The sequence below is a fragment of the Chionomys nivalis genome, chromosome 3, assembly GCF_950005125.1.
Source record: "Chionomys nivalis chromosome 3, mChiNiv1.1, whole genome shotgun sequence".
NCBI classification, from domain to species: Eukaryota; Metazoa; Chordata; class Mammalia; order Rodentia; family Cricetidae; genus Chionomys; species Chionomys nivalis.
The window spans coordinates 66,963,418-67,107,596 of record NC_080088.1 but is presented as its reverse complement, the minus strand read 5'-3'; the positions used below and the strand labels follow the sequence as shown (position 1 = coordinate 67,107,596).

At 37.5% G+C, this 144,179-nt stretch overlaps 2 protein-coding genes across 2 annotated transcripts; one reads left to right on the top strand and one right to left on the bottom strand.

The window, feature by feature from the left end:
• Positions 1–59,660: 59,660 nt before the first annotated feature.
• Positions 59,661–102,995, top strand: Ostn (osteocrin). Its single transcript, XM_057766185.1, has 5 exons — positions 59,661–59,739; positions 69,812–69,910; positions 73,499–73,713; positions 99,173–99,272; positions 102,874–102,995. Exons 2-4 carry the CDS (start codon positions 69,812–69,814, stop codon positions 99,258–99,260), a joined length of 402 nt encoding a protein of 133 aa, XP_057622168.1. The 5' UTR covers positions 59,661–59,739; the 3' UTR covers positions 99,261–99,272; positions 102,874–102,995.
• Positions 102,778–120,109, bottom strand: Uts2b (urotensin 2B). Its single transcript, XM_057764654.1, has 5 exons — positions 120,010–120,109; positions 116,419–116,517; positions 115,712–115,749; positions 114,166–114,265; positions 102,778–102,824 (listed from the first exon to the last, which is right to left on the bottom strand). Exons 1-5 carry the CDS (start codon positions 120,107–120,109, stop codon positions 102,778–102,780), a joined length of 384 nt encoding a protein of 127 aa, XP_057620637.1.
• Between the last annotated feature and the right edge of the window lie 24,070 nt (positions 120,110–144,179).

Here is a 144,179-nt window from a genome sequence, read left to right as displayed (position 1 = left end):
CAATTTCTTCTCACTTATATTTTGGTCTGTTGGGCCTTTTAAAGGATAAAACCTGCAAAGATTTGATAGACATATAAAATGTGTTTTCTGTAGTTTATAAATCTTATAAAATTCTTAAAATAGACAAAGCTCTTGAATTATTTGAAAAAGATACTTGCAAATATGATAGGATAAAAAAATTCAAGGTCCAAGTATAGTTGTCTTGTTTTCTTCATGTGGCAGGCCATGGAACTTAACATGATGGCCCTCTTACCTCACTTCATTTTATTATGTTATAAATCAATTTATGAAAGGAAAATGGGCTTTTAAGTATAAGAAATTAAAATTAAGTTGTATTAATCTCTGTTTTTCAGCTATGAATGTCTCTTCATTACAAAATTCTGTGAGGACCAAACATCACCACGTAGGTTCTTGTCTGCATGAATGTTGCTAAAGGAATGGCTGTACTCTTCAGCGCTTCAGTTTTTCTTTAAAGTGGAATTTATTACAGCACACACTTGATACTATAGCTCTTAAAGAAAAATCAGATAAAAGAGGAAACACTTTGGAAAATTTATACCTCTAAGACATGATAAATAAATATTTGACTAAATAATTATGTTTTTAAACTCTCATGGGTATATATATGAAATCATAAAAAGTAAAGGTTTCACTATGATTTTCCAAGCATCTTCAGTGTTATTTATCCTCTCTATCTGGAAACCATAGACTATCAAACAAGATACCCAGCACCAGGTTTGGAATACTTCCATTTGAATCTTTGGTCAGATAGTCCAAAAAACTCTCAAAACAATGCAAGCTATTACTCTTGGTTGCTTGTAGGGATAAGCCCCACCCATTAGGGGGCGTGTTTGCCTCGGGCTAATGTTTACTGATAAATCTGCAGGGCGTGATCCCAGCATCCCCTTTTTCTGCTTTCCTGTTGTCCCTGGGAACCTGTGGTTCTGTAAGTCTATTTCCTCATTAAAGCTGTATATTTTTATAATCTGTCTGCATTCATTTATGCCTTTACATTTTGGCATCCAACGTTGGGCTATTTTGCCCCCACCCCGACACAGGGGGCACAAACTCGATCTTTCCCAGCCTTCGTGAGCAAGTTAGCTACCGGAGCTCAGGAAGCTCAATTAGGCTCCAGCGAGCGTAGCCCACTAGCTTTCACAGCACGCTCCCAGCTTGCTTTCCCTTCCCCCACTCCAGGCCACGATACAGTCTCAGAGCAGCAACCCCCACTAGGCCCCATACGCCTGCAGGCCCCTCCCTGTCTTTTAGACTTACTTGGGCCAGAGCACGTTAACTGCTCCCTGCCTGCCTTGGCTAAGTTTGCAGCGGAACCACGCTGCCTGAATTAATGGAAGCACCTGCGGTTTCGAAGCAAAAGCCGCCACAGCAGCAGACAAAGTGACCCCTTCCGCGACCAAACTAACTTCTCAGGCAGTACAATAATTTCCGTTTTGAGTTAATTGTTTCAGAATGGCTCTGGCTTAGACCACATGGAATCAGGTGCATTTCTTTCTCCACCACTGGCAGGAAAACGTCATTACAGGTAAATAATTTTCTTTTATAAATAAGAAAAATGTCTGAAAACATTACCATTCAAGACTTTAACAGCCTTTTCAGTTGTACCATGTGGGAGATTTTACAAGAAGTGTCTGTCACCCCACAGATATGGATCTTTCTGGGATTCGTAGTTTTCCTTGGTACTGTATGGTTTGATAACAGAAATATGATAAAGTCTTTACAAGATGAGGTTGAACGCTTAAAAACAATTGAGAATGACAACAATCTTCTCAAGAATCAGTTTGAAGTTCTCCAGGCAGAGAACAGATCTTTGCTTAACACAACTCGACAAACTGAGCAAAATTTAGAAGAGGTACAGGCTGATGGTAAGGAGAAATTCATTACTATGGAAGAGGGAACAGCCGACTTGGATCATAAGCTTCAGTCCCTTTCTGTAAGAACTGAAACATTAACGGCTGATATTAAGGAGATATTCATTACTATGGATGAGGGAACAGCTGATTTGATCATAAGCTTCAGTCCCTTTCTGTAGGAACTGAAACATTAACTGAGAGAATCAAAACTGCTGAATGTGACAATTGGATTTTGTCTAAAGCTTATGACAGATTGGCGGAAAGATTGTCAATACAAGAAGGCACGGTTTATGCTATAAAAATTATGTCCAAAAAGCCGGGCGATGGTGGCGCACACCTTTAATCCCAGCACTCGGGAGGCAGAGGCAGGCGGATTTCTGTGAGTTCGAGACCAGCCTGGTCTACAGAGCTAGTTCCAGGACAGGCTCCAAAGCCACAGAGAAATCCTGTCTCGAAAAACCAAAAAAAAAAAAAATTATGTCCAAAGATAAGAAGTTATCTCTAATGGACAAACTTCATACTTTAGAGTCCTCAATGAATGCTTTGGAACATAATTCTGGACAAGAGAGTCAGACATTGCAGAGGGCAATGGTGAATAGAATTGAAAAGATTGAGGAATTTCTATTTTCTGATGAAGAAGAGCAAGGGGTAGAAAGGCAAATTTTAACTACATCTGTGGGTAAATCTCTCTGGGACAATTCCCACAAAGCTCTACCTACAGTTCTACCTACCTTTCCAGTAGTAACAACAGAGAAAGTGGTTGGTTCCAGAAACCCTAGGGTCATCAAGGAAGATACATGGGAGCCTGTCCATATGAATGATCTCAAAGAAATTAAACAGGCTGTAATCACTTTTGGGATGCATGTCTCTTTTGTTAAAGAGATGCAAAAATCTTGGGCCACGACAAGCAAAGCAACACCCTCTGACTGGCTGCAGTTGAGATCTGCGGTACTTGAGAGTGGACCGCAGTTGAAATGGAAATGCTTATTCAGGCAAGAGGTTAGACTTTTAGAACAGCAGGAAAGAGTGAAGGGAATTGAGGTTTCCCTAGATCAAATTCTAGGAGAGGGGCTCTTTCTGACCCTCAGGAACAAGCTAATCTGGATGAAAACACACTCTCCATGTGTACTACAGCAGCCTTAACGGCTTGGGACAGGGTGCAAGACCCAGGACAGAGAATGGAATCATTTGTCAGAGTTAAACAGGGTCAGAGAGAACCCTTTAGTGACTATTTACAAAGACTAACTAAAGCTGTACAAATAGGGATATCTGACCCAGAAGCAAGACATAATGATTGAGACTTTGGCTTATGAAAATGCAAATGTGGAATGCAAAAGGATCTTGGGGCCTTTAAAGCTCAGAACAGAGCACTTGGAAGAATGGGTCTTGCATACACTGAATGTTGATACATTTGACTATGGCACTGAAGCATGGGTAGAAGAAGCGATTTCCAATGGTAAAAGGAGACATCAGAATACTAAATGTTTTAATTGTGGCAAAATGGGTCATATGAAAAGGAATTGTAGACAACGGATTTTCAGAAATAATAATAATGCATCTTCTAGAAATAACAGAAATAGGAGGACTCAGCCTTCAGGTTTATGTAGAAGATGTGGAAAAGGCAGACATTGGACGAATGAGTGCAGGTTTACAAGCGATAGACAAGGCAACCTGATACAGATGGGAGACGTGAGATGGGGGGCCTCACAGGCCCCCATGGCAAACATGGTTCAGTCATTTCCAGTTACTGCAGAGAACGTGCCTCATCAGGACAATTAGGAAGCCCCATGCCTACTGTTACAAGCAATAATGATCAGAAAGATGAATTCCGTGTATTTTGGCAAACTTCTATAAATGATCAAAGACCAAAGCTAAGAGTGTGTGTAAATGGCATTTTTATTACTGGTCTGCTGGACACAGGTGCGGATGTAAGTATCATTACCCCAGAATCTTGGCATCCGTATTGGCCTCTTCAGAATGTAAATGTTCAGCTCCTGGGAATTGGAACCCTATCTCGAGTAAGGCAGAGCACGAGATGGGTTGAATGTATAGAACCAGAGGGACAAATAGGAAAATTAAGGCCATATGTAGCCAATATTGCAATGAATTTATGGGGTCGTGACCTATTACAACAATGGAATACCCAAATTAACATTCCTGCTACTTCTGGACCCTATATTTCTGAGAATAATATTAAAGGATATTACAAACGGAGAAAAACGGCCATTCAGGCTGTACAAGAACAAGCAATTGATGTCCCTTCAGAGATACCAACAGCCTTGCCTCTAAAATAGTTGACTGAGAAACCAATATGGACAAAGCAATGGCCTTTAGCTGAGGAAAAGTTACAGGCTTTAGAACAGCTGGTACAAGAGCAATTAGATGCTGGACATATAGAAGAATCTACCAGCCCTTGGAATTCTCCTGTATTTGTGGTTAAGAAAAAATCAGGTAAATGGAGAATGGTGACAGATCTCAGGGCTATCAACAGGGTTATTCAACCTATGGGCCCTCTGCAATCTGGAATTCCTTTGCCCTCTTTATTGCCAAAAGGATGGCCTCTCATAGTTATTGATTTAAAGGATTGTTTTTTCACTATACCTTTACAAAAAGAAGATAGAGAAAAATTTGCCTTCACAGTGCCTACTTATAATAATTCTCAACCTTCGAGGAGGTACCACTGGGCAGTCCTCCCCCAGAGTATGTTAAATAGCCCCTCTCTGTGCCAATATTTTGTGAATCAACCATTGCAAATAATACACAAGAAATTTCCCAAATTGATATTATATCATTACATGGACGACATTTTGCTATCTGATTCAAACATGGATACCTTGAACAGACTGTTTGAAGATATAGAGATACTTTTACCTAAATGGGGATTGCAAATTGCTCCTGAAAAGAATCAGAAGGGAGATTCTGTTAATTATTTAGGTTATAAAATAGGTTTGCAAAAAATTAAGACACAAAAGGCACAAATTAGGAGAGATCGTCTACAAACTCTTAATGAATTTCAAACACTGTTAGGAGACATTTCCAGTCTACTTCCAGCTATTGGGATAACACCTGATCTAATAATTCATTTGAACAAAACTTTGGTTGGTGACAAAGATTTAAGCAGTCACAGAGAATTAACAGCTGAAGCAGAAAAGGAACTGACAATGATTGAGGAAAAATTACAACAGGCACATGTGAACAGGGTAAATCCAGTGCTTGATGGTATTCTCATCATTCTACCTTCAAAAATTTCTCCTACAGGAATTTTAATGCAGAGAAATGATATTATCTTGGAATGGATCTTTTTACCACATAAACCAAGTAAGAAACTGAAAACTTATGTGGAAAAAGTCTCTGAGTTAATTATAAAAGGCAAGTTGAGACTTCGTCAACTAGCAGGCATAGACCCAGCAGAAATTATAGTGCCTTTCACTGCTGATGAACTATAGAAATTATGGGAAGATAATGAACAATGGCAAAGAGTTTGTGCTAATTTTTTGGGAGACATTAATAACAACTATCCAAAAGCAAGAGGCTTAACTTCATAAAGAGAACTTCTTGAATCATTCCTCGAATCGTTCATGATGCTTCACTAACTGGAGCCCATACATTCTATACTGATGCCAATAAATCAGGGAAGGCAGGTTACAAATCAGAAGACTTGGGTAAGGTGGAACAAAGTCCTTATGATTCTGTCCAGAAGGCAGAATTATATGCCATTCTTATGGTGCTAAGGGATTTTAAAGAACCTATTAATATAGTTACTGATTCACAATATGCAGAAAGAGTTATTTTACATATTGAAACTGCTGAATTTATACCTGATGATACAGAACTAACCTCATTGTTTATCCAGGTACAAGATTTGATAAGGAACAGGCTTTGCCCTATGTATATAACGCACATCCGATCCCATACGGGTCTGCCAGGTCCTCTAACACAAGGTAATGCAGAAATTGATCAATTATTGATTGGTAGTGTGCTACAAGCCTCTGAATTTCATAAAAAACATCATGTTAATAGCAAAGGCTTGAAGAAAGAGTTTTCTATTACATGGCAACAAGCTAAGAAGATTGTAAAGAAATGCCCTACTTGCTCTTTCTATAACCAAACGCCACTGCCTGCAGGGGCTAATCCAAAGGGCCCTCAAAGGAATGAAATCTGGCAGATGGATGTGTTCCACTTTGCAGAATTTGGTAAATTAAAAAATGTTCATCACACCATTGACACTTATTCAGGCTTTCAGTGGGCAGCTGCTTTAAGTTCAGAAAAAGCTAATTCAGTAATCACTCATTTATTAGAAGTCATGGCTATCATGGGTATACCTACACAAATAAATACAGATAATGGTCCTGCTTATGTCTCTAGGAAAATGAAACGGTTTTTTGATTATTACAATATTAAGCATGTTACAGGTATACCATACAATCCTACAGGTCAAGCAGGCATAGAAAGATCGAATCGAACTATAAAGGATATGTTGAACAAACAGAAAGGGGTGGAAAACACCCCCAGAAATAGGTTACATAATGCTTTGCTAACCTTGAATTTTCTCATCGCTAATGAGAAGGGAACAACGGCTGCAGAAAGACATTGGATAGTGGAAAAATCTACTGAACTAAATCAACCAGTTTATTTCAAGGATGTGCTGACCTCACAATGGAAGCCAGGAGATGTGCTGTGTTGGGGAAGGGGTTTTGCTCTTGTCTCAACAAGTGAGGAAAAATTGTGGATACCGTCAAAATTAATAAAGGTTCAGTTTGAAGAAGAGAAGCCTGATAACAATACATTCACAAGGATGGCGATCATACTGATGGTAAGAAATACAGATAGGTTGGGGGCAGGGTTCTTTTCTTATCTCCACAGGAAAATACTCATCTTCAAAGAATTTAAGGGACCCTGAATATTTAATTACTGATGGATGGAAACTAGTTATGACCCACTAGGGATCAACAATAAAACTAAAAGTGTGTTGTAAGTATTAATTTTTTTATATATGTCTTATCAAACATTTCTTTATAAATGTGTAGAGCTGGTTTGGGAGTTGGACTATGGCTCAGTCCCTTTTCAATACCAAGCCTGTTGATAAGAGATATCTCAGAGTTTCTGTCTCAGGTCAGGAGCCATGAAATGGGACAGAATAAGAATGATTATGTACTTGATAAACTTTCTTTGCCTTTCCTCATATCTGTGTCTTTCTTTATATGTCAGTATATGTCCTTGTTGTTAATGTTTAAATTTCCCATAACAAGCAACAAATTTTCCTACAGTAATCTTTGAAGTTTCCAGGATGAAGATGGGGCCCCACGACATCAACTCAATCTGGTTATTATGACGTCATGAATATTTTTTTAAGCACTAAAATTAGACCTTTTTTTGGTACCAACTGCACGAGACAATTTCGAATGGTGCACATTTTTGCCAACACTCTGACTGGACCTTCTCAAAACACTCAGAGACTAGTTACAATTTTATTAGGTCAAAGGTTAATTTGGGAATTTTCCATCATTTGCTTTCATAGGAGCCCCTAAGGGTAACGTCGCCCCCATGTCAGCTAGAAGCAATCTTAGAGGACGATGTCCCCTTTCCCAACAGAGTTTGCCCTCAGGGTTAGGGACATCTTTTAGTGGTTGGTTTAGGGTTGAGGGATGGGGAGATATTTTATGGAATTAGGGGTATTTTCAAAAAAAGGGGGAGGAGGATTAACTGGTTTGATGGGATGATTGGTATTTGTGAATTACTGTTTTTAGAAAATTGTATTGGTACTGTTTCTTGTATATTGATATATTGAATATTGAATGTGAGTGTTCCTACCTCTATTTTTGTATAAGAATATGCTAATAACTTTGTCTATATTGTATTGATATATCTACCATATTACAATGTACATTTCTACCTCTGATACTATTTATATAATAACATTGTTTACATTTGATATGTAATGACATTGTTTACGGTTGAAGATCATTGTCTTCATATATTGCACAGTTGTTTATTCTCTTAGTCTTCAAGTTAGATAGGTATTGAGAATTATATGTTTGTAATATTTATTTTTAGGTTAATCAGGTTTTTTTCAATACATAGAGATTATATTTAGTATAGATATTATGATCTTCAGCCTCTTCGAAGAACTGTAGAAAATGGCCTTTAATCTAACCTAGAATTCTGTGCTGACGAGACACAATTACTCCTGGCAATACCACTCTACTCCCGAGAGAACGTTGAGCACCAGAGACACTCCACTGGGAGCTTGTCTTCTTGGCAGAACTGGCCTTTGGGTTAAGAAAAGCCCATACCTCAACCACTGACAAAGATACAGAATATCCAGAAGTGGATGAAACAGGATTGTCTTATCTTGCCAAGACAGGGTAGGATAGTTCTATGAAAGTTCCTTGCCTTTAATAATGGTATGTCAGTTATGTTAGGCCTTAGCCAAAGTTGGTTGACTCAACATTACAAACGAGACTTTGGGTGATTGCCCAGGTAGTCAGTTGTCTCTGTCAGTTTTTGCACATTTTGGATATCTCTCGTTTGCTAGGTAATATTAATTTCCTTCTCAGATCTTTGATGGAGTTGAAGATTAGATAATTGTAGTTACTCTCTACATTATTTAGATTCTTTGAAATAGAACGTTTAGTATTTGTTTCTATTATATATAGTTGTATTTGGTTTGGCTCTATCTTATTTAGACAAAAAGGGGAGATGTAGGGGAGACCCAGCCAATCACCTTGCTAGCAGGGGCCGGGGTCCCGAGGATATTTTTTACTTATAAAGATTGTGGGCATGTTCCCAGCCGCCCCTTTTGTTTTCCTGTTCTCCTCTGGAACTTCGGTTCTGTGAGTCTTTCCCTAATTAAAGCTGAATATTTTACTATAATTTCCGTCTGCTGTTCATTTGCGCCGCGACAATGTCTCCTCCTATAAGTAACAAGCCTAAACTAAAGGCTAAGCTTTCACAACTAATAGGAACTCTCTGTGTCATCAGATCCTTCTTCAGTACCATGTCTGCCTGCATGCTGCCATGTTCCACCATGATGATAATGGACTACACCTCTGAAACTGTAGGCCAGCTCCAATTAAATGTTTTCTTTTTTAGGAGTTGCCATGATCCTAGTGTCTCTTCACAGCAATAGAAACCCTCATGAAGGCAAAGTTGGTAACAGGGACTCTGGTATTGCCTGACCATGCTTTTGTTTGGAGGAATGTGGACATTGGGAGTTTGACTTACAAAAGCAATTGAATGCTTTAAGTGCTGCTTAATGGGCCCTTTAGTAGGAACATGGAAGGTAGTGGTGATGAGGGTAATTTGAACTGTGGGGGGCTGACTCAGGGGGTTACAGAGAAGATTTTTAGTATGTGGCCTAGAGACTGTTCTTGTGATAGTTTGACTAAAAATGTGGCTGCTTTTTGCCCTTGTTTGAAAAGTCTGCCTGAGACTAAAATGAAGGGTTTTGGATTAATTGCATTGACAAAGGAAATCTCAAAACAGCCTGGTATAGACTCACTCATGTGATTACTAATATTCACTCTTATGAAAATTTAAAATAAATAGGAGCAAGCTGAACAAGTAATAAATACAAAATGTAAAGACTGAGGAGGAAAATGTGACAGGAAGTGGAATGGAGCTAAGTCCTACATTAGAGGAGATAAACAGATTAAAGAAAAGCCTGATATTAAATGGAATAAAAGGAGTGGTGGCCTCAGAGCAGATCTGCTCCCAGCTAAGCTTCCAACTTGTGAAAGGGATTAAGAATTAAAAAAGAATTGAAGAGAAGTTTGGGACTGCATGTGGTGCACACTTTTCATCTGAGCACTCAGAAGGCAGAGAGCCTGGTTGATAGCTAAACTCAAAGCCAGTCTCGTCTACAGATAGAGGTTCAGGACAGGCAAGCTTAGGCAGTGAAGGAGACTATCAAGAACAGAAAGCTGGTGAAGATGTAGTTGAATGAGGGAGCCATGTTCTAGCCCAAAAAGCAACAGAACTTGGCAGTTTCAGCCATGTGGTTCTGGGTTTAAGATCAAGGATAGAAGAAAGGGGTTATTGAATTTCCCTTCTAGACTAAGGAAAGCTGCTGAGATCAGCATGTATTGGAGTGTTCCTCATGGGGTCCTAGAGAGGCAATTGCATGAAGCCATGAAAATGAAGCCTAGATTGCCTTGGAGAACCCAAGATGTTAGAGAGCCAGAGTCATGGGATGCCTGCCAAGGAAAGCTGCTAACAGGGAGTGGAACCAGCCCAAGAGAAAGAAATTGTTGCAGTCAACAAAGCTAAAAGGAGTTGGAGATGTGAAGAGTGCTTTGACATCTAACATGAAGGTGCAGGATTTGGAGTTTGCCCAGCTGCTTTTTGGTCTTGCTTTGGTCCAGTACAAAGTCCCTATGTTCCCTTTCCTCACTTTTGAATGGTAATGGGTACCCTATGTCATTTTATGATGGAAGTATGCAACCTGCTTTTTAATTTTGATTTTGCAGGGGATTGCAGTTAAGAGATTGCATGAGTCCCTATAGAGACTTTGAACTTTGGATTTTAAACAAGGTTTGTTTTTTTTTTTTTTTGGTTTTTCGAGACAGGGTTTCTCTGTGGTTTTGGAGCCTGTCCTGGAACTAGCTCTGTAGACCAGGCTGGTCTCGAACTCACAGAGATCCGCCTGCCTCTGCCTCCCAAGTGCTGGGATTAAAGGCGTGCACCACCACCACCCGGCTTTAAACAAGTTTTGAGATTTTTATATATTATGGGGACTCTTGAAGTTGTACTGCATGTGTTTCTGCATTATGTTATGGCTGCAAGCTTATGGAGGCCTGAGAGGGCAACTAAAACAGGAGTTTCAACAGCACAAACAAGATTTGTAGAACTCAAGCCATCTGTTGTCCTAGAATGGAGAGGAGAGGTGGGGTCATAGAGTCTTCTCTTCAACACTCCTTCTTTCAGTGAAGGTTTGTACAATGTTTGGGGGAGGATTAAGTTAGAAGAGGGTTAAGATGTGGGTTTTAGAACTGGGGAGATGGATCAGTGTTTAAGAGGGCTTGCTGTTCTTAAAAAGTATGGAAATTTAGTTGCTAGCACCGATGAAGCAACACACAGCCACCTGTAACTACAGTTTCCTAGAATCCAATGACCTTGTCTAGCTTGCACAGGCTCTCTCTGTCTCTGTCTCTCTGTCTCTGTTTCTCTCTATGTGTGTGTGTATCTATCTGTCTGTCTGTCTCTGTACTTCTGTCTCTGTCTGTCCATCTGTCTGTCTCTCTCTCTCTCTCACACACACACACACATACACACACACACACACACACACACATGTTTTAAACCATATGATATCTCTGTGGAATTAGTATTCAGAAGAAAAGGTTCTGTCCCTAGTCTTTTGAGAGTCCTCTACTGTTGTCAGAGGAAAAATGCACACATCAGAAGTCAGCTCTTGCTGGTCCTCTCCAGTGTGTATTCTAGTATGGCTTTCCACATCTGGTTGCCAAACCTACTGTAAGTTCTGGCCCACTGGTTGGGACCTGGAGATCTCAGAAAGTACAGTGTGTAGTCAAGTAGCCTATTACATGAGAAGGACCAGGTACTATTTCCCGACACCAGGAAGCCAGATGCTTGACAATCTTGGAAAATGGGTTTATGGGATGGAGGAAAGAGTACCTGGCAATATGGGGAAAGATTGTCTGCAGAAGCTGGATGGGCCTCCAGTGTGGGAAAGAGCAGGACTTACTTCTATATTATTATCTTATGGAGAACCACTTAAATAAATATGTTCTTGTGATTTCTCTTATTTGGAAGAATACCTAAGAAATAAAATAATCAATTATGTTTCTACACTACATGCAGATATATTTATATTTAATAGTATTAGAAAATTACTCTTGCTATAAGATACATACTACAAAAATGAATTATCATCAAATGTTGGGATAATTGAACTAAATATCATAAAAGAATGCCAGAAAAAAATGTCAGTTTCTCATATTAAGCAATTTACTGATTCAGTTAAGTCTGTGAGTCTTCCTTCACATAAATAAAAGTTATTTCAACTGGGATTATTCTTAATCACAAACATCAATGGCATATAAAGGATCAGAAATTCTCCCTGAGTTCCTATTTTTTCTCAGTAGCAATTATGACAGAATAGACTTGTCAATTTCTGCTTGAATCATATTTACCCTTTGGAACTAAGTGACTTGGGAGATTAAATCAACCATTAAGTAAACAAATCAGAACACTATGATATATGTCTAATAAATTGTGTTAGGACAGCTTTGAGAAAGATATCATTAGCTTCCACAACTTATTTTTCCTACCCTATTTCCTTTGCCAAACCACTGAGCAATAATGATTTTGGAAGTAACTGTTAGCACAAAGAAATCTAATTAGGCAAGAAGTATATGCCATGAGTTTCACAATTACATTCTAAGTTCACAATAAGATCAGCATTAAAGCCTGTCCACTGAAAAAGACATTCACACCAAATAAAGCAGTAAAACCAGAAACCAGCTTAAAATTTCTTACAAAATGAAATCCCCAAGCATAAATTATTTAACTCATTATAGTGAATGAGAATGCAAATCATTCCCAAAGAAATTTCAAAGAATAAATGTAATAGATGAACAAAGTTGATTGAACAGTGGATTAGGAAAGGTAGACCAGTAAAGATCAAAAGAAACACTGGTAATAACAAAAGCAAAACCTTTCAGTGAAACCTAAACTACATAGAGGTTTGCAACAAATAAAATGGACAACTTTAAGAAGAAAGAAAAATAAGAAAAAGGAGAGAGTAGTTAATGTGTAAAACCAAGAATATTAATATGTTGGAAAAAAGTAAAGAAAACAAACTAAAGGGAACTCATTTATATATGCTTGATATCCTTATTTATAAATGATATCAATATCAAGTGGAGGGCATCATGACATGATAAGCAATCCTGGCTTTCTCCATCACATTAAAACTGAAGGGACATGAAAAAGCTAAAAGTTTACAAATCAGCATGTGTACAATAGAGAAATAAATAAATAAAACAAAGAGTAAAGACATTATAGGCTTAATAAATATGATGAATAATTTAATAAAATCTAGACAGTAATTTAAACATTGATTGTTTGATATTGATAAAAATAAATATTTTTGCAGTTATGTGACTTGGTATAATAAAAAGGACATGACTAATATAATGAGTTCTTCATTAAAATCTTAAAAATTTGAAACCTACATAGACAAGATAGAAACACAGAAAATGGAAATACAGACACATAAAAGCATGAAATTAAACATCAGTAATGATGGTTTACAGCTGAAATGAGAATCTACAAAGACTGTCTCTTCTTTCCCAGAGAAAACAAAATAATTCTTCACTCTATCATCCTTATATTTGACATAAGTACATTGCCACCAAGAAAGAAAATGGCAGAAGGAATGGTACATAATTCATCTAATAAGGCTATAGGAACTTAACCCCAAATAAACACAGAGTTCATATGTCTATTTTATATGTGAGCATAGTCACAGAAGACTAAACAAAATTCCTGAGTCAAACAAAGTGTGGGTTTGTTTGTTTTTTTGATTACTTTTGTTTGGTTTATTTTTATTTCTTAAACAGGGTTTCTCTGTGTTCACCTGGCTCTTAGGAAACTCACTCTGTAGATGAGGTTGGCCTTGAACTCAGACAACTGCCTACTTCTGCCTCCAGAGTGCTGGGATTAAAGGTGTGAGCCACCACCACCAAACTCAAAGAGTGTTTTAAACAATGAGTTATTTTTCAATTAGATTAAACTCAGAAGATCAAATGTTTTCTCCAAAGTAATAAAATAAATGATCAAGTTTGATATGTACAGAAAAACTAAGCAGTAAGTACTAACTACTATTGGGAGCACTCAGTCCTAAGTGGTATGTCTTTATCAAACCCTTCTTTTTAAGGTTCGGGGATATATACATATCTTTCCAAACACAGTAGATCTCACCCACACATGAAATTCCAGAGACTAACATACATAAGACTTTCACAGGTTCAAATCATGTCAGTTTTGGGATTTCTAACACTGAGAGGACAAGTGAACACAAACTCACACCCCTAACCAAGTTGTTTGTAACTGGTGTCTGTTAGGAGAAGAAAAATCAATTTCCTTCAATGGACTATCACTGGATATATCAACTAACTGCCATGGCAGGTCCAGGAGTAGTTTGTCAATACAATAGATTCTATAGTGTGTGTGTGTGTGTGTGTGTGTGTGTGTGTGTGTGGTGTGGTGTGATTTTTGTTTAGTTTGGTAGTTTTTTTTCTGAGACAGGGTGTCTTTAAACTCATTCTGTAGAACAGGCTGGTCTCAAACTCGGAGACCCCCTGCCTCTGCTTCCTAAGTGCTATGATCAAAGGTGTGAGCCATCACAACTCTGCTGGTTTTCTTTCTCAATGTTTTTCTCTATACCATGTGCCACTTTATTTTGAGGGAAAGAGTCTCTCACTGAAAAAGTAACTCATCTAATCAGTTTTTTTTTTTAAAAAAGTCCAGCTATCTTGGTCTCCAGTGCCCTGTCTTGAGGTTACAGAAGCATATCCCTATGAAGACCTGGAGAATGGACATTTGAACCCAGGTCTCATGCTTGAGCAGTAAGCATTTTACCAGCTGAGCCATTTTCACAACCCTAGGATATTCTTACAGGTCTTCTCTAGTCTAATTTCAGTCTGGTTACTGAGTGCCTCGCACTTGTTTTTCCATTAGGTAGGGCCAATTAGTTATGGATTTAAAAAATCCCCAAACTGTGAAACAAATAATATTTTCTCTTTTTGAGTTGATGATCTTGAGTATTGTTGTTGGTTGTTTGTTGTTTGTTTTACAGGACTTGGAAATCAAATCCTGAACTGTGTGGCTTTAGGGAGTCATGATGTAATCAAAGAGGGGCTTTTCTTCCTACTGTCTTCGTTCAAGCTATTTTTTGATTTGTTTTCATTCCAATACAGTTCTTATAATCCCTTCTGGGGTGATGAACTCCTACAAAGATACCCTAATCCATGTGTGATCACCCCGGACCAGTGCCACCTATGGGAAGACATACTATGAACAACTCCACTGGTTAAACTACTTTAACAGTCCCCAGGCATGCAGCCAGCCTGTGCATAGCATCAACACTTATGTTACTCCACTGCCATCCATACCTCCTGGGCACCTCAGTGTACATATGGCACTCCATCTGATTACCCAATCTATGGGCAATCAGCCAGTAGTCATTGTATCTGCATAGAATGGTAACGTGCCTGAAGATACTAGTCAACCTCTACTGAGCACAGGGATTACAACCAGTCCAGCAGTCATCCAAAAACCATCTTATGTAGTTAATCACAGTCCTCCATCCTATTTTCAGCTCTCAATAATCACATCTCAGAATGAATACTGCAGCCAGACTCCAAGTCAATATAGCCAATGGAGCAATAGCTGTAGGTTGTAGAATTCATTCCAAGAAAACCATCACAGAAGCAGGGAAGCTTATGAACAGGAGTATGGAGGATTTTCCAGATGGAAAACTCGGAGCATGAGCGTCATTAACAACTGGTTGAGCGGGAGAGAGGGGTTTTATCATGGAGCCATGGGCAGAGGTGGTCTGGAAGGTGAGTGTAGTCCCATAACAGTAAAATTTTTAAAAGATGGAGAGGTCATTTGGCATACAATCTTCACTCAAGGGCTTTCCATAGAAAGTAATGAGGAAGATAAAGTTTTCCCTCCCATTCTTCAGACGCTCCCTAGGATTGTCAGGAAATAGTCATAAAGAGCCAGATGCTAGGAACCAAATGCAGTAGATGCACCTTCAAGATCTTGCTCTCTGAGTGATGTGTGTGAAGAGAAAAGTGGAAGGAGGCTCTGGACTGAGAAACAAAGAATGCCCAACAGAAAGGCTCACTTACCAACTGTGAAAATACAGCCTGTGCAACTGTTCCTCCATTGTAGTTAGATAGGCAATTATTTATCATGCTCTAATGTCAAGTTTCTATTTGACCCATATTTATAATAGCTACTCCTTGTATACCTAATATCATTTGAAATATAAAGAAAAATGCTATTTCATACTGCCAGACAGAGAGCTCTTGGCCACTGGTTATGTTATATTTTTCTCTGGATTAGGTAGGAGCATGGGGTCTATGATTCAGCTATGCCAATAAAGCATAAGTGATAGGTGACTGAGATGGTGTTCAGCAATTTTCTGACCAGGAAATCTTTAGTGCACCAAATAAAGATTTATTCCTTGTAGATGCCCAAAAATATGAGCCTGTTTCCCTGTTGACCAAAAGTCAGAGAGTAGGAACTACTCTCTAGTTCCTTCAAGGTTATTGTGTTTCTACTTCAAACAAAGGCCCCACCTAGGCATGCTCAGAGAACTCTGCTTTCTCAAGGTTATTGTCAACAGGTGTGGCAAATGGCCAGACCTTGTACTCCAGGAATAGGGAAGAAGATTGTTCCTACCTCAAACAAAAGTCTAAGTATCCAACTAAGTACCAGTTCCCTTTATGGCGATAACTTGGGATTCCACCCAGGGAGCAGTTTGCCTAGAGAATGTTTTGGTCTAGGGTGTAAGCTTGACTTGTTTTGTTCTAGCAACAGAATGTTTAACTATGAATGTAGTCCATGACTTTCAATTAGTATGTTCATTTCCTTGTATCATGTTAGTGCAGTCTTTTGTCTTACTCCTATCTTGGGGTTAGGGTATTTTAAGCTGTTATAAATTAAACGCTAGTAAATCGGAACTCCCTCTTGATACTATCTTATGATTCTCCATTTTATTTTCATTCACATCTTCATATTTTTTCCTATATTTCTAATCCCATGCTTTTACCCTGGAGAGAGGTATTTTTGTTGTCGCTGGTCCCCAACAATTCCTCCACAAAGTCAACCTGAGTCACACTATAGAGTGTCTTTTGTGTTGTTGTATAGAGTAATCAACCGTTTGGTTGCTAGCTGCTACATTATCCTTTTTTATCGTGTCATTAAGTGCTCATGTTTCAAATAGAAGATCATGCAAAAACCAAAATACGCCCTTGAATATAAAAGGAGGAATCAAACTCTGCTCTGTAGAAATGCTTTCTCATCCTAAGCCATTTATTTTGAGATACATTCTTTTGTTATGTTCCTGTCAGATGGCTTGAAATGCTTCCTGGGTTCCACTTAGCTGATTAAATTTGAACTCTACAACATTTTTTTTCCAGACCTAAAGACAAGAAGAGACAATATGGTGAGTGGGGTGGGGGGAGTTAATAACTCATTTTCCAACACAGGATAGTATATTCTCACTTGAGAATTGAACTTTGACTCTCAAGTTAGAAAGAGATAATCTTTGATGACATCTTTTCATGACTTCTTGTAACCGCCCAGCGGGTCAGTTATTCTAGGGTTGTAACCCACCTGTCAGGTCAGTTATTCCAGGGTCCTGAAGAGGTGCTATCTGAAAAGACATGGGCGGGAAAGAGGAAGGAGACCAAGCAGAGTTCTTGTCAAGGTCTCCGTTTATTAGCATAATGGTTGTGGCTTATATAGCCCTAGAATGAGGAATTTGGCTTGGGATTGGGGCAGGGGCATGGCGAGGGCAGGAAGGGATCTTGCAGCAATGGTTACGAGTCGACACTTGGTCCACAAGTTGGTCACAAAGTCATGAGGTCACGAGTCAACACACCTAGTGTTCTCTATGCAAGCAGAATCGTTCCTTTTATGATTCCAACCACAAACAGTTCTCTAGATAGTTGGAATGTGGGACAGGTTCTGCTAACAGATAGCTCTCAAGATAGTTGAGTGTGGGGTCGGCTCTGCCAACAAACAGTTCTCAATACATTTGGGGTGTGGGGCTCTCTGCAAACATCCCCAGGACAATGGTTCCTGCTATAATCTTTGGGAAAATGGCTCCTGACAACTTCTCATTTTTAGGAGAATTCATTTAAAGTCAAATATGGTTCCTCACAGTAACTTCACAAGTGTCTCATAAATGTTATCTTATATCTATTATAGTGCTGCTCTTCCAGTTTACCTCCTATGAAGCTGTATAATCACTATAATTTGCCTCCTGCTCTAGCACTTTCTTCTGGTTAAAAACTGTCACTAGATCCTATTTCCTTTACAGTAACATGTCAGTTCCTTGTCATCAATAAAGCTATAATGGTCTATCTACATAACTGTTAATTTTAAAGATTTGTTCATTTTATTCTTATGAGTATGAACACATGTCTGTGCACCATGTGCAATGCGTGACCTCATCAAAGCTCTCAGATGTAAAATGCTTGACTTCTTAAAGGCTCTTAAATGTAAAATATTTGACATCATTAAAGCTCTCAAATACACCATGCTTTCATCTTTGAATCTTTGTACATTTCTTCTTCTACTGGCTGTATTTATCACATATTTCTATCTTTATGACTATTTTTGATGACTCATTTCCTAATGTGATATCTTTGGACTTCTGTCCCTTATTGTCCTTTGTTTCCTATATCTTAACTCATCTATCATAAAAATATTTCATAATTGCTTACCATTATTGTATTAATTTGTGCTTATTTTCTGGTAAATATTCTCATTGAGACAGTTTTGTTTAATCTAATAATGCCATGTTAACTGTGAGATCGAAGTGGGATCATTGCTTTGAGTTCAAGGACAGTCTAAGCTAAATAGTGAGTTCTAGGCCAGTCTGTATACAATGGAAGACTTTTTCTCAAAAGAATTTTTAAAGGAATCAAACAAGCAAATGACGCATGTCTCTCTATCAGGCACAGTATGTAGAAATATTGTTAATTTTTGATTGGATGTGAAAGACCTGGATAAATTCAGGTATCCTCAAAGAAAGCCCTGGATAAATCCAGCCCCCCCTCCCACCCAGCAGGAAGAAAATAGCCAAAAATCTAAGTAGGAAGAGAAGAATCAGAAATCTAGGATTAGCCAGTTCAGTGACTGTGTTTCATGAACTAGTTGAAGATAAAGTTAGATTGTAATCTTGAGAAATGGGGAGTTTCCCCCTTATGATTATCATTGGTATTTTTTGGAATACTTTGTTTCAGGAACTAGCTGATTATGACCTTGAGTGATCCTGAGAGGCAGGGAGTTGCCTGCTTGTGATTTTCTGTGATACCCTTCCTGCCCCTTTCGGATTACTGGGCTATGGTTTCTTTCTATAAAAACCCCTTCTGCAGGTCTCTCAGAGTCAAACTCTTCCCCTGCTTGGGTTATGAGTCTCAGTCCCAGTGCGCTGGTTCCCGTCTCATCTATTAAATCCTCGTGTGATTGCAGCAAGGATGGTCTCTTGTGAGTTACTGGCGGGGGGCGGGGGTCGTGTTATCCCGAGACTTGAGTGAGAGTCTTTCCACACTGGGCGTCTTTCAAATGGATGTAGAATGGTCACCTGAAGCAAATGCATAGATTGATCTGGAAAATAACATTTCTGAAAATCTGAAAAGTACAATTTAAATAACAAGTCCACCTCAATTTGCCAGAATAATTTGAATTTTTTCTTATTCCAGCCTTTTGTTTTCTTTTTCTCTTTATACATCATGAAAATTACATCAATTTATAGTATTGATTTATAATAAAAAGTGTCCTCAGATAGTCTTAGTCTGTTTGCATAGAAATATAAACCACCTTTAAGGTTTGGAAAAGATTAGATTAACATGGCAGGAATGTATGGATCAATTGTACGCATGGTCAATAAACACTCAATAATTGTTAAACATTATTTTGTGTTTAATAGTAGGTTTAACTCTTCTACCTGGCAACATGTTATATTGAGCTGCCTTGTCTATCCCCTGAATTTCACAAACAATGACTATAACAGTAATCACACTACCTTTATAGTGTATCAAGAACTTTCATATACATCTTCATTTAACTTTAATAACTGTCCTGTAAAGCAAAGAGCATAGATTTTTAACCTGGCTATGATTCACTTCATTCAAGTAAGAGAAAATGTTTTGCTCATTTCATGCAGATAGTAGCTTAGATAATGCTAGTTATACCCATAAAGTCTCACCAACCTGACCAGCTAAACATGGAGGTGAAGTAAACAGGGAAAAACCCACAAGGCCTCAACTCTACCAAAGAACTACAGGCAACTGTGGAATGCTGAGAGCAAAAGAAATAGTCTTCCCCATGGAAAAGCCTCCTAATTGGCTTACCTCCAATGCCAAAGGTAAGCCATCAAAACATATATACAAGTAATGTTATACAGATAGAGCACATTATATTTGGGAATACATACGTGTATGTATATATGTATATAGCAACAATTAATGCAAAAGGGGCATAAATTTGAAAGAGAACATGAAGGAATACATGGGAAGACCTTGAAAGGAAAAAAGGGAGGCTATAAATAATGGAATTATGGTATCAAAAAGAAAAGTAAAAAATATTTAAAGAACAGTTAGGTAATTTAAGTTAGAGTTATGGGTCAATGTATATATGACATAAATCTGCATAAGTCTATGCATTTTGTACAGGATAGAACTATATGAATACATTTCTGTGTATAGATTATATAAACTTGTTTAATTATTCAATCTTATCCTTACTAAATCTCACATGCACTATTCTGGGTCCTTAATCAAAGTTTTAATAGGCTCATTGTAGGTTATCTATGGGTTATTTAATAAGATCACTGTAGATTATCTGTGGGTTATTTAATAGGATCGCTGTATATTATCTTTGGATTATTTAATAAGATCATTGTCGATTATTCTGTGTCTTTCTTTCCATATACCACAAACTGATTAATACAGGCTTTGAAATTTCTGGTTTATTCTGAACTCTGAATTATTTTTCCAAAAAGCAGTCACATTTCTTTATACCATGCACACGCGCTATAAAATCACGGGCACATGAAAGTGATATGGCACTGCTTACATAGAATGCACTTGGAGATTTACTCTCAAGTACCTGCCCTTCCTCAGCTGCTAGACACACTCCCTTCATAGGCTGGAGGTTTGCTTGTTTGCTTTTCCAGTTAAATATTAGCAACTACAAAGCAACTCTGATGGAGTCCTTGTGGGATCCTGACATTTCCCAGCACCTCTCTAAAGTCCAGCGTCAAATGTCGCAACAGAAAAGGCAGACGAGCAACGTGGAATCAAATTGAAATCATATACACATAAACATGCACAATTCTCGACGTCTTCTTTTTTTTTTTTAGGTATAATATTTGTACATTTTTATGGGGCATATTATAGCAACTCAGTATATGTGTTCAAAACATAAGTCAGAAAATAGCATTGGCATGTTCTGGAACTTATTAGTGATATATGCTGCTTGACCTTCTGCTGTCCTACTGCCCTGGTCCTCACTGGCTGGTTCAGGCCGCTGCACTCCTTCCCACTACCCCTTTCCTATCTAGTGACCACTGTCGTCTTTCCATTTTTAATCCTGTGTTTGTGTGTGGGTATATGCAGGTGTCTGGGGAAAGCAGAGGCATCAGACTGCTTATCTAAGTAGTTTTGTTGTATATTTGTGGTGGATGGAAAGACTGAAACCACACATAACAACCTTAAGAGATTCCTCTTCATAGGGTCTACCAAATGCTATTAATCTCCCTGCCATGTGTGTGTCCCTCCTCTCTCTCTTCCTGTCTCTGTCTCTATGTCTGTCTCTCTTTTCTTCCCCTTTCTCTCTTTCTTTTTTTCTTGCTCATTTTGTCATTCTTTCATACAGGTTGACTGCTTCCTCACATTGGCTAATTTGTCTGCATTTATCAGTTTTTTTTAGTATTAAAATCTGCTGACCTCCAAGCTCACCATATGAAATGGACACAGTAGAATTCCAAATGCTGTAGACATATTCATGATGTTGTATAACATTTATTATAATTATGTACATCATTAAAGAATTCAAAAACTCTATGTGAAGTTCCTATACTTGCCAAAGTCTCATTTAGGTGAGCATTGAAGCAAGCAGGAGCTATGTAATTTCAAATTCCGTGGAGATTTTTTAACTATGAAAAATAAAATATACTGAAAATTAAGTGCAAAATATTATGATATAGAAGCTTTCAAGTCATAAAATAAAGTTGCCCAGTGAAACAAACAGTAGCTATTAGATTTGTGGATTTGAAAAGTCTTCTTAAGAACAATGCATTTGAACCTCAAAGTTACAGAATAAGAAAGGATTTGGGGTGCACAAAGATCTGAAGAAGAAGCATACCAACTGTCTTGGAATAGAGAATTTAGGAGACCCAATGATACAGTTATAAACCATGGCCTAGTTTCATTTTCATGCAGAACAAAGAAAAAGTATTAATATAAATAAAAATAAATATTGCCAATAAAAATATCTCACCAAGAATGTATGTGTATAGGTATAGGTACACCAACTTGCAACTTTCATAAATCATATATATATATTTACTTATTTACTTTTTGTATGTTTATCTATACATTTGTAAACAGAGGGGATTATGTGACACTAGTAAATGAAAATTTGGCAATGAAAAGGAGCTCCACACTAAATCCCCTGGATTTTTAAGGTTAAGTTACATATCAATAAAGACAGAAGGGGTATAAATAAAAAACATGATCATTTTAAATACAAATAATTACAGCTGAATTAAATGTTCTAAAGAAAACACGCCTTGAAAATAGTGTGCTATTTATATAAATATCTATTTATAAAAGCACATCAAGTTAGGAGCTAAAGTTGAAAGAACACAAGACTAAAGTGAAGCTTTTAAGTTCTGAGTATGAGAAAAATCTTAATAGAAAGAAAGACTACTTGAAAAAAGTTAGATATATCAAAGGGTAAAATATTATTCCACAAAACCATATAAAATAAATATGCAAAATGCATATTTGTATATGCTTAATTATCATGGTCTCAAAAATGTATAAAAATATGGTAGAATCATGAAAATGTACATATACATATCGATACATACAAACTGCACTCTTAAGTTGGAGTTTGATGAAGCGCAATTTTCTCTAACAAAATAAAATGTTAGAAGGCTGTTAGAAGGCACTTGACCTTGACAAATGAAGTGACTGTCTCTTTCTTTTAAAATAGCTCAGTTTAGGCTGTTAGACTGGATATAGAACCAGCTGTCTGCTCAGATTCTTTCCCCAAATCAGTGTCCAGTGCCTCTACTGAATTAATGTTGAACAAATATTTAATATGATAGTGAACCAACTAATGCATTGACCTTATGATGTACCTTCCAGTCCACTTGTTCCTGTGTAGCCGCTATCTGTGTTCTGTTCTCTTTCCTCACATCTTTTATATGTTAACAACGGTGGCTTTTAATCTAACTCTCCATTTTGTTCCTGCTATCTAAAGTAATTTAGATAGTCATTTGTTCTGAGATAAAGTATAAATATTTCCTGCTTATATTATAAAATTAAATATGAAGAATAAAATTAAGCTACCCAGGGTAGCACAGGTAGGAGGTGATAGAGCAACACATAACACAAAAGCTAAAGGTTTGTGTAGAAGGCTCAAAGTCAAGCTATCAAGAAAAATGGCAAAAGTTTGAAAATAGTCAGATTAAGCTGGAGTGGGAGTTAGCAATCTACAGTCTAAAAAACATATCTAATACATTTTTGTAATTAAGTTTTAATGGACATTGTCACTCCTTTTTGTATTATCTGCTGCTGGTTTAGCAATACAGATATTGTATGACCTACCAACCCAGACATATTTGCCCTCTGGATCTTCATAGAAAAGGTTTTCCAAACCTAGTATAAGAATTTTATTATTTTTCGTCAGTACATATTGCATACCCTAAGCATCCCACAAACAGCAAATTTAAATTAAAATGAAATGAATTTTTACTATACATAACAAGGAAGAAATAATTTATTTTTATTTGTGATGCCAAATTTATTATTTGGATATGCATCTTTTACTTGGAAGAATAACACAAGAGAAAATAGATAAGTTTATTAGAGTACAATCAGAAGATTCAGGGCCATGCCCCTCACTAACACAGAGAAAACTTAATATGAAGAATTATTTTCACTAAAAGAAGTGAAAGATAACTTGGACAAATTCCAGAGATAACAAGTAAAAGAATGAGCTATTACTCACTCTTGCCTAAGATACTGTGTACACTGTGCTGGAAGACAGGTTAGCAGAAAAGCCTTAATCGACCCCAGTCTGAAACTCAGACCTCATTGCCATGAGATGCAAGGCAATGACCAGAAGTCAAGTATAGCCACGGCCAAGAAATCTTAGAGTTCAGTCTAGTTTTCTCTGAGGGAATGTTCTGGACCTTGGAGTATGGGGAAGTCAGAGGTATTCTTTTTAGGTGTAAGCTCCTAGAACATGGTTTCTTCTGGAAAACAAAAACAACAAAATAAAACAAAACAAAATGACCTGACAATGAAACTGAACTTTCTTTGCTTAATAAAGATCAAACAGAAGTAAAGAGCCTGCTTAACCCCTCCCCACACTCTGCAGGTCCATTCTGTGGCCTCTATAAATGCAGGCTTAAACCCCACCAACTAGCACAACCATCATGTTCCAACCCTAGTTTATAAAGCTAGTAAAGGGTGAATATAGAAATTCAAGATTCAGCAAGTTGGTATTGTAAGCATTTGTAGAGAATAAATTTACAGAAATACATAAAACATGACTTGTGAATTTCTTAGTGGTTTCCATTGGAATGTAGTTCATTTTCTTCTAAGAAATAGATAATTTTTGAGACATGCACATTCTGCTTCTTACAAATCTAAGTTGGTTATAGGAGATTGCTTTTAAAATATTAAAGATGAGTTGTAAACATGGCTTCTATCTTCTATATTCTAGAAAGAAATCACTTGAAAGAATTTTTAAATTTTTTATTATTACTTTTATTGAGCTATATATTCTTATCCGTTTTATCTGAAAGGTTGTTGTATTTTGTCAAAGTCTTTTTTATCATCTAATGAGATGATCATGTGGGTTTTCTTTCAGTTTGTTTATATAATGGATTACATTGACAGATTTTTTGTATGCTGAAGCATCCCTGCAACTCTTGATGAAACCTACTTGGTTATGATGTGCTGTGGAACAATGATCTTCTTGTACTCTGTAAAGATTTGTTTCTTGTATGTTTTTAATAAAACACTGATTGGCCAGTACTCAAGCAGGAAGTATAGGCGGGGCAAGAGAACAGGAGAATGCTGGGAAGGGAAAAGGTGCAGTCTTCAGTCTTCATCCAGATGCAGAAAAAGCCAGACATAGAACAGTAAGATGAGAATGCTTCGCCGATAAAAGGAACAAAGCCACGTGGCTAACACAGATAAGAAAAAATAATGGGTTAATGTAAGTTATAAAAGTTAAAAAGAAGCCAAAGTTATTAGGCCAACCAGTTTATGGTAAATGTAGATCTCTGTGTGTTTCTTTGGGACTGAAAGACTACAGGGTCAGGTGAGACAGAAACCTCTGTCAACAATGGTGAATGATTTTTCTGATTTGTTCTTGGATTCTGTTTGCCAGTATTTTATTGAGTTTGTTTATATCATTGTAAATGAGTGAGATTGGTCTGTAATTATCTTTCTTGGCAAGGTCTTTGTGTGTTTTGTTTATCAGGATAATTGTAGCCTCATAAAAAAATGTTTGGCAATGTTCCTTCCATTTTTATTGTGTGGAACAATTTGACAAGTATTGGTATTAGTTCTTTTTTAAAAATCTTATAATTCTGCATTGAAACCATCTGGTAATAGGTATTTTCTTTTTGGTTGGCAGACTTTTAATGACTATTTCTATTTCTTTAACAGGTATATTTCTATTTAATTTGCTTATCTGGTCTTGATTTAATTTTGGTAAGTGATATTTATCCAGAAAATTATCCATTTTCTTTAAGTTTTTCAATTTTGTGAAGTACAGGTTTTCAAAGAATGACCTAATGATTCTCTGGATTTCTTCCATGTCTATTGTTATGTCTCTCTTTTTGTTTCTGATTTTGTTAATTTGGATATTCTTTCTCTGTCTTTTGGTTAGTTTGGATAAAGATTTATCTATTTGGTTTATTTTCTCAAAGAACCAATTCTTGGTCTCATTGATTCTTTGTATTGTTTTCTTTTATTCTATTTTGTTGATTTGCGTCCCATGAATTTGGGTATGTTGTGTGGTCATTTTCACTTAATTCTAGGAAGTCTTTAATTTCTTCCTTTATTTCCTCCTTGACCCTTTGACAATTCAAGTGAACGTTGTTTAATTTCCATGTGTTTGTAGGCTTTCTGAAATTAGTGCTGCTGTTGAATTCTAAATTCAAGCCATGGAGATCCAATAAGATTCAAGGGGTTATTCTAACTATTTGTATCTGTTGAAGTTTGCTTTATTACCTAGTATGTGGTCAATTTTTGAGATAGTTCAGTGAGGTGCTGAGAAGAAGGTATATTCTTTTTTATGTTTGGGTGAAATGTTCTATAGGTGTCTGGTAAGTCCATTTGAGTCATAATATCTATTAGTTCCCTTATTTCTCTTTTAAGTTTCTAACTGGCAGACCTGTCTAGTGGTGAAAGTGGGATGTTGAAATCTCCCACTACTACTGTGTGGGATTTAATGTATAATTTAAGCTTCAGTAGTTTCTTTTACATATGAGGATACCCTTTTATTTGGGGGCATAGATGTTTACTATTGAGATTTCCTCATGATAGATATTTCCTGTGAAAAATATGAAATTTCCTTTGTCTCTTTTGATTGATTGTAGTTTGAAATCTTTTTTGTTAGATATCAGAATATCTACACCAGTTTGTTTCTTAGATCCATTTGACTGAAAATGTTTTTCCAACCCTTTACTCTGAGGTGATGTCTGTCTTTGAGGTTGAGGTATATTTCTTGAACGCAGTAGAATGATGGATTGTTTTCATATCCAATCTGTTAGCCTGTGTCTTTTTTATAGGTGAGTTGAGATCATTCATTTTAAGAGATATTAATGACCAGTGATTGTTAATAACTGTTATTTTAATTTTTGTTGTTGCTGGTGTTTTGTGTACATTTTTTCCTTCTTTGGGATTTGCTGCTGTGAGATCATCTATTATCTGTGTTTTTGTGGATATAGCTAACTTCCTTAGGTTGGAGATTTCCTTCTAGTACTTTGTTTAGGGCTGAGTTTGTGAATAGGTATTGGTTAACTCTTGTTATGTCATGAAATATCTTGTGTTGTCCATCTATGATGATTGAAAGTTTTGCTGGGTATAGTAGTCTAGGCTACTATTCATGGTCTCTTAATGTCTGCATAATGCTTGACCAGGACCATCTGGTTCTCATTGTTTTCACTGAGAAGTCAAATGTAATTCTGATAGGTCTGCATTTATATATTACTTGGCCTATTTCCGTTGCAGCTATTAATATTCTTTTTTATTCTGTATGTTTAGTATTTTGATTATTACGTGGTAAGGGGACATTTTTGGGGTCTGGTCTATTTGGTGTTCTGTAAGCTTTGTGTATCTTCATATTTATCTTTCTTTAGGTTGGGAAAGTTTTCTTCTATGATTATGTTGAATATATTTTCTGTCCTTTTAAGTTAGACTTCTCCTTCTTCTATCCCTATTATTTTTAGGTTTCATCTTTTTAAGGTTTCCATATTTCCTGGATATTTTTTATTAAGCTTCTGTTGGATTTAATGTATTCTTTGACTGATGAGTCTAATTCCTCTATTGTATCTTCAATACTTGAGATTCTCTCTTCTACCTCTTGTATTCTGCTGTTTATTCTTGCACTTGTGATTTCTGATCAGTTTTCCATATTTTCCATTTCCAGAATGCCCTTAATTTGTGTTTTCCTTATTGTCTCCATTCTAGTTTTCAAGTCATTGTTTCTTTCACCTGTTTGAATGCTTTTTCTTGGTTTTCTTTAAAGAATTTTTTGATTTCTTCCAATTTTTTGTTTGACTTTTCTTCTATTTCTTTGAGAGAATTTTTTATTTCCTCTTTAAGGGCTTCAAGCATTCTCCTAAAGTTATTTTTTAGGTAATTTTCTTCTGCTTCATCTGTATTAGGATGTATGTTGAAATCTTGCTGTTTTAGACCCACTAGTTTCTATTGGTGTTGTGTTGCTATTTGTGGTGTTGAGTGTGTTCATACCTTGTCTACCTATCTTTTTCTCTGGTTGGTGTAGTTGGTATTATGTCTCTGGTGATCACTTTTCCAGGTGCCAGTGGACCTAAGGCTCAGATGGTTGTTCCTCATGGAGTAAGGGCCTCAGTTCCTGTCATGTTGGAGGTCACTCAATGTTCCTGAAGGTCACCAGCAATCCCAGAGTTCACTCTGTAATCCCAGAGGTCAGTTGTGCCTGTTCTCATATAGGTCACTTGCTTGGGCCTGCTCCCACAGAGGTTGCTGGAGGTCACTGGCTCAGGCCTGCTCCCACAGAGGTTGCAGGCTCCAGTCTGCTCCCTTATAGGTCATTCCTTTATCATACCTGCTCCTGTGGAGGTCTCTGGCTCAGTTGAAAGAAATTTTAAGAGGGGCAAGATATTGCTATATCACAAGGATCATTATTGCACTCTGTTTTATTTTCATCTAGTCTTCAAATATTTCTGTCTACCTTAAAATCTGCCAACCTAGTTCTTATGTTCACAGAGAATGTAATAAATATAATCATGAATAGCATAATTCCTCAGAGTGACCATTAATTATCTGGCTTCTACCCAAGTAAAAGATTGCTTCTAAGACTGCAATGGCCAAAATTCCTAGTACTCATGCCCCACTTGCTGGTTGTAGGACCATATTTCTGTATGGTGTAACAGCCAGGCATAAAATCCATAGGCCCATTCTAAGCTGATCAAGTAGCTCTGCAGACAAGCTGTCTCTGCATAAAAATAGCAAGGATGTACAGTTCTTTTCTTCTTTTGTTAGAAATGTAGATCTCCTGAGGAGAGGAGTTGGCTGAAACTGGTCAGGATGTTTGGTGCTTATTTCTTGGTAATTTGGAGGAAGTCTTATAGATATGCTAATTCGTGGCCCATGTGGCAGCTAGCATACAGGTAGATGCGGACGTGACAAAAAGCCCATCCACCTGGTTACCTAGGAGATGAATCTAATGTGTTTTTCTGCTAAATTTATGTGATGATATATAAGGTGTTTGGATAATAAACATGAGGAGATCTTCAGGAGAGATCTGGCCCTCGAAGGATGACCGTGTAAGCTGCGTCTGATTATTCCTCAAGACTCCGTTCCAGTCCAGTTAGGGAATCTGTGTTGGATCCACATGGCCTCCAACAGCTGGTGCTGAAGCAAAAGATGACTCAGTACCAGTGCTGTCATATGATTGGTCTATAAATGGTAAGGTATTACATCCTTCACTGATTTTTTTCTGACCGTTTTTCTGGAAAGTATTGATCTCTGGATACTAGACTTACCTCTCTCATGAATTATCATTATGTTCAGCAGCATACAGAGAGATATCTAATAGAGATGTTACAACCCAGATCTTACATTTTACATTTTTCCTCTTTGGAAGAAATGAGTAAACTCTGAAAAAAAGAGGGATGATTGACAAAGTAAGGGTGCTTGTAACTTCAGGAAGTTCTGGAATGACATCATCTCCATGGTAGTTCTAGACCACTCAGTGATGCACTAACCAGAAAGACACTGTCCCAACCCCCACCCCCAACAATAGATACGGATAACTATTTCACGTCCTTTGATTCATCCATCCTTCTTGTCACTTAGAATTCTTGCTCCTTACGCTTTTTATATTTCATGTAAAGAAATGTCAAGTCCTGTATAGATATGCCCTGACTTAAAATATTTAATAACTGATAATAGTAAGAATGGTGAATCCCTAAAACATAAAAATTATGTTTTCTTCCCACCTCAGTGGAAGGGAGATTTAGCAATGCATCTTGTGATTCATTCTAATACCTATGTCTTTTTTTTTAAAAGCATCTTTTTTCTATAATGGGGTTTTATTCTAATTTTATAATCATCTCTAATCACTTAACATGATTACTAGTATAAACAAACCCTTAATTAATTTTAATTTTTAAGATTACATAGAAATGAAGTAAATGATTAATTCAAAGGCATGAAATAGAGTGTGATGGGTTGGCAGGTAAAAGTGTTTTTTGAGAACCCCTGAGGGCCTAAATTTGATCCCTGGAACCCATGTGAAAAAAAAGAGAACAATTTCTGAAACAATCCTCTAACCTGCTTATTTGCACAATGGCATAATTACAGATACACACACTCATGCACACACACTCACTCACACACACATGCACTCAGGCACACAAGTACATCACCACCACCATCACCACCAGTCACATTACCACCACCATCATCATGAATTAAACAAAACCGAGAGAACTGATAAGTCAAATATTGCCATACTATCAAATGTTATTAATTTTGACTCACTTTATCAAAATCATAATTGGTTTTCTTTATTCTCACTTATAATTTTTAATTATTACAGTGATGAAGAAACACTTAGCGATGACTGCAACAGTTATGTATGGAACACTCCCCTAAACTCTCACATTCGCAAATTTTTCCAGCTCCTTACCAAGAGTTGGTGGCTAATAGAGTGGTAAGGGCCAGAGCTGCAGCTGCCAATAGTAACATTTCCTGAGGACAAATGAAGGAGGGGGAATATGGGAAGCAGCATGGAGAAAATTGTACAGTTATAGGAAGGATAGCAAAGTAAAAATAGGATAATTCAGAAATCACCATCTTTATTTGAATGGATATCCTGGCAGTCAAAGTGCCCGAGCAGAAAGCACTTTAGCCAAGATTTCCTTTGAAACCACTTATAGTTCATGGAAACTGAATTCTAAGATACTCAGTGGTTGAGGACATGAAGAGTCAGTTTACAAACCATTATCCTCTTTGTGAAAAGAAAAAAAATGAAGAAAATCATCAAGAACTCAAATCTTAAAACCATACAACATAGGTAACCATTAGGTCATGTGACAAATGAGAGGGCCATCCAGTGATTTCAACATGGTCAAATCGCCTGCTCCATCCTCAGTGATTATACTCTCAACTTACATACATTCCCGCGTTACTGTGGTGCCTTAAAATATCTGTGAAAAATCCTGACATGTCAGCAATATGAGAGTTCATCCTCAGTGTTTTTTCATCAGTGAGCAAATGCCTTTTCTGATTGCTGAAGTTTTTAGTTTTCAGTGTGTAGCTCATAATTCTCTATTTTCTGTATTTCAGAATGGGGCTTGGTGGATATCTCAAAAAAATAAAATAAAATAAAAACATGCCAGTTGTGTCTAACCTTCATTGTTCATCTGTCAGTTTAAAAGCCCCAGTTTACAACACAATGCTCTAATATTAAACTTGAGTGGAGAAGTTTAATTTAGGGATGATAAGAGACATACAATAATGTTATCTTAAAAATATGGCATTTTTAATCTTCTACTTGTTAATAAAGTATAATTTCTGTTTTTCCTTTTCCAAGATTATATCCTCAATTACTTTATTTCCTGGCCCTAATATGTGTCTTACTTTACCTAACAAACAGCCTTTTCTGGGAACACCTTACCTTGTGCTTGCACACATTATTTCATATCCTACAAGTCTGAACCTAGGCTTCTCTTTATTGTAGAACCTTGTTTGAATCCCCTGAGCTAAGACACCTATGACTTCCTTCTATCCTGTGAACTGAGAGCATTTATTATGCTTGCCATCATGATTTACTTATTTTCTTCCTTCTCTCTGAGAATGCATATGGCCAAATGGCGAGTCATATTCTCTGTCCACTTCCATTGTTGGGTCCAGTTATGAAACTAACATGGTCAGATAAAGGCGATTCATCACGTATGTAGCAGTGCCTCCTAGATCTCACCTCATCTGCCTTCTCTCCAAAGCCATTGATGAACATGAGGTAGGCAGAACTTTTGGTCATTGTAAAGTCATTCACATTTTCATTGCAATGGTTTGTTCAAAGAGTTGGGTCTGTCTATATATCTCATCTCCTGGCTGAGACAGAAGATATTTATAGATATACAATGCTGAAGTTGTTGTCTGTGATATTTTTAAGGAGCTCCTGAGACCTGTCTTTTCAACAAAACCTCTACCAACTGAATGCTTTTGCTCACATTACAGCCTTTCAGGATGACCAAACACACACTTTCTCTCTGTGTAAGAGAGTGGTATTCTACATTGTTAAAGCTGTTTAAGAAGGAGAGAGCCATTTTCTTCTCAGTAGTCAAAATTATATGATGCTAGATTAGGTGCTTGAATTGGAAGGGAACATTTAGATGTATTTCACAATCAATTTTAATTGAAAGATTGATAAGGAATATAAGCATGTCACAACGGAACAATTTTATAAAGTATTATTTCAGATGAAATTATAATTTCATTGTTTATTGAATAATGTAAAGTCATTATTTATTGAGTATGCTATGCATGTGTATTCATTTACTCAAATTATTAGACTTAATTATCCTTATAATAATGAAAAATAAATATGGATGACAATTTTGTATGGGTAATTTATACAAAGTCATTGTTGTTTTTTGATGGTGTGTTTTTGGTGTGTGTGTGTGTGTGTCTGTGTGTGTGTGTGTGTGTGCACACACTGGAATAGGGTATTTTTGGGAAACTCACTAGTATAGTAATCTCGCCAAAAAGAACTAAAGTATGACAGGTGAGAAACGTGTTTATAAAAGAGAGATTGTATCACTTGCTTCCCTAAGTATTTTCATCATATGTTATATTAAGATTGCTGTGACAATTAACCAGTGATCTATTTTCAAACAGAAGCTACTATATTTAACATGGTAATTATGAAGCTAAGAATAGTTCAGCAAATATGAACAAGAGCTTTAAGCCAAAACCTCAAGAATAGTCCATATAGTACTGGGTTGGAAATGGTAAAACACATTCTCAGTTCAAATAAAATATGTCATTGGTTTACTGCAAATCAGGTACAAGGTAATGTTGTGGGAGGCTGCTCATTTGTTCCTGGCTGCTTAGACCCAAAATAATTTTTCAGAAACTATATTATTTGCAATACTGTTGGGCCAATAATTTAATTGTATTTGTAGCTAGCTCTTACATTTAGAATTAACCCATTTTCATTATTTTATATTTTACCAAGAAGCTCAGGACCTACAGGCAAAGTTCTACTTGGCAGCTCACATCTATCCCCTCTCGTGGCTACATAGCATCTCACTGACTCCACCTACCTCTCTCTTCTATATATCTCTTTCAGCCTGACTTTACTCTGTTAAGCCATTGGCCAAAAGCAGCTTCTTTATTGACCAATAAAAGCAGCACATGAATGGAAAGACTTCCCACACCATTTCCCCTTTTCTGTTTAACTAAAAAGGAATGTTTTAACTTTAACATAATAAAATTGCATATAACAAAACAGGTATCAAGCAAGAAATACAGTTATAATATTTATACCTATGTTATCTTTTATCATAACTAAGGAAAACTATAACTATAGCTCTCTATTCTTCAAATCCATCAAAGACTCTAGAATGATATAATATTACCTAAGTAAATAGGAAATGCAATAAAATTGACAAGACATTTCACTGTCTGAATAGTTACCCAAAGTTCTTCTGTAACATGGGCCATCTAATTTTCAGCCTACTGGACCATAGTATCCAGAAGACTTTTCCATGAAACAGGGAATTTCAAAGATTATTCCACCAATATTGGCAGTTTGTCAGTCACTTTCTTCTGTGTCCTGCAGAATTTCTGCCATGAAACAGAAACCCCAAAGGTCTGTCTCACCTTTAGTCAAGTTCAGCAGTCAAATCTCCATGGGTCCTGCATATCCAGCTCACAAAACATAACATCAAGCAGTCCAGGCAAGAAGAGTCTCTCTCCCAAATGGCCAACAAACTCCATAAGGAGCCTCTTCAGTGCCCCTCATCTTTTTGAAGTAGATTGGTGCTATCTGGGGAAGATGAGTCTCACTGTAATGAAAAGCCCTAAGTTCTTAAAACATTTTAAACATCATATTCCATAATGGTTTTAAGATTATGTAAGTGAAAAATATCTCTGTACATCTAGAAAACCTAACATGACTAACATGACTATAACCCTGACTATTATACTTATCTATTAACCCACATGTTAAATTATACATTACATTTTTAAATGAGCTACACAAACACAATATCTTAATCAAGTGCAGAAATATACATATAACAAAATTGATCTTAAATTTGTATCAATAGACCAAGAGTCATACAAATGCAAAGTACTAATCTCTATATCTTATTCCCCTTTAAGTGTAAATAAACATCTATAAGCAATATTTTGGAATTTGGGTGTGGTTATCTCCAAACTGCTTCCTACTTTTTGTTGGGTAAAGTAATTTTGAGGGGCATTCATGGTGAACTTCTGGGAGGTCTTGGTCCACTAAATCACATTAGTCTGGAAACAAAACTAGAACCTCTTTTCCAAAGCAACATATCCTTAGACCCAAATTTTAAAGTCAAGATACCTCTAAAATATATATGTTGGTTTAGTTTAACAGCCTGTACAATAAAATGTTTTTCTGTACTTAATTCCATCACAGTCGAAAAATTTAAAGAAAACATAATAATATATATATAATTTAGACTCTGTGTATTTTTCCATCTTTATGTGACTTATTTTTCTTTACTTCTTTTAACCTATGACTGTATGTCTTTTATCTCTTTAAAGACTTTAATTTTTTTAAAAAAGTATTTTTTATGACTTTCTATACTCTTTTTTTCTCTCTCTCTCTTCCAAGCCTATGAACATTTATCCAACACTGTGACTCCTTTAGAGATCTTATTTATCTAAATCAGTCTTTATTGTGTATCTGTAATTATTTTCTGACCAGAAGTGCCCTTTTTATTTTTAATACTAAGCAGGCATGGCTAAGGCCAACATGGCCCTGACTGCTTGTTCCACCCAGTCCAACGTAGTGAAGGTATGTTTGCTGCCTCTGAGAGCCATGAACATTGCCCCATTTCTAGGCACACAGCGGGTCAATGTTGCCATTAGGCAAGTTGTAGTTCTGTTCTCAGACTCCATTAAATGCTCCATAGCCAAACCTTCCAAAAGAGTCAGAGTTGTTTATGCAGGCAAACCAGGAAGTCTTCTTAAAGGAGCCATGCAGTTTCGCTTCTATCGCTGAGTCAGGAAGTCTTCTCTTAAAATAATCATGCCTCTGATTTTTTCTAGCAAACAGAGCCTACCTGAGAAAATGCTGCTACCAAAAAGCCATGCTTAGCTCTGTTCTTTTGTGTCTAGAATTCCTTTGTAAGCTTTCTCATGTTTTACATGGATATAGTCAACTGTGTTGTTGCACCAGTTTGTTGTGTGGGAAGCTGCTCATTCATTCCTGGCCACTTAGACCTGAAATAATCACTCAGAAACAATATTATTTGCAAAACTGTTTGGGCAATAGCTTAAGCATGTTACTAGCTATCTCTTACATCTAGAATTAACCCATTTCCATTATTTTATATTTTACTACAAGGATTGTAGCCTACTGGTAAGGTCCAAACTGACAATTGGCATCTTTTCCCTTGGTGGCCATTTTTATTTCTCTTATTGAGGACTATCAGGTGAGATCACTATCACATTTGTTTCCTTGTACCTTTGTTTATTTGATTTTTGAATATTCTTACATGAATGTTCTGTCAGAGGCATAACTGGAAGATCTCCTCTCATATCCCGTGGTTTATTTTGTTACTGATTGTTTGTTTAGTCATACTGAAGTGTTTTTAGTTTTATGAGGTCCCAGTTGTTAGTCGTTGGCCTTAATTCTTGAGCAAAGGGAATCCAGTTAAGGAAGTGCTTCTTCTCACTGATGTCTTGCAGGGTGGTTCCCATATATTCTTTGTACAGTTTTAATGTTTCAGATTTCACATTGAGGTCTCTGCTGCACTTGGATCTAATTTTTATGCAGGGTGACAGATGCAAGACTAATTTTGTCTTTCTGCATGTAGACACCCAGTTTTCCCAGAACCAATTGCTGAAGATGCTGTCTTTTCTCCAGTGTCTATTTTTGGCTTCGTTGTCATTATCAGATGGCTGTAGTTACAAATACTTGTGTTGTACTTCTATTTTGTCTTATTGATCTACATATCTATTTTATGCCAGTGCTACACTGCTCTTTTCTTGCTATAGCTCTATAATATATCTTGAAATCTATAGTAGTAAGACCTTCAGTAATTTTTCCATTTGTTTTTTGTTCAGCATATCTTTGACTACCCAGGACCTTTTCTGTTTTGATACAAATTTTAGAATGGTTTTTATATTTCTGTTAAAATGTGTGGGTATTTTGGTTGTGACTGTGTTGAATATGAAAATTGCTGTTAGTAGATGGTCATTTTCAAAATATAAATTCTGCCAATCAGTGGTTATGAGATCTTTTTCCATTTTTTTCAGGTCTTTCTTGATCCCTTTTATAATGTTTCATTGTATTTTATGCCATTGTAAATGGATATTTGTTCATAATCATTTTTCTGGGTATTTGCTGGTAGTATAAAAAAAAAGACTATGGCTTTTTGTGGATTGATTTTGTACCCTGACACTTTGCTGAAATGGCTGATTGTTTCTACTAGTTTTTTGGTCAATGTTTTGGGGTGTCATCAATATATTATCCCATCTTCTGCAAGTAGGGATAATTTGACTTCTTTTCCTATCTGTGTGCCCCTCTGCTTGTCCTTGTAAGCCTGCCCTATTCGAGGTAACTAATGATCAGAATGGTAAATCTTGAGCCCTTGTTAGGCATGTCACAGACCCTAGAAAAATATCTGCAGTAGTTGTTTTACTAAATGGCATGCTACCCAAACACTTTCTAAATATTCATGCACATTTTCAATAGGCTAGTGCTTCTTCTAGCCTTGATCAAAGAAGCTTCTCTTTGTGGTGGGTAGTGGGTATGAAAAGACTCATAACTGATCAAGGTGTTGAAAATAAGTCACAGCTGAGAATAAGTTCTTCATGGAATGTCTAAATCATGCACTTTGATGGCAGGGAACATTGCTGAAAAGGAATCAGAGAGAATGTAAGAGTTTGATGGTGAAGAAGAAGACTGTAGAACACTCATGAGTACACACATGCTCACACATGCGCTCACACACACACACACACAATAAAATGAAGTGTTTTAAATTAATAATTGTGAGACCAGAACATGTAAAATTGGAATGCCTAGTAATACTAGAAAGAGTATGTGAGAGATAATGAATGTATCCTATGGAATGCATATGGAGGATAAAGCTCCATTTCTACCTCCCAATGGAAGACAACCTATTTCTATACTTCAACCTGATAACCTTGTGATAAACTGTTATAGACTAACAGAACACAAACATATATCTCATGGTTTGTTTTTGGATGTTGACAATGTCCACAAAAATATAGTTTCTCCTTACACACAGTCGTGAATGTTCTTGGCTTCTGTCTCAAACTCATATATTGAAATTCTAACCCACTAGAGTGCCATTATTAAAAGGTAGGGTGATTGTCACAGGATAGGTGTTGTACGGTCCTGAGGTGTCCCTTGGGTGAGAAGGAAAAGGAGGCAAGAACCAACGATGCAGACATCCAGAAAAGGTTGAAATAATAAGTTCACATTTTCAATAGGCTAGTGCTTCTTCTAGCCTTGATCAAAGAAGTTCAGTTTATTTCAGGAAAGGATAAGCTTTATATATGTCCCATCCTTCTTTGGAGGGAGATCTGCTGAGCTGGCATTTGCTGAGATGATCAGTGCCCATAGGTCCACTGCTGTTGTCAAGGTCCTCTGGCGACCCAGGATGGCTCTACTGTACATATTCTTAAAATCGGTCTAGGTTGGCTGGCTCTTGAGCCTATTTAGGTGTAGTCATCCCACAAATAGGGTCATGAGGGCAGAGCTCTTCTGGATTAAACTAGTGCCACATTAAAGACCTTACACACCTGCCTTCCCCTTGTATGTGTGAGGGCACAGTCAGAGACGTCATCATTAAACCAGAAAGCTGGCTCTCACCTTGGTGATGCCCTGCCTTGATCTTGGCTCCCCAGCCTCTAGAGCTGCAAGAACTACATCTGTATGTTTCATAAATTACCTAGTTTATATTTTTTTGTGATAGCAGTACACATTGTAGGACCCTCACCCCTTATTCTCAAAGGGGCAAGAAGAAATTTCCTAGCAGAGTGTTTTCCCAGGAAGATAGTGGCCTTCCCCTCTCCCACCTGGGAGATTCCAAGCACAAGGTCACTTAGCTCAGCCCAGCCAGCCACCTGGCACAGGCTGATAAAGATGGCCTAACTCAGAAACAGTGGCCTTGCTCTAAGAACAAGGAAAAAGCAACTTAACAAAATAGGAGGGAGTAAAAGTCCTTGCACCTATGCCAAAGCAGCTTCAAAGATTCTCTTTGTAATTATGCCTTTAAAAGATACAACTCCTCTCTACTTCACTACAATGGGGCTGGAGATGAGTTCCAAACATGTTTGTATTATGCTGATTAAACCTTACTTATTAGAGTCTGGGCCTCTCTGGTGTTCTCTCTCTGTGGTTCATAATCTGGGCACAACAACATCTTTAGGGTTAAAGAAAACTCATTCTTTTTCAAAGTAGGATATTCAATTATTGGAAAGCTTTAAGGATAAGCCATTGTTTCTCCTAAAATTCAGTTGCAGTTTTTATGCAGCTTTATATATTAATCTTATATTCCTCGATGTCGGTGTGTACTGATGTGGGAGTCTCCTCTGTGTGCTGTAATTATCATCAATGGATAAAGAAACTGTCTTGGCCTGTTGATAGGGGAGAATTTAGGTAAACGGGGAAGATGAGACTGAATGCTGGGAGGAAGAAGGGCAGAGTCAAGAAACACCATGGATTCTCTGCCTGAGATGGATGCTGGTTAGAATCTTTGCCAGAAAGCCACTGCCACATGGTGATATCCAGATTAATAGACATGGGTTAAATTATATAAGAGTTAGCCAATAAGAAGCTAGAGCTATTGGGCCAAGCAGTTTTTTTAATGAATACAATTTCTGTGTAGTTATTTCGAGGCTAAGCTAGCTGAATGGCCTGGAGGAAAAAGCAGGCCTTCCCCTATAGGGTATCATTGAAAAATCCCCAATAATTTTTTATCATATGCTAGCATTTAAATGGTCAAAGACAGCATCATGATGTCTATAAGTTTAATATAGTGAGTTGAAAAATATTTATTTGGTGATTTTCAAGGCAGGTCAATGTAATTTCTCTGATACTCCTGTTTTAATACAAAATTTAAAACTTATTATTAATGTTTGTGTGTACACATGGTGTGTATAGCAGGGTCATGCACTTCAGGATGTACTTTGGATAATTTTATGTAACTCAGTTCTCTCCTTCTACATGTACATGGGTTCTGAGGTTTGAGCTCAGGTTGCCAGGATTTCACAGCAAGTACCTCTGAGCCACCTCTTTGGCCATTAGAGACTTTTTAATATGCCTAAATTACCATAAAAGTTATAGTCTAATAAATACAAATCCTATGTTTTTATCACCTGTGCTTTTATGAACATTTGTGAGAAGAGCAGTTATAAGTGTCATTTCCCAGTTTATTATTAACAATCTGTGTACACATCAAATGCCATCCAGAAGACCAAAGAATGTTTTTTTTTCAGAATTTGCTTCAATCTAGGTAAGCATTGCAATCAGAACTTCCCTTGGTTGGCAGAAGCCTTTAACTGTTTCTTTCTGTGGCTAACAAGAGTTTTGGTTCCTACTCACTGGTATAACTATCTGCAGTGTGAATAAGAAGAACCCACCTATTAAACCTGCTTGCTGAAGGCCTTGCTTTGGAAGACACTGTCCTAAGACTGGTGCCTTTGTGGATCATTTTCTTTAAGTGCCCTGCCTAAACTCCATTTTTCTTTTTGTGTCTTGAGGTGAGAAAAGATAGCAGCCTTCATCCAAATAATGCTACTTCTCTCTAAACTGGAAAAGTAATGCTTTGTGTATTAATTTGTTTATACAGATGTACACAGCCTGCTACTACCTAGAAATGAGCAGACACCAGTCACAGGCATACTGGCCCTATTCATGGCCCAAAGCATCCATATACAGAGCAATGGTGTTCTGTTTTAGTGATAATGTTTTAGGGACACTATGCAATCATAGTTCTTATTGATTGGAAATTTGCACTAAAGAGTACTGGCTGTGGCATACACATGGACACAAGAATACATGCCTATACATAGGTGCATGTGTGTGTATTTGAACAAATGTGTGTGTTTGCCTATCCATAGTCTTAGATCCTAGAAAGTATGGTAAGTTTTGCATTAAAATGTATCTTGAAGATATGAATTTCACTACTCCAAGAATCCTTGGGAGGGGAATGAAGAGCGATGTTGAGGGTTTATGCTTATTTAAAAATCATTTTGTGATGAATCACATGCTTGGACTTTCCAGACATTAGAAGTGTATAACTTTTGTGCTACCCAGTCCAGTTCCTTCATCCTCCCTGTAAGGTGACTGCAATTCCTTTCTGCCTCACATGGGAAATAAAATAACTATGGAGTTCCTAAAGAATATAAATCTATTCAGGCAGAGGCAGGTGGGAAGTAAGGTTCGCTTACTATGTGAGAAACCTTCTACCACAGGGTTGGGTTCTAATTCTGGACAGAACCTGGACCCACTTGGCAAGGGCCTCTCTTCATGGTGCCCGCAAGGAGACAAAAGGCACAAGAAGAGAGAAGGAAATTGCTCCTCCTAAGTTCCATTCACTTTTTCCATTCCATTTTTAGCTGGCTCTTACTCTTGGCTCAAAATTCTGTTTTTACTTTGGTGCCAGTGATTCATGAACTAGATAATTCTGGGTGTAGTTCTAAATTTAAGACTTCATTTCACCAATTTTAGCAGAAAAAACTTCGAAATACCCATAAATAAACTATGGATGGAGCGTTCTTGTCGGTCTCTGGAGAGAGAGCCATGCACTCTTCTATGAGCATTTAGATTGACTTTGTGCTTCTTTTTGACTCCGCCAGCCTCTGAGGTGTAGGTTACAGGCAACAGCCATCCGAGCAGGGAGAGGATATAATGTCTTTACTGGGAAAGTGAGTTACCAAAATAAGAAGACTGGAAAAAAAGAGCTCAGAAATCCATAAAAGGTAATCCAAGAAACCACATTGGAGGAAAAACTGACTTAAGAAAATCACAGTATTCTAACTTGATACTTTGTAGGCTAAACAACTAGAATAAATTTCCCAGTAAAAGCATCTAAAATAGCTGGGTATAAGATAAAATGCAATGAAAGTCAGTGGGTAGTCAGTCATTTCAGACAACTATCATGAAAAGGCCCTTGACAAAGGCAGAAGAGCACTTTGTATTGATAAAAGATGTAATTCACCAAGAAATTTAGCAATTTAAATGTTGCATGTTTTTACTAATGCAACTTCATACTTGAAACCCTAAAGTGACAGAAATAGAAGAATTAAACAAGATCATAGCTTAAGTAAAAGATATCTGACATACCTCTCACACAAGCTGAAAAATGAAGCAAGAAAATAAACATAAGAATATGGCATTTTAACAGCAAAACTATATGTTTGAAATAATAGACACATAATAATAGACACATAAGAACATCTTTCTTTGTCAGACTATGGTAGAGCACTTGGGAGGCAGAGACATGCAGAACTCTGTGAGTTCGAGACCAACTTGATGTACAGAGTGAGTTCCAGGTCAGCAAAGTCTACACAGAAAAACCCTGTCTCAAAAAGAGACATCTTTGCACAACAATGACAAGTATTTTCAAAACTGTGAAACTTTTATAAATTAGCCACTTGCAGGATTACAAAGCAAGCCACAACAGCTTTCGATAACTGATTAAGAAAACAGGATCGGGGATGTTGGCCACTTTCCCGTTGCTGACCCTAACACTATGCATATAAGGCCAGCACTGACTGAACTCAGTGGATTTAGATAAAGAGTGAAGGAAGTTGGGAAGAAAACGTGACAGTGGAGGGAAGGGAATGGAAGGTCAAGTTGATCCAAATATATTATATTCATATATGAAATTCTCAAACAGTAATTAAAAAAATGAAGGGATAACAAGTTGGGGGTGTAGCTTAGTATAGAGCACTTGTTTAGCATGTGCAAAGGCTAAGTTTCATGCTTGGCAAAAGACGGGGGGGGAGAAAAGATAGCAAATAATATCCATGATATATAAATTGTCAAGTTAAAACACATACAACTAAACAGACTAGCAAAGTCAAAAGTTAGCTTTTAGGAAAACTACTGACAAAACCACACACAGGTTTCTAGGGTAAGAAGGTAGAATAGGCGCTTACCTTATGACAGTCTTTGAATGAGGAGTCTGTGGATGACAGTCCTGAGTCAGGGAGGGAACCAACATCACCATGGCATCACTCTCAGTGTTTGGGTTATGACAGTAAGGCATCAACTAGAAAGAGGAGTCTGTTGGTTGACACTTCAGAGAATCACCAGTCAGGGAATGCAAAGAAACCCTGCTACAATATCTGAGTAAAGAGGGACAAAAGAAACAGCACCTGGAGGGGGTAGCTTGGATGCACACCTGCAGAAACCAAGCAGAAGGTCACATGAAGATTTAGAGAACAAGGAGACTGGTCCTCCTATCCTATGTCCTGAAGACAGAGCCCAGTTACCTGTGATTTATGGTGGAGCATCAGTGCTAGAATTGGTGGTTTGAGGATCTGTTTACTGCATACACTCTGCTACTAGGCAGGTCTGGGAGACAGAGACATAGTCCTCTGGTTCACCTCATCTCCAGTTCTCTTTAGGCTCACTGGGTAGGGTGGAAACACTAAGAGCAGTAGTTGGGGAACTTCAGTTCCTTGCTCCTCTCCATCTACTGCACAACTCAGCTCGCTGTTTGCTCCCCTGCATTTTGTTACACACTCAGGCAGCACCTCTCTTTTATTTGGTGGCTCCAGGCAAGTATGAGAGTCACATCAGCAGTAGACTTAAAAAAAAAATAATTAGAGTTAGAGCAGAGGGTCTGCAGAGACAGAAAGCCCCTCAGGTGAAGATAGCCTGGTTACTGACAATACACTGTTGACAAGGGGGGAGGGGCACAGCTCACATTCTTTACGGGCTGCTATTGTGGGAGCAGTGAGGAACTACCCCAGATACAGTGGATTTGTATTTGCAGATCGAACAGAAACATCTACAAGTCTTGTCTTTTTCTGTTTTTACCTTAATAATTTTTTCCGTACTGTTGATTTTATTATTTAATTTTAAATTTTGAATTTTATACGTTTGTTTTTATCTAATTTTTGTTTATGCATTCTTTATTTTGTAATTATAACCTTTACTTCTTTATTTTGTAATTATAACCTTTACTTCTTTCTGCATCTCTTCTTTGTGTCTTAGTTAGTGTTATACTGCTGTGATGAAATGCCATACCACAAACTCAGGGGAGGAAAGGGTCTATTTGACTTACATATCTCTATCTCTATTACAATTCAATAGGGAAAGTCAAGATAGGAACTTGAACAAGGAGGCAGGAGCCTGGAGGCAGGAGTTGATGCAGAGGCTGATGTGGGATGTCCTTCTGTATATGTGTTGCTCTTACTGACTAGTAACTAAAGCCACATTGACCTATGGTAGGGCAGAATATAGCCAGACTGGAAGAGATATATAGAGTAGGCAGAGGCAAGGAGATGCCATGTATCTGCCAAAGGAAAAAGACACTTGGAAACTTTCCAGTAAGCCACGGCCTCGTAGTGATACACAGATTAATAGAAATGGGTTAATTTAAGATGTAAGAGTTAATTAATAAGTCTGACCTAATAGGCCAAACAGTGTTATAATTAATACAGTTTCTCTGTGATTATTCTGGTCTGGGTGGCCAGGCGTGAAAGAGCAGCCTCTGTCTACAAAATGGATCCCAGTGTCTGGGGCATGGATCCAAATAAGACCTAAAAAAGAAGGTTAAAAAAAAAGAGGGCTCTGGACCCACAAAAATGGGAGCCAAGTGCAACTTCTTGGTAGCTGCTTTTTTTTTGTCCCAGACAGGATCGCTTTGTTGGCAGCGAGCAGAGGCATGGCTCATTTAGGAGAAGAATTCTTGACTCAGCATTAGCAGCAAAAACTTCATGGCTTCTTTAAGAAAGGGCTTCCTGGTTCATGGTAGAAGCACAAACTCTGGCTCTTTTGGAAGGTCCTGTGAGACATGATTAAATTGGGTCAGAAATATGGGTTTCTGACCTGAAGATCCAAAAAACAAGACAGTCAGCCACTAGCCTTTAACTCCACCTCAGTCTGAAATGGCGATCCTGCCTCCCAGAATCTCAGAGGGAGACTACATCTCTGAGAGCTGTTTCCCTCCCCTCTCTTATATTTAAATTAAAGGTGTGCACCACTGGGATTAAAGGTGTGTGTTACCATAATCTGGTTTGTAAGGATGATTAGTGAAATTGGTTTACTCTCAGATCCTCAGGCAGTCTTTATTTATTAAAGTGCAGTTGAAATGCCTCTACAGTCCTGCACTTAAATGGGGTCTATCAGCAGCATGCTATTAGTTGCTTAATGGTGACACAGAGCTGCTGCGTCCTTGGAGCTGGGGTGGTGAGCATGGCTAGCAGAGACAGTGAACAAACCTTGGCTATGTTGGACAGAGTGGAGCCAACAGTCAGGGCCACAGAATTGGTTCTAGTCACACCTGCTTAACATTAAAAAGAAAAGATGCTTCTGGTTAGAAAATGATTACAGACAGATTCAGACAAAAACAAACCTCTGAATAGGTCACAGTGTTTTTTAAAATGTGTGTAGGTTTGGAAGAGAGGAAAAAGAGTATATAGATGGTTGTAAAAGAGTAAATAGTATTAAAAATAAAACAAAGTCTTTAAAGAGACAGTAAAAGTAATATAAAAAGGTACAGACAATAAAAACAGTACAAGAAAAAAGGGTCATGTAAAGAAAGAAAATAGAGTCTAGATTATGTTTATTATTGTGTTTTCTTTGAATTTCTTAATTGCAAAGAGACTTCTGAATCTGGGTGCTGCTAAGCGAAGACAACATATATATCAACATATATATATATATAATTTTTTCTTTCTTTTTATTTATTTATTTATTTAATTATTAAAGATTTCTGCCTCCTCCCTGCCACCGCCTCCCATTTCCCTCCCCCTCCCCCAATCAAGTCCCCTTCCCTCATCAGTCCAAAGAGAAGTCAGGGTTTCCTGCCCTGTGGGAAGTCCAAGGACCTCCCACCTCCTTCCAGGTCTAGTAAGGTGAGCATCCAAACTGCCTAGGCTCCCACAAAGCCAGTACGTGCAGTAGGATCAAAACCCAATGCCATTGTTCTTGACTTCTCAGCAGTCCTAATTGTCTGCTATGTTCAGCGAGTCCGGTTTTATCCCATGCTTTTTCAGACCCAGTCCAGCTGGCCTTGGTGAGTTCCCGAAAGATCAGCCCCATTGTCTCAGTATGTGGGTGCACCCCTCGCGGTCCTGAGTTCCTTGCTCATGCCCTCTCTCCTGCTGCTCCTGATTTGGACCTTGGGATTTCAGTCCATTGCTCCAATGTGGGTTATTGTCTCTGTCTCCTTTCCTCGCCTGATGAAGGTTAATATCCAGGAGGATGACTATATGTTTTTCTTTGGATTCACCTTCTTATTTAGCTTCTCTAGGATAATAAATTGTAGGCTCAATGTTCTTTATTTATGGCTAGAAACCAATTATGAGTGAGTACATCCCATGTTCCTCTTTTTGGGTCTGGCTTACCTCACTCAGGATAGTGTTTTCTATTTCTGTCCATTTGTATGCAAAATTCAAGAAGTCGTTGTTTTTTACTGTTGAGTAGTACTCTAATATGTATATATTCCATACTTTCTTCATCCATTCTTCCATTGAAGGGCATGTAGGTTGTTTCCAGGTTCTGGCTATTACAAACAATGTTGCTATGAACATAGTTGAGCATATACTTGTGTTGTATGATAGAGCATCTCTTGGGTATATTCCCAAGAGTGGTATTGCTGGGCCAGGGGTAGGTTGATCCCGAATTTCCTGAGAAACCGCCACACTGCTTTCCAAAGTGGTTGCACAAGTTTGCATTCCCACCAGCAATGGATGAGTGTACCCCTTACTCCACAACCTCTCCAGCAAAGCCTATCATGGTGTTTTTTATTTTAGCCATTCTGACAGGTGTAAGATGGTATCTTAAAGTTGTCTTGATTTGCATTTCCCTGATCGCTAAGGAAGTTGAGCATGACCTTAAGTGTCTTTTGGCCATTTGAACTTCTTCTGTTGAGAATTCTCTGTTCAGTTCAGTGCCCCATTTTATAATTGGGTTGATTATTTTTTTACAGTCTAGTTTCTTGAGTTCTTTATATATTTTGGAGATCAGATCTTTGTCAGTTGCGGGGTTGGTGAATATCTTCTCCCAGTCAGTGGGTTGCCTTTTTGTCTTAGTGACAGTGTCTTTGCTTTACAGAAGCTTCTCAGTTTCAGGAGGTCCCATTTATTCAATGTTGCCCTTAATGTCTGTGCTGCTGGGGTTATATGTAGGAAATGGTCCCCTGTGCCCATGTGTTGTAGAGTACTTCCCACTTTCTCTTCTATCAGGTTCAGTGTGTTCGGACTGATATTGAGGTCTTTAATCCATTTGGACTTGAGTTTTGTGCATGGCAATAGATATGGATCTATTTTCATTCTTCTACAGATTGACATCCAGTTATGTCAGCACAATTGGTTGAAGATGCTCTCTTTTTTCCATTGTACACTTTTAGCTCCTTTATCGAAAATCAGGTGTTCATAGGTTTGTGGGTTAAAGTCCAGGTCTTCTATTCAATTCCATTGGTTGACTTCTCTGTTTTTATGCCAATACCAAGCTGTTTTCACTACCATAGCTCTGTAATAGAGTTTGAAGTCAGGGATGGTAATGCCTCCAGACGATCCTTTATTGTATAAGATTGTTTTGGCTATCCTGGGTTTTTTGTTTTTCCATATAAAGTTGATTATTGTCTTCTCCAGATCTGTGAAGAATTTTGATGGGATTTTGATGGGGATTGCATTGAATCTATAGATTGCTTTTGGTAAAATTGCCATTTTTACTATGTTGATCCTCCCAATCCAAGAGCAAGGGAGATCCTTCCATTTTCTGATGTCCTCTTCAATTTCTTTCTTCAAAGACTTAAAGTTCTTGTCAAATAGATCTTTCACTTTCTTGGTCAGAGTTACCCCAAGATATTTTATGCTATTTGTGGATATCGTGAAAGGTGATGCTTCTCTGATTTCCCTCTCTGCTTCCTTATCCTTAGTGTATAGGAAGGCAACTGATTTTTTGGAGTTGATCTTGTATCCTGCCACATTACTAAAGGTGTTTATCAGCTGTAGGAGTTCTTTGGTAGAGTTTTTGGGGTCGCTTATGTATACTATCATATCATCTCCAAATAACAAATGCTTAACTTCTTCCTTTCCAATACGAGTCCCCTTGATCCCCTTACAACATATATATTTTAAAGGTACCTTGACTTCAAAATTTGAGTCTAAGAATATATTACTTTGGAAAAGAGGTTCTGCTTTTGTTTCCACACAAGATGAGAACCTGTGGATTTCTTCCAGGCTAATGTGGTTTGAGGGAACAAGACCTTCCCGAAAAGTCTCCATAAATCCTAAAATTACTTCACCCAACTAACAGCAGGAAGTAGTTTGGAGAAAACAAAGCCCAAATTCCAAAAATGACTATTTATAAATGTTTGTTTTCATGTAAAGGGGGATGTGATATAGAAATAAATACTTTACATTGGTATGGACTTTTGTTTTTTTCATACAAATTTAAAGTCAATTTTGTTATATGTATTTCTATTCTTGTTTAAGGTATTATGCTTATACGACTTATTTAAAATGTAATATGTAGTTAAAATTTATGGATTAATAAACAGTAATCTATAATATTCAAACTTGTAGTCATGATAGTTGGGTTTTCTAGATATACAAAGATACATTTCAAATGGACAGGTGTTCTTCAGATCTTTCAAAACCTACAGAATATGGCCTTTAAAATGTTTTAAGAACTTAGATTTTTCTCAACAGTGAGGCATGTTTGCTTCTGACAGCACCAATAACTTCAAGAAGATGATAGACATTGAAGAGGCTTCTTATGAGTTTGCTAGCCTTTTGGGCAAGGGACTGCTCTTGCCTGGGCTGCTTGTTGCTGTATGAACTGGACATTCAGAACCCACAGAAAAATGACTATTGAACTTTCCAAAAGACAAGATGGTCATTCAGGGTTCCTTTATGAAAGAAACTTTCAAACATTCTGCAGAACACAGAAGAAAGGAACTGATGAACTCCATCAATATAGGTGAAAAACAGTGTTTCAAATTTTCTGTTTCATGGAAAACTCTACCAGATACCTTGAGCCTGTAGGTAGAAGATAGATGCCCCAACATTACAGAACTTTTGGTGACTGTCCAAACAGTGAGATGCTTCTGTCAATTCTACAGTTTTGGAAGTTGCTTACAATGCACTTCCTGTTTTCTTAGGTAATATTAAATCCTTACAGGGTTTTTGAAGACAGTTATAATTTTCCTTATTTTTGATAAAAAGTAAATTAGATATAAAAATTCCAATATACAAATAAACCAAATATTCTAAGTGTAATTCTTTCTTGATACCTGTTTTGTTAAGTGTAATTTTACTATACTAAAGTTAAATTCTTCTTTTTTAATTAGACACAGAGAAGGAGATGATATGGGATGTCCTTCTGCATATGTGTTGCTCTTATTTGTTAATGAATAAAACTGCTTTGGCCTTTGGCAGGGCAGAATATCGCCAGACTGAAAGAGATATAGAAAGAGAATAGGCAGAGTAAAGGAAAACTGCCAAAGGAGGAAGATGCCCAAAGCCTTTCTGGCAAATCACAGCCTTGTGATGATACACAGATTAATAAAAAATGGGTTAATTTAATATATAAGAGTTAGTTAATAAGAAACCTGAGCTAATAGGCCAAACAGTTTTGTTATTAACATAGTTTCTGTGTGACTTTTCAATTCTGGGCAGCTGGGAAAGAAAGAACAGCCTCTGCCTACAAGAAGCCAAGGAAGGGTGCTGCTTATTGGCTTGCTCTCTATAGCTCAACTTCCTTAGCTGTTAGGGAAATGCAAATCAAAAAAACTCTGAGATACCGTCTTACTCCTGTCATAATGGCTAAGATATAAAACACTAATGATAGCTTATGTTGGAAAGGATGTGGAGCAAAGGGAACACTCACCCATTGCTGGTGGGAATGCAAACTTGTGCAATCACTTTGGAAATTAGTGTGGTGGTTTTTCAGAAAACTGGAAATCAACCTACCTCAGGATCCAGCAATACCAGTCTTGGGAATATACCCAAAAGATGCTCAATCATACTACAAAAGCATTTGTTCAACTATGTTCATAGCAGCATTATTTGTAATAGCCAGAACCTGGAAACAACCTAGATGCCTCTCAACTAAAGAATAGATAAAGAAAGTGTGGCATATCTACACATTAGAGTACTACTCAGTAGTAAAAAATAATGACATCTTGAATTTTGCATGCAAATGAATGGAATTAGAAAACACTATCCTGAGTGAGGTAACCCAGACACCCCCCAAAACAAATATCATATGTACTCATTCATTAGTAGATTCTAGCCATAAACAAAGGTCATTGAGCCTATAGTTCATGATCCTAGAGAAACTACATAATAAAGTGAACCCAAAGAAAACTTATATAGATCCACCTGGAAATTGGAATCAGACAAAAAAAATGAGAGCCGGGTGGGAGAGGGGGTAGAAAGAAATGGAGAAGGAAGGGTTGAGGAAAACTTAAAGGAATGGAATAGTGGAGATGAAGGAAAGACCGATATGACAGCAAGAAAAGAGATATCTTGATTGAGGAAGCCATTATAAAGTTAGCAAGAATCCCGGCTCTAGAAAAATGCCCAAGAACATACAGGGATGACCCCAGCTAAGACCCTAAGCAATAGATGAGAGGGTGTCTGAACTGGCTTTACCCTGTAGTCAGACTGATGTTTGTCTTAAATATTACCATAGAACCTTCATCCAACAACATATGGGAACAGAGGCAATGACCCACATCAAAGCACTGGGTTGAGCTCTGAAAATCCAGTTAAAGAGTGGAAGGAGTGATAGTATGAGCAAGGAATTTACGACCAATAGGGGTTCATCCACTGAGACAGTTTGCTTGAGCTAATGGTAGCTCACCAACTCCAACTGGAATGGGAGTGAACGAGCATGGGAACAACCAAACCCCTTTGAAGAGGGTTGACAGTTGGGGCAAACTGTGGGGCCACTGCTAGTGACACTGGGATTTGTCTCTACTGCATGTACTAGCTTTTTGGGATCCTATTCCCTATGGATGTAAACCTTGCTCAACCTAGATGTAGTAGGGAGGACCTGGGACTTTACACAGGGTGGGGTACGTGGCCCTCTCTTAGGATTAGAGGAGGTGGAAGGGTCTGTGGAGAGAGAGGGAGGGGAGTGGGATGAGGAGAGGGAGTGGGAATTTGGAAAAAATGTTTAAATAAATAAAAAAATTAAAATTTAAAAAACTGGTAAATGGCAACCTGATGTGGGATTCCCCTCTGTATGCTGTAAATATGTTTTATTACTATTGTTTAATAAAGAAGCTGTTTTGGGACTATGGCAGAATAGTGGAATGTGGGAATTTTAAACAGAGATAGAGAAGAAAAGAAAGTGGAATAAGAGAGGTGCCATGTAGCTGCCACAGGAGACAGATGCTGGAAACTTGTCAGTAGGCCACAATCTTGTGGTGATGCACAGATTATTAAAGATTGGTTGATTTAATATATAAGAGTTAGCTAGAAATATGCACAAGCTAATATACCAAGCAGTGCTGTAATTAATCCAATTTCTGTGTGATTATTTCAGGTCTGGGTGGCTGAGAAATTAACAAGCAGCCTCCACCTACAGTGACCCACAAGAAAAGCTTGCAGGTTCTTTTATAAACAACTAAAGGAATTCTAAAAGCACTTGGTCATTCTATCTAGTATTAGTTTATGCAAGTGACAATCATATGTATACCTTTCTTATTGGATAGGGCTAGCATGAGTGGGCTAAGGCCTTTCCATTCATGGGCAAGTATGAACAAGTCTCAAGTTTTGTCCTTATCTGGTTATTGCCTTGAGGTACCTGAGGGGGAGGGAAGTTGGCCCTGGCCTAGTATTGTAATTGCTCTTTTCCTTATTGTTGGGGGTATTGCTGGTTGCCCTTTGTTTGTGATTTTCTTGGACACTGACTTGTTTAGTTTCAGGAGGCTGGAGCAGAGATGCAGTTCTTTTTTCTTTTTTTATTGCTTTTATTTAGCTATAATTTTTTTCCTCTTCTGCTTCCTTTCTCCCCTATCCTCTTCCACTCTCCCCACTGCTTCCACATGCTCACATTTACTGAGAAAATCTTGTTCTTTTCTCCTCCTATGTGGATCCATGTTCATATTTTTTTTTTGTGTCCTCTTTGCTGTCTAGGTTTTCTGGGGTTGTGGAATGTAGACTAATTATCCTTTATGTCTATTATCCAATTATGATTGAGTATGTATGATATTGGTCTTTCTGGGGCTAGGTTATCTCACTCAGTATGTTTTTTTTAGTTCCATTCATTCACCTACAAATTTCAAGATGTCATCATTTTTCACTGCTGAGTAGTACTCCATTGTGTAAATGCACCATATGTTTCTTATCCATTCTTCAGTTGAGGGGCATCTAGGTTGTTTCCAGGCTATAGCTCTTATGAATAATGCTGCTATGAATAGAGTTGAACAAATGTCCTTGCAGTATGATTGAGAATCCTTTACATATATGCCCAAGTAGTATTGCTGGGTCTTAAGGTAGATTGATCTGGGTCTTAAGGTAGATTGATACCCAATTTTCTGCAAAACCGACATACTGATCTCCAAAGAGGCTGTACAAGTTTGCATTCCCACCAGTAGTGTGGGAGTGTTCCCCTCATTCCACATACACTCAGCATAAACTGTCATCAGTGTTGTTGATCTTGCCCATTCTGACAGGTATCTGATGGTATCTCAGAGTTGTTTTGATTTGCTTTTCTCTGATGGCTAAGGATGTTGAGTGTTCCCTTAAGTGTCTCTTGACCATTTGAGATTCTTATGTTGAGAGTTCTCTGTTTAGGTCTGTACCCCAATTTTTTATTGGATTTTTGTTCTTTGATGTCTAGTTTCTTGAGTTCTTTGTATATTTTAGAAATCAGTCCTCTGTCAGATGTGGGGTCGGTGACATTTTTTTCTCATTCTGTATGCTGCCATTATGTCTTTTTGACAATGTTCTTTGCTTTACAGAAGCTATTCAGTTTTGGGGGGCTCATTTATTAATTGTGTCTCTATGTCTGTGTTACTGGAGCTATATTTAGGAAGTTGTCTCCTGTGTCAATGTGTTCAAGGCTACCTCCCATTTTTTCTTTTATGAGGTTCAGTGTGGTGGTTTTATGTTGTGGTGTTTCATCCATTTGGACTTGAATTTTGGGCATGGGGATAGATATATATCTATTTGCTTTCTTCTACATGTCAACATACAGTTATAGCAGCATCATTTGTTGGATATACTTTTTTTTCCATCTTATAATTTTATCTTTTTGTCAAAAATCAGGTGTTCATAGGTGTGTGGCTTGATATTCATGTATAGAATTCAATCATATTGGCCCACCTGTCTGTTTTTATGCCATTACCAAGCTGTTTTCATTAATATAGCTCTACAGTAGAGTTTAAAGTCAGGGATGATGATACCTCCAGAAGTTCCTCTTTTGTACAGGATTGTTTTGACTTTCTTGGGTTTTTTGTTTTTTCATATGAAGCTGAGTATTGTTTTTTATAGGTCTGTGAAGAACTCTGTTGGGATATTGATGAGTATTGCCTTGAATATGTAGATTTCTTTTGATAAGATTGTTATTTTGACTATGTTCGTCCTACCTAAGAGCATGGTAGATATTTGCATTTCCTGATGTCTTCTTATATTTCTTTCTTTAAAGATTTAAAGTTTTTGTCAAACAGGTCCTTCATTCATTTGGTTAGAGTTACCCCAAAGCATTTTGTTATTTGTGACTACTGTAAAAGGTGATATTTCTCTGATTCCTTTCTCAGCCTGTTTATCATCTGTATATAGGACAGCTACTGATTTTTGAGTTAATTTTGTGTCCTGCTACATTACTGAAAGTGTTTCTCAGTTGTAAGTGTTCCCTGGTAGAATTTTTTGGGTCACTTGTGTATACTATCATATCATCAGTAAAAAGTAAAAATTTGACTTCTTTTCCAATTTGTATCCCCTTGCTGTCTTATTGAAATAACTATACCTTCAAGTACTATATTTAATAGGTATGGATAAGGTGGACATCCTTGTCTTGTTCCTGATTTTTTTGTGTTTCTTTCCACTTAGTTTGATGTTAGCTTGCTGTATATTGCCTTTATTATATCTAAGTATGTTCCTTGCAATCCTGCTCTCTCCAAATCCTTTATCATAAAAGGGTGTTGGATTTTGTCAAGGCTTTTTCAGTATCTAGTGAGATGATAATGTGTTTTTTCTTTTAGTTTATTTATATGGTGGATTACACTGGTGATTTTCATATGTTGAACCTTCCCTACAACTCTGGGATAAAGCCTACTTGGTCATGGTGGATTATTTTTCTCATATGTTCTTGGATTTAGTTTGCCAGTATTTTATTGCATATTTTTGCATCAATGTTTGTGGGGAAGATTGGTCTGTAATTTTCTTTCTTAGTAGTGTCTTTGTGTAGTTTGGGTATCAGTGTAACTATAGCTTCATAAAAAGAATTTGGTAATGTTTCTTCTGTTTCTATTGCTTGGGATAATTGGAGAAGTATTGGTATTAGTTCTTTGAATTCTGCTCTGAAACCATCTGGCCCAGAATTTTCTTTGGTTGGAATACCTTTAATGACTTCTTCTATTTGCTTAGTGATTATAGGCCTATTTAATTTGCTTATCTGGTCTTGATTTAATTTTGGCGTCCAGTACTTATCCAGAAAATTGTCTATTTCCTTTAAGTTTTCCAATTTGGTGGAGTACAGGTTTTTAAATTATGACCTGAAGAGTCTCTGGATTTCCCCTGTGTCTCTTGTTATGCCCCCCCTATTCAGTTCTGATTTTGTTAATTTGGATATTAACTCTCTGCCTTTTGGTTAGTTTGGATAAAGACATAACTCTTTGTCTCATTGATTCCTTAAATTGCTTTCTTTGTTTCTCTTTTGTTGATTTCAACTCTCAATGTGATTATTTCCTGTCATCTAGTCCTCCCGGGTGAGTTTTGCTTCTCTAGTTCTAGAGCTTTCAGGTGTTCTATTAATTCACTAGTATGAGATTTTTTCCAGCTTCATTATATATGAATTTATTGCTATGAATTTTCCTCTTATCACTTCTTTCATTGTGTCCTATAAGTTTATAAATGTTACAGTCATTTTCATTGAATTCCAGAAAGTCTTTAATTTCTTTCTTTATTTCTTCCTTGACCCAGTGGTGATTCAGTTGTTCATTTTTCAGTTACCATGAGTTTGAGAGATTTCTGTAATTAATGTTGTTGTTGAATTCTAACTTTAAATCATGATGATCTAATAAGACACAGGAGGTTATTGCAATTTTTTCTGTATCTGTGGAGATTTGCTTTGTTACCAAGTATGTGGTCGATTTCTAAAAAGGATCCAAAAAGGAGGTGCTAAAAAGAAAGTATATTCTTTTTTTGTTTGGGTGAAATGTTATATAGATGTAGTTAAGACTATATGAGTCACAACATCTGTTAATTCCTTTCTTTCTCAGTTAAGTTTCTGTCTGCGACTTGTCTAGTGTGGTAAAGTCTCCCACTATTAGTGTATGGGGCTTGATGTGTGATTTAAGCTTTAGTAATGTTTCTTTTACAAATGAGAGTACCCTTGTATTTGGGGCATAGATGTTCAGAATTAAGATTTCATCTTAATGGACTTTTTCCTGTGATGAATATGAAATGACCTTCTTCATCTCTTTTGACAAATTTTAGTTTGAAGTCTATTTTCTTAGACATTAGGATAGCAACTCCAGGTTGCTCCTTAGGTCCATTTGATTAGAAAATCTTTTCCCAACCGTTTACTCTGAGGTCATGTTAGTCTTTGAGGTTTAGGTATGTTTCTTGTATGCAGCAAAAAGATAGATTCTGCTTTTGTATCTAATCTGTTAGCCTGTATCCTTTTATGGAGGAATTGAGTACACTGATATTAAGGGTTACTAATGACCAGTGATTGCTAGTTCCTGTTAGTTTTTGTTGGTGGTGTTGATATTGTGTGTGAATTTCTTTTTTGGAGGGATTTGCTAGTGTGTGAGTGTAGATAACTTTCTTAAATTGGTTTTTCTTCCTTCGATTACTTTGTGTAGGACTGGATTTGTGGATAGGTATTGCTTAAATAGTGGTTTTGTCATAGAATACCGTGTTTTATCTGTCTATGTTGATTGAGAGCTTTGCTGAATATAATAGTCTGGGCTGGAATCTGCAATCAGGACCTTCTTGCTTTCACTGTCTCCATTGAGAAGTTGCATGTAATTCTGATAGGTCTGACTTTATACAATACTTGGACTTTATTATTTGTAGATCTTAATATTCTATCTTTATTTTATATGTTTAGTGTTTTGATTATTAAGTAACGAGGGGACTTTTTTGGTCATATCTATTTGGTGTTCTATAAGCGTCTTATATTTTCATAGGCATGACTTTCATCAAGTTGGGAATGTTTTCCTCTTTGATTATGTTGAACATGTTTTCTGTGCCTTTGAGCTGGACTTCTTGTTCAATTTCTGTTATTCTTTGGTTTGGTCTTTTCATGGTTTCCCATATTTCCTGGATATTTTGTGTTAAGAATTTTTGAATTTAACATTTTCTTTGACCACTGAATTGATTTCCTCTATTGTATCTTTAATGCCTGAGATTCTCTCTTCCATCTCTTGTATTCTGTTGCTTATGCTTGCTTCTGTAGTTTCTGATCATTTACCCAGGTTTTCCATTTCCAGATTGCCCTTTGTTTGGTTTTCTTTATTGCTTATATTTCTCTTTTCATGTCTTGAGCCTTTTCTGTAACTGTTTGATTGCTTTTTCTTGGTTTTCTTTAAGAGATTTTTTGACTTCTTCCATTTTTTTGTTGTCTTTTCTTCTACTTCTTTAAGGGCATTTTTCATTTCATCTTTAAGAGCCTTAATAATCTTTATAAAGTTGGGCTTTTGTCCCAGGACCACTTCCTTTTCACCCAGCTACATGGGATTATGAAAAAAAAGTAATGGTTGTTTTTAATGACTCCTTCTTACTGGGGGAGGAAGGATCTAGTTTCATATACCATCACCTGACCAAATACTTTAACTTCCGGGGACATTCAGACAGTCCCCCTTATGCTTTTTTTGCCTCTACCATATCCCCTATACCAGGGTGTCTGCCTTTAAGGCTCATAAATCTCAAAGTTAGTCAATTCACTCACAATATTTGGTCTTTAAATGTAACTTCTCCTATAGATAGGTATCAACCAACAGGATGCCAACCTTCCTGGCATCATGTTCTCCCTAAAGGAATTCCCAAATTTGATCCATATGAAGAACTCCTTTCCTGACTAAATGTCCGGCTGAATCGAAGATAATTTCAGGGAGCTGGCTTCTAAGTTTATCTCAGAGAACAAAGCAGAGATGAGACTGTGGAAACCAAGGTGATTGACTGCATGACTAAATTTCTCACTGGATGTTCCACGGAGTAGAAGAAAGTGACCCAATTATACAAGTACACAGGAAAAGTTGTGCCCAAGAATCTATATACTGCTGAATCATTTGGTACAGGTCCCATTTAGAGAAAGGAGAAGGCTTATAGCTTCACAAGACATTTATTGTGAGAACAGTCATTATACAAAAGATAGTGGGCCCAATATCTTGCAACTGGGTTTATCTCCTTCAGAACACATTCATTCTGGTGGGTCCAACCTTTTGCTTTATCACCTGAAAGTTCACTGCATAATTCTTGTGGAACACAGTATGCTAGCACTCCTAAGCAAGCAATTTATTCTTGTTATTTTGCAGTTTATCTAAGAAATTCTTTCTCAATACAATATCACGAATTTACTTCTGTGTTTTGTTTTTCAAGTTTCTTTTAAGTTTTGATGCATTCTGAATTAGTTTTGTCTATGGTCTATGGTATGTAGCAAAGGCCCAATTACGTTCTTTTTTATAGATATACATCTATTTAACCAATATATTTGGAAATATTATTATGTCCCTCTTGAGTGATCATTATGTCCTTAACTAAAGCTGACCACCAGTATATTTTAGTGTCTCAATCTGGAGTGACCCAATTGTCAATATTGAATGGAAGGTGAGTCACCAGTGAATAAGAAAATAGATATTAATCATACAAACTAGTTGCTTTTGTTGTGACATTTGCATGTATGAATATAATATACTTTATTCATATCATTTTCTTCTTGTATCCTTCCCCCATCTCACTGATCCCTTTCCCATTACATAAGAGCTCCAGTTCCACTATCATATAATTTTTCTGCTCTCTACATATAGATGGAAAAGAGACAAGGGATGTCTGAGTCTGGTTTATTTCACTTACTGTCAAGGTTACCAGTTCCACCCATTCTCCTGCAGCAATGTAATTTCATTCTTCTTTTTGTCTAAATAATATTCCTTGGTGTGTACATACCACATTGTGTTTATCCATCAATCATTTATTTCAAACTTGTCTATTGTCAATAACCCTGAGTTTATTATGTATTTGTTTTTTGTTTTTATGAAAGATCATAGTCAACTGTCTCTACCTGGATTCTTCTGTTTTGGGGTCCCTATGATCAATCACATAGTCCTTCAGGACTAGGGGTGCTTGTCTTTTAGTGTATCATTTATTGATTCTCTCTTCTAATATGTGCACACTGCTCAAATAACATTATTCTTCGTATTCTTTATTTTCCCAGTTTGAACGAACCTCCTCTTTACGGCCAGAATCCCAACTGATAAACATAGCCATTGCCAGTTCCTGGTCCCATCACATTCAGGCTATGAGGACTTGTGCTATCCTTTTTTTTAAATGATGTGCTATGTTTCTTTGCTGTTACTTGTGAATAATACCTCCTTGGCAAGGCTGTTATCTGAATGGAAAAAGGATCTGCTCACTGAAAAGCCTTCAATAATAGTTTCTCTTTCTTGACTTAATTTAACTATCACTCAGTGCCTATTTTCTTCATCTTTATACATCTTTGCATGTTACCCCTCTTCTCTCCTTTACAAGATAATGTAAACCACAAAAGCAAGCCCCACAGAATTGTGCAATGTACAGAAGCCTGTACAAATGACTTAGATGTACCATGGTTGTGTTCCTGGAATAAACTGCTGCTTTTTTTTTTTACTGCTGTAGAACAGTTAAGTCAAATTTTGAATTAGGTCAACAAAATCCACAAATAGGCTGGAATCTTTGGACTGTGTAGCAACAAGAGATCTGGAATAAATCAGCTGCAGATATCACTTGTCAGAATGCTAAGGCAGTGGGATGCCATAGATCCTGGTTGTGGTAGCATCATGATGCATTCATTAAAACTATATTGAGAGTTTTCCATCATGTGGATTCAAGCTTAACATAATTGTTTTATGTCGGTAATATCTAAACAAGGTTCCAAAATTAGGCTATATTTTTATCTTGACTTGTGAACCTCTGCTACCGACTGCTCAGATTTCAGGCTTGTTGAGACATATGTTGTCCCTGGAAGCCCTTCATAAAAATGAAGCATTTTACTGCCCCAACATTTCAGAGTGCTCTGGTCAGTTTGCCTGTGTAACTCCAAATTAACCATGCAATATTTCCCACGACAGTGAGTAGTATTTTAAATGGCTTGTAAGCAAAACCAAAAAGAACAAATTGATTTCTATTGGTGCAAAAATATAATCTGGTTTAGATTCTCTTTGGTAGCTTTTGAAATAGACAAAATACAACCACGGGCAGAGAACTGGGTGTGGACATAAAACTGCATTTGTAATCTAGCTCAGACACGGTTCTTAGTTGTGTGTCCTCACTAAGTAAGTGAATTTTTTGATCCTCTCCTACTCTATCTGATAAACAGAGACCCACAATGAATCAAACAAGCCCATGATAATCGAATAACACACCACGCACCTATGAATCCAATAATTTCTTTTTACTAATGCCCATGTGCAGAAAAATGTGATTTTCAGGAGATGAAGGAAACCTTCAGAAAGAACAAGAAAGTTTTGTTTGAAACTAAGTTAAAATAAAAGAGAAGAAGAACAGGATAAAGGTGTCTATTCCTCTGCCTTCATAGCTGCATATCACACTGTAGCATTTTTTTGTTAGAGACAGGCTTCCTAGTACAGCCATGTCAATTAAGATGTGCCTGTCTGTTTCACTGACACACCACAGTGCTCCTGAGGCTCAAATTACCCATTGTTTCTGAAGACAATCATGTAATAGAAAGGTCCAAAACTCCACCATACTACAGTTTATGTCTGATTCAAATCTTTTGAAATCTTGCTGCGAAATGCCCTGGTGACTTTCACAAATCTTTGTGTATTTAATTGCCCAAATACAAACTTTAATAGTCAAAGCTGGACTCAAACCACTGGTCGAGGTGATGCATCTGAAGCTGAGCACGAAGCTAAGTGTGCACTTAATTTTTCCAGAGTTGAGCTGCTCAAATGCCACAATCAAAACAAAATAGATAGAACAGATGTGAAAAAAAAAAAGAAATGAGGAGAGGGGGAGAGAGGGAGTAGAAAGGAGAGATTGGAAAGAAGGGAGGGACCTAGGAGGAGGGTGGGCAAAAGGAGAGAGAGAGAGAGAGAGAGAGAGAGAGAGAGAGAGAGAGAGAGAGAGAGAGAGTTAGGGAAATGTTCCGTGGAAATCTGTAGAACTGATGTAAGAGAAAGCAAGGACAGGGGCTGGAGCAAGTGAAGTAGAACTGCGACTATAAAAACACAGAAAGAAACTCACCATCAGGACTAAGTTTGGGATAAACTGCAGACAGGACTCTGTAGTTAGGAGTTCCGACTTCTCACAAGGTAAGCAAAATGTGAAAACTGATAAAGATCTCGGGTTCAGTTTTCTCTTTTAACTATTGCATGTATTTTCACATCCTTGTAAAACTATTTCATGTATGCCTTGATTCTGCTAAAATTAGAAGTGGCTTCTGATAAATTTTCCTCTCTGAGTAGTAGAAAATCTTGCATTTTTTGTAGAACAAATTGATAAAGATACTTGTGAGACCCTTACATTGATTTGCATTTTTCTTTCTTTTTTTATTTTTTTTTCCATTTCAAAATCAAGGAAAAAGAACACAGGAGAAATGCTTATGGTTTTATTCCTCTTTCATCTCAGATGTTAAGTATAAAGAAATGTCTTAACGTACAAATGGTCACATTTAAAGAATTTGCATAGATGAGAAGGTTTTCCTTTCATCCAGATGAACTTAAGGATAGCCCTAAAAATCAAATTCCATATATGCAAATCCTGGAACATCCTTTTTATCTTATTAGAAAAATTGAATATAATAACAGCAACAAAGTTACAGTAGTCTTACATAAGGTTTATTGTTCAGCATTTGAAATGTTCCTGCTACTTACTAATTGAATTGTGTTAATAATTTAATATATATTCTGTGCTCTCATTGAGAACACATCAAAAATATGCTTCTGGTTTTCAATACTAAAATAAAACATAGGTATGTATTCAATAAATTGAACTCTTACAGCAAAAAAAAAAAAATCTTCCTCTGAATCATATGTGTGGCTTATTGTAGGTGTGGGGATATCTTATTGTTTTGTAGACATGGGATTACTATGTTTCTGACCCATCCTTCTAGAGACAGATTATGACAATTTAAATATCCACATAATTGCAGAATTAACAGAATCACCTATAAAGTTCTACCCCCAAATCAACAATGCATTATGTACTTTCTCTTTTCTTTACTTTGGTGCATTTCACACTCTCAGGGGACTTTTTCCAAGCAGAGCCTCTGCAGAGAGCTCCAATCTCCACCATAACTGAATTGCACTGTAGCTACATTCAAGCAGTTAACGAATATAAGTGTGGCATTCTCTTTTTCTCAGGGTTTTAAAGGAGTTATATAAAAGTGAGTCCTAAGCAGTGGAGAAAAAACTGTCTTTGTGTGACTAGATATAAGAACCTCTGATATATGATTTATTTTTATTTCTTGTTCAAATGCTCTCGGTGATTTTGATACCTGTTTAATCAACTTATATCAGTTGGTTTGTCTCAAAAGAAAATAAATCAAAAGTATTGTTTTAGTTCTGTCCCATGTTTTTCTATGCACTTCAGGTGAGCCTTGAGCATAAACCAGGACTTGGAGATGTTTTGTTGTTGAACAGAGTAAATACAAGGTACAAGAGCATGCGATGGCAGAATGGCCAGGAAGCTCCTTTATCAATCACTTTGCCCACATTAGAGAATAAAAATCTCCAGATGTGACATTACTTAACTTCTGTCAGTATTTCACCTTCTGTGTTCTGACATACCCTCTAGTCAAGTCTTACTTGGATTCATTGGTGCAGCCAAAGAAACATAATTCTTAGATTCTGGTCACCAGACTTGTAGCACCAGGCCCAAGTAATAACTCCTTGAAACATTTCAATTTCCTGGGGCTTTTTCATAGTACAACTGAAGTAGATGGAGTTGCCATCAGAGAGTAAACGTCCTCTCCTAACCCCGGACCACTCTAAGAATACACATGAGCTGGACAGTGGCTTCAATATAAGTCAATCTTCAGGTTATACATCCCCACCCCACTCCTTCTCCAAATAAATCCAATGATGCCCTCCAGTGTAGTCATCTAATCAACATTACTTGGCAGTAGTTGCTCCTGGTTTTGGCTGGCTTGAACTCGTTTTTGCTCAGTATTGCCCTTTTTTTCTTCCAGATGTCTCATGAGCCCAGACCTCAAAACCAAGCATCCCTTCCCTGCACCCACAGTGCTATCACTTCCCCTCCTTCCACCCACAGTGCCTGCCATCCCTTGCCCTCCCTGTACCCACAGTGCCTGCCATCCTTACCTCCCCTTCCACCCACAGTGCCTATCATAACTTCCCCTCCCCCCACCAACAGTGCCCTGCCATCCCTTGCCCTCCCTGCACCCATAGTGTCTGCCATTCTTTCCCCTGATCACACAGGCATTACTTACCTCCACTCTGGTCAAGTTCATTTCATTCCCTCTAAGTCTCACTTTCCTAGCTAGAAGTTGCTAAATTCAGGGATGTCTAGCATCTAGCTTTCCTTTTCCAAAATCCCATATTCCTATGAAACTTAAGGGCCTAAAGACATCAAAACTGTGCTTTAAAAACATTTAGTATTAAAAATTCACTTTGGTTAATATGGTTAAAGCTTGATGAGTAATAATGCCTTGTGTACAAATGAGGTTTCTTCTCTTTGTTTTCTACCCAGGGGTATTGTCTAGAACTGCATGCAAGTATTTTCATGGAAATAGTACGGTTGAAAGTGAAGAACAGTGCACTAAGTATTATAGTGACTGCTACTAGGAAATAGTGACTCTATTTTACTGTTCCTTTTAATTTAATATATTTTAATTAAAATAAAATTGTATTCTTTCTTGTCTTTCTTTCCCTCCTACAAACCACCCCTACACACCCCCAGTCTTCCTCTTAAATTGATGACCTAGTTTTCTTTGATTATCACCACTACATATATATAAGTAGACACATAAATATAAATATAATCTGCTGAATTCATTATTATTATTGTGTGCAAATGATTCTAGGGCTGACCACTGTATAACCAACTAGCGAGCTCATCTATGGGACAGGCAAATTCTCTGTCTTTCACCAGTTGATAATATTTTCATTATTATATTCTCAATTCTACCACTATACCATGTTTCTAGATTCTAGGGAATAATTTGACCCTTATATTTCAAGGTCAAGTATTATAGTTTTTATAAAACTTCGAAGTAAGAAGCATTTTAAAAAGTTGCCACATTTTAAAGAATGATAAAACTGTTTATTGGGAAATGGCTGTTGCTTGTGAGTTTACATGAAATACTTCTAAATTTCACATAAATCAGTAGAGTGAATCTCTGTTCCCTTCCCAAATGAAAATGCCAAAGAGCAAGACTGAGAAACATGCCTTGCCAGAGCTCCTATCCATGCTGTGTAAGCTGAGACCTTGCACATCTCCATGCCTTCCCTTTGTTTTGGTAGGAAGTTTAGGAGCAACACTAGGGGTTAGGAGGTCACAGTCTTGTGGAAACTCGGCCCATCTCAGTTCATCAACCTTTAGCAAAGGAATGACGATGCTTTCTACACTAATCTAACTTGATAGCTGCATGCACAAAAATGTTGCAGGATAATTTTGAAAGTATTCATGTTTTATTACACTATGCAAAAGTTCTTTGAAGATTATGCAAACACTGCAGAAAGAATTTGCTTTTGCAAGAAGAAATCTGTGGGTAGAGCAAGTAGGCAACTTGAGTTGGTCAGGTGTCCATTTCTAGATCCCTCGTTCCTAGCTTACAAAATGATTAATGAATGCATCCTGTTGCTAAGCAATATGGAATTCATATTTACCCTTTTTATGTACATTTAGAGTATATTTTTATTGATTATATTGGCTAATTTTATGTCACTTAAATGCAAGATTAATATTAAGTATTACATGGGTCAAGGGAGGGTAAAGAATGAAGTTGTAAAAGTCTACTTCATTCTGAACCTTACATGTCTTAGGTTTAACTTCACTTATTCAACTTGAGCCTTTTAAGACCTTTTTATCTTATGTTTTCAGTGCATTAAATCCATATGTTAAGGTACAGCTCTGTCAGCTTTTTCTCTATCCATGGTGTCATGGGTTCTATTTTGTCCCATTGGTGAGTATCACAATTAAACAATTTAGATTCCTTAGAAGATTCAGCTACAGTCACAGGCTGAAGTTTCTCTGGCCATAGGTATCATTGTTTTATGTCATTGTTTAATTGTCCAGAGGTCTAATTGCCAGTTAGAATGTAACAGCTCGTCTTAGGTGGAGGGGTGATTACTGTGGGTTCTAGCGTGCATCACTTTGCAGAGACCAGAATGTGGAATGGTAGCAAGTGTCAGTGAACTCCAGAATGGATATAATCCAAGTTCTCGTTAGTGGAAAAGCTTGCCTGTCTTTTTCCTTAGCCTAACTTAGTGTGTTGAGTTAGCTTCCATACCGACTCACCTGGGTTATCAATATCTACTGTGCATTTATGCTTACCTACCAACAACTATGGCCGCTTAATCAAGCACATACTGTTGACTGCCTGGCATTTTGCAATGTGTGTATATGGACTGGTCAACATGGCACAGCCCCTTCCCTCGAGTACCTTATAAACACAGCCAGCTCTCTTTGTTAAGAGATCTTGTTGTAATAGGAGTGGCGGCAGGGCTGTGTTCTGCCACCCGGCCGCCCGCATGGCTAGCTTATGCCCCGAAATAATTACACGGAAACTGTATTCTTTTAATCACTGCCTGGCCCATTAGCTCCAGCCTCTTATTGACTAGCTCTTACATATTGATCTAACCCATTTCTAATATTCTTTGTAGTACCACGAGCTGGCTTACCAGGGAAGATCTTAACCTGCGTCTGTCTGGAGTGGGAGAATCATGGCGACCCACTTACTCGGCTTCTTTCTCCCAGCATCCTGCCTGTTTACTCCACCCACCTAAGGGCTGGCCTATAAATGGGCCTAGGCAGTTTCTTTATTATTTAACCAATGACCTTCCTCCATCAAGATCTAAAGGTTTTCTTGGTGGTGGTAGTGGGGTCATTCTTTAAAGAGCCATGGTAAGCTGCTGCCTTCTTTATTTCTTTGAAAGCATTCTGATTGCCAGGACTTTTTCATTTCAGAGGCATTTACTACAAGTTTTATTGTTCCAAAAGTGGAGAGCAACAAAAGATGAAAATTGTGTCTAATTAAGGAAAATCAGTGGATACATACGCACTAGCAAATTATCATCCTTCCTGAATTGTCACACTCAGGGGAAGTCATTATAAGTGCTTTCATAAAGACCTCCCTGGAGTTGAATTTTTTTTTTGGGGGGGGGCAGATGGAAAACTGTTTTACTATTATATGACTAGGTTATATTGAAAGAGCACAAAACTCTCTGAAAATGAGGGCTGTTGCTCTGGCTCTTATTTCTCTGGCTTCACAGCTCTGGAAAAGCTTTTCCTGTAAACAGAACAATGAGGGAGGGAGGGAGGGAGGGAGGGAGGGAGGGAGGGAGGGAGGGAGGGAGAGAGGGAGGGACAGAGAAAGAGAGAGAGAGAATACACCCGGTGTTCTAATTCTCAAATAATCCATGTACTACTCACTCGCAGTCTCAATTTGAACTTTTCAAAACTGCATCCACAACATAAAGTAAACTGTGTGAACCACCATCACAGAAGCAACGGTCCGGTGTTGGTGAACTTATTGCTGGGCTTTACTTTTAAACCATCCATTAGCTCATTGGCAAGCTTTTGGGAATGATACTGTATGAAAATTGCAAGGACATGTGGGTACTTATTATTGGTGCAGAGTGAAACGTCTCAAAATTTCTAAATGAAACCCTCTTAGTTATTGTAGTGATGAAGTCAGTATCCACTAAGGTTAGGGGTTTTTAAGGAAATTCTAGAGTGATTATTTTATCTTTATAGACTGTTTTCTAGATACAGGGGAAATAGCCAGTCAATACTTCAAAGACTACACGGATTGGAAAACTTGCCTCTAAAGAAAGAATGAAGTATCATGCTATTTTCTATGCTCTCTAAAGCCTACAGTGAGGTGGTAACTATAATGCCAATCAAATGAAGCCACACACTGACCTTTCCTCTCTGAATTCCCTAGAGCAGCTATCACTTTGGTGCCATGGAACCTGGAACTCATTGCAGTTATTTTTGTTTTAAAACTGTGAGTGGATGAATAGAAAGATTTATCCATGATCCAAAAGGAGAAAACCAAATAAATTCACAAACATTTTTTGTTTCTATGTTTGTTGAGATAATGTCTCATGCATTTCAGATTTAGATTACAGGCACAAACCACCATATTGGGCTGAGCATGTAAACACCCCACCAGCTGAGTTATATCCACAGCTCCACAAGTTAACATTTTGTAATACATGGATATAGCACATCTCATCAACTCTTCCTTACATTTACAGTGGAAAGTGGTTAAGAAAAGGTTTAAATTATTGAAAATTTGAATAAAAATTATTCAATTTTGAGCTCATTTTTTGTTAAAAACGAGGATGGATAGATTCTGTCTTAAATGTTTTCAATTTAGTTATTAGAGAAAATTAAAAATTTCCAGATGCTATATAAATTCACCCACAAAATTACTATCATTGTGAACTTCTAATGTTTAGGTTCACTGTCCAAAAGTAAATTGATTATTATAAAGTTTCAAACTGATGAGACCTTTAATCATCTGATGAGTTTGTTTCAACTGTAACCTTCAAGCACTGGTATTTTAAGAGTCTTATTAGTTCCAGGGTGTATCAGATCAGCCATCATCTCCTTGGGCTTCTGCTTTTGCAGAACATTTTGTTATGACTTATGACAAGTCATTATACCATGAAGATGATGAATGACCCCCATCCCTCCCCCTTTGCTCTCCTTTTTGCTCCCTACCCTATGAACCCTTTGTTCACAGACAGAAACACCTTAATTCCCACTCAACTATCTTTTACTGGGTTCAATCAAAATGAAGGAGAGCTCAGCATTGTTGTACTTCCACAATTCATCGTATTTTAAAGAATGAATAATATGCATTGTTTCTCCAATGTAGATGACAACACTCCGTGTTTCTTCACATTGATCTACATGCACTCCACTCCTCCAGCCATGGGTGGGAGGATCCTTTCCAGACATAAGATGTCACATGTAGAAAGTCTAAGACACAGCTTCAGATAGTTCACAAAGTAAATGTTGATTTATCCAGATGTATTAAATAATTCAAGTGCAATATATAGCATAAAATAGGATGAAATATTTAACATCATGATTTTTATTATAATAAATAGTATGCAGAAATGTATAAATAGTATACTAAAATGTAGCATATAAAATACAAGAACCCAATGGCTTGCAAATAAAATACCTACAAAATCCTAGAAGTCAGATTCCATGCCCTCTGTCTATTTTGGAATTCTTTATTACTCCAAGGATTATAACTCAAAAGCTACTCAGCTAAAAGGAGGAGTCTAGCTGTTATACACCCAAATTTTGGTACTTGGGAGGGTAAAGCAAATTTACCCTAGGCTATATGTCTTTAAAGAAAGGGGAAAAAAAGCTAATGATTTAGAGATTTTTTTTTTAATGTGGAAACACTTCAGCTTTGGTAAATTCATAGTCAAAGAATTCTTTTAAAGGAGAGCACATTGGGCCCTAGGGGGGTTTTAAATCATGACCTATATTTATTCACTATCAACAAAATAGAGAAATGGGGCTAAACCTAGTCTTTTCCTTTCCTCCCTATAATTTCCGCTGTTTCTAATTTTGTAGCAATTGAGTTTCAATGAGTTAATCCAATGTCTCTTGTTTGGCAGGTGCCAGAGTCCTTATTTATATTAGTGTACAAAGTGCCATATTTAGAAACTCAGCCTGTTGGTTTATTGGGTACAAGCATGGTTCTAAAACATTAAATACACGTATTTAAACTCAGCATTTATTTTTACACCCCCCTATCCAAAGGATCGGGATGTGGTTATCTGTTAGAGGATACATTAAAACTATTTTTTCTATATACGCCCAAGCTCCAAAATACATGTGTCAGATGTAATCATCAATATTACAAACACCATCATTCTGTTACATTTACAGGCCTGTGGGCATGAAGGGGACTTTGGTTAGCAAGATGTTTGTGAAAGTGGTTAAAGGGAATCCACAAGGAACAACTTGTAAAACAGGGCAACTTGGCACTTTGAAAATTATTTTTAGCATAATTAAAAATGAAGGGAAGTGAACACAATTGTAATTTATCTTTGATTAAATGAGTGTTACTTTAAAAAGTAGATATATACAGAATATGAGATTGTTTTCAAATAAAGCTATGCTTTTAAAATGTCTTCCTGTGTATAGATGAATGTAAAAGAAATATCAGCAAAATCAGTAGAAAAAATATTAATGAAGAATGCCTGGTGTTCTAAAAGAAAAGCTAATATAATTTTGGTTGATATTTTAATCAAATGATCACTACTGTCATTTCTCAAGATGTATGTTTTTTATATTTGGAAATATGATCTCATTTATCATATTCCAATGCTCACTGAAAAACTCAACTGAATACCAACTTAACAAAGAGAGAACACAAAATTTACTGTTTTATTTCAAGAGATGATAGAATACAGACAAGAAGCTAGAGACTGGTATTAATAACAAGACACCAAAAGAAAATAATTAATGCTATAATAAACAAAGAATTTAATCTCTATTTTATTACATTTGATAAAAGAAATGTTATATATATTATGAAGAAATTTTTCTCCATCTTGAATCTTAAGCAGGACATATAATAGAAATGTTCCTTTGTCTATGCAAAATCACAATTCATGTTGTAGCATGTAACACAACTACTCAGATCTAGAGTCAAGTTTCACAGCAACAAGAAGGAAGCATAAAGTTGGGGGACACATTAACATATATGCAGTTACCAAAGCAATATTGAAAAATGTCACATAGTTGTACTTCCATGTACCAAAACTAAGCAATGCATGTGACAACGGCATTATGGGTAAATCAATTCCACCCTGCAGGAACTCTTTTGATACAGGAATTACTTCTCACCTTATACATATGAAAATTGAAGTTCAAGAGAGTTAAATAAACTTTGTCCAAGATCACAGTAATACTAAACAAAGTGAGACTCAAAACCATTCTTCAAAACTCAAAGTCCTTTTCCCTTTGCCCCAGAAGGGTATATATTTGTCATGTATATATTTTACACTTCTATATAAGTCATCTGTTTTAATAGTAATATGAATCTAATTCATTTACTCTAAGCTCATAGTTTGAATGCCATTCAGTTAACCCAGCCATCTTCTCTTGGATAGAGTACACGAACTGATTCTGAATGTTTGCGATTAAAACTAGTGAGTTAATGACCTGTGCCACGGCTGTGTCATTATAAGCATGTGGAAGTTTCTCAAGGTTATACACCTAGAAGTAAAATAAAGGCACAGTTGCTAGAACACAGCTATTCTCAACCTTTACTCTTTGGCCGAGTTTTTCTCACACAACTGTATCCAATTCCAACTTCATCAGGACTTTTGTGATATTGTTTCCAAATACTTCTCTAAAATCTGTAGTGAAGAGATTCTTTCTGTTAATGCAATGTGTGTGAATGCTACGGTGTTTGTTTTGTAGGACATTAATTTCCCATTGTGCTGTCCCTTGTCTATGAAATATGTATTCATAACTTAGGCTGATTTTTACTTATTTGAGTGTCTGGTTTATGTGTGTTACTTATCAGACTTAATTATGTGTTCCAGTTAGTAACTTTTGTCTTATTTACTCATGTTGAAAATATCTTTCATATTACAATCTGTCTTTTGATTTTGTTATATGTTGATTTTGTTGAATCTTACCACATAAAATTTTTAAATTTTAGAATATTAAATTTTGGCACTTTTTAAATAACATATTCACATTTTGAGTCTTAAAGAATCCTGATCAAACACAATAATATAAATGTATTATCTTATTGATTGTGTAGTGTTTTCAAAATTTTTATTCTTTCAGGTATACCATATATTCTGGTCCAGAGACCCAAAGCTTTATTCTCTCACATCTGTCAGCATTAAGCTACTATCCCCAAAATAAAAGCCATATGACATTGATATAATTTCTTAGATATTTGATTAGATTTAATTGAATTATTATTATAGCTATATAAATACAATGCATGTTTTTGTGGAAATGAATCCTTTAGAAAATTCATTACAAGAGGCTGACAGATTTTATTAGATATTATTTAATGGGTAGATATGCATACCATCACTTAGAAGTGAATAGCTTCACTTCTAATAAGCTTTTCCTTAGCTTCAGTTTTCTGTCTTTATATTTCAAGCTAATTAATATCAACCTCATTGTATCTGAGCCTAGATGCTGGACCGGAGATTGGCAAGTGCACACTTCATCCTGGCTGTGGTTGTGATGCTGTGGAGCTCAGGAAAGGCGTTCTCTGTGGACATAGCAACAGAGGTAATGCGAATTAGCTTAGGATATCACATGCAAGGGTGAAGGAGGTGGTTCACCAATGACTCTAGCCAAGTAAGCATGAGGTCCAGAATTCAGATCCCCAGCACCCACAGGCAAGCTGGATGAAGCATCAGGCACCTATGGTTCGGGTGCTGGGAGTGTGAAGACAGACCTTCTGGGGCTTAAACTAGCCAGGCTGAGCTAATCAGTGAGCTCCAGATTCAGCGAGAGCCCCTATCTTAAAAAAATAAGAGAAAGAAAAATACTTGATGCCATCCTATGGCCTAGACGTGTGCTCGCGCACGCGCGCTCGCGCGCACACACACACACACATACACAAGCTCGTGCTCACACACACAACGGCACATATGGGCATATTTATATTTTAACAGACACAAGCTGTTTTTACGTCATCCAGAAGATACAGCTGACAAATGGCTTCAGAACACATAATCAAAAAGAGAAACATTTCTCTGTCACCTTACTCTCATTGCCAGTGATATTCAAGGTTGTAAGCTTTAAATATATAAATGATGATAACTATTGAATTTAGAGAATGCAGACCATATGACTTATCTAGATTGTGTGTGTGTGTGTGTGTGTGTGTGTGTGTGTGTGTGTGTGTGTTTTAAACAGAGTTTCTCTGTAGCTTTGGAGCCTATCCTGGAACTAGCTCTTGTAGCCCAGACTGGCCTCGAACTCACAGAGATCCGCCTGCCTCTGCCTCCTGAGTGCTGGGATTAAAGGCATGCACCACCACCGTCCAGCATTATCTGGATATTTTTTTAAGAGTTTTAAATAGTAAGATTTGTATTCCTCAAACAAAAAAACATTAAAAGTTAATTTTTACTACAATCACGTTTGAATTTTATCATTACATCAACATGAGATGTAATTACGTAAAATGTCAGTTGAATGCCGAATTTTATGTAGTTTTGTCCAAACCTTTTATTACAATAGGAAACAAAACTAGTTTTTATGCTGTGCTAAGTGGAAAAAATGAAACACTTTTCAGATGTCTTAGTTCCTATTTGTCAGACTGTGGCCTTTTGTTCTCCGAAGGAGAAATTTTTCCCAGGCTTGGTAGGTTGTGACCCTTGGCTTCTGACAGGCAGAGAGCCTGGGGAGTGGTGATTGACACTAATGTCCAAATATTCCTGCAGGCCATAGCTAATGGGATGTTTTTCTTAAGGTGGCAAGTGTTACGGCCCCAGGGCAATCTAAAGATTTTCACATTCTCCATCCTTTAACAGCAACTAGCGGTACAATTCCTGGCCCTAAAGCACCTCTGATCTTTGGTCTTTAAGGCCTGCCAAACATCTCTGGCATGATTCCAGGGACAACAGTTTGACTTTTCTGGCTGTTTAGTATTCTCTGTCCTCCAGCCCCAGTTCTCCTATCTTTCTCACCTTCTCTTTACGTCTGCCATTTATTTTGTGTCCGCGCTGGAAGCTCTCTAGCTGGAGAACTTTCCAGCTGTCTATGTTTGCAGTGGCTCTTGTCCCAGATGCCTCTGCAGAGAAGGTAACTGCTGTTGCTCTGTGTCTCTACTGCCATTATCTCTGCTACCCTCTGCTGCCAACTCCTGTCCTTTCTCTTGCTGAATTTGTCAACTGCTTCTGAAGCTCTGTCTGCCCATCTAACAAGACAATCAGGCAGAAAATGCCAGTAGAGAGACGCTTTACACTGGTCCTAATGTTGCTATGGAGAGAGAGGGATACATCACAGGAAGACGTCTCTCAGCTAGCTTACCAAATGAGCTCAGTGAGCTGAACTACCTGCTTGCACAGCCAGAGTTATGGACCAATTACAGCAAATCTTCACGCAGATGAAGGCATATTTATTTATTTATTTATTTATTTATTTATTTATTTTTTAAAGATTTATTTATTTATTATGTATACAACATTCCTTCTACCTTCCATGTGTGCCTGCAGGCAAACAGAGGGCACCAGATCTCATTATAGATGGCTGAGAGCCACCATGTGGTTGCTGGGAATTGAACTCAGGACCTCTGGAAGAGCAGCCAGTGCTCTCAACCACTGAGCCATCTCTCCAGCCCCATGAAGGCATATTTATACCAATTGTGGCATTACTAGTTTTATACCATTCACAACAGTAATTTTGCTAAGCCAGTCCTCTGACTTGGATAGAGATGATTGCAGGGAAATTTCAGCCCTGCTGACTAATACCAGATCTTTAGGAGCCAGCATCATGCCTCAGCAGCAAGCAGCTCCCATGGTCATCCAACTTCCTGCAGTCTCCTCTGTGGTATCAGTAATTAAGAACTAACATAAGGGTAGTCTGTTTGGCCTTTTGACTGGTAATCCATCCTTTTTTTCAAGGCGACCTACATAAAGTTTATCAGTTTTCATTTAGGGAGTTGAATCTCTCCACCCCCTATTATTAATAATAACTCATAGGGAAATAAATATCACAAAGGGTATCTTAAACAAGAAATTATTAAAAATTAATATCAATTTTAAGCAGCATGGTAATGATGTTAGCAATCCCACAGCTAAATAGGACTCCATAATCAGTCTCATTTTGGTCAATATTTTATATTGTGATTTAACATTCCTCCTCTCCTAATCTCTGTTGTGATCCACCTTGTGACACATGGAAGCGTGTAGCTAAAAGGGAGACATGCTGGAGCTTGAATTTCCATCTGGAGCATCATCTCAGGCACTTGTAACAGATGTGTGATTCCTTAACAGTAAGGGAGTCTGGGGATTACCAAAAGCAGAATTCTAAAATTCTGTTACTGAACTAGAGAAGGGAAAAGAGAGTTTCTGCACTCACTCATCCCTTTATGACTTGCATGAAGTACACAGAGAAAGCATACATGTCAGATAAATTAAGAAAATGTGCCTGTAACCGTACTGTTATTGGGATAGTTCTACACATTGTTTATCATTTTTAATAAATCACATAGACTGAGATATTAATTTCCTTGGGCACAGAAACAGGATTTATTTATTTTTGCCTCCTTTTAACCTAATGCAGAACATGGAATGCAATGGAACGTTAGCAGGTTACAGAGAAGATGAATGAATTAAGGAAGTAAAATGGCATGACATTTAGCGCTTTGCTTTCAGAAAAAAAAAGTTCAGATTTTTTTTGTTGTTATGAGAAAAATACTGGGATAGGCATAAAGGAAAAGAAATAATAGCTTAGGCCATGACTCTCAAATTACTTTCACTTAATGGAAAACATAACTTTGTAACGTATTTGTAACAGATATTCTGTAGAGTAAGGTGTGAAGAGTGACTTGAGGAAAGAGGTGCAGGGCAAGTGCCATGGTGCACAGGGAAGGGTGCTGCTCTTTTAAGGGCTAAATCTAAAAGACTAATCAGTAAAGATGACAAATTTTAGATAAAAGCCTGGATTTTTTTTCCCTTGGGTATATCCATCGCTGTATGTTTCAGTCCCCCAGAGTCTAGTTATTTTTTTTTCTAAAACATAACCCCAAGACATCATAAAATGAGCAACAGGTTTGTCATCTGGCGGTAGAAAATGCCCAATGCCAGTTTTGTGCATCTTTGCTTTCCACTGTCTAAATGAATGAGCCCACCTTTCTCTGCCCTGTAGGCCTCTGAGTTTGGAGCAGCAGACTTGCAATCACCAGCCACAGGCAGGGAAGAGAAATCAGCCACCGACCTTGCAGCTAAGCTCCTGCTTCTTGACGAACTGGTGTCCTTGGAGAATGATGTATACGAGACCAAGAAAAAGAGGAGTTTCCCTGGCTTTGGGTCTCCCCTTGACAGACTCTCAGCTGGGTCGGTAGAGCACAAAGGGAAACAGAGGTAAGTGGGTAAGGAAAATTACCCTACTGTCTGATTCTTTTATTCTAGGGTCTGTAACAAGATCCCACACTTAAAACACCATGGACAACTTGAAAATGAGCAGAAATTGTATGTGCTGGACAACTTGTTGGCTCAATGATGATTTGAGGGGTAAATGCTTTGGAAGCAGTGCTGTGGTGGTGTGCTGAAATAGCTTACTGTGCTTCCTAAGAGAGATACTGCTCACAGACTAAAAAAATAATTAGTTGCCAGGCAGTGGTGGAGCACATCTTTAATCCCAGTACAGAGACAGGTGAATCTCTGTGAGTTTGAGGCCAGCCTGGTCTACAGACCAGTTCCAGGGCTGACTCCATGACTACTGGGAAACCCTGTTTCAGAAAACTAAAAACAAAACAAACAAACAAACAAAAGTTACTTTAGGACATTATTAGTTATGGCAGATAAGGGTCAATGTATGATAGGTAAGGTACTCCAGTCACTTGAGAGTGGTATTTAAAGGCACAACTAGAGTGTTTTCAAGTTTTTCTTAATACAGGGCTTCATAAAACAATGTGAATTAATTCATCTCCTATAGTAAGAAACAGCATACACTCAAATTTTGTTTCAGGACATATGTTTAAATTAAATTTCTTCTCTCTTCCGGCCATGTGTCTCATACAAAATCCTCCATAATTCTCAGTTTATTTTTCTCTAAAATGGATATAAGTACTTATGATTTTACTATCTGATTTTACATATAAAATCAGATGACCTAATCAAATGGAAGTTACTCATCATTATGACGGAATTATATTATATTCCTTGATGTCCTCCCTTAATTAATGATTAAAGAATCGTTGATTTACTCTCAATACTGTTAAAGCACCACCCTACACACAAATCATTTTCAATCCTCAGTATCCATTCCTCTTGCTGTGTATTTCCCATTACAGTGGCATAAGAGTTCCCTTGTACCCTATCTAACAGCGGCCTTTCATGTTTTACTATCATTTAAGTCCTGCTTTTATATAAGTATTTCCTCTCACTAGGGCTTCTCTGATTCCAAACTAAATTATTTGTTTTCCATATTGATTCTTTCTCTGCTCTTTCTTCATCTCGTTCTCTGTACTATCCCCAGCATTTTATCACCAACTTATGCCCTTCTTCTGGCTTTTGATGATGGCTGTCTACATAAAAACATTTGTATGAGCTTAGAGCGTGAGAATGAACTTTTCAGTAAATCCTGAGGAGGATTCTGGAATAGCACTACTACATCAACTACATATCCCCTTCCAAAGACCCCTTGGTTGACTCATTTTCAGGACTTGCTCTCTATTTTCTGAGTCCAAGATTTTGTTGATGGTAAGAGTGTAAGACATAATTTCTTCTTGTCCTAAAAGATTCTCGAAGCTCCACTAGGAATGTAACCACACATTAGAGATTGAAGTTTATTTAACCTGCACTTGACAACCAATATTTTACTGATTTTGGAACTTACAGACTCGAATATAGACAAATGCAAATTTAGTTACTTTTAGAGTCTAGGAATGATGTCATAATCCAGTGGGAAGTGAAGGCAAAGGCCTAAGTCACAAACAATCCTACGCTAGTTTGGAATTATGATTAATATAATGGTTATTTATTTAAAGGGGAAAAAACTTACAGATCACCGTCCCAGACAACCCTCTGCGCAATCAGGAAGGGAGTCTAGTTGCCGGAAGTGGAGCAGGAAGTAAGAGAGAGCGAGGAGGGAAGTAGCCGCTTTTTTAAAGGGAGACAGACCACGCCCCAATGGGCTGGTATCTCAGAGGCTATTGACTGGAGGAGCGGAAAGACCTCCTGCAACACCTCCCCCTTTTGTTTAAGTAAGAGAGTTCTAAACCTACTATGAAATTATATACAATAAGTACAAATATCCTATTCTAACTAGCTTAGGTCTTGTATAATAAATAGCTTGGCCAAGTCATGAGTGGAAAGTAACTACATTTATATAGTCTTCAACCCCATCGAAGATCTGAGAAGGGAAATAATGTTACCTGAGTAATTAGGAAGTGCAATCAAACAACTTCCAAAACATGCAACAAATCACAGAGACAACTAGCTACCTGGGCAATCACCCAAGGTCACGTTTGCAGCGTTGAAGCAACCAACTTTGGCTAAGGCCTAACATAACTGACATACCATTTTCAAAGGCAAGAAACTTGTCAAAACTATCTTACCCTGTCTTGGCAGGATATGACAGTCCTGTTTTTTCCATTCACAGATACTCTGTATTTCTGTCAGTGGTTGAGGTATGGGCATATCTTTGCCCAAAGGCCAGTTCAGCCAAGAAGAAAGGCTCCAGGTGGAGTGTCTTTGGTGCTCAACATTCTCTCGGGAATAGATCGGTGTTGCCAGGAGCAATTGTGTCTCACTACCACAAAACTCTGAGTTAGATTAAAGGCCATTTTCTACAGCTCTTTGAAGAGGTTGAAGATTATCTATCTATACTGAGTATAATCTCTATGTATCTAAAGAACCTGATTAGTCTAATTATAAATGACAAACTTAGAATACTATTGATCTATATAATTCTCAATACCTATCTAACTTAAAGACTAAGACAATAAATGACTGTGAAACAAATGAGGACAATGACCTCCAAATACGAACAATGTACAAATATACATTGCAGTATGGTAAATATATATCAATACACAAACAATATGTAAGTATCTTAATCAGAGGTAGAAATGTACACTGCAATATGGTAAATATATACAATAAATATATCAATACAATATATGTCAATACATAAAAAATGTTTTTAAACAGAGGTAGAAACATGCATGCATACAATAGTCAATATAATTTCACTTTGTATCAATATATAAGAATTGATACCAATATATTTGTCTCAAAACAATAACTCACAAGTACCAACAAGTACCAATCTATTATCCCATCATCCCATTATCCCTCTTTTTTTTTTTTCGAATGATTCCCTGGGCTTATAAAATTCCTTCCCCAACCCTCAACCGTATACCAATTATAATCAACCCCTAAATGATGTCCTTAAACCCAAGGGCAAACTTTACTGGGAGAGGGGACGTCGTCCTCTAGAGTACTTCCAGCTGTCATGGGGGCGACATTCTTTCTGGGGGATCTTGTGAAAGTAAAATGATGGTTAAATTTCAAGATCAATGTCTTTTAAAATTGCAAATAGTCTCTGAGTATTTTGTGCAGGTCTGGCCAGAATGTTGTATAAGATGTGCACCGTTTCAGCTAACCAAGTTGGAACTGTCTTGTGCAGCTGGTACCAAAAACAGGTCTTGTAGTAGCGCTATCAGTATCATGACATCATATCAACCAGGTGGAGTTGTTATGGAGCCCCATCTTCTTCCTGGAAACTTCAAATGTCACTTCAGGAAAAACTCATTGTTCATTGTAAAAAACTTAAACATTAATCATATAGACATATATATATATATATATTCAATGAAAGGCATTATAGATATATTCAATGAAAAGTATGATAGATATGAAGAAAAGCAAAGATGTTTTCTAAACTCATATTTCTTTCTGTCCCCTATCATAGCTCTTGACATGAGACAGAAAATCCAGAAACTCTGGTTTTCTCTCTTACCAACAGGCTTGGAATTGGAGAGGGACTGAGCCAGAGTCCAACTTCAAAACCAGCTCTATAAATTTAGAAATATGGTTTAGTATATTTTACTTATAGAACCTATTCAGTTTTCTTGATAGTTCCTATTGGGCAGGTATTTTTCCATCTGTCAGTATCCAAACATCCAGGGTCCTTTGAATTTCTCAAAGATGAGTGTTTTCCTGTGGAAATAAGAACAGAACCCTGCTCCCATTCTATAGGTTTTTTTAACACCTGTATGAATATCATCATTGTGGATGAGTTGTCATTTCTCCTTTCCAAGAGGTTTCTCCTCTTCAAATCGAACCTTTATTAATTTTGATGGTATCCACAATTTTTCTTCTCCTGTGGAAACAAGAGCAAAACCCCTTCCCCAATGTAACACATCTCCTGGCTTCCATTGAGAGGTCAGCACATCTTTGAAATAAATCGGTTGATTTAGTTCAGCAGACTTTTCCATTATCCAATGTCTTTCTGCTGCTGTCGTTTCTTTCTCATTAGCGTTAAGAAAATTCAAGGTCAATAAAGCATTATGTAATCTATTTCTGGGGGTATTTTCGGTCCCTTTCTGTTTGTTCAGCATATCCTTTATAGTACGATTTGATCTTTCTATAACTGCCTGACCTGTGGGATTATGTGGTATACCTGTAATGTGTTTTATATTATAATAAGCAAAAAAGCGTTTCATTTTCTCAGATACATATGCTGGACCATTGTCTGTCTTTATTTGTGCAGGTATTCCCATGATGGCCATAACTTCCAATAGATGTGTGATTACTAAATCAGCCTTTTCTGAGCTCAGGGCAGTAGACCATTGAAAACCTGAATACGTGTCTATGGTGTGGTATACATATTTTAATTTACCAAATTCCATAAAGTGGAACACATCCATCTGCCAGATTTCATTTTTTTAGTACCCTTTGGGTTACTCCCTGCAGGCAACAGTGTTTGATTATAGAAAGAACAAGTAGGACATCTCTTTATAATGTCCTTAGCTTGTTGCCATGTAATGGAAAATTCTTTCTTTAGGCCTTTACTATTGACATGATGCTTCTTATGAAATTCTGAGGCCTGCAACACACTTCCAATCAATAATTGATCAATCTCAGTGTTGCCTTGTGCTAGAGGACCAGGCAGACCTGTATGGGACCAGATGTGTGTTATGTACATCGGACAAAGCCTGTTCCTGATTATGTCTTGTACCTGGATAAACAATGAAGTCAACTCTGTGTCATCTGGTATAAATTCAGCGGTTTCAATATGCAAGATAACTCTTTCTGCATATTGTGAATCTGTAACTATATTAAGAGGTTCTTTAAAATCCCTTAGCACCATAAGAATGGCATATAATTCTGCCTTCTGGACAGAATTATAAGGGCTTTGTTCCACCTTACTCAATTCATCTGACTTATAACCTGCTTTCCCTGTTTTATTTGCATCAGTATAGAACGTACTGGCTCCAGTTATTGGAGCATCACGTACAATTCTAGGAAGAATCCAAGAAGTCCTCTTTATGAGGTTAAGTCTACCATTTTTGAGATAGTTGCTATTAATTTCTCCCAAAAAATTAGCACAAGCTCTTTGCCATGGTTCATTGTCTTCCAATAACTTTTTTATTTCTTCAGTAGTAAAAGGCACTATAATTTCTGCTGGGCCTATACCTGCTAGTTGACAAAGTCTCAGCTTACCTTTTATAATTAATTCAGAGACTTTTTCCACATAAGTTTTTAATTTTTTACTTGGTTTATTAGGTATAAATATCCACTCTAAAATAATATCTTCCCTCTGCATTAGAATCTCCGTAGGAGAAATTCTGGAAGGCAATATGACTAGGATGCAGCTAAGATTTGGGTTCACCCTATCCACATGTGCCTCTTGTAATTTTTCCTCAATCATTGTCATTTCCTTTTCTGCTTCAGCTGTCAGTTTTCTTGGACTATTCAAATCTTTATCACCATCTAAGGTTTTGTTTAAATGAACTATTAGATCAGGTGTTATCCCAACAGCTGGTCGTAGATTGGAAATGTCTCCTAGTAATCTTTGGAAGTCATTGAGTCTTTAACCAGGCGGTGGTGGCACACGCCTTTAATCCCAGCACTTGGGAGGCAGAGGCAGGTGGATCTCTGTGAGTTCGAGACCAGCCTGGTCTACAAGAGCTAGTTCCAGGACAGGCTCCAAAATCACAGAGAAACCCTGTCTCGAAAAACCAGAAAAAAAAAAGAGTCTTTAACTGGTCTCTCCTAATTTGTGCCTTTTGCATTTTAATTTTCTCTAACCCTATTCTGTAACCTAGGTAATTACTAGAATTTTCTCTTTGAATCTTTTCAGGGGCAATTTGTAATCCCCACCTAGGCAAGACTTTCTTTACTTCTTCAAACATCCTTTCTAAAGTATCTTTATTTGAATCAGATAACAAGATGTCATCCATGTAATGATTAGTTATGGACTTGGGGAATTGTTTACGAATTATTTCCAATGGCTTACTTACAAAATATTGGCACAATGTAAGACTATTGAGCATACCCTGTGGGAGGACAGTCCATTGATATCTCCTATTAGGCTGAGTATTATTATAAGTAGGCACTGTGAAGGCAAATTTTTCTCTATCCTTTTCTTGTAACAGTATAGTGAAAAAACAATCTTTCAAATCAATAACTATAAGAGGCCATCCTTTTGGTAACAGAGAAGGCAAAGGAATTCCAGATTGTAGTGGGCCCATAGGTTGAATTATCTTGTTGACAGCTCTTAAATCTGTCACCATTCTCCATTTACCAGATTTCTTTTTTACAACAAACACAGGAGAATTCCAAGGGCTAGTTGATTCTTCAATATGGTGAGCATCTAGTTGCTCTTGCACCAGCTGTTCCAATGCCTGTAATTTATCTTCAGCTAGAGGCCACTGTTTGATCCATATTGTCTTCTCAGTTAGCCATTTTAAAGGTAGGGCTGTTGGTACCTCTAAAGGTTTGGTATTTGCTGTATGTTCTTGTACAGCCTGAATGGCTGGTGACCTTTTTCCATATTAACTCATCATTTCTTTCCCAGAATTATGAGTTCCTGGAACTACAGGAATGTTAATCTGGGTATTCCATTGTTGTAGCAGGTCACGGCCCCGTAAATTTATTGTAATATTGGCTATATATGGCCTTAGTCTTCCTATTTGCCCTTCGGGCCCTATGCATTCAACCCATCTTGTGCTTTGTTTTACACGAGATAGGGTTCCAAGTCCCAGGAACTGAACATCTACCTCTTGAAGAGGCCAATTCAGATGCCAAGATTCTGGAGTAATGGTACTTACATCCGCACCTGTGTCTAATAAGCCTTCAATAAAAGTGCCATTTATACAGACTCTTAGCTTTGGTCTTTGATCGTTAATAGAAGTCTGCCAAAATATACGTTTACTCTGTCCTACTGGGTTTTTTCACTCATCCTCCATGCATAATTCATCATTTAGACCAGTATTACTTTTTACAGCAGAAATTGGAGCTTTTAATTTTCTTGGTGAGGCACATTCTCCAGTGTGACTGGGAATGACTGGGCCACTGTCGGCTTGGGGGCCTGTGAGAGGGCCCTTGAGGAGTTTCCCGACAGTATCAGGTTACCTTGTCTGTCTGTTGTTGACCTGCATTCGTTGGACCAATGTCGGCCTTTACCGCATGTCCTACATATACCTGAAGGCCGAGGTCTCCTATTTTTGTCATTCCCAGAGGAGATATTATTCCTAGATATTCCGTGCCTGCAATCCATTTTCAGATGTTCTAATTTACCACAATTAAAACACTTGGCAGTTTGATGTCTCCTCATTGCTTTGGAAATCACTTTTCCTACCCAAGATTCATCATCATAGCTAAACGTCTCAACATTCATTGTATGCTGAATCCATTCATCCATAGGTGCTGATCTAAACTTTAAAGGCCCAATTATCTTTTTGCATTCTATGTTTGCATTCTCAAAAGCTAGAGATTCAAGAAGTAGTCGTCTAGCTTCTGAGTCTGTTACCCCTATGTCCAGAGCCTTAATTAATCTTTGCAAAAAGTCAATAAAGGGTTCTCTCTGTCCCTAACTAATTCTGGTATATGATTCAACCCTTTTTGCTGGATCTTGTAGCCTATTCCAAGCATTTAAAGCTGCTTGGTGACATAGACACAGTACTTCATCATCACAAAGAGCTTGGACCTGTGGATCAGCATATTCTCCTGCACCAAGAATTTGATCTTGGGAAACCTCCACACCTTTTGCTCTTCCTTAATGTTCCATATGTTTGGATTCTTCTCTGAAATAGATTCCAAACATCAAGGAAGGTCCATTATCTAAAACTGCAGACACTAACTGATGGAAATCATGGGAGGTAGCTCTAGCATTAGAAGCCCAAGTCCTTATCATTTCCTTAACATATGCAGAGTGCAAACCAAAAGTAACAATAGCTTGCTTAATTTCTTTTAGATCATTCATTGCTATTGGCATCCATCTAGCTTCTCTGACTCCCTTTGAGCCTTTAGAAGTTGACGCTTTGTCAGAATGAATTACAGGGTATGTCGCTAAAACCCTGGGAAAGCCAGTTCTAATAGCTGGTGGTGGCATTGTATCCTGTCCTTGTGCCTTCTTACTCTGTTCACCAACTCCAATAATTTCTTCAATCATTTCAAGTCTTTTTATTATTGTCTCTCTTAAATCCTGAATCTCCTGACCTGCATGTGTTTCTAGTGATTTCACTGAGGTATCAATTTTTTGGTCCCTATTCTGCACCTGTGATTCCAAAGCTTTTGAATCTTGAATCTCCTGACCTGCATGAGTTTCTAGTAAAGATTGTATGGTTCTTAGGGGTGCCATAATCTTCCTAAATGATAGAATATACAAAAGAATACTGAAACCTAGTAACCAGTAAATTAAGTTATCCCCATAGTCATATAAACCTTGCATGATATAACCCATTGTTTTGGTAACCAAAACAGTAAAATTCGTGTTGGAAATGAAAACTGTCATATTACCTATTATCCAGCAGGTGGCGCTGTTGCCAAGTCACGACGAAAACGGGGTCCTGTTTCAGTGTCTGCCTAGTATTTGTTAAAAACTGGGAAATGCAAGTTGCTCAACAAAGTAAATGTAATTAAATCAATTCCGTACACGGAACCATAAACCCAGAATCCAGGGGTAGAGAAGAGTAACCCAGAAGCTGTGTATGCCTCCATGTGACAGAGTCGTCCCAAGGGGTTGCAGCTTTCGGCAACTGGTAACTGAGTGATCTGGTTCGCGCCCCTTAAGAGCTGCGCTTGCAAGGAAGATTTGAAAACAACTCAGAAAAGAGCAAACCACGCGGGCAGAGACTACGCAGTCCTGTGGAATTTAAATCCACGTGGGGAGGCAAACGATAGGCTACGTGGGGACTTGAAGTCAATCTGAGGTGTCTAAAGGGAAAATATGAAGAACTGCAGCAAGAAAAGCCACTGCGTGGTGATTTATGTTAAACTGCTGGCTCCACGCACAAGGCACAGGCCTCAAGGCACAGGCTGTGGCTGAACTGGCAGCAGGCAGCCGAGCGGGGGAAGGAGGGGTCCTAAAACCAAACGTTGGGTGCCAGATGAAGGCAAAGGCATAAGTCACAAACAATCCCATGCTAGTTTGGAATTATGATTAATATAATGGTTATTTATTTAAAGGGGAAAAAACTTACAGATCACCGTCCCAGACAACAGCCCTCTGTGCAATCAGGAAGGGAGTCTAGTCGCTGGAAGCGGAGTAGTAAGTAAGAGAGAGCGAGGAGGAAAGTAGCCGCTTTTTTAAAGGGAGAGAGACCACGGCCCAATGGGCTGGTATCTCAGCAGCTATTGGCTGGAGGAACAGAAGGACCTCCCGCAACAGGGAAGGAGAAGGAAAATATAACTGTCACACACACACACACCAACACACATGTGCACATATGTGTGTGCATGGTCTAAGTATGGATATCATCATAGACTAACTTTATGAACCAATGAGTTCATTGGGGTTACTTATAGATGCGTGGGTAAAGGGTTACTTCCAGGATCATAAATGACTCAAAGACAGTTCTGTCAGCAAAGTCACCCCAGCATGAATGGCAAAGGTGGGGTTTGGAAGCTGTCCTTTGCCACTGTCTGACAAGCCCAAACTCTGGCTGTGGTCTTAGCTAGGTGATGAGCTTTTTGTGACTCATGGAGATTCATTTTTTTTAATTTTTAATTTTTTCCCTATAATAAATTTTGGTTTCCAGTGTACTAGAAAAACCACAACAAACCTGGGCACTTGGTACACACTGCACAGCCTACAAGTAGCTGAACAGATTGTAGAATGTCCTTCTTAGGTTCTTCAGTTGCCCTGAGTTTCTTCCAGGTAGCTGAGCTTTCTCTGGTTGTCTGGTCTGTGAGACATCTAGGATACTTGTCTATCTCAGTGTGTCTTTACTACTTACATGCCGTTGGGGAAAAAGAAGGCCTACTAAATCTGATCAATTTCAGGGACTTCCAGTGCTGTTTTGAGTTGTTTAGCTCATGTCTAGAGAGGCTTCCATGAGGATGGAATGTTTTCAATCTCAGATGACCAAAACAACCAGAGAGGTAATATCATAAGAACTATCTACAACACTAAGTTGGAATGGTTATTTTAAGGAAGACAGGATTGTATCGTAGCCTATGGCCTGACATTATTTATAAAGCATAATTAGCAACCATTCAGGGGCAATGATGATAGCAGACAAAATTCTTAATGACATTTTATTATTTTGTGGTTGCTAATTGGTAATAAAAGTCTATTGCAAGGAGATGTTCTGTGACCTGAAAAGGAGAAAAACAAGAAGTTTAAATATTAAATTTAATGTCTTTTGTCTTTGAGAATATTAGATAAAATCATAAGAGAGAGAAACTCAAAGTTATATAAAAAAGTTATATTAGTTCAAAAAGCATCATAAAAACAAATCTAATTACTTTCCTATGAGAAATAGAGAGAAAAATGAAAACACAGTGGAAACATTCCATAAAATAATCATAATCACAACATCTAAAATATTATTCAAATCAATCATTTTCATAAATGTTAAGTGGAGCTAATTTTTTTCTATTAAGATCTGAGTGTCTTTATGGAATTAGGATATGATGTATGGTAGAGAAAACACCTAGCACAGGAGACACTGTGTGTGCCATTCTCCAAAGCTAAAAATAAAATTATAACATATTAGTCTTCACAGGCAGACTGATAAGGAAAATCAATCCTGCCTTGTAGTTAAGGAATGTGGTTACAATAAGACAATTTATAAGTGCCAACAGATGGAGAAAATGCAGATTGTACAATAAACAGATAAATTAAGGACTAAAAAGGTTCAGTTGTTAAGAACACTTGCTGCTCTTACAAAAGATTTGATTTCCACACCCAAATGGTAATGCCAGTTCTAGCAGAGCTGATGCCCTCTTCTGTCCTCTGCAGGCACCAGGCACACATGTGATACACATGTGTGATATGCAGACAAAACAAATACACAAAAAATAATTTTTTATTTGTGATTGATTAAAATGACAACATTCAATGCCATTCATGTAGGAATAAACATAGGAAATACTTAGGAGTAGAAAATTAAAGAATAAATTAATAAATCATGCTATCTAAATATTTGAAATATCTATTCAACATATAATTTAAAATATCATAGCTAGTTCAAGAGCAGAAATAAATGAACTTCTCTATTTCAGTTAATAATACAGTTGCTACACAAAGAAGAGTTGCACCAAGTAACAACAAGAAATAATTAATATTTTACCACACTCCTCTGGGAAATTAGACAACAAAAAAAATGCCTAAAAGTGAGCTCAGTAGTAAGAGAACATAAGGTTCTGGGTTTAGTATCTAGCATCAGGAAAAATAATAAAAGAAAATAAACCTAAAACTTTCTCCATAAATTATATTATTGGTGGAAATATTGATATTTCTATCATAACAATATTTATCATATATCATGGGACGAAGTAAATGAACATTTATTTAATAATCTAGTTCTGTCATTCCTGATGCTAACAATAACTGAAGGAAAAGAAATGAGATAAAGTTGTTAGATGAACCAGTTAAATAAAATTTAACACCCAGATATCATGACTTCAAATAGCTTATGAAATATTTGTGCTAATATGAACTACAAAAATTTTGATTCAATTTGTATATATTGAAAATTCCTCCAAACAGAACAAATAAGCAGCAATCTTCAACAAGCAGCCTTAGTGCCCACCTTGCCACCTCACAAAGATGTAACAAGAAGGAGCCTGCCTGTTGGGGTTTATGTCCTGCCCAGTTCCCCATAGTCGGCAAGCCCCAAAGAAAATCATACAGAGATCTCCATAAGTTATAAAACTGATTGGCCCATTAGCTCAGGCTACTTATTAGCTCTTGTAGCTTATATTAACCCATTATTCTTATCTATGTTAGCCACATGGCTCAGTACCTTTCTCAGCAGGATAGCTCACATCTTGCTTTTTCAGTGGTCTGGGCAGAACTTCGGAGGGAGCTTCCTGCTTCCCAGAATACTCCTGTTCTCATCACCCCACCTATACTTCTTGTCTGGTTGACCCATCTATACTTCCTGCTTGGCCAATCAGCGTTTATTTAAAACATGATTGACAGAATACAGACAATTCTCCTGTACCACTAAGACATCTCTTACTTAGCAGAACATGTGAGAGTCCTCAGAGACAGAGAAGTACTGAACTAGCTTCAGCATCTTGATATACCCGGTACAGGAGAACTCCCTTGTATCAATGCCCGGGTGAGGGATCCAGGCACACACTTGGAGACTTGCCTGCTAAGTAGTAACCTGAGCTGCAGTTGAAACATAAGCTACACAACCGTAAATGTTTAAGTTCATGAATGGGGAGTTGTGTTTTAGACTGTTGGCTCTCTTGAAATAATACCATTTTCCAGCTCATAATATGAGAACTTGTAAGGGAAGAGAGTATTAAGCCTACCTTTCCTACAGAAACTCCATCACTAACAGAGGCGAGATTTTTTTTTATGCTCTACCATCTGAAACAACTAAGAAATGATTAAGTGATAGATGAGAAGGAAAGCTTCTTCTATGGAATTATTGTGGATAGTAAATGAAAACGGAATAGTGGTGTATCTATAGACTAAAACTCTAATGCTATGCTGGATCAAGACAATGTCACCAACTGCTGCTGTCCCCTGGTGAAAAACCTATTAGTATCTTTAAGATATCATTATTAAAAGACAGAAAAAAAAGAGAAGTAAAAATCCATTTTTCTTTTAGCTGGATACCAATTTTTAGCAAACATGAAGTCAGAAGTCTTCTGAGACACCACAAAGAAGCAAGCAAGCACAAAATCCAAACTGTGAAGAACAGAAAAACAAATAGTTTAGTTTTTCAATAAACAAATTACAAAAAAAATTGTAGGAAAATAAATGCTGAACAGAAAAAAGATACTACAATTAAAATAGACTTGAGAGACTCATGGGACTATTTAAAAGCCTTTGGGGCTTCCTGATTTAACAATGACGTTATTTAAAGTTGAAATTTATAGGAAGAAATATGAATGAGAACAGGGGCTACTTAATGATGTCAAGTTGTTGTTAGGAAAATGATGACATGTTTCTTTATAAATCCAGAACAAGTTGAAAATTCTTTCAGTAGAAACAGCATTTAATTAACCTAACCTACTGAACTCAGTGATACAATAAGCTGTAGAATATTGCTTGATAATTTCACTGACTGGAACATACAAGAAATCATATAGATTGCTGGCTCAGGGAAATGCCAAAATTCAATGTACAGTTTCTACAAAAATTTCATGGCTTTCTTGCCATCATAAAACAAAAAAAATGATGGTTAAAATGCTGAAGGTATAACGTCATCCATATTTATCTGAAAATTGCTTGAAAATAAGACAGTTGTGGGGGCAAACAGGATGAAACAAGATGAAGGGTTCATTGAGCTATTTTATCTTGGCAAGTGTCTGAAATGGTATACAACGAGGTTTTTAATTAAATAATAAAACAAATAGTAAGTTAGACATGGCATGTGATTATTTGAGGGAATGACTCAGATATGGAGAATAGAATGAGCAATAGTAACACATAGCCCAGTGTACCAAGAATTTTATGGGGACAGAAGGACGAACAACACTAATATTTGAAGACATGATTTCTGTAAGTTTGTCAAAAATAGTAAAAAAATATGAATTCTCAAGTAGAACAATAATAAATTTTGACAGAAATATATAATAATTTGACAGACTATATAAATTAAGAACATTATTTTTCATAATAGTGCATGCTTGTAATCCTGGTATTTGCATGGCTAAAGGGTATTGTAAAAACTCAAGAAAAAAATTTGCAGAAAGAGAAAGAAAGAAATGAGGAACAAGCATTGCTCTTACTCTCTTAGGATAAAAGAGCACAAGAGATGGCTCAAACTTTGGGGCAAGTTCTTGAGAGGGTGACATAGACTAGTGCAGGGTCCATTTGGTAATAAAAAAAAGGGGGAGGGTAAAAAAAAACCACAGCAGGAGAACTGCAGCCACACACAGGCATGCTGTATGTCACAGACATTCAGACTGTTGGCTTCAGGTTTTGCACTGCAATACCTGTGTAGCATTAGTCAGAATTCCTGGAGCCAGGTTGTGGAAGAAACATCCAATTTTTGATAAAGTGAAAGAAGAATCTCGTAGAATTGATTAACACGTGAAGCTAAAGGGAGTTTTTATCTTTTCCTCTTTTTATGGGCTTACCTTCACCTCCAAATATTTTCAGAAGCTTGGCTGTGCTATGAAGAGGGAAGGCATTTGTTCAGACAGTGGCTGACCTTTGTGTTTGAGGAATTTAAGATTTGTTTCTAACTTAAAGTATTAAATCCTTCATATTTAATTTGACAGTTGGTAGTTCATTTATTAAAATTATATATCAATTGCATTCCCTTTAAGGTTTCTCTGCATCATTCATTCTCATAGGAGGGTCACAGAAATTCCTATTCTACTCACAAGTCAAATATATTAGGTGGTCTGTATATTAGACAACAATATATTAGGTAAAAATTAAGGGAGGTAAGTCATTACTACTGCAGAAAACATTTCTTTAATTTCTGGAGTCTGTAAGCAATTTTTATTAAAACTCAAGATTTTCTCTGTGTGACAAAGTTCCAAGCACTTAATGCCTTCTGACTTGTCCTCTGCACTGATAATTGAAATAAATGCTATGTTTCAGTTACAAGCCAATGAAACTGAGAGAGCCATACTTGTCCACGTTTGTAGATTGGGTTTATATGAATTCATGTCCCTGGTTTGATAGAACAGAGTCATAAATATACAATGCACATTATTTATACCTGGAATACAGTATTTAGAAAGAATTGTATGCTTTTGAAAGGTCTACTAAGAGATGAAGTCAGAAGGATGTAGGAATGAACAACTGGGAAAAATCAGAAACAAAATAAACGATGAGAGCGTTAAACAAAGCAATGTCTGGGCCAGACTGCAGGAAGCAAAAAGATGATAACCCTTCTCACTTTCTGCTATTTAACATATTTTTATTCTGAATGTGACACCAAACTTATTTTCAGGTGCTTGGGAAAATTACCTTAATTTTAAAGGCATATTCAACCATGCTTTGAATTTATACACTTTTTCCCATTTCAGCATTTGTATTAAATGTCTGAAGTTAATGAACATCTGCTCCATTTTTTTTTAAATAAAAAGAAGTAGGCATGATTACATCTTAAGTAGATCCTTTAGGCAACTGATACTGACAACTGACCTGGGGTTTTTCTGGAGAATGGCAACACACAACTTTGAATACACATTGAAAATAACAATGACATTGCTCTGTATTTGAACATTTTTACAAGTATTATTCATATCATCCCATTAATATTTTGAGGTCATCAAAGGAAGTAATATTATTGTGTTCTCCTGTCTACCCCCCCCCAAAAAAAGTGACACTTCAGAAACAGAAAATTTGGAGAGGCTATTTCACCACAGGCTATATACAAACTCTAAATATAGACAAATGATAGTGGATGCACAGCAGCCCTAGGCCCTGTAAATCCACACTGAAAGAGGATTCTGTAAATTAGAGCTTAACTCAGGGGAAATTTTCCCAAGGTAATTTGAGGAGGACAGGTAAAAACAATCCCAAGATCTTCCTGTTCTTCCTCCCTTCTCCCTATCCAAGACCATCCATTTCTTGACTCAATGGAAAACCAAGAAACACAGGAACATTTATTCAAAACCTTCAGTGTCCTAAGGCTGAAAGTTAAAATAGAAAAAATAAACAGACAAGCCTGGAGAGAAGATGAAAGGTCCATCATTCAATTATAAACACCCTTTCGATCTGGATCAGTAAGCATTTTGTTCTAAAACATTATTCTTATAAATCCAAGATATAAGAACTCCACAGAAAAGAAAACTTACACTTTTTCAAGGCAACCTGGGAAGATTTTTTTCCATCCCTCAAATGATATCAAGGGTGACTATGATGCCACTGGTCACATGTACACAATAAGCATGCTTACTTTTTCTTTTAAAAAGTCACTGATGAAAATGTCCACTTACACTCCATTATCCAACCTTGAGTTTTATAAAAATGTTCCTTCGCCTGATTTCAGCCTGTTCAAGCAGGTGAATTGAAGTGGGAATGGGCTGTGATCTGTGTCCCCTCTTCCACTTCCCCTGTACCTCCTCTGGCTTTTTGTTGGAGCTTAAGTTGGAGCTTACTACTACAACTGGAAAGTTAAGAATTATTAACAGGCACTATCAAAACCTGGCTTTTCAGCTTGTAGGGCTTCTTAAATCCCTACAACAGAGGATGTTTCTGCTGGTCATCACATATCACCCACTAGAATTATTATAAACTGCTTTGCCCCAAGCAGAGTTTTCCCTCTGGAAAGTCAGGCATACTCTTCATCTTCATCCTATCTTCATGGACTGTTTATTTGGCACCACCACCAACATCACAGTTGGCAGGAAACCCTTAGAGATGCCCCTGTCACACTAAACCTAAATCAACCACATGCTCCACATAGTTGATTTTGATCACCAAGTAAAGCTGTTTCACAAATAGTCCCCTCCTCACTACATGAGGCTGACTCTCACAGCTCTTTGCTTTTAGATTTGGAAGACACTTGCCCATCTGGTCTACCATCAGATTGTCTTGATTGTCTCAAAGGCCTTCTCCTCGTGGAAGGTAGAAGAAAAGCACTGCTATTCTCCAGTAACTTGCTCTTAAGAAATTGCTCGTGATACATTCAACAATACTCCTTTTAGAGTTTAAGATTGGACACAATCAATTGTAGCAATAGCCTTCCAAATATTATGTAAGTCTACTGCCTCATATGAGAACTCAAGAGGAAATATTTGCTACCTATTTTCCTTAGTTTTGGAGGAGTCAAAACAAAATACTGAAATAAAGAATAAGATGCTGGTTCATGACAGTAAAAGAAGGGAGATATTAGAATACTCATTTTTTGAATGATTTTCAGACAGATAAAATTATATTCCTGACATTGTCTAGTTATAAATTATCTTTCATTATTAAATTCAAGTTCAATACACTGCATTTAAAACTCCTTCACAGAAACTAAAACTCTGTGAATAATGTACTTATCAAAGTTTAGGATTAGTGACATTATCTTTGAATATATCCATCAAGTAAATTCTCAACATTCCATACCAGTGAAAATGGGTCTCTTGCCCTGCACCTGTTGGAGGTCCAGGCTAAAGTAGAGAATAATGGTGTCCGATTCAATTTACTGATGTGACTGCTCTTCTCGATGGCAGTCCCAAAGATCAAGATGAACAGCCTAATAGTTTTACATCCATTTTGATTCATTATAAAGCAACATGACTAACGTGGGCCAGCTGAGTCATCTCATAGGCCAAGCTAGCATTTTTCAGTTTTTATGTGCTGATGTTTGGAAGAGGTAGCTCTAAAAGGTTTCTATTCCAGAAGTTAGAACACAGGAAACTATCCAGAGGACACTTCCCCTTTCACAGGCCTCTGTCCTCCTTGTTAAATGGCCTGGCTCTGCACTGGGAAATGCCCTTGAGCATAACGGTCTTGGGCCACTCTTGCCAGAGTTTGTTCTTTACTGCCAGTCTCTTCAACACCTCAATTCACCTCATGCTTGTCAACCTTACCCAACTTGTATGTGAAGGTCAACAACTTTCTCTCAAAAGGAAGATATGGAGTTGATAGATAGTTTCCAACGTACTTTACTCACCCTTCCAAAAGCAAATTTTTACACAGTATTTTAGTGTAAATCTATTTGCTAGATGAGAGTTTTAAACGTTCAATCACTTCTCAAGAAAGTTGTGAGGCAAGTCAGTGAGGATCACTATGTAGTCTGTGACTCTACAGAGTGTCTCCAGAGAGTTGCAGCTGGGTTACTCTGGTTACTTGGTTCTCACTATCAGACTCAGTGTTTGTGGTTTCTGTCTGAAAGCTTGTTTGTTCACGCAGCTCACATTCCTTGGAGAAAACACTTTAGAAGATAGCATTGCAAGGTCAACACCATCATCACAAATTTAATAAAATCTACATAAGGTAAATTACTATCTTTTAGATAAAATGCTACATCAGATATAACCTTTCTCACTGAAGCAGTGCTTCCCTTTATGACCTAAACTCACAACTTAAGGAAGCACTTCTGTGAAAAAATGATTGATGCTTGCCCCACCCCTTATTCACTTCTTCCTTGGGGAAGTACAGCCTCTAGTGCTTCCTCATTTTGGCAGAAAGGACAGAACATGCTCATCTATTTCCTTCTTGTCTTTATGGGGTAAAAAGACCCTTCCATGCAAGTGTATCTAATGCAGGAAGGTCCTTGATACACTGTTAGACAGCCATATTTTTCTTGGTTTTGTTTCGAGAAACAGCAAGTCATGTTTGCGTTTTTCTGCACAGATATTATGTGAGAACAAAAGTATTGATCTACTCAGTTTTGGATTTTTTTTTTGTCTGGTATTTCATTATCTAATACTGTGAGACTCATAAGACTAAAAGTCACACTCAGTTTGGGGGTTCTCTGAACAACCCTCAGAGCAGGGCATGAAGCAGTATAGAGTTATCTTGGAATCTGACAATTTTGAATACTGAAATGGAGACTCCAGAAAGGGTGAGGGGTATATCGAAATGTAAGTAACTATCTTGGAATTAATGGTATGGCATACAAGGGAAGATTAAAAAGACCACAGAAAGGAACTAAAAGGTATTAAAGAGAATGACCACAAGTCACATTTAAATTTGAAAATAGGTTTTCAAGATTCAATCTGCCAATGTTAGGTTGAAAATGTATTTAATTTAAGCAACGAAGTTGTTTTAAATAGTCAATATATAATGCCTTTTTTCTTCAAAACCACATTTAGGAATAATAGAAAAATAGGATGTAAATAATCAACTCATGTACTTGGCACAGCTCTCCACAAGGGCTGTAGTCACTTGAGGGGCCCTGGAGGCTAGAACATCTACTTCCAAAATGGTCCACTCGTGGCTGGGATGTTTCTCTCAGGCTATTGGCAGAAGATTTCAGTTCTTTGCCATGCAAACTTTTTATGAGGCTTTTAGGGAAATGGCAGCTAGATGCCCCTCAGAACTAATAGTCTAGCTAGGAAAGGCAGAAGGCAGAGCAGTTTATAAGACTTTACACAGTGTCTTTTGCACACTGGCTATGAAAGTAGGCACTTCCCAGTGTAGGAGACTACACAGTAAGGAGCCTAAATTGAAGCCTGGCTGCTGCATTCTTGTTAAGTTTTTTACTATAATACAATTCCTTGTTTTCTAATCTGATGGACTTATTGAAAAAAATGTCCTCTATGAGCAATTACTGCATCCTCTCTCTGGGTAGTTGGTGAGCCAATAGCCTTTTCTAAAAGAGCCTAGCATTTTATTGTATTCTTAAAATGCAACAACAAACCAGACTGTTGTTAGGGAACATTATCCAGACACTCAATCCAAGGTCCCTTCCTTGAGACTCCCAACAACACACAGGGTAAGAAAAAAGTTTCATATTCAACCAACATTTGCACATGAAATTCATGAATGGATAATCTGAAAATGAGCCTAAAACTCAAGATAAAATTCAAAAAGGGGATTTCCCACCCTTGAAAAAAAGATGTAATTCTAATCCCATATAATAAAGTAGAATTGCCTAACTGTTGAAACCATATAGGGAATGATCAAGGAAAGAACTTACCATGACAGCCACATTAGTGACCGCAGATGCAACCATCCTCCAAAAATAGCTGAGAGAGTCTAGCCAAGTATGTAAAACAACACACATTATCTCATTGGTTTGCTCTATAAAGGTTACTATTTTTAGAAAATTAACTATTGGAATTAAGAAAATAAGCTATATCATCTCAAGAGATGCAAGAAAATCACCACAAAAAAATCAAATTTCATTCAAGACTAAAGTCACCAATAAATGAACACTAAAAATTTTGAATCAAGTAAAAGTCACATACACACATGCACACACAGAGAGAGACACACACACACGCACACACTCCTACAGCTTATAATCTTATGTGATATCACTTACAACAAATGAAATTCTACAAGCCATGCATGGTCTTTATGGAGACAACTATAACATTTCATCACGGAAGACATCAAACTCCCCCAAGTGATAAATCATCTGGGCTAGCAAGACACATTCATAGCGATCTTAGTTTTCCACAGATCAACTTATACCATAGAGTCAATTCAATTCTAGTCAAAGCTGTAATAAGATTTTCAAGAAATTCAATAAGCCAAACCTAGAATTATGAGACAGAAAGAACTCATTAAATAAGATAGAAATGTTGATATTCATTGAGGTACCGTTAAAGATTTTCTTATAAAAGAAAAACAAGGAAGTGAAAGCAGAAAGTTAGCACATGAGACTGACATGTCATGTTTACCGAACACCAAGCCTACCTACCATCAATATTTGACAGGAGAACAAATTAGTAAGAAAAAAAATAGATTGATTAAGCAGACACTTCCAAAAGAAGGAATCCAGGTGGGCAATGACCTAGTGGAGGCAGGAGGCTTCATTAGAAATACAAAAGTTGATTACATCCAGTATAAAAGAGTATCTATGAAATCAGACTGGCAAAACTGTAAGGACATGTCCTGGGGCCTGGAATACCCTTGAAACAAAAGAAACTGTGGCACATGTCTCTCAGGTTTGCAAATATGTAAGAATATGGGAAGATCTGGTACTAAACAATAAAATTAAATATATTCATAGCTGGCAACTCTATATAATGCCCAGAAATCCCTAAATAAAGTTGAAAGTTATGAATCAAACAGTTTTCAACTGAACAGTATACAGCATCACCAAAAAATTCAACTCCTCAAGCTTCCCTGAGTAGCATGATGGATAAACAAATATTATACATCTATTCAATGGAACACTTTAATTAAGAAGAAAAGAAAAGCAGTTGTAGCTACACATCAACATGAATGCTTTCAAAATACATAGCTTTACTGAAAAAGAGAATTCATCCATGATGACTTTAATTTCTTCAGGACAGAAAACAGGTTCCTCTTAGAAATGGACTTGGGTTGGCAAGATGACTCAGAGGGTAACCCTATTTACCTAATGTCTTGGGTTGGTTCCCTGGGACCCAAACTGTGAAGAGAACTGATTCCCAAAAGTTATCCTCTCTCTCTCTCTCTCTCTCTCTCTCTCTCTCTCTCTCTCTCTCTCTCTTTCTCTCCTTCTCTCTCTCCTCTCTCTCCCCCTCTCTCTCACATACACATACCACAGGTTTTGAATGTAAAAAAATCAAAATCACAGATGATATTTGACATATGGATGCTTTGTGAAATTATCTCACAGAGAAGCTAGTTGGCATATCAATCAACTCCCACAGCACCTGTTTTTTGATTAGAACACAGGATTTAGTCTGTTAGCAAACTTCTAGTGTATCATATGTTCTGCAGGCATAATTAATAATACAGTTATTAGGAGTAACAATAGTATTGACACTTGTAACACTCTCAATAATAAGTAGGTTTTACATTAGGTCTGTAGCATGTAATTTCTTTAAGGAAAATTCTAAAACTGCCTGAAGCAAAGTATCAGAGCTTTAAACAACACACATAAGGTAAGGTGAGGCAGAAACATGGTTAGACTAAGCTTGAGTCTGCAGAAGAATCCTGGGACAGGGCCACCAGAGGGATGTGACTTGTCAGGAGACAGTGGGATGCCTACTTTTCAGGTTGAATTCTGGATCATTTGCTGGTGCTGCAAGTATGGATGTTCTTTTCTGTTTTCTTTAAACCTGGCAGAGATGAGTATATGGTGTATACTTAATAAAATGCTTAAATACAATTTCTACTGCCTTTTAGCAATGGCAACCCAGTTTTAGAAAGGATCGATATAGACATCAAAGAATATTCTATTTGACAAGGAAAGTCTATATTTTATTGTAAATATAAAAGCCACATTGAAAATAAACAATTCAAACACTCTGCTTGTATTAGTTTGCTAGATAATACATCTCTTAAAACTGCTCACAGGGTATTTTTCCATGAAAAGGGAGGATGCTTTTACCTGTGTCTAATATAAGCCGTGTCATTAAATCATTTTGTCACAAGAGGGACTAGACAGTCAGAAGTATATCTTTCCTATGTGAAACTAGACTGCCAAACTTTCCTTCTGTGCACAGGGAGTACTCCTGTCAGTGCCCCTGTTACAGAGTTATGCACATATTTGATATCAGACAAAAATTAAGAAAACTGCCAGTTTACCATTTTGTTTCTGAACTGATATAAAATATGCATAAACTCCCGGACTTTATGAGCCATTCTGATTTTCCTGGAATTTTTGAATATAATTGGTTTTGCTTTTTTAAATGCTAATTTGATTATATATTGAGCCTATTTATATGCACAGCTCATAATAAATTATTTCTAGTTATCTGTAAGTTTTTGCAGTGGATCCCACATTTGATAAAAATGAATTAAAGTGATTAAGATGTTAGAACAAAACCATATGCTACCTATCTCTGCCCACTGAGCCCAGTCTTCTGCTCTTATGGAGCTCAAATAGTATGGAAGTAATTCAGCTGGGACTAGCAAGAGCAAGAGCTGAAGAAGTGTGTAAATATCTCTGCACGTGTCACCTCGGTCACCATTGTCAACATGAACCAGCCAAGAGACAAAGCAACACTGTAACCAAAGAGTACCTAAAAAGTAAGACTTTTGAATGAATTTAAAGCTCCGATGGATAGGAACACCAGGTTGTATCTAAATTTTATCAGACAATAAAGAATTGCTTAGAATAACAGAATTGCCAAGGATCCCAGAAACATTAAGTAAAATAACTCATCAAAGATCAAGTCCTAATTCCCGGTCCCTAACTCATTTTAGATCAAACCTGGGGACAGCAAGAAGAGAGACTGGTTGTGGCTTGGATGGAAGGAAGTTAATTATTTTGTTTTTTTTTCCACAAGTACAGCCCCTACTCATTTGCTTGGGCAGGAAAACATCAGCTATCAAAAAGCAAGAAAAATGTCATTAAAATTTCTTTTACCTGAGATTTGGGAAACAATTCTGAGAACCAGTGAACATTCTGGTGTAATTTATATATTCTATAAGAATAGTACACTTATTTTTAGAAAACTAAACAAATGAATTTTTTTCACAGCATTTGAACTTAAAGGGGCCTTAGGAGCTGTCATTTACTTCCCCTTTTTTAAAACCTGGTGGGGGATTCGATTCATTACTGACTTTTTGAGTTGTCACCCCTGAGCATTCTTCTCTGCCCAACATTGGCTTCTGCCTACATCGGTCCAGGAATTTTAATGATGGATAGTATGAAGAAATCAATTTAAAGGAAGGGGGACACCACATCAATTTAATATCTTGTTTTTTTAGCCCCATGGCACTTAAGCCCTGAATCATACAGAGAAATGTATTTATTCTTGCTGATACCATAATAAATTACAATCAATTACTAACTCATAATTTTGTTGATCAAGGTTAAGTATATCCTTATCACTCACACTCCATCATTCCAGGCCAATTCTCCCATTCTCTTTTTCTGTTAGGTAGAGATGTGCCTGATTTCTGGCCAATGATGGCATATAAACTCCTTTTTATGTGTTCTCTCACACTCTTGCCTTGTCTTCCTGCTGGACCCAGATGATGTGAAGGTATCATCAGGCTGTAATCTCCCAGATTTCCCTGGGAAACGCATTTTCATCTCTTTTAAATTGTTGGGAGAATTCAGCTCTTATGCTTGAAGGACTGAGGTCCCATTTTCCTTGCAAAAACCTTAAGGAGCCGCAGCATTCCTTCATTCATGACTCTCTCATCTTCATGCTGTCCGTGGTCATTGTGGTCCCTCTCAGACTGCTTTGATTACCTGATGCCCCAGCTTCTCTTCTTCTGCCACTATCATCTGCTTCTAGGAACTATTGTGGAAAGACACCAGGTCCACTCAGGTGTAATCAGCATAATCTTCTAATCTATAAATTTAATCGTATCTGAAACTTGGTTGGGCTATATAAAATTACATATTATGAGTCAGGGAATTCAATGTGGACCCTGATGAGAAGACATTATTCTCATTGCTAAAAGAAAATGATAAATTAAAAGTTTATTTGTATTAGTCTTGGCAAAGTTAGTTAATTTATGATACGGAGAAGAGCCCTACATAGTGTTGCACACTGTTAAACCCAGAATTAGCAAGGTTGGGGCAGGCAAATCTCTGTGAATTTGAGGCCAACCAAATATACAGAGTGAGTTACAGGATAGCCAGAATTATATAGAGAAACCCTATCTCAAAAAAAAAAAAACATAAAACAAAAAATAACAAAATATAGAGGAGATTTTTTTATTCTAGCACACATTGTTTATAATTACAGCAAAATCTTGAAGCATGACTAGTTTCTTATAACTCTTGTTCATTGGATTTAAGTTAATTCTACAAATTATGTATTTCCTGTTATTTTACAAGGTAGTAAGTTTTCCTTCATGGAAGTGGTGACAGTTTGAAGGAGTGTGCCCCATAGGCTCAAATGTTTGAGTACATATTCCCCATTTGGTGGAGCCATTTGGGTTAGTTTAGGAAGTGGAGCTTTGCTGGAGGAGTTATGTAACTAACCTCCCACCATTCCTAGAACACTCTCACTGCTTGGTGCTTGAGGTTCAAGTTGTAAATTCTTTGCTGCTCAGGCTGACATGACTACCCACAGCCACTTCCCCACTGTGATGGTAATGAACTCTTTTTGCTCTGGAACCATAAGTCCAAATAACACCTTTCTTCTATATTTTGCCTTGGTCATGGTGTTTTATCACAGCAGTGGAAAGTGACTAATACAAAAGTCACAGAGCAGAAAATTATATCATTATAGTTCATTTCTGCAACCAATCCTTGATGCAGAAAATATCTAAGCAGACACAGATGATCACATACAAAGCATTTTCACTAGACATCTCAGAGAATGTATGAGAGGCAGGCTTCTGCCACATCAGTTTTAGCTTCTATACATTTTCCTTTCTCCATCCATTATCCTTCTTCATAGGCTCCATTTAGAGATCTAAGTGCAATATGAGAATGAAATCTGCAGAGGCAGAGGAGTTCATCAACTAGGTCATTGACAGTTTAATAGGCTGATAAGATGTGAGTTTTCATAGGAGCTATATGATTTGAATCTGTTTCTATGAATTTTAATTTTCTTGACAAATGGTCAGAGATAAGACTGCTAACTGGTGAACATTATGTAAGTTTTGCTCCCACTTCTGAAGAGAGCCTCAGACTTGCATTTAATTAAAAAGCAAAAGTAATGTTTGATAACTTGGACACTGGCATAAAATATTCTCCATGGTTTGTCACAGGAAAGTAGCAGATCATTCAAAAAAGCAACGCTTTGGAATCCCCATGGATCGGATTGGGAGAAACCGACTTTCTAGTTCCAGAGGCTGACGAATTACCTTCGTGAGTACAATTCCACCACTCTATGGGCAGGTGCTAGAAAACATTTCACACTAGACAAATGGACCCATTCCTACTTGTAAATGTCCTTTTTGGGATTTTAGCATATGTGTGTGTGTGTGCGTGCACACGCGTGTGTGTACATGTGTGTGCATACACATATATATACACATTTGCAAATATTTTTTTAGTCAATTAATTTTATTTCATTTTTTATTTTTTATTTTATTTATTTATTTTGGTTTTTCAAGTCAGGGTTTCTCTGTGTTGCTATGGAGCCTCTCCTGGAACTTGCTCTGTAGACCAGGTTGGCCTTGAACTCACAGAAACTCACCTGCCTCTGTCTCTGCCTCCCAAGAGCTGGGATTAAAGACATGCCCACTACCACCCGACTTTTTTGATGCTAAATGATTTAGAGGACTTTTAGAAAGGAAACAAGCAGCCTAAGAAGATTGTCCAAATTTTTGAGACAACAACATGACGTTTTTATCTATCCTGAAAGTTCACTCTCAAAATACATCAAGTTTTAAAGCTTCATACATGCTCAAAATGTGATAATTCACATAAATTTACAATTTACATTGTGCTACCTCGAGGCTATGCAGCTCAAAAGTTGTAGGTTGGACACACTTGAGGGGTGCCGAATTTTATCTTTCAAATAGAAAAGTCACTCATCCCAATGCTTCATAACAATAAATTTAGTTATTTTTACATAATCCTGTGCAATTGTCTAAGGCTGATGTGCAAGTAAGAGTTAAGGTTATACCAATATTTTTCCTAGTTAACTTTAGTTGCTAATTTGACATAGCAAAGCACTTACAAAGAGGCAAACCTGACTGAGGAACTGCCTGGATCAGATGGGCCAAGCCTACTGTGAAGGGGCTTGAACTGGGTAAGAAAACTAGCTAAGAATGTGCATGGGAGCAAACTAGACAGTATGCCAGTCAATGGTATGTCTTGGTTTCTACCTTCATTCTTCTACTGTGTGTTCCTGCCCTGCCTTTCCTCAGTGATGGACCACTTGCAAGTTTAAGCCAAGTTTCCTCCCCAAATAGCTTTTGGTCAGAAAGTAGTTATAAGAAAACTAGGAGAACATGATAAATTACGTTTTTAGTTCGTTAAAATAAATTATATCACGAACAAGAAACGCTTATTAACTTTGACATCCAGGCATCATGGTTCCTTCCAGGAAAGCTCATAAAAGGTCCTGCTTTTATTCCAAAGAATTCCTACAGCCTGCAGCTGTTCTAACCATCTCAGTGCAGAGATGTGGAAATTCTGTTTTCTGCTTCCTTCATGACATTGGCCTAATCCTTTCATAATTAAAATAGTTTTTCTTTCCCTTCAATAACTCTAAAGTCATAATGATGGTCAATATTTTATTATAATGACTTAATTAGAAGAAGTGTTGATGCCCAAGATTCTTCGATATTGATGTTCTGTAGTCACCGAATCCCCTTGAAAGCAGGAGCATGCACTGATTACTGAGGGCATCACTGCCTTTTGAACGGTACTAGCCTCAAAACTCACACAGAGCTATTTCCTTCATATCTAGAAATAGCCTAAATGTGATCATTCCTTGAGTCTGCTAACAACTGCTACACTTATATTTGAACAAGAGTTAGCTAATAGTTATTAAAAGCCAAGTGTTTCCTGGAACCAAAAGCACGTCTTCCAACTTCAGGATACATTAACATGACTCTGAGATTGATATAATTCTCACTGATTTCTTTTGCCATTCTTCATTATCACATGCTTTCATATTTCTCAATTTCCAAAAATTCATATAATAGTCAATATAGGAAACTCATTTTCATATGAATTTTCACACAGTAGAAATCTGGACAGAAAGAAGATAGCCCAGCTGCTATTATGTCCAAAGTATGGTAGTGACATACAAGTTTCTACACTACCATCCACTCAGCAAACTTCAGAGTGTCATTGTAAGAATGGCCATTCCCAGTGAACCCTGAAGACAGTGATATCACATGTGAAGGCCTAGAAGAAAGTGGGCATTATCCATTTCTCTCTCATCAGTCACTTCTCAGTCATTGTTTTTGTAATTTCCAACCATTGTCACCAAGATTTGAATGAAGAACAAAACCTATAAAATTATACGCAATTTTCATTCAAATTTCTGTTATTTCTAATACATTTTTTACTATCACAATATTTCTTTGCATTAAAGAGTGGGTGCAGTTTGTACAGCATAACATTTACAAGATAAGAATTTGAGCATTGTTAAGGAGAGTTCATACAGTCAGGCAGTTAATTGTAGATTTGAGAACATAAAGTCTTGCTTTGCCCAAACAGTTCAGGAAATTTGACACCCATGGGTGCAATCCACATGTTACAAATCTTATGTAGAGCAAGGTGGAGAAATCAGGTGTTTCACTCTCTAGGCCAATATTCTCTTTCTGACCCACCAAGTTTCCTTGATTCCAGACTATTGATGTTTGTCAGTTTTGGTCGGTCAGTTGGTGCCAGGGATCAAATCCAAGCTCCTTCATATGCTAGGCAAGTGTAATACCCCTATGCTATACCTGCAGCCCTAACTGTCACAGGGAAAACCACAGAGAACACATGCTCTGTCTCTTTCGGTTCCATGGGGGCTGAAGTGCTTTCCCTTGGAGGAGGTTTAGCTGTGGGTTTTTCCCTTCTGGGTTTCACACTGAGGTTTCACACTAAAAGTGAAACTGCTCCCTAGTCATAGAAAATTGGTTTGGTTTAAGGTCAAGTCCACAAACAACTGCTAGAAATTAACAAGTTTCCAGAGAAAAAGCCAATTTCTCATCTTCTATATTTTGGAAAGGAATGTCATCTGGGATTTACGTATTTTATTCCAGTCAGCAGCACCACATCATACTAAAGGTTTGAGACTGTAGAGGCATTGGCTTAAGCAACTCACATTCAATAGATATTTTGTGCATGCTTTCAGTTTTTCTAGGAGGAATTAGAAATTAGTGTTGAAGGCAGGATCACCTACTTCATGACATTAGAAACAGTCATTGAAATGGCAGTCACTTGCTACTACCTGAATTAAGACTTTACTTTAATGGATGTAAGGCACATATCATTGGTTTAGATCAACAGTTTCATCTTAGTATGGTGTTGGCATCATTGCTCATATATATTATCAGGACTCCAAAATATAGCAGGAATCTCACGTGCAAAAGATTGTGTAAGATTGGATTCTTGTATCAGGACCAAAATATAAAGTTATTAATGTGTACCTGAAGCTAAACAAGCTCTAGTCAATTTTTCTTTATTTTTCTTTTTCTTTTCATAACACCCTTTGAATGAAGATAAAAAACTCAAGAGAATTTTGAAATAGTTGAGATCTCAAGAAAGAACTGACAAATAAATACTATAGTTTCCATTGAAACTTGAGCATAGGTTCTTAGCTCATTCATCACAAATGCACTTTTAACTCACTGTTACTTGAAATCATTACATTATGGTAGAAAATATGCCATGTAACTAAAAGCTGACACGAAGTACCACATGATTAAAGGATTACATCTTGACTGTTGAAGTTTTGGATTTTCATCTGATCTGCAGAGGGCAAAGACAGTTTTAACAATTTCACCTTTCATTTTTACAGATATGTCTGTCTTGCGAGAAATGGCACAGAACTTATAGAAGATGCTTCAGTGAAGTTCTTCATTGCTCCTTGCTGGTGAACTTGTTAAAGAATTAACCTTCTGCAAACCTTCCCAAAGCTTGAGACCCCTCAATTCATCATGCCCTAGTGTTGCTATGGTTTTAGTTAAGTCGTGCAGATTATTTCAGTGCATGAATATCTTTGGGGGATATATTTAATGATTCATAAACCATTATGTGATTCCCAAAACTACCTTTAAAAACAATTGTTAAGTATTATGCATTCTCTTGTCCTTAATGCTTTTACAATTCAGTGACCTGGTGTACTTTCTAGAAACCTAGGGTTTAAAGACCTGAAGAGTAAGGAAAGGAGCATGAGTACAGCATACATAATGATTTATAGAAAGAGGGCATTTTAATTCTTCTGAAATGTGTCAAATTGCTGAAAGTCTCCCCTCCAGGCTTAGAGAAAAGGCAGTAAGTGAGTGGCTGCTTCAAGTGTGGTAGAAAGCTGTAGCAAAGGGACATACATTTTGAGAAAGCTGAGCAATAGTGTTCTTTAGAAAGTAATATCTAAAAGTTAGTATAAGAAAATTAATATAATTGGCCTTTGTGAAATGTTCTGCAGAACTCTGAATTTAAAAGATTTATTTGAAAAGAAATTGCTGTCTCTTTTGCTGATTTTTTCCAGCATTGAGCTGTACTGTACAAATGTTTTCTATGTTAGAAGCTTTTGTTTTTGTTTGTTTTCCTTTTTCACTTCCTTAGATGTTTCTAAGCTACCAAACCAACCAGTAGTGCTTTCTGCTTTGATAAAAGATACTAAAATCAATATTAGACTAAACTATCTCATGTTAAAGTTTGAATTTGAGCTGTACAAATTGGCTTTCTTCATTACTTTGATTCAAAAATAGGCTATGAGAGCAAGGAATGCAAATCAATGACAGAGTACCTTCCTAGCATGAAAGAGACTAATTTTCTGTTTAGTTAATATAGTGATCCATGCCCATAATCCCAGCACTTGGAGATAACAACAGGAAGATCAGGAATTCAAGGCAACTCTCGCCTAAGTAGAAAGTGTGAGGCTAGCCAATATGAGACCTCTGTTTCAAAAGGAGAAAGAAACAAGGGAAGAATTAGGAAGGAAGGAAGGAAGGAAGGAAGGAAGGAAGGAAGGAAGGAAGGAAGGAAGGAAGGAAGGAAGGAAGGAAGGAAGGCAAATATGCAACCACATATGACTTAAAGTCAGATATTACAACATATTGACCTATGCTCCACTCTGTGTAGTGAATGCACTTGTCTCATAAAGCCAACTTCAATGAAAAAAAGAAAAATAATCACTTTCTCAACTTAAACCTACTTTAATTCATACATCTTGGTTTTACCACCACATTAGAAAGAATAGAAAAATAAACAGTAATATTCTGATTGAAATGGAATCTTCTTAACTATAAATTAAAACATCAGTTATGTAGATAATGTGATAGCCTATCTCATTTTTTTAATACAATGTATATCAGTAAATTAAGCTATGTGCCCCTGGGAATCACCGATTTAAAAATCCATAATTTAAAGTTACATATGTGGCAGAACTTCCTAGTACCAGAGAGTTAGCACCCCCCCACACACACACTTCCCCATTCTCCCGACTGGGATAACCCATGCTGGGTCACGTTTGGCTTAGCTGCTAAGTACCAGCCCTACTCCATCCTTTGTGTTACAGATACCTTTTGTTGCCCTGTGTGAATCTTGTCTGAGAGTTTCCCATTGATACAAATCCTATGCAAAACTTGGCTGGGGCAATCTAGAAAACCTTGGTACCTCCTGAACCAGGTATTTGTACTTGGCACTGTATTTTCGGAAACTTCATTTAAGGTGCTTTGAGCATATGGAAATCTACTGGCTAAAATATAAACATGGGGAAAAATGAAAATGCCCTGGGTGAAGAGAAAGTGCTTTACTCTACCAAGGCTGGGGACCCCTGAGATTGTGAAGGCTAAGTTCATTCTCAAGTGTCTCTGAGTCTTCATTTCACAGATCCATGTGAACCCACATACCTGTGCCATGACATAGTTGTCTTTTTTCTCATTTCTAAATAGAGATACATAGAGCAAATGAATATGTGAATATGAATTTTTGAGTCCTAATATTAATTACATAACCAACTTGAACTGTGAGGAAGTTGTAATTCTAAGCTGCAGTGTCAAATTTAACACTACACAAAATTTACTAAATTAAACCTTTAATCTCCATATCATTTGGAGAATTAAATTTCTTAAATTATTAAAGGCTGAACTGTATTTTAGAAAAAGCAACAGTGACATTGTGCTTGGTGTGTAAGTTTCAATGTGCTGGAACGTTATCCAACTTTTCCAAAGTAATTAAATGTGTGATTAAACATAAACTGGAATCTTAATCTTTATAATAGCCTTGTGCGTGGGCTCACAACTCTTGTAAGGACACAGGAGTTTCCTTAATTCTTGTAGCCTCATGTTTGCTCCTGTGTATTTGTATGCTCCTGAGGTGGGGTATACACACTACCGCAGGCATGGTGCTCAAGCTGTTCACTTTATTTTCTTCTTCTTTTCTTTTCTTTTCTTTTCTTTTCTTTTCTTCTTTTAATGTGAAATCCAGTTTTAATCCAATCTGTCATCTCTATTTTCAGATCTTAGATTTTAAGAAGACAACACCGTTTCTAGAAAGACCTTCTGTCTAAATAGTTGGCACTCTAACAATGAAATTTGTTCACTAGAAGGAAACTAAGCTCACTCCAGGACAGACGTATGTAGAATAAGAGCTTCATGGTCACATGGACATCATTTGTGTACCAGAGCTTTTCCTTGGTGACTGATGAAGAGAAGCGACATTCTCTGTGGTTCCAGAGTAGCAAGTCGTATTTCAAAGACTTGATGCATGTGCTGATCTTGGTCTGCTTTCCCTCCATCAGGGGAGAGGTTTTCACTTTTATATTTGTTTCTTTGTTTACTTATAATAAAATACCAGCCCACTGTCTTTGCCAAGTGGGCTATAACGCACCTACCTTACTGGACTTTCATGGGCTTTGCCCACAGACCACAAGCACGCTGACTCCTTTCCTTTTTCAAGGCTGTCAAGTTCCGATTTTGGCCTTTGTAGTGCTAGTTTCCCCTTTCTCCAGCACCTTGGAGGGTTGCTTCTTTTCTTCAACCACTTGCTGACCCTCCCAGCACTGAAGGTCAGCCTAAATATCACCTTTTCAAAGAACCTATGAGATCTTGCTATACATTCAGCTGAGTTCCCTATCCTACCCCTAATCATGATAATTTCCTTTGTCATTGTCTTGAAAGACCTCATTTGGGTCTCTGTTTATTATGTGTCACCTCACTAGGCTTTCAGCTGTCTTCATTATTCAGGTATCCTCAGCTTTATCAAAGGAATTTATTATCTTTTATGAAATGCTAGTTTAATAAACATTATCATCCTCTTTTATGAAATACTTTTATCATTCAACACTACACATTAGTACATAGATAAAAATGCACTTCTCAGTATTATAAAACAAATGGATGTATGTGGGTCACATAATAGTGCAGTCATAATATTCCTTAATTCGAAAGTTATTTTGAGAATGCTTCTGTGTCAGAGCAGTTGTCAGGCAAAATTAAGCCTAAGCTCTGAGGCCGAAATTAATTAAACAGTCTTGTTCAGCTATAAGAAAATAAAAATGGAGCCATGGGAAATTAAAACCTAACAAGGAAAGCCAATGCATTCTGGGTTTTGTTTCAGAACACAGAATCCCACCTGTTCTAGGCATGCAGAGGGTGTCAAAGAGTCCCCGATGCTCTAGAGGAAGCAAATTCATAAATAAGAGTCCCCAAAGCAAGTCGTTTTATCAACATTTTCTTCGCATACTATTTCTGAGAGATCTAGCATCATTTTCTTCTGTGATGAGGCAAACTGTGCATCTCTGTTCCTTAGTAATGTATTCATCCCTAGTATTCTCAATGGAAATGGTCCCAATGAAGCCAAAGAAAACACAGTCATAAAAACGAGGAAGAAGAATATTGCATATTTTCCACGTGAATTGAGACTACATAATTTATTTTAACTCTCTCAGATGCTTTTCAAAATATTTTTCATTGACAGCCAACAATAAAGCATTATGGAGAAGGAGAGAGAGAGAATAGACTTCTAGGAAGCTTACAACAAATCAAACACTCAGTTTCAGCTTTAAAGCCATTTTGATGGTCAGTTCTATTCCAGAGAGCAGCCAGTGTCATTCTTTACCACATGAGCATTAAGCCAACCACAAACAAGGTAGGGGCAGGTGAGAAAGTAAGGACAGGATGTGCAGAATAAGAGCCAGTTTCTTAAGGCCGGAAATGGAGGCAAACTTGAAGCAAGAGAATATTCATCTTCCTAGGTGCTCTTTCCTTTTCTATATCCAGAGAAGACTCAGACACAGTATTTCCAAAAACAAGCTAAAAAGGAAAGCAAAGCAGGTTATTAGAAGGATTTAAAAAATCTTCCTTGAATAAAATAGTCTATGGGCTCGCAAAAGAGACAAAGATCATTTTAAAAAAATGTTCAATATGGTAAGCACTAGCTTTATGTGGGCTTAAAAATAAGTGAATTAATAATTCATGTTTTTCATTATCCTAGCCACATGCCACATTCGCAGTAACACCCAGAGGTTAGTGACTGCCAGAATGGGTAATATAAACTAGAGCGTGGTCCTGCTGTGCAAGTTCTACGGGTCACCACTCTTCCGCATTACAGTGCACGTAATACAATCCGAGGACCACAAAGGGTGATCTAGGAGACACACACCTCCATTTCATATTTTGTGTAACTGAAGTGCTCAGGAAGAAGTCATATAAGTAAAAGGTGGGACTAAATGATCCTTTGTTGATCGAGAGAAGCAAAGGGGAGCTTAAGTTCACCTTGCAAGCCATCAAATGATATTTAGGTGAATTATTCTTCATTCTGTTGGTTGAGGGAAGAAACAGGGAGCTTAACAATCACCTTGCAAGTCACCAAATGACATTTAGATAAATTATTCTTCATCACATTGAGCCTTAATATTCTGATCACATTACACTACTAAAGACAAATAAAAACCAAATTTGGCACCATTTCAGTTTTCAAATGCATCAATGAGTCATTTTATATCTTCAGTAGGTAGAGCTGTATCTGTCCTTCTGAAAAATTGCACTCAGCTCCTGTGAAGGCAGGAGTCTATTTTCAGATCTGAGCTGAGAACATGGCCCTTTAATCCAGGCTTCCTTTAATAGTGTGTTATGGAAAGTCATCATCATCGTGCAGTTTGTTCCTCCAGATATCTTTGGATATCTCCGTCTGGCACAAAAATAAGAGCTGACACGGAGCCAAGGTTTAAATCCCATAGCAGTACAGTTAAGTTTGTTGGGGAATATAGTTTGGAGAATATTTTCGGCCAGGCTGAAAGGACTACCATGCATAGTACTGTTAATAAAGTCAATTACCCCATGCATGCAAATCATCCACCAGTTTCATAAAGTTAAATTCCAGCCAGCTTAACCGCTGCTGACCCTTGAGGTCTGTCTAACTCACACTTGTGTTCAGTATTGAACAACTATACTTAGAGCAGCTATGTAAGGGCTATAGACTAAATTTGTAAGGAAAACTATTCCAGTAGATGAAAACTCTTACTGCCTTAAGTTGGATTTGGGGGTCCATTTCACCTTCATGCATGGTTGTTCACACTCATTGTTCTTAGATGCACCAGTGGTACTGACTTTAATAAAGAATGGGTGTTGTCTCATGAGCTAACCTGCTCATCTATTTCATATAGTCGTTATCACAACACCTTATTGCTTGTTATCACACAGGACCATGCTTTCCTATCTCTTTGCTTAAAAAACAACAACAACAAAAAACTTTTCTTGAAGCTTATGTCATTCTAGTTAACGTCAAGTGTTCCCACAGAAAAGTGTTCTTCAGAAGAGCTGTCTATACAGGAAGGACTCTATGGCTGACTGGGCAACCTCCCATCCCAGCGAGAGACATTGTCGCAAAAAATAGGGTTGACAGCGAAAGACATTGTCACAAAACTTAGGGTTGAAGCTGGGCAGTGGTGGCGCACGCCTTTAATCCCAGCACTCAGGAGGCAGAGGCAGGCGGATCTCTGTGAGTTCGAGGCCAGCCTGGTCTACAAGAGCTAGTTCCAGGACAGAAACCAAAAGCTATGGAGAAACCCTGTCTCGAAAAATCAAAAAACAACAACAACAACAAAAAAAAAAACATAGGGTTGAGAGTGTCTGTGGAATGACAACTGAGACTGCCCTCCAGTCTCTGTACAAACTGACGCTTGTATTCACCTGTACTCACATACATATATACACTACACACATGAACACATAAACACATACAGGAACTGTCTGTTGTCTGTGGTTCCAATTGTTTTACCAGGCCCTTTTTAATAAGAAGTTGGCCCCCTATTGAGGTTCTTTGCTCCTGGACTCACAGGTAGGTATTGACTCTCATCTTCCTGGAGCTATCACAGTTCAGAAGCCCCAAAGTTTCTTAAGATGTGCTTGAACTTGGCTTCTGTGAATTTTGTTCTGCACTGTTTCCTTCGTTAGTATCTGCTTCTACCCAACCCTTTTAACTAATTCTCTCTCAGTTTCACACTTCTGCTCTTTCTCTGACCTGAGTTTCAGTCCTGAGATAGCTTCCCTCTGTATGGAGCGTCGCTCCATGAATGGTCTCAGCAAAATGACAGATGTGAGTTTGTTGATAAATGTCAAATTCACACATCCCATTTGAGCTGCTTTCCTAAATTTTAAAATCATCTATTCGCTGAAGTCACTACCAGCACAACTTTGCTACCCATGATGTACTAAGGTTAAAATACTAGTGGGAGAGACAGGATTCTCCAACAGTTTCTCAGGCCTTTTGATATTGTCGACGGTCCCCAGCCCCATTCCATTAGAATGAGGATCACTCAGTAAGTTCTAGAAGGAAAAGGCCTGTTGCACTCCTTTAACCTTTTGCTATCTTGCTGTGATGACACCGAACACAGTGCCCCACATAACATATTGACAAAACCAACTGCCTGGATACCAACTCGGCTGCTTTTTCTAACATTTAAATAATCATTTCTGTTCCTTTGTATTGGCATAAGTTTTGATTTACAGGACAGTTTGAAATTAGTACCGAGAAACCATGGATATCCCATAAAGCAAATTTCTCATTCCAGTCAGAATAGGTATCATCAAGGAAACAAAAAGAGCTACATGTCTGAGATTACATACAAAATAATGAAAATGAGCATGCTATAGAGATGCCTATACAGCCATGTTTATCACTGCAATAGTCACAATAGCCAAATTATGGAATCGCTGAAGTCTTCACTACATGGACACACACACGCACACACTCACACACTCACATTTGGAGGGAAGTGAGGAGAGAAAGAGTAAGCAGAGAAAGAATGCAGACTTGCATTTACCCAAAAATAAAGAAATTCCATAATTTCCACTTAAATAGATGAAAACTGAGGTTATTATTTTAAGGAAAATGAACCCATTTTAAAATGGCATTAAGTAAGAGCTGGAATAAAAATTTCATGGGGGAAAATTAAACTAAGAATGTTGAGTTTAAGAAATATTTAAACTGATTTCAAGAAAGTTGTTATAAGTTGCAGGTGAGAAAGCAAAATAAATATTTTAAGAAAATACTTGTATAAAAATAGTTGATAAGCTTTCTTAATTTTTTTCTTTACTTTTTCTTTCTTTCTTAAAACGAAAAATGAAAACAAACAAATAAAATATCCTTGCAAAAGAAATCTTGACCCTTGAGTTGAAAACTGTCTCCGGTAGTTTAAGACAAAATGAAATTTTGAGTTTGAAGAGATCTGGGAAACCTATGCAATTCACAAGAAAGTATTTTCCTAATTAAGACCATGTTCACAGTTAAGAATGGAAAAGCTAAAGTCTCGGGAAGGGAGGAACAGGTTTAACGACACAACAGACAGGGAAATCCTAGAAACTAAGAAGTCCTAAGAAAACCCACTCTCCATTTCAGGAAATGCCCTTATTACGTGACCAGCAAAATTTCAGAGCTACTGTCTCTGTCTCCTGTTTTCCTTTATGAAGGAGATTAAGTGATTGTGTCTATCCTTTCCCTGTTCATCTAGAAATTATTGGGTGCATGTGGAGTGAATAAGTTCACTTTTCAGTTCAATGTTTAGAATAATACAAAGGAAGAATTGCTACATTGCTCCTGATGGAACAGACCCAGAAGGTCAGTCATTTATACTTTGTGCCACTGTAGTGAGGGCTGTACAATCATCTCAGGACCAGGATGAATATAGTTTATATATTTTTTATTTTTATTTTTATTTTTTAATTTTTGAGACAGGGTTTCTCCATAGCTTTTGGTTCCTGTCCTGGAACTAGCTCTTGTAGACCAGGTTGGCCTCGAACTCACAGAGATCCACCTGCCTCTGCCTCCCAAGTGCTGGGATTAAAGGCATGTGCCACCACCACCCAGCTTAGTTTATATATTTTTTAATGAAGATCAAAGGATCTGGTGGATCCTAACCAGGTAATATGGGGACTTCTTGATACTCACCATCCTAACTTAATGGTGGCAGCCTAGAACTAATCCTGCCAGTAGGGGTAGCAAGTAGAACTTTAGATCTGAGGCAGTTCACAACTGCAATGCCTCTCCTAGGCACATACTCTGCCATGAGCACCCTGGAAGCAGTTAAAATAGTTCTAGGTGATATAGGGGCAAGGCATGAAGGTATAGAGCTGCACTAAGTGTCTGAGACTCAGATAAGCATTAGATACACAGCACAGTCTAAACTGCACCAATGGAAATTGCAAGCAAACGGGTCCCCATTTCCACCCTTCTTCAACATCTCTCCTCTTCATGCTTTTTCCTCTTTAACTGATCCCAGTTTGATTAATCGAAATTAGCTCCTCGATTCCTCTTTCTCAGGATGACAACTGTAGAGTCACCTAGACACTGCCATTCTTTGACTCCTCATATGCAGTCCCACAAAAATATTTGTTGACATACTGCTCAATACATATCCATAGTTAAATCCTTTTGTAATTTGCTTTTGCTCACCTCCCCCAAGCTACCACCATTGAGGTGTTTCCTTGCTGCTGTTTCCCTCTGTCCCTCATATGACACTAGGAATGTTTCTAGTCAAATTCCTTTTGAATTAATCACTGATATTCTTAGATCTTCCACTGTTTTCTATGATGCAAAGTAGAAACTACCAATCTTCCTTAATAAAGCTAAAGTTTCCTCCCCCTCATCCTTTCTCTACTATCGCATACTACTTTCTCCTTTACGATCATTACCAGTTGCATGATTTGAGGCCTGTAATCTAATTTTCATAAAATACAGTTTTCTCATATATAAAATAGTCATAGCAATTATAAAGAATAAAATAATAATTATGGAGCATTCATTGGAATGCATTTTCACTTAAGCTCACAAAGTACTTATCATATGCCATGTAGCATTCTAAATTAAGTAAAATAAATTGGTCCTAACAATCCATGAAAATTATTTTATTTCCGTCCATTTGTATGCAAACTTCAAGAAGTCATTGTTTTTTACTGCTGAGTAGTATTCTAATATGTATATATTCCATACTTTCTTCTTCCATTCTTCCATTGAAGGACATCTAGGTTGTTTCCAGGTTCTGGCTATTACAAACAATGCTGCTATGAACATAGTTAAGCATATACTTTTGTTGTATGTTTGGGCATCTCTTGGGTATATTCCCAATAGTGGTATTGCTGGGTCGAGAGGTAGGTTGAACCCGACTTTCCTGAGAAACCGCCACACTGCTTTCCAAAGTGGTTGCACAAGTTTGCATTCCCACCAGCAATGGAGGAGAGTGCCCTTTCTCCACAACCTCTCCAGCAGAGGCTATCATTGGTGTTTTTGATTTTAGCCATTCTGACCGGAAATAGAAAACACTATCCTGAGTGAGGTAAGCCAGACCCAAAAAGAGGAACATGGGATGTACTCACTCATATTTGGTTTCTAGCCATAAATAAAGGACATTGAGACTATAATTCGTGATTCTAGAGAAGCTAAATAAGAAGGTGAACCCAAAGAAATACATATAAGCATCCTCCTGAATATTAACCTTCATCAGGCGATGAAAGAAGAGAGAGACAGAGACCAACATTGGAGCACTAGACTGAAGTCTCACGATCCAAAGGAGGAGCAGAAGGAGAGTGAGCAAGAGCAAGGAACTCAGGACCGCGAGGGGTGCACCCACACACTGAGGCAAAGGGGATGTTCTATCGGGAACTCACCAAGGCCAGCTGGCCGGGGTCTGAAAAAGCATGGGACAAAACCGGTCTCGCTGAACATAACGGACAATGAGGACTACTGAGATCTGAAGAACAATGGCAATGGGTTCTTGATCCTATTGCACATAATGGCTTTGTGGGAGCCCAGGTAGTTTGGATGCTCACCTTAATAGACCTGGATGGAGGTGGGTGGTCCTTGGACCTCCCACAGGGCAGAGAAACCTGCTTGCTCTTTGGGCTGAGGAGGGAGGAAGACTTGATTGGGGGAGGGGGAGGGAATGGGAGGTGGTGGCGGGGAAGAGGCAGAAATCTTTAATAATTAAATAAATTAATTAATAAAAAAATTATAAAAAAAGAAAATTATTTTATATAAAAAGTCCCATTCATAAGAAATTAATGCCTGAGGTCATACAGATATGAATTATCAAAGATAGGATTTGAACTCAAGCCATCTGGCTCTGCAGCTTAAAGGCTTATCTATTGTATTTTGAAATATTGTGATATTAATTGGTTGATTTGTGTTAAGTTGTTAATATTATCTTATCTTTTCTTTCTTTAGTAGTATTGCAGCAATATGTTCTTACAGAAGTTAAAGACAAATTAGGGTGTTGATCAGAAAAGTCAAATATACCTTAAAAAATTCACATCACTAAGGAACTGGAGAAACAGATGGAATCGTTACTCTTTCAAAAATAAGAACCCAGTTAGCAATAAGCAAGAAAGTTCTGTTAAAGATATGAAAAACTAGTGATTCAGAAGAATAATTTTCCTAACTGTCTGTATCAAATATATGCTTATAACAAATATTGTATCAATGAGGTATTTATTTATGCAAAGAAAAAACTATCATTAGAGTCTTTTCTTAAAAGCATCATCTTTATCTCAATGAGAGGACTGAAAAATGTCAATATTATCTTTTTATTAACAGAAGTCTTTATCAAAAGAATCTTTTGGAAGTCATTTTTACAATGGAAATAAAAGCTTACCTCTTTTATTAGCACGGGAAGGGGATAGATTGCTGTCTACAGCATCTGCGGCATGTTCAGCACTCTTTCCCTGCATAAACTGTCTTTTCAGCTTCTTTAGCTATGAAATATTAAGGAAGAGGAAGATGAGGGAACCAAAAAACAAAAGGAGGAGGAAAGAAAAAAGAAAAGGCATAAGAAAAAATTAAAGAAAGATAAATGCATAAAAGCCCAAAAGACTGGCATTCAGAAGTTGTCTGCAATAAGTATGAGAGTTAATAAGAAATCAGAAAGAAACAGGTTGGGGCCATTTGAATAAGAATGCCTTAATAGGCTCATATATTGGATGTTTAGGAAGAGTTGGGAAGACGCTACCTTGTTGAAGGTGATGTGCTACTAGGGTTGGACTTAAAAGTTTTAAAAGCCAGTATCACTCTCGCTCTCTCTGACCACTATTTATGGATCAGATATGAGTGCTCAGCTACTACTGCCTCAGTACCATGCTTGTCTGCCTGCTACCATGCTTCCTGAGATGATGCTCATGGACTCACACTTTTAAACTGTAAGCAAATCCCCAATTAAATACTTCCTTTTATAAGTTTTCTTGGTCATGCTATCTCTTCACAGCAATAGAAATGTCACTAATATGCACGGTATTTACAAATCAAGTCAGCTTAGGTGTAGCCTTGGTAGCTATATTTAACTTTATGTCCTTCATATAGTCACTCAGTCCTCACAAATAAACTCTAGAGAATATGTGATTGCTTGGACTTCCAGGAGTCCTTTTCCATTCTAGAAAAAAAAGACATATTTCAGACCCTATAGTTTTCACCCAGCATTCAACCTAACCTTAATATTTAACAAGTTCTCCTAACACATAGCCACTACAGACCCACTCTATCAGTGTAGGGTTGGTGTGCATATTGCCTGTACACAGGTTCTTGCTCCTCAGAAGAGAATGATGGGCCCAATTCTATTTCCAAATACCCAAACTCTTTGCATGATGATGGAACTGCACCAACTTGTAGTTGAAGGAGATTAGACATTCTATAATTCAGCCATTAAAATACTCTTTATGAGATATTAAGGAGGAGAGAAGATGAACTGATGGAGAGGGTGGGGCTCCTTGTCAAGAGGGCAGAACTTCAGTCGCTACAAACTGCTAGAAGCCAAGTTTCATGTTTCTTTTTCTGTTTCTTCCATGGTTAATTTTCTGAAACCACATAACTTCTTCCAGCAGGAAGTAAAATTACACTATTTAAAAACTGTAACTTCGGAAAACACCAACTTATATCCCCGGGTTTTACAGATTAGGCCACTGGTATCATCACAATTGCTGTAGTGTGTGTGTGTGTGTGTGTGTGTGTGTGTGTGTGTGTGTGTGATTTTGCCTCACTATAATTTGTTGTCCACTTGTTGTCTGTTTCTTGAAAAATTACTCTATTCTTTTTCTAGTGGAAATAGAACTTTTACACTGTAATATCAATAGTTCTTGAAAAATAATGTATCAAAAATGTATCTAGTAAGAGTTCTTAAAATTGAGCATTGAACTATTTTGCACTCTCACCTGTTTAAGGTCTTCTGGTCTAATGGGCAGATCTACACCTGTAAGAGACATTGTCAAGTGAAAAACATACCATGGGTAGGGTAGCATTTAATTCACTTCAGGATATGCATTTATGCTCATAATGGAAGGCAATTATCTTTTTCATGTTTCAAGACTGCCCTCTCATTCCTAATGGAGAACACCAAATATGTTTCTAATGCGTATAATGCTGAACCACAATAACCTATAGCACAAGCAAGCACCTATATCCGCCTATAAGCACATTAAAATTCTCACATGGAATAAAATACACTTTTAATATTTTAAATAACTCTGTGACTTGTATCATGAATGTCTAACAGTGGTCTTCACTGAAGGCTTCTGTACAGCATCTAAGCTAGTGAAGTCCTGGATCTGGGAGGAGAATTTACATACTTCCACTTTACTAACTCGGCATGATCTCTAACTGTATTCTAAATATTGGTCCTTAGACCCAACGATAAGTTCAGTCCTCACTCCTCAACAAGGAAACTTCTGTTTGCCATGGGCGGAGACCACTACAGAAAACCACAACCAATCAAACTATTCCTACAAAACACTCCCACACCTAAGACATAGGGAACTGAGGAAGAGGAGGCAGAAAGATTGCAAGACCTAGAGGATCATAAGGGAATTTGCTGTGAGACCCTGATTCTGCTGTTTTTAACAAGGTCTTATTCTTGACTCACCGGCGTGGGAGGGCCTCTGGAAACTGGGGTGGTGGCTCAGCAGAGCCAGCAGTAGTTTCTCTTGAATTGTGTATTCGTTAGCTGGAAACAGCTCATGGCCTGTAATAATCAAATGTCAACGTGGTTAATGAGTCACTGAATGTGCCTCTAGGTCATTGGGATTTGCAGTCAACTTAACGCCTATATTCACCAATGTTAGAGAGTAAGGGCTGACTATGATTCAAATGGCAGACCATTCTAAAACCTGGTGGGTGAGTGTGCACATCCTGAGTGACAGCCAGAGAGATACAGAGGTGGTGGGACTGCGGGAGAATTTTATTGTCCTTTCTATGAGTTTCTTCCTTAACCATCTGCAACGGCTTTGAACATATGAACTAAAAGTTAATTTTAAAAGAAGAGCATAACATTTCATTCTGTGATTCTATTTGATGTGTTACATTTAAACATGAGACATTCTGTGGTCTGGAGTTTCCTTTAAATTACTTGAGGAGGAGCAAGTGTCAACTTATTCAATACAAGCTTCTTTCCACTGTCCTGGATGTACCTGACAGGTATTTAGGGCTTAGGTCTACACATGCCTTGGCATTATATATGTTTATATTAGGGAGTATAAATTGGGACAAGACTTCATTCCAGCTGCACAATATGAGTATTCAAAAACAATGAACTCACATGAAGACCTTAAAAATCAAAAGTTGTTTCTTATATTCGAGTTGATTCTTAAATCCAATACAGTCTATTTTCCCTCTTACCTCCTCACTCTCATCATTACTGTGTGGGCAGGAAGTAGGTTAACAAGGGCTCGCTGCAGTAGGTGTGTGAGCTTAGCTAACCTCAACATTTGAAAGTGATGATTGCTTTTATAGCTTCAGTGAAGGAAATATGTCAGAACTTGACTAAATTATTTCCTAAATACACACACAGACACAGTGAGAGTGAGAAATCTTGGGCTTGAAGAGACAGCTCAATGATTAAGAGTGCTTGCTGCTCTTGCTGAAAACCCCCATTCAGTTCCCAGCACCCATACAAGGTGACTTATGACCTCCTGTGGTTCCAACTCTGGGGGATCTAATGCTGACTTCTGTATTCTACTCACAAAATCATACATTCCTTCTGTAGTATCTATCTATCTATCTATCTATCTATCTATCTATCTATTATCTATCTATCTATCTATCTATCTATCTATCCATCCCTATCTCATGTTTAAAGTATAGTAATGATAAATCTTTTAAAAAGAATACATTTTCTTTTCTTGCTCCTTGAATGGGAAGCTGTGCTTTGCATTCTGTTCTGTGGGTGTTAAGTAGAACGTTTTCCTACTCAAGACAAATTGATTGCCTTTGACAGTTTTGTTTCTGGTGACTACACTTGTGTGATGTTTGTTCTCAGTAATCCTTTCCTGCCTAAAACAGCCACCATTTACAGGAATCTCCTAAGAAAAGAAGTTTGGGAAGATTATTTTTAAACATCATGTCTAAGGAAATTAACATGAAAGCAGAGAAAAATATTAAAACAATCACATTTCCATCTTAGTCTCTATTTTTAACTTATAAACTATAACTATAGCTTTAAAAGAAAAAAAAAAGATGTTCCTTTAACACATTTCCATGTTATTCAATGAGCAATGTTAACATTGATTAAGAAAATGTCTGCATAATAAGCATCTGGATGCAGAGATGGCTTTGCCACAGGAAAAGATAAAGTGCTCAGGCAGGCGAGTGTGAGTGATAGACAAAGACAGAAAATACAGATCCATTACCACTCCAGGGCTCAGCACGAACAAACGGTTTTCTTTTGCTCACAGGAACGTGTGAAGCTTTTGAAAAACAGAAACAAGAAATTCTACCAGAAAGAACACTAGAAACTTCCCAGATGATAATATGACAAAATAGCTCCTGCATGGCCTTCGTGATTATGTTGTCCTTTCTTTCTTTTCTAGTAAACTAATTCCCAGATGTGCACTTTTTAACTGAGGCATGCTAAAATGTTGCCCATTGAATAAAAGCTAGAAGCATTGAGCTGCTCATTGTGGATATTTAATATATATGTGGAAAATTTATTTTATTCTTGAAATATGTAGAACAGAAAATGATGCCACTTCAAATTAATCATCTACATTTGTTCATTGATTCTGAGATCAAAGAGGGTCTCGGAGAGATACCTTTCCACTATGCTGCTAGAGACACTTGAAAATCAAGTCATCTGTGGAATCTTGAGGTCAGAGGCGATGTTTATGAATCTTATCAAAGTTTTAGAGTTGCATATGTATTTTTATGTTTCTCAGAGGCTCGAGCAGAGTTGCAATGACTAGTAACACATATGATGGCTGCAAAGTCTTCAACAGATCACTACAGCATTACTCACATATTTATACCATGCCAGAACCATCAGAGATTTCATTAGCTTGCAGAGACCAATAGCGACCTACAAATAAAGTGATTTGGATGGAGAGAACAAGTGGAGAAGCCTTTAGTAGAATACAGAGTCTGCAAGACCCACCCTTGGAATTGCTTCTAGTGGTATTCACCTGCCAATAGGAAAATCTTCATGAGAGAAGTAAGCTTCGTTGGTTTTTAAAAACACAGTAGAGGTAACAGAGGTACAGTAAAGGTAAATTAGGTCCCAAAATAAGAAAACTGATCCCTTTTCTTCCCTTAATGTCACAGAACATTTACTGAATTCCCTCCTACTTCCAGCTGTGCATAATAAAGTTTAGGACCTTCCTGCCAGGATGTAGGTTAGAGAAAAGAAAAGGAAAAGCCCCCAGTCTCAAGCTGGAAGAGATAATGTTTTATGAACAGTATATTTAAGTCACTACTTTTGTTTTTTAAGTCATTACTTTTAAAATGAGAAAATTTACTAGTCTTTCATAAGTGAACTTGTTTCTGTCCTAAATCACCACTAAGTGTAAGCTAGTGGCCAAGTCACAGTGAACGGGCAGTTTGCATACATTGCATACATTGGAGTAACATTTTCAAAGAAAGCAGCCCCTAAATCCACTTTCACTGGTTCTATAATGGTATATTTTTAATAGATGTCACAGTTACACTGTTTCCTTAATGTGCATACTATGAACTTAGTGACCCAGACAAACTCAGTCAATATCTAACTTGAGTGTTGCACCCACCCCAGGCATTCCCCGCTTCTCCGCTCTGCAAGAAGGTTTTTATCTTCTACTTTCTCCAAGGTGCACCTTTCGTGAGCATCCAGCTAATAATCTCACATGAGAGAAGTCTTCTCTTTCTCCGGGGCACTTCTGGAATAGGACTGACTCAGTAGCTTTTTATACATTCCAAATCTCTGACCATATAGTACAAATTAAAATATGCCTGTGACTAGAAATGCGTGTGTGTGTATCTGACGTTAATTTAGTACAACACAAGGCAAAGTTGACACAATTTGCCAGAGAAGAAAAGCTTCACAGAGTATATTCAGTTCAGAACAGCAGCTACTTAAGGAGGGTGCAGTGATTAACTTATATTGCTGCTTTAAAGAGTTATTTCAGCAGTGGCAGAAAAGTAAATGAAATAAATACAAAGATGAGGATCACTCACCAACCTGTAGGGCTTGAGGTTCGTGCGCACATACCTGCGGTCAGAGGTTGTCTTCCATGTGCAGATTTTAAAAGGATCATCACAGATAGCAAAGCCAGGAGTCTGAAGCAGAGAGAGGCTGAGAAGACCTTCATGATAAAAATCTCCTGTCCTAACAAAGAAACCCAATATTCATTCAAGGCAGATACCCCAATGGCTGTCGATTGCAGCAGAGCCTGCCTGCAAAAGGCGAGCGTGATCCAAGCATGAGTATCCTACAAAAGGAAGAAATTTATAAAATGGAATGCATCCTGTCACTGTGATTCACTGCCTGGAGAAGTGACAGACTGGCCCCACGGTCAATGGGAGGAAGAACCAGATCGATACATCTTGTACCTGCCCATTTCACTAAATGCAGGCATTCTTATGTATGATCACGCAATCAAACACATGCACAAGCCCAAAGCAGTTACTAGGGAAACAGAACGTGTATGGAGAGTTTTCATAAACTTTTGTTTATTTTCCTTATTGGTGCATTAATTATCCTGAGATGCCAAGCTTGAGAACATAAAAAGCAGGTCAAAGTGGGACCAATTTGACTAATTTAGAGCCAGCTGATCATATTCTCAATAGCAACATAACCACCATCACATTTTTAACCAGCCCAAAGAATGAAAGCTGGAAAGAGCTCAGGTTTGGGATGGATTGCTGCACTAGGGAAAGATGGTTTCGTTCTGCTACAAGCAGCACTTTCTTAAATCAAGACTCAATTTAATTAATTCAAAGCTGGCAAACGTCCCATCAATTACTCTCTTTAATAGTCGCCTTAATTGAGGTGGTTTCATTTTAAGTCAGAGTATTTCAATATATCCAGAATTTCGATTTAATGGCACTAGGGGTGCTGTAACGACCTCTAGTTTTGGCATTTGCTTCTCCTAAGAGAATGCATCACACACAGCTGATACTGTTCCAAGTAGACATAGTTTACTCAATTGGGGCAAATACCAACAGTTTTGTTATCCACCAATATTTTTGCTATCCAGTTCCTATGATATTTTCCTGAATGGGCTGAACTACCCATTTTAATATCCAGGCAAGTTCTTTCATGGGCTCATTTTTCAATCGTCATTTTTAAACCTGCCCCACATTCTTTGTCCTGGAGCTTTGCTGACACATTTCCGGTTGACTGGTGTCCTTTATTTTCTGACTGTTTTCCCTGCTCATTTCAGAAGCCTCTGACCAATGCCACCCACTCCAAGACTTTAGAGTCTTTGCTCATTCATTTTACTTTGAGTTATGATATTTGTCTCATCCTCTGGACTGTATACATCACAACCCACAGTCCCTTCCTCTGTTACTACCACTGTGTGTTTGTATGCCTCCCTCCACCTCTAAACTGGGAAGATTTCCAGAGACAACCTATACATTTCTGCCCCTTCAAATCATTTCAGTCAGTAGAGGAGGAAATGAATGAGAGCTCGTTGGGTGTGTGAACAAGTAACTGCATTTCCAGGTAAATGAAAAGAAAATAAAATGGGATTACAGCCCTCAACTTTGTAACTGGTTACAAAAGGTAAAAGGGTTGAAAGAACAACTGGAATTCTTCTTTGTTTATTGTTAAGCCTCAAAGTTGAAGAATGATCACTGTTTGAAGCATGATCCTACTACCTTATCATACTACTGTGCTTCAAAATTGTCATTCGATAAACCTCACATCTGTCATTATTTGCTTACAGGTTATTTGAACTCTTTCAAGAGTCTATTTTAAAAGTTATGGAAGATGAAATATATTCATCAGTGTCACGAGTGTTGTGAGGAGCGGCGGGCACACGAGCCTATACAGATATAATTTTAATATAGTGTAATTCCAGGGCAAATGTTAAAAGACATGTAAATAATAAGATAGAAAATAAACTCTCAAAAAATAAACTAATAATTGAAAATGAAACCTTCTGAGTAACCATTACAATGAAATCATAAAGTTAAATGTAAATGGTTTTTAAATATATCTTAAAGATATTTAAATTACTTGCATTTATATTTGAAAGTATTTACACTTACATTTATATTTTAAAATATAATGTGAGTAAATCTTATATTTAAGTATAAAAAAAGATTTTATTCTAAGCTTTAGTGTAAAATTCACCAGGAATCTCAATTCTGAAGATATTTTCGTTAATTTCCTTTGTTGCTGTTACCTGTGTGTATATATATGAGGGTGTGTGTGTGTGTGTATGTATGTGTATATATGTATGTGTATGTGTGTGTTGTTGTTGTTGTTGAAGAGCAAACCCAGGGCTAAGTAGGTAACCGCTCTCCCATTGAAATATACCACAGCCTGTAAGTACGATCTTCAAAGTTGCAAGCTAATTTTGACTATGTTGATTCACTTCTAAACAGATGAGTTTTCTTCAGTTTTTTGTCACACAAATATTTGATTTAGTAAGCTTAATGCAAACTCAACAAATCTTTTCTCCTGTCATATTTACTTGATATTGACAAAGCAAAGAAAAAATCATTCTCAAGCTGCCTTTCATAGACAGGGAAACATTTCCCTAGATGAGTGAAGCCTAAGTAGGCTCATGACCATCAGATACACTTTACAACAAACCATAAATGGAATTCATAACAATGAAAGGGAAGCATGTAGATAGACTGGGGTAAAAGTATGAAGCCCTTTATGAAAAAGAAACCATTCCTGGATGTAGCATTGTTGGCTGAGGTTTCTGTCCTGCCTGGTTCCTACAGTCATTAAGTCCCAAAGAAATCACACAGAGGTCTACATTAGTTATAAACTTATTGGCCTAGTAGTTCAGACTTCTTATTAACTCTTATAACTTATATTAGCCCATTATTTTTGTCTTTGTTAGCCACGTGACTCGGTACCTTATTCTAAGGGGAGTCTTCCTTGATCAAACGTTACTTTTCTTAGCCCAGAATAAACCCATAGCCTCTCATTTCCTGTGGAAACAAAAGCAAAATCCAACATGGTAGACTAAATCCATGTAAAACCTGAGAGGGCTTAAAAAGGAATTCTACACACCACACACACACACACACACACACAATGCAGAGTTTAACACAGCTTCTTGCTATTTTCTGGCAGTGTGATACAGCTCCAATAAGAGGGCTTTTCCTGATTCAGCCATAGCAGAAAAAAATGCAGTGTAATTTTAAAATGTGGCTTCCTGGGCTGTGCTCCCAGCACAAACTCAGGCTATGGAGCATTTAAATGGCATTTGTGGGCCCAGGTGTTTGTGTGCCCACTCGGGGTTGGGAGGAAAGTAGCTGAGACCATGCCCATGGCTCAGTGCTCCCTGCCTGGGCAGGCGGCAAAATCAGGTCTACTAGACTTGCACAAGCAAGAGAGTATAGTGGATTCCCGACACCATATACAGAGATAATTCTAGGCTGTGCAATGCTCTGCATGGCAGATTTAGCTATTACTCAGATAAAAAGGGTTTATGTGCTGCATGCTCATTCTCAGAGTTAAAGTGCTGAGAGCAGCTCCTTCCTGGAGACCCTAAAGTCTCCACCATTTTAATAAAAGTAGAGAGAGGTGGAGCCAGCATCCAGAGCAGCTACAACCAAGCTTCTTACCATTTTAAAAGCTCTTCAGGACAGTAAAGAATTACAGATATGCAATAAAGACAGATCCAGATTTTTTTTTTTAAAAAAAAAGACCTCTAAATGGGTCACAGTGTTGGATAAATGCATGTAGGCTTAGGAGAGAGAAGAAAAAGAGTACAGAGAATCATAAAAGGAAGTTAATGGTTAAAAAAAGGGTAAAGTCTTTAAAGTGACAGAGTACAGAAGTAATGAAGTAAAAATAAATAAGGCATGAAAAGATGGAATATACCCAGAGAGTCTGGATTATGTATGTTATTGTGTCTTCTTTGAAATTTTTGACAGTGAAGGATCTAAGTACAGAGAGACATTTAATTGTATGAGCTGCTGTTCTAAACCAGCATGTATATTATACAGGTATCATCACTTCCAAATTTGGGTCTAAGGATATGTTACATCGGAAAAGAGGTTCTTCTCTTGTTCCCTCAGTGGATAAGAACCTGTGGATTGCTTCCAGACTGGTATCTTATGATGGAACAAGAACCCCCAAAATGTTGCCATGAACACTCTCAAAAATTACTTCACCCAAATGTTGACTGAGATGAACTTAGCACACAGGATACACCATCAAAGACTTGATTAACAGTGCCCCCAAACAGTAGGAAGAATTTTGGACAAAACTACGCCCATATTCCCAAATATTGTTTGTAAGTGCTTCTTTACATTTAAAGGGGGGTGTGCTATAGAGATTTGCATTGGTATGGATCTTATTTATTGTTGAAATTTTAAGGTTAACCTTGCTATATGTATATTTCTGCTCTTGATTAAGGTATTGTGATTGTGTAGTTCATTTAAAATGTTTAAGAACTTAAGACTTTTCATGAGAGTAAGACACATTTGCTCCTGGCAGCACAAGCTACTTGAGGAAGATGGGTATCAAAGAGGCTCCTTATGTAGTTGGTTAGCCATTTGAGCAGGAAACTGCTCTTGCCTAGACTGCTGAACTGAATGCAGGATCCACAAAGAAATGACTGCTGAACTTGCCTAAAGGTGAGATGGTCCTTTGGGGTTCCTGATTCATGAAAGAGTCTGTGAGACATTCTGCAGGATACAGAAGAAAAAGAAAGGCAAACTGCTAATATAAGCAGAACTGTCTCTGAAATTTCCTGCTTCATGGAAAAGTCTGCTAAATACTATGGGCCTGTAGACTGAAGATGGATGCCCCCAAAATACAGAAGAACTTTGGGTGACTGTCCAGATAGTGAAATGTCTCTGTCAATTCTAGAGTTTTGGAAGTTGCTTACAATGGAGTCTTTGATGGACTTGAAGAATAGATAGATAGTTATAGTTTTCCTTAGTTATAATAAAAGATAAAGTAAATAGAAATATTGAAACTGTAATTCTTGCTTGATAACTGTTTTGTTATATGTAATTTTACTATGTTAAAGTTAAAACCTTCCTTTTTATTTAAACAGGAAAGAGGAGGTAATGTAGGAGTCCCCTCTGTGTGTTGTGATTGTCATTAATGAATAAAGAACTTGCCTTGTCCTGTTGATAGAGCAGAGCTTAGGTAGGTTGAGAGGACTAGACTGAATGCTGGGAGGAAGAAGGGCAGAGTCAGAGAGACGCCATGGAGCCGCCACAGTCAGACATACCAAATCTTTGCCTGTAAGCCACTGCCGTTTGACAATACACAGATTAATAGAAATGGGTTAAATTAATATGAGAGTTAGCCAATAAGAAGCTAGAGCTAATGGGCCAAGCAGTGTTTTTTAACTGATTTTTATTGAGCTCTATGTTTTTCTCTGTTCCCCTCCCTGCCTCGCCTCTCCCCTTCAACCCTTTTCCACGGTCGCCTTGCTCCCAATTTACTCAGGAGATCTTGTCATCTTTTTCTACTACCCCTGTAAATTAGATCTATCTATGTCTCTCTTAGGGTCTTCATTGTTGTCTAGATTCTCTGGACTTACAATACACAGACACAGAGACACTAGCTTTTGAGATAATAATCATCACCATAGTTTATCAGACAAGACACTATTTAAAAAACATTTAAAGTGGTATATAAAAACTATAACACATGATTGAACATGGTGGTACACACCTTTATTCCCAACACTCAGGAGGCACAGGTAGGGGGATCCCTGTGAATTTGTTCCAGTCTGGCCTTGTCCACACACCAAGTTCCAGATGGACCAGGGCTCCATAGAGATAGAGAGAGCCTGTTTCAAAAAGACATGTGTAGTCAATGTGGGGTTTTATTTCAAAGTTAAATTCTTATCTTTTAAAATAGCCTTTAATAACTGTAAGATGCTGCCAAGTAGCCCTTGTCATACTAAGTCTCTATAGCACATATACAAAAATTTAAAAGCTAAAGACTCACAGCATACCACGAGGGAAAATGTTCTACTCACAGAGAAGATGAGAGAGGAAAGAAATAAAAGAAGTTACAGCACAATTAAGATGATGATAGTGCAGGGCAAGAAACCAATCATTTAAAGTAGCACCCCAAAATTAAAACGCTAGAGTAATCTTAACTGAGGAGGCAAAAGACCTGTGTGTGCAAAACCATAAAATGTTCATTAAAGTTAATGAAGAAGATCTATGAGCTCATGGTCTGGAAGTGCTATTTAAATGGCCATACTCCCTAAAGCAATATAGAGATGATTCAGTACAGGCCTTCAAAACTCCACTGACATCTTCCCTATAAATAGTAAACAAACAAACAACCATATTGAATAAAACAGAGTTAGATGTGAAGCTCATTAGGAGAGAGCTTGCCTGTCATGTGGACTTGGACTTAAAGGGGACACACACACACAAACACTCAAGAAAGGGACAGGAAGGAGGGAAAGGAGGGAGTAAGGAAGGAAGGAAGGGAGGGAGGGAGGGAGGGAGGGAGGGAAGGAGGGAGGGAGGGAAGAAGGAAGGACAATTGGATGGAAATTCAAAGCTCACCAAATAACCAAAGAGGTTCTGAGCATAAAGGACAAAGGAGGTATAAAATTATCTGTTCCAGAAAACTGCAAAATTGGATTAAAATAAACAGCCTGTGGCCATGGAGATAGCTCAACAGGCTAGGGTGCTGTCAAATATGTTGATGGAAATATCAGATAGGTAGATAAGAATAAAGCAGAAAAATCTGTAACATAAGTCTCCAATATTACATAATGATTCTTTTAGTCTCAGTTTGGGTGGATACTAATGGTATGTAAGTGCATTCTAAAACAATCTATTTACCTATTAGTCACAAAGGAGTTGGTGGATGCATGGCTACTATAAGGGAATCCCCTTTCCAATATAGGTGGCTTCGCAGTCACACGCTCAAGTCACCCTGCCCAACTACCCAGTGCAATGACGAATAGAAACATTGAGAAAGGGCTTCCTCAGTCACTCCAGCTTTTCACTGTCTTTTGCTTGTTTGTTTTGTTGCTTCTTTACAGGGGTCGTTTTCATATTGAAGAAGTACCTTTCATTTCCTACTTTTATGTATTCGCTATGAAAGAACATCAGACTTTTATAAATTCTTTTCTTCCATATATTAAGGTATCTTGAAATAAAGTACCTCTTTATTCTATCGATAATATATATAGTCTCTGAATTTTTTCTACTTAGCATACCTTAGTCATGGTCATGGTGTATGATCTTTTGTGTATGTTTGCCAGGTTCAATTTGTTGGCATTTTATGGAGAAAAATTTCTATAGTTTCTTACTAATTCACTATTCATTTGGGTTGTCAGGTTAATTCTGGTCTCATACAACAGAGGTTCTCTCCTCTTCTGTGTTTGTAGGAACTTGTGACATTGAGGTCAAGTTGTCTGCCCACCATGCTGCACCCACACACTCTTCTATGTCATCCTTTTGTTCATGATTCCTTTCTAACTCCCCTGAAGCAGCACTTTCAAAAACCATCAGACACTTAGCCCCTCCTTTCCCTGGATGCCCTCCTACTCCTCACTGCTGAGGTCGTTTTTAACCAAGGACTACTCTCTGGTTCTCCCCCATTTGGATTGTCACAGTTTCTTAGTTCTTTGCCTGGACTTAAAACCTTCCTCAGGCTTTGACTCTATTCTCTTTTGCTATCGCTCTTCAGCCTGCTCTTAGAGATAGTGATTTGGATTCCTACCACCAGCCAGTGATACAATTTATCCTTCTTTTCTTAACTCTCCTATGAGTAACAAAATTGCATATCCCAAGATGGTTTGCTTCCTGGGTTTCTTATTAGTTTCTCAGTGATGCCCAACCTGAACCTCATGCTTACCTCTAAGTGGTTTCTCTTTCCATTCCATGATCATTGCTGTACTAAATGGCCCTGTTTACATGCACCATTGAAAGACATTTGTTTTCCCGTTCCTGTTCCTATTTCAATGTCACAGCATCTTCACTTATACCCTCTGATTTTGTGAATCTTTGTGCTCCCTTCTGCTTTCTCTTTAGAGCCAGAAGGATAACAATTTACATTGGTACAACTAAAACAGCCACATTAACAAGTCTCCTCTCGCTCACAGTGCCTCCCATCAACACATTTTCAGAGGCACAGGAATAATCCTTGAGAAGTATAAATGCTTGTCCATAATACACTTACTTAAAACCATCTATATTTTTATCATTTGCCAATATAAAATTGGTCCATTATAAACCAGACGGTTCTGCATTGCAGTCTTCATCCACTTCTCTAGTCTCATCATTGTCTATCTTCTTTTGACATCACTTAACCAAAGATGCAGTCTTTCAGTTCTTCAAAATTTCCAAGCCTCACTCTGCCACAAAAAAAAAAAAAAAAAAAAAAATTGCACCTGGTAGGAAACCCCTTGTCTTTCTGTCTGTCTATCTCTGTTCTTTTTTCTTTCCCTTGGCATTTTAAGGTTCAGTGAAAGTGTCACTTCTTTAGTCAATTCTCTTATTGATTCCTCGGGACTAGGTTCATCACCCAGTCATAGCCTATCACTGAACCATGAGATTTTCCTGAAAAATCTCTTATCCCAACTCTAAATCAAGTAGCCGTATTTGTTTTGGGGTTTTCCACAATGCCCATTGCAGCATAAGTTTTTAACTGTCATCTGTATCGCCTAATTTATAACTAAGTCTGTCTAATTTATAACTAAATCTGTCTCAACAACCAGAATTGTTGGTCCCATGTGACCCCAGAGATAGGTAATAATTAAACGAATAGATTTGTGCTTCTGTGTGGAGGCACAAAATTGTGAGCATATTTTCACCTTGTCTGATGGTCACAGAGTTTGGAGGTTGCTCAAAATGGTTGACAAGTGTAAGGACCGGTCCTGACTTAGGATGTGGTTACTTGATTCTTTTGACATTAATATGGCTTATCCAAATAAGTCTGTTTTATCCTGACAGATGATCAGGATATGTAACCATATTTCTTCTCCTTCTTTTGCAATATGAAGTTATTTGTAATATGAGGTTACCTGGGAAAACGGCTACCTTCAGGATACTTGCTCTAGTAGCTTCACATCCTAAACAACAGAATGCTAATGACTTGATGTCTCAAAGTGTTAAAACAATTAATTGTCCAAGTTGTCCTTTGTATCATGTCAAAGAAATCTTTTGTTGTCTTCTCCCTTTTGTATTGGGGTGTAAAGGTGTATGGAAAATTAAATGTGGACAATATCAGTATTCATTGAAACACCCTCCTGGTATTATTCTATGGTTTTTGGTTTATTGTTTTTCATGAATTTTTATATTCTTTATTTATATTTCTAAACTCTCGTGCCCATGCCCCTACGCTGAAAAGAGGTGTTTTGTCGAGGCTGGTCCTTGACACTTCTGTTTATGCGGCACTTAAACCTTACCTGTTGGAGTAAATAAGTTCCAACTATTTCACACATAGCAAGACTATTCCAAGGAAAGTAGGATAGATGTTCTCAAAATAATGGAGATCTGAAGCATTCAAGTTCAGAGATGAAAAAGAGAAGTGAAATATGCATCTGTTAACCTTCTACATGTAGGAATTATATGGCATTGAGTGAGAGAGGTGAAGGATAGCTGCATGGGACTTGATGGCTGACATGGTATGTAATCTACAGATATACAGATTTGGAAAGAAAGAAAGAAAGAAAGAAAGAAAGAAAGAAAGAAAGAAAGAAAGAAAGAAAGAAAGAAAGAAAGAGGGAGGAAAGAAGAAAGGAGGGAAGGACAAAGGAAAGAAGAGAGAGAGATTGAGAAAGAGAGAGGGAAGAAAGGAAGGAAGAAGGTAGGAAGTAGATATGCATTCAGACACGGCAATAAACTATAAGGGAGCTTTTTGTGCTTGGAAATAATGTTGATATCAATGAGAAAGAACTCTATTGGGCATTACCACTAAAGAAGATGCTAGGCCTCCTATAGGAAAAACCTTTTCTGCTAAAAACAGTATCAAATAATCAGCCTCCCTATAATTTGTGTACCCTTCTACTTCTGTGTGGCTTTTAGATGTAAACTATTGATTAATATAAAGCCTTTGTCCATCACAGAGACTAACTCATGTGTAATATGTCTGCACTTGGCCCCTCTCCTACCTCAATTAGATTCTGTATGCTGGAGTCTTGTTTGCTCTTCTTCAACCTTGATTTCAGCCTTTCCCTTTCTCTTGCACTGATCACAGTGTCAGACCTTGCCTTCCTGTGCAGAGCAGGTAAGAGAATACTCTCAAGAGACCACCCTGTGTTCCCACAGCTCTTTTTCTAGAAAAATCCTCATCCTTTGCTCACTGTGCCTGGAAAACAGATTAGCTTTAAATGCGAGGTCCACAGTCATACTTTCCAATTGAAAAGATTCCTTGCCTTTCGCTGCTTCACCTTTTATACATTGCCTCCTGACATTTCTTTGTCCACTTTTTGTGCTCTATTAGTATTTCAGCCATTTATTCAAACTCTGTCCCCCACAAAATTCTTGGTTGTGCGAAAATCAAGATGGTAACTCCTCATTTTTTTTCTTGCTTTATACTTCTTTCAGCTTGTCATGGGGGTTAAAGGAAAAATGGATGTGACACAGTGTAACATGTATTTAATACAGAGCTTGAAACATGGCATTGACTAATGTTCAATACTCCTTCTCTATGTGGACTCCAGCCCTTTTTAGTGGCCAACCACGTCTAGGAATTCATATTTTCCTTACAGGGGGAAAATTTGTCTCCTTTTATCTAGAGACGCAAAAGTTTACAGGAAGTACAAAAGAGCAGCTCCAACCCAATGCTTCATACAGGACAATGATTTTGTTTGGTCACAAGTTGTTCATGATGCCACCCTGCTCCACAGGTTCCATTTTGGCTTTGTGCCACAATGTTATTCAAGGTTTCCTTTGAAAAACCATTAATGATATTGATACATATAATAACAAAGAAGTTATATATTGAGAAGTTCAGATTAGTTTTATTAGCAAAATTGTTATTGTGTGTCCACAGCACCTGTTTGAGTAACAATGCATGTGGAAGAAATTGCTGCCAGTCATGGTGGCACACACTTTTAATCCGGAGGCAGAGACCAGCAAATCTCTGTCAATTTAAAGGCAGCCTGGTCTACAAGATAGATGTTATGCCATCGCTGCTAGAAAGGTGATTCTCCTCTCTCTCTCCACCTCCCCCCATTGGACTCTGCTCTGAAGTTGCACCTATTTGATACAATACCCCAAAATCAATTCTTTGTTTGGCAGCATCTTTGACATGAGACACTTCCACCTCTATCATGCAGCCCTTACAGCCCAAGAACAGATTTTCCTTGTGAGCTGGAGTAAAACAGGAATATGGCTGTGGTATCTAAGAATACATTGCTTAAAAAGAAAAAAAAAAGAAGCAATTCTTAAGTATCTATCTGTTCAACCCTGTAAAAGTAATCAGCAGCAGCCTAAGGAGAAAATTACTTTCTGTTAGTTTGTATCTCTTCTTCTTTTATTCCATCTTCCAAAAATGTTTGAAACATACAGTACTAACTAGATTCCATATTTGCTCCAAAAGTTGCCTAATGCACTATTGTCATTAATAACAAAGTCCAAAGGACTTGGTTTGGGGTCCTGATGCTACCTGGACACCAGCCAGTCCTCTTGGAAGACTAGGAAAGCAGGAGGGATGATTGTCCTTGCTCATGGCTGCTGATACACTTTTCACTAATTCCCTGCAGAGCCTTTTTTCACCCCTGACCTTTATCCCTCCTGCCAAGACAGAGGAGTTACTGGCAGGAGTGATGTAATTAAATGGAAGGTCCATAAGGACTTTGTGAAGAGAGAGAGAACCAGCAGCATCAGCTCCTCAGTTTAATTAGCTAATGAATGCCTCCGTCATTTTTATTGATGGGGAGCCTTGTTCCTACCACTCTGCTTGAATACAAAACTGCACATTATTGGCAGGAAGTACGCTCTTAATCCTTGGGTCCACGCTGAAGATTCCCCATGATCTGGATTTAACACCTTCATACAAAATCCTCACCCACTTTACTTCAGTATGCCTTCTGCATTCTGGGTCATTCCACCTTAGACTGAGTTTTTGGAAAGGAAAACCCATGGCAAAATTCCATACTGATGTTGTATTGGAGAATACAAAGGAATACAACACACATACAAACACACACACACACACACACACAAAGGGTCTGTAATTATCTACTTGAGCTGTTCTAATACCTAGTTTACAGTATCTACTCTGAAATCCGTGACCGATGGCTGCCACAGGTCCTGAAAAGACAGCAGGCATAGTTGATTCCTCAGTGTGGTCTTTAACTTAGACTGTTTTCTTCTGAAAAGTGGCAAGGTCAGTTCCTCTGACAGGGTTCCAATCCTTTCCTTTGTCACAAGAGGCCCATCAAGGTTACATTTACTTTTCCTTTGTAGTTCTCTCAATTTGGCCATTACAATCACTGCCGTGATGATCAATTGTTAGCTAGCTTTCTGACAGAGATCTCACTGTGTAGCTCAGGCTGACTTCAAACTCATTGTATATTCACAGCTGTCCTTCAAACTCTCTGCGTGCTCCTGCCTCATCCTCCTAAGTGTTGGATTACAGGTTTGTGCCACCATGCCCTGCTCTTGATTTGATTTACTAATATTTTATTCAAGAGTTTTTCATTTATCTTCATGACCTATAAGGGTCATTGTTGCAATTTTCATAAAATCTGTTAGGTTTTACACTTGACCTAGTGCACATAGAGAGAACTGTGGCCTGCTTTTTCCTCCTATGCAAATCCTTCAACCACGGAAATTTAGTTTCATTGATGTCACTGGGTATTTTCTTTCATTATCATAAAGTTTACTTCTGCAATCATTTTAAATGTCTATTCTTGGATTTTTATGTAGTTTTACTTCTGTATTGAAGCTCCCCAACTCACAACTCACTAAGACCATCTACTTCATTGTAGCTCAATAACACACATGTAATACTTACTTATGATAATCTATTTATGCCCTTGCCTACTAAATCCAGAATTTGGGCCATCTTAGTCTCTGTTGTCATTGATTCAATTTTTTATTTTTTTGTTTTTTACATTTATCTTTTATGTCTACTTTTTTCACATCTAATAAAATTTAGTTTAATGTTAAGGATTACGAGGATATTTTGCAAGAACATATTTATGTGATTTTTGGAGTAGAGTTTCTTTTTACTTTGTTCTGACAGGAAGTTTATTTTCTAGATTCATTTTATTTTACCAAGCCTGGTTTCATGCTCTCAGAATATCTACAAACTCTTTATTGTAGAATACCTCTTTCTTACCAAAGGCCCAGATGTGTGGTTCATTGCTGTAAAAGTTCTAATAGTTTTCAACTTAAAGATTTTTTAAAATTAAGATCTCCCTCAATACATAAATTTTAAAGAACATTTGATGAAAATCACACAATCAAAAATCTTAAGATTTTGATAATAATTGCAAATGAATCTGTATTTATTAATTGAAGTCTTAGGTTCATGTAAATATTTAAAGCTTTCCTTATGAGAAATTTGTCATTTGAATAGTCTTCAGGGAATTTTGTGCACATATACAGTGGGGAAACTTTACAGTAACAACTCCTGCATAACATAGAGATTGGGGACTTTTACAGTAGACCCCAACATATAAATAGTGGGAGTCAATTTATCAATGCTTCTGTTTTCACAGTAAGCTACGGGACTAATAATAAATATTACCAAGGACCTTGGAAGTGTGAGACAAGATGCCTCCTGGAAAAGGAAATTAATTTACCAGGAAAATATGTATAATTGATAGCAGATTATCTTTGTGATATTTCCACAAAAGTAAATATGAGGAAGACCCGCAACTGGATCAAGTGTACCAGTTAGCGAGCGATTATTGCAATGGGATGCAGATTATAAACCAGTAAAGAAGAATGTTGGGGGGAAAGTCAAGTGTGATTAACTCCAGGATGGGAGGGCAAATGCATTTCAGGCTCTGATGTGGTTGCAGAACAGTCAGAGTTGGGGTCCTAGTAAGAGAGAAGGGACTGATGAAGGATCATAGTTTAAATAACAATGCTACTAATTGGTTCTGGGAGTGTCTGGTTGAGATTTGGACAGGGCAGATCATTGGAAGAGCCATTATATTTAGATACTTGTGCACTCTGCTATGTTGTCGTTTAATCCCCACTGTTAGGTACTGTGAGGATGGAAACAATCCAACTGCCTGGCTAACATGTCTAAAGCGGGGAGAGATTATTAGGTTTGATAAGGCCATCAGGATAAAGTTCCTATGATTAAATAGTATTGACTGCATAAGAACAAGGAGAGACAGACACATAAGCATGCATGTGTGTGTATGCACACACACATATCCATATATGTCTTATCTCTTGCCATTTATGCTCTGCACTACCTAGGGGTTCTGTCAGCAAGAAGGTTGCTATCAGATGAATCCATCTTATCTTGGATGAGATTGTAAGTGAAATAAACCACTTTACTTTCAATTTACTCAGTCTATGGTGTTGTGTAAGGAGGTCAAAGATAACGAGATAAGGTTAGTAGAAGGATTATCTGTGGAGACACTGACATCAGTGAGGTACAGGATGACAGGACAGTGAGAAAGGGCTGTAAGATTTTAGGAGTGAGAAGTTACCCAAGAGTACAGGTAATAAACACGGCAAGTACAGCGAGAGATGAATGTGAGCATCAAAGAAGCTGAAAATACTTAAGAAGAGCTATGGAACACATTCTGTAATAGACAATGAGGTGACAAAAAGAGAACAACAACAAAAACACTTTTAGGTCATTGGATTATTGGTACTTAAATCAAATGGTTACTAGTTTAGGGAACAGGTGGGGCTGCAAAAACTTCGGGTAACAGACAGTCTTCCTCAGGGACGGAAGGAAAAGGTGAAATTCAACAGGAAGTAGAGAGGATGTTTGTGGATAACGGCTGATGGGTTATTCTGAAAGGGATTGGGCAGCAGGGCTACATGGGAGCCTGGTTAAGGCTCTGAACTCCCCTTAGTAATGTCACCAGTGAGGACAGAGGCACAGTTCCAATCCACCACCCACAGACGCCTGAGGTTCCTTTTCCCCTTCAAGACCTCTCTATTCAGGCCAAACCAGGATTCACAGCTTTGATGGAGAGGAGAATTTGAAGGTGAGTTGGAGAGTATGATATTTGCGACATAAATCTTAAGCACAGATGTTAATAGAAAAAGAGGGATTCAGAGAAAGAAACAGATAGTTGGACATGGGTATCTGCTTCTTCTAGAAGAGACATGGTTAAGTAATGCCTTCGCAATAGTATATGAAGGATTTGGGGGACTCCCAAGTTGCACTTCTAAAGGCTGCTAAGAGTGTTTACCATTTTACTTATCTATTTATTGAAAAATATTTTATTTTATTTTTTAAAATATGTGCATGCATGTGTCTCTGTGTGGGCATGTACGTGTGAGTGCAGGTGCCTTGCAGAGTTGGAAGAAGGCATAAGATCTCCCCTTGAAGTTGGGCACAGATAGCTGTGCTCTACTTGACATGGTTGCTGGAAACTGAATGTAGGTTTTCTGTAAGAACAATGTGTGCTCTCAACCCTTGATCCATCTCTCCAGGTCAATCAAATATATATACTGATTATATGCACTACACACCATGTATACATTATACACATATATAAATTATCTATATATGTATGTACATTTCAGAAATGTAATTTACAGCAAGGTTAAAAATTATAAAAATTTCTTCTGTTAACTAATCTGTGAGACAGGTTTATGAGAGTTATTGCTGATGTAGGAAAGGGGCAGTTCTAGAAACATAAGGCTATACAACACTTTATCCCACAAGTAAATGAATTTGATTTTTTGTCACTAACAAGGTATCTTCTGGTGGCATCTGCAGTTTCCTGTCTTTCTCAGCAGAAAATGCAGATCACATTCTAAGATGAAGGTGCTACCACCCCACCCCTTCCTTCCATACCATCAGCCACAATTCTCTATTTCTGTTCCACTTCAGTATGAGTGTACATATAAAAATTCTTTTAAGTCTAACACATACAGGTGTGAGCAGAATGCTGCTTTTGATATCTTGATAGTATCTCTGCTTACCTGAGTTATTTGTCTCTAAAAGAAATATGTTGAATGGCTAACTTTACATACTTCTGAATGTGACTGTATTTGAGGAAATTGGTTAAAGTAAGAATGTGATAGTGGGCTCACTCCTAATGTGACTGATGCTTGTGAACAAGAATAAGAAATGTAAGCATGGAATAGGCATACTGGTTGCATACACATGGAACAAAGATTTCATGGGAACCCATGAAGAAGGCAGACACCTGCAAGACAAAGAGGCAGAAGCTTCAAAACAAACAAGATTTTTTAAAATACCTTTTGATACAGGAGGCCTCGCTTCTAAACTTGAAAAATATGTCTGTCATTTAACCCACTTATTGTATAATCCTCTGATATAGCGTCTGGGGGTGGGAGGAAGACACAATCTCCTTGGTGTAGGTAGAATATCCTTCTTTTTACAGTCTCGTTTTGGAGCAGCTCTCTTATCTCTTAGGTAGATCCTCTTGATGAGGCAGCAAGAATTGGTTGTTCAAAGAGGAGGATGAGTCTTTTCTGATCTGTATAAAGCAACGAGCAGCCCTTTGTTCCTGTGTTGCCAAGGTCTCGAACCATTAATTTGTATGTCTGTGTTGTTTTATGTTTGTCCTTTTCTGTTTGTAATGTTTACTGATAAAACAGTTAGATAACTTTGTTCATTTCTAATAAACAGTTATTGAATGCTTATTATGTATGAAGCACTAGTCTAAGTGTTATTGAAAAGGGTCAACACAGCAGATACAAGCCTCTGTTGTCAGCCTGTACTTCCTAATTTATAGAGTCTTATGTTTCCCAAGTAGATTTCTTATGATCATTTTCTATATATCCCAACAGGTAACTTTTATAAGTAATATAAAATTACTCTTGTCTTGCTCTTTTCTGACGGGTACTGGTAGCACAGTCTGATTTCAAATGTTCAACCTCTTGCCTCTACCTCCTGTATCTCATATTCCATATGCCACCATAGCCACTAACATTCTTCAAGTTGAAAACCTATCATATCTTTTAAAAAAGAAATTAATGGTACCAATATTGCTTCATAAATAAAAGTTCTTATGTGTTAACATGACATTCAAGTCATGACTTGACCCTGGAGGAAGTTGTTTAGGATCTGATCAAACTTAGGGATTATACTCCTCATAGGAAAATTATTTAAATTGCAAAACTGATGTTTTAGAAAACCAAAATATGTGGTTATGGGAATTGATCACACATTCATTTCTTTTTTATTGTTTTTATTGAGCTATAAATTTTTCTTCACTATGCTCCCTTCCTTCCCCCTTCTCCTCTACACTCCCTCTTCCCTCTTCCCTGTGAACCTCAGACTCCCAATTTACTCAGAACTTGTCTTTGTCTTCTTTCTATGTTGATCCATTTAAGTCTCTCTTAGGGTCCTCTTTGTTGTCTAGTTTCTCTGCAGTTTTGAACTGCAGGGAGTTTTTTTCTTTACGTCTAAAAGCCACACATGCTCTTGTGGTATGATTGAACATCCTTTGGGTATATACTAGGGTATATACTAGTATTGGATATTGCTAGGTCTTAAGATAAACTATTTCCTAATTTTCTGAGATACTGCCACAGTGATTTCCAAATCAGTTGTTCAAGCTTGCACTCTCACCACCAATGAAGGAGTGTTCCTTTAACCCCACATCCTCTCCAGCATAAGCTGTCATCGGTGTTTTTGATATTGATCATCCTCACATTTGTAAGACGGAATGTCAGAGTTATTTTGATTTGCATTTCTCTGATAGCTAAGGATATTGAGTATTTCCTTAAGTGTCTTTCAGCCATATAAGGCACACTTGATAAGCGTTCTCTGTTTAGTCCTGTACTTCATTTTTTATTAAATTACTTGTTCTTTTGATGACTAATTTCTTGAGTTCTTTGTATATTTTGGAGATCAGCCCTCTGTCCAATGTGGGGTTGGTGAAGATCTTTTCCCATTCTGTAGGCTGTCGTTTTGTCTTTTGACTGTGTCCCTTGCTTTACAGAAGCTTCTCAGATTCAGTATGTCCCCTTTATTAATTGCTGCTCTCAGCGTCTGTGCTACTGGGGTTAAATTTAGTAAATGGTCTTCTGTGCCAATGAGTTCAAGTGTACTTTCCAATTTTTCTTCTATGAGGTTCAGTGTGGTTGGTTTTATGTTGAGGTCTTTGATCCATTTGGGCTTGAGTTTTATGAATAGTGATAGATAAGGATCTATTTGCATTCTTCTATAGGTTGATATCCAATTATGACACCACCATTTGTTGAATACATTTTTTTCCCATTTTTTGTTTGTTTTTTAGATTCGTTGTCAAAAAACAGTTGTTTCTAGGTGTGTGGATTGATATCCAGGTCATTGTTCGATTGCGTTGGTCCTCCTGTCTGTTTTTATGTCAATAGCAGGCTGTTTTCATTACTGTAGCGCTATAGCAGATTTTGAAGTTAGGGATTGTGATACCCCCAGAAGCTCTTTTATCGTATAGGATCATTTTGGCTATTCTGAGTTTTTCTTTTTCCATATGAAATTGAGTATTGTTTTTTTGAGGTCTGTGAAGTATTTTGCTGGAACTTTGGTGGGCATTGCATTGAATCTGTACATCGCATTTGGTATTATCGCCATTTTTATGATGTTATTTCTACCTACCCCAAGAGCGTGGGAGATCTTTCCATTTTTTGATGCCTTCTTCAATTTCTTTCTTCAAAGATTTAAAGTTCTTGTCATACATCTCTTCCACTTGTTAGGTTAGAGTTACCCCAAGATATTTTATGCTATTTCTGGCTATTGTGAAGGGTGACGCTTCTCTATTTCTTTCTCAGTCCACTTATCATTTGAATAAAGGAGGGCTACTGATTGTTTGAGTTAATTTTATATCCTGTTATATTACTGAAGGTGCTTATGAGTTGTAGAAGTTCCCTGGTAGAATTGTTGGGGTCCCTTATGTATACTATCATATTGTTAGCAAATAGTGAGAATTTTACTTCTTCTTTTCTGATTTGTATCCCCTTGATCTCCTTTTGTTGTCTTATTGCTCTAGCTAGAACTTCAAGTACTATATTGAATAGATATGAAGGGAGGAGTGGACAGCCTTGTCTGATTCTTGATTTTAGTGGAATCACTTTTAGTGTCTCTCCATTTAGTTTGATGTTGGCTGTTGGCTTGCTGTATACTGCCTTTATTATGTTTAGGTATGATCCTTGTAATCCCACACTCTCCAAGACTTTTATCATGAAGGAGTGTTGAATTTTGTTGAAGGCTTTTTCAGCATCTAATGAGATGATTATGTGGTATTTTTGTTTTTCAGTTTGTTTATATGTTGGATTACATTGACAGATTTTCATATGTTGAACCATCAGTGAATCTCTGGAATGAAGCCTACTTGGTCATGGTGGATGATTTTTCTGATGTGTTCTTGGATTTGGAATGAGTATTTTTGCATCAATGTTCATGAGTGAAATTGGTCTGTAATTCTCTTTTTTAGTAATGTCATTGTGTGGTTTTGGTATTAGCGTAACTGTAGCCTCATAAAAAGAGTTTGGGAATGTTCCTTTTGTTTCTACTATGTAGAACAATTTGAGAAGTATTGGTATTAGTTCTTCTTTGAAAATCTTGTAGAATTTTGCACCGTCTGGTCCTGGAATTTTTTTTTTTTTTTTGGTTGGGAGAATTTGGTGACTGTTTTTATTTCCTTAGCAGTTATAGTTCTTTTTAATTTGTGTATCTGGCCTAGATTTAATTTTGGTAAGCGATATTCATCCAGAAAATTGTCCATTTTCTTTAAGTTTTCCAATTTTGTGGAGTACAGGTGTTTGAAGTATGACCTGATGATTCTCTGTTGTTATGTTCCTTCCTTTTCATTTTTGATTTTGTTAATTTGGATATTCTTTCTCTGCCTTTTGGTTAGTTTGAATAAAGGTTTGTCTATTTTGTTGTTTTTCTAGAAGAATCAACTCTTTGTCTCATTGATTCTTTGTATTGTTTTTCTTGTTGTTGTTGTTTCTCTTTGGATAATTTCAGCTCTTTGGATAATTTTGAACGTTTCTTGTCATCTAGTCCTCCGGGTGAGTTCACTTCTTTTTGTTCTAGAGCTCTCAGGTGTTCTGCTAACTCACTAGATTGGAATTTTTCCAGCTTCTTTATGTAGGCTTTTAGTGCTATGAACTTTCTTCTTAACACTGCTTTCATTGTGTCCCATAAGTTTGGGTATGTTATGTGGTCATTTTTGTTGAATTTTAAGGAAGTCTTTAATTTCTTCCTTGACCCATTGGTGATTCAGGTGAGCATTGTTCAATTTCCATTTGTTTGTGGGCTTTCTGAAATTAGTGTTGCTGTTGAGTTCTAACTTTAAGCCATGGTGATCTGATAAAATATATAGGGTTATTACAATTGTTTTGTATCTGTTGAGGTTTTCTTTGTTACTGAGTATGTGGTCAGTTTTTGAGACCATTCCATGAGGTGCTGAGAAGAAGGTATATTCTTTTATGTTTGGATAAAATGTTCTATAAATATCTGTTAAGTCCATTTGAGTTATAACATCTATTCCCTTGTTTATCTGTTAAGTTTCTGTCTGGCAGACAGGTTCAGTGGAGAGTAGGGTGTTGATGCCTCCCACTATTAGTGTGTGGGGTTTAATACACATTCATTTCTTATTAAATTCTTTTAAAAATGAGCTATCTCCCCATGTTGCATTTCAGTCCTCTGCTAAAGATCTTCTAACCCTGAGCTTAAATTGTTCAGATTTGGGGCAGATACAATGTAGGAGTGAGTCACTGAAGGCAAGTCCAGCCGTGCAGGGGGTTTTCAAATCTTCAACTTCAGAAACTGGACGGGGAAGCTAGTTCCTTTCCATTACTTTCTCTCTTAAAAGGTGCCTGATTCTTTAAAGAGTAGGCATGACTTTAACTTTTTTGCATGTTTGTTTCCACTTTTCTTTTGGTCAGAAATGTGGGTGTTTTGAAGGAAAGCAAAGCCATGGCCTTTTGAGTACCTCACTGAATTAGTCAGCTTCTAGACAGGAAACATGTTCCGAGCAACATGATTTAACTGAAAAGAATGCAACTAAAAGACTATTCAACAGGGGTGTTGGCAGGCCTAAAGCAGCTAGCAGGAGTGGGAAGGCATTCAACCCAAACACTGCAGGGCATTGGGAGGAAGTGTGACCATCAGAGACCTATGCCAGCTTGAAGCTATAAAGAAAGAATCTGTCAGACTCTGATAAAACCTGTCATTCTCATCCTCAGGCTCAACCTACTGGCCATCCCTTAAATCCTTTAATGAATCTCAGACCTAATAGGACTGTCCTATCCTCCTATCTTACCAGGCAACTGGTTCACACCAGGCAACTGGTTCACACTAATCAGATAAATCCAAATCTGTCTCTCATCTTGAGTCTCTCCTGCTCAGTGGGGGCTTCCAAAGACAAACCAAATCAACACAAAATGAAACAAAAACCAAAAACCAAAGAAACAATCCCCCTTTCTATTTCCCCATTGCACAACAGGCTCTCTTGTGCCTCTCTGCCCTTTTCCCTAGTTGGTAAAACCTTTTCTCCATGCCAAGCCTGCTGATTTGTCTTCATTTTTGCTGCTAGCTTTTCTAATCATTATTTAGAAGGACATACCCATGGTGCACCCTCTTTTACCAACCCAATGGGATTCCTTATTTTGCTCTTTATTTTTGGTCTCTGTATCTTTCAATGACTAATTGAGCTTACTTCTTATGAAATTCCATATATATACATGTATTTGATTTTTTAAAGACAGGGTTTCTCTTTAACCTTGGAACCTGTCCTGGAACTCACTTTGTAGACCAGGCTGGCCTCAAACTCACAGAGATCTGCCTGTCTTTGCCTCCCTTGTGCTGAGATTAAAGGCGTGTGCCACCACCAACCGGTAGGCATAAATACTTTAAATATTAATCCAGACTTTGACCTACTCAAAACCTGCTCAACTGGGTTTAAATTATCCCTTATGTCCCTCTTTTATGGCACACTTTAACTTTAAAAGGGGGTAGCCATGACCTTTACTTTTCTAATACACTATTAAAAACATCAACAGTTTAGTCTTTTTCTTACCCATTTCCTCAATGCTGAGGGGCTCACATTCTTTTTGTGGGGTCTGGGTCTATCTATGAAGTATGACTCTTGTCATCTATCCTTCCCAAATGACATTATTAAGAGTACATATTCCTACAATTACTTACATCTCCGGGCCAAACTAAAAGAGCAGAGGCTGTTGCATTGTTAGTTTCTCTTGGCCTCATCTTAGCCAAAGGTACAAGAGTGGAAAGTCCTTATGAATGGCCAGAGCTTTCTAGAACTCACAGGCAAATAACTACAACAGCCACAAAGTTTTAGTAATATGGGACTAATTAGATTTACTTATAGCTGTCATAATTCAGATCTATCAGGCTGTAGATTTATTTATTTGTAACTGCTTAAGCCAGAGCTTGTGTATATCAGAATAAATGAGAAGCCCTTGTTCTTAAAGTCTCCAAAAACATCATTTAAAATACTAGCAATTTTCAAAAGCAGGGACCTGAACTGGCAAATTTTTAAAGATTTATTTTGTGTTAGTGTTTACCTGCATGTGTGTATGTATGTGCACCACATGTGTGCTAAGAGTCTCTTGAAGCTAAGAGGGGACATTGGAGCCCCTGGAACAGGAGTTACAGACAATTATGAGCCACCTTGTGGGTTCTCGGAACATAACCTAGATTCTCTGCAAGAGCAGCTGGTACTCTTAAAAGCTAGAGCAGCCTTTGGTTCTAACTGGTAAATTATGAGATGGCTCAAAGAGCACAGATGTTTGTTTCTGGTCCCTGGAAACTGGAGGGAGGAAAGAAGGGGCCCTTTCAAGTTTGTCTTTCTGGCCCATTATGGTTAAGTTTAGCACACGGGAAGAAGACTGCAAGACAGACTCTGTGGTTCCTCTCTTCCTTCTGATTTTATTACTTCAAGCCAAACTCAACAGAGAGCACAAATGAAGAGCCCCAAGTGATGCATCTATGGATGTCCGTCTCCCAGGATAGAGCTTGGAAAACAAAAAAGTGGAAATAATTCAGGGAGAAGAAAAGAAGAAATGCTGTCGTTATAAATGTTCTCTAGAACCACAGAAGATTCAAAACAGAACCATATATGGCAGGACAATTAAAAATATCCCCAAGCCGGCTTCGCCATAATTTCCTTCTTCGCACTGAGTTTTAAAACGTGTTCTATTACAGGGATGTGCAGATTTTTCTTGTAAAGGCTTTGCTAGTACTTTAGAACTTGGGCTTAAAAGGCAAAATTGAAAAATGATTCTATATTTTTCGTCATTTGAAATGTAGGATTTAAACAAATATAAAATAGTCACTCAAATTCAGCGGGCTGAATTTGACTTGTGGGCAGCACCTTGGTCAACCTCTGATCTAATTTTTGCTCTAATTTTCACCTTAATATCTGCTAGGCAATTTTAATGTCAAGTTAAAACCACACCACTTCCTCCTGACCTCTCACATTAGGATTCTGAGCTGAGATAGAACACCAGCTCAGGCCAGTCGCTGAAGCGACCTAGTGAACTTTGAGAAGACAGAGGCTGGGACGAGATTAGAGTCCAGCAATCCCGCTAGCAAACCTGGAAGCTCTGAGGAGGAATTGTTTCGCTCTTTGTTTCCATGAGAAAGTGTCCTTTTCTTTGCTTTCTTTTATCTCTGCTTACCTTTAGTTTAGTTTCATTGTCTGCTAGCGACAGTCCCACTCAGGAAACAGAATACTAATCTGCCACCCTGCCCTTTGTGTAGCAAACCCAGGGAAGCAGTCTGCTCCACGCGATTTGGTCTCACACCCATTCTTTAATAAACATGCGTGGCTCCTGGACTAAAGGACTGAAAGATAAGAGCAGTGATGACAGGAGTTCAGGACAGGAATGTCCCCTTAGGAGGAAGAGTCAGTTCCTAAAGGAAAGTCCCACGCTGTGCCCATGGGAAAGATATCCACAGGAAAGCTCGCCTTTCCAGGAAAACACAAATGTCAGGATTACAGACCAATGTGTGGCATGTTGGCAAGGTGGGAAGCCAGATACAAGTCTCTGTCACAATCTCTCCACCCCAATACCGCACATTAGATTTGGTAGACATGGATTGGTAATTACTGAACGACTATGACTGACTTCTTCTGGCTGCTTGTGAACACTCTTTTTCCAGAAGGGCCC

Excerpts from the sequence above, each read along its gene's own strand:
- Uts2b (XM_057764654.1), bottom strand. The coding sequence starts at position 120,109 with ATGAAGGTCTTCTCAGCCTCTCTCTGCTTCAGACTCCTGGCTTTGCTA. Across the intron at positions 115,750-116,418 it reads CCAGAGGCCCTCCCACGCCG|GTGTAGATCTGCCCATTAGA; the intron begins GTGAGTCAAGAA and ends TGTCTCTTACAG. Across the intron at positions 114,266-115,711 it reads GACCAGAAGACCTTAAACAG|CTAAAGAAGCTGAAAAGACA; the intron begins GTGAGAGTGCAA and ends AATATTTCATAG.
- Ostn (XM_057766185.1), top strand. The coding sequence starts at position 69,812 with ATGCTGGACCGGAGATTGGCAAGTGCACACTTCATCCTGGCTGTGGTT. Across the intron at positions 69,911-73,498 it reads CTGTGGACATAGCAACAGAG|GCCTCTGAGTTTGGAGCAGC; the intron begins GTAATGCGAATT and ends TCTGCCCTGTAG. Across the intron at positions 73,714-99,172 it reads GAGCACAAAGGGAAACAGAG|GAAAGTAGCAGATCATTCAA; the intron begins GTAAGTGGGTAA and ends GGTTTGTCACAG.